Raw genomic sequence first — 144179 nt, 5'->3', positions numbered from 1 at the left:
TAAAACTTGGAAACAGAGAAACTGAACAAACCCCAATGCCACTTATTAAAATTCAGGAAGACAAACCAAATCTAGGTATCATAGCTCTGAGGAATTGAATTAACATCAGAAGTTGCTTTTCCTCACTTCTCAAAATACTCTCTTTCCCTCGCAGGCAAAAGAATGTTGTGCTCGCAGCTAATAACCAAACAGAGGCTTCAAGCATAAACTTCAGCAGGTCAAGTGCCCTTTCTCTCCCAAATCAACCATGAAAAAAAGATAAATTTCATTAGGCACAGGGCAATTAATAACTCATGTTTACCTAGATCCAAAACAACTGGCTGAAAAGTAAACATGCGGTTTTATGTAACTTTTTAGAGAGTGCTATTATTTTGGTGAATTCTCATTTTTTTCTCAGTTCATTCATAACATTTTATGAATATGTTCAGTTCTAACCTGGGATATTTATTTAGTCGATGGTAACTATCTCTGTCAGGTACTATTCTCCTGTGTTGCTTCTTGATTTTAAAGTAATAGTGTGGTATTTTCTGGGTCCATATACCCACGAGCATACCCACGAAGGTTTTCAACTTATGTCCTGTTATCACAACCATGATGTTTTTGGAGATTTAAACTGGTGTGAGATATCATGACCCAACTTGGCCAAATGATATTTTAAAATGCAGATTAAAAGAGATAGAAGAGACTAAAATCATGAGTAGAGCATAAAAAGAATCCCAGCTTGGACAAAAAGTTTATATAGTGCATGGAATACAGAGCAGATATCTAGCAGTTAGGGACAAGCCCTGGTGCAAGGAAATTGCATAGAAGAAAACTAAGGCACTGAGATTTTCCTCCGGCATTCATGAATGATGGTATTTGGAGGAATCCACCATGAGACTGCAATGGAAGCCAACTAAACTGCCTCCTCCCCAAACATTTAGTGGATTTCTTTCCAGAGTATGCATCTGTAATTTTAGAAAATAAATCAATGGGGAAATAGGATTTACTTTACACAATGTACTTTACTGGCAGTTCCTTGGAATGTACCTATTCCATAAAAATAAAGGATAGCCATCCTCCATCTGATCCAAACTTCAAGAAGGATGTGGGTCAAATGCTATGAGTTACAATATGGTCAGAAGGTTTAACACTCCTAGAAAACAATCTAAAGCCTTAATGATGATAAATACTTAAGCTCGTTTCTCATAAACGCTGAGGCTGGAAATGCTGTTAGCCGGTGTGGCAACCCCTAGATGGGGTGCAGAAGCAAGACTCATGGTACATGCTTCCAGCCAACATTTCATCAACTATGTCCAGCCTACTCAGCAAGCCATTTCTTTGCTCACTGATCTGTATCCTATTTGCCATGTAGACCCAGCAAAACAAACACTTTCAGTGACATGATTGCAAATGTTTCTGTCACATAGACCCATTGCAAACAATCTCCAGTTTGGATTTATTCTTGGCAGGCAGGGCTCTGCTCCAGAAGCCTATGAGGATTTCTCATACTGTCCACATCTCAGAGGGTAACTCTAAAAAAAAAAATGCATGAGATCTTTGCCACAGCAAAATAGCAGCATGAGATCCTCCTGAGAACCAGTGTCCCACCTGAAATATTCATGGCTCAGATTCCCAAAGGCTGATAAAGCAGTGCCTCAACGAATGACATTTCCCCTAGTCACAATCAAAAACATGGAGTCCCAGAGATATGATAAGAATGTTTCACTCTTTTGCATTGTTATTAATCTTCTGTTTCACTGCTACTGAGATATATCTTTTAATAAAAACATATGAAAAGGTGAAAAAATTATTTCAGCTCGTTTTATGGACTGCTCTGATCCTACTACTCATAAATTATGGATGGTTACATCCTGTGGCATTTTAGTTCTGCTCACTTTATAATTTAGTCTGACATTTGGATAGCCCTAGCCCTTCTGCACTAAAGTACTTTTGAATCACTTAATTATAACCATTATATCTTGGGGGAAAATGCGTACCTGCAATGACTTGCCACTATTAAGGGGCCAAGAGAAGACAGTGAAAGTAAGTTTTTGATGCAAAGAAAGAAGAGTCACCTTATTTAAAAAGAATGGTTTAAAATTTTAAAACTTTGGGTAGCAAATTATAGAAACCCATTCAGACTGGTTTGAGCAAAATAACGGAAGCTAACTGAGACTCCGTTGAGGACAATAGTAGTGCCTTGAACCCAGAAGCTGCTATCCAGCCAGGCATAGGGAAATGGAATCCAGAATTTGCACACCAGGGGAAAACAAAGTAACCAAACTTATTATCTCTCCACCTCTCTCTTTTCATTCTTGAGTCATGTGATTTCTCATTTCACATGAGATCCTACTGTGCATCCGCTTTGTTTCCTCGACAATGAGTGTTTTCAGTTTCTCCCACTTATAGCAGAAAAATGGCTGCCCAGCCCCATAGCCCCTGTACTTCCAAGCTCCAGAAAGACAACCAGATTTGAATTCTAAGGCAAAGAATATAATTGTGCCAACTTGATTCAGGCATTCACCCCACCCTAATTTGACTGTGGCTGCCTCATCTGTGAAATGCACACATATTACATCCAGTTAATCATTACCCCTTGGAGTTAACCACCTCCCCCCCCAAAAAAATCTATGTTTAAGGATGACATGTGAGGGAGGTATACATGATTAATGGAGTGGTGGAATTTTGAGGTTGGAAAGGAATTAGAAAGCATCCTATAGATACTCCCACTGATAGAGAAGCCACCTAATAGCTCAACTTTACTGATGGAAAGTCACCAGGCATTCTCAGTTTGAGTACTTCCTGTTACTGGATGCCCACTTTTCAGCAGAGGCTCCTTCGGCTAGTGGGAAGATTTCATCTTCAGATATGTCCTTACTTTTATTGGAGAGAATGCGTCTCCCTCTAACATCCATCCATATCCAGATCCTCTCTCTGGAGTTCACAAAAGAGTTCAATTCTAGCTTCCATACAGCAAATATTTGAAGACGGATGTCCCATCATATCTCCTCTTCTCCAGGCTTGACATTTTCACATTCCCCCAAACATCCCTTTAGATGACATCATCCTGACAGCGCTTCTCTGCATGTTCTCTGGTTTGCAAGACACCTTGATATATGGATATAATCATTTAAATTTGTGGACCATCCAAAAGGATGTTGTCTGAGACTTTTTTTTTCTTCTTTCTGAGTGTTTTTTTTATTACTCAAATGAATTTATCACATCTGTAGTTGTATAATGATCATAACAATCTGATTTAACAGGATTTCCATCCCATAGTCCAAGCACATCCCCCCACCCCGCAAACTGTCTCCTCCAGAGACCATAAGCTTTTCAATGTCTGTGAGTCAGTATCTGTTCTGCAAAGAAGTTCAGTCTGTCCTTTTTTCAGATTCGACATGTCTGAAAGCATTTGATGTTGGTGTCTCATTGTATGGCTGACTTCACTCAGCATGATAGTTTCTAGGTCCATCCATGTTGCAAAAAATGCTGGTATTTCGTTCTTGTTGTCTGAGACTTTTAAGAAGTCTCACCTAGACACAGTATGTCTATTAACATGGTCCCAAACTGTTAGCTTTTTTAACAATGGACTTTGGTATAGCATTAAAGAGCCCCGATTTCCTGGGCTTGTAAGCAGTCTCCTTCCTTTCCTAGATGTATGATTTTAGGCGTATAATCATTTTGTGACGCAGTTTCTTTATCTATAAAGGGAAAGTATGCAGAGTACATACTCCAAACAGTTTCTGTGAAAATTATATGGTAATAAATGTAAAGAGCTGAAAATAGTGCCTGGGACATGGTTAAGTGCTGGGTTGGTATTAGGTATTAGATTGGGATGAATTAAATAGAACCGTCCTCTATGTGACTTTCTAAAATGGTTAAATTTCATCTTTAATGGCTTAATCTCTTAGATCAATCTACATTTACCATTTTGTATCCTAGTTATTTCACAGTATATTAGTTACCCCTCTTAGGATTATATTGTCGGACAAACTTGATAATGATGGCCTACATGACTTCAAAATAAAGAAAATGCAGAGTGAGTCAGATCCAATGAGAGAATTTGAGGCATACACAGACTCTTTAAGTTATAAATGATTTCCTGCCTCCTTATTTGAGCTGGAGATTGTTAGTCTTGTTTTTCAGATGAGGATATTAAGGGCCCCAAATGAGATTGTTTGAATACACAAAAGTAATAAGTGATTAAGCCAAAACTTAAAACTAAGATTCCTGGTTACCTCAGTGTTCTTCAGAAATAGGTTATCAAACAGCTAAAAATTCATGTCAACTTTACCTTCCATACTTTCAGAAATCTTTTCCATAGGGCATAAAGGATCTTGAGTGAGAATGACAACTTGGGAATAATACAGATCTGCTTTTGAATCTCAGTTCTACCACTGAGTCACCGAGATGACTTTAAACATGTTACATGAGGCTCAATTTTCTCATCTGTAAAATGGGCACAATAATAGTACCTACCTTATAGATTTGTTGAGAGAATGAACTGAAGCAATGTGTGGAGGGCTCATCACAGTGTCTGTGCATCCACTATATGGGAATTGTGATAATCCTCATTGTTAATATTATCCATCAGATAAATAGCTTACTAAAAGCAAGAAGTCCTACTTCTTTTGACATTATCTTGACTATACTACTCGCTTACAAATAAGAAAAAACAAACAAAAGTTGAAAATAAACCCTTAAGGAGATTCAGGGTTTTTGTACTACAATAACATAATTTCCAAAGTTACATCATTGAATTCTCACAAAGTTAGAGAACTATCTCCTTATTGAAAGAAAAGTCTACTTGCAATTTGTAAACTGTATTTTTTCTCCTCATGCTGGTTCTACAATTGAGATTTCACATCTAATTATAATTATTACTATTATTGCTGCTCTAGGCTGAAGTGTGATGCTTTGTCACCATAGTAAAGTATAGTGTGATGACCAGATCAATCATAGTTTTGGACACAAGGCTGCCCCATGACCAAAGCTATACTTTAATATCAGTCATCCCACACGTGGTCATTGGTTACCAGTTGTAAGAGCAGCTAGTAAACAAATGTGTGGATGCTGGCAGTTACCACTCTCACTTCTGGAACTACAACCCCAAAGCCATGGTCTTACCAACTGTGGGTCTCTGGCCCCCACTGGACACCCAACAATGAGAGATGACAAAGGACCTACTGCTCCTGTTTGCCTGGGTCTGAAGAAATGGAAACAACTTCACTAAGAGAAACAGTTCACCTGGATCCAATGTGAGAACCAAGAAGCTCATAGTCATCTCCCCAGTATGCATTATACAGATTGTGTGTGAGAAAGGTGCAAGCCCAGAGTGACATCTTAAGGAGATAATCAAGGAAAGCTTAGAATAATAGCTACTTTTATTTGCCTATGTGTTCTTATTTCTTCCTTATGTCTGAAAAGTGAATATTGCTCAACAGAAATAAAATTGTAATAGCACAAATATAAATTTTATGTGTGGTTCAAATGCAATTTTAATATTTATTTTGTGGAGATAAACAGTGGCAGCACATCTGAATAGAAAACGTATTGTAAATCAAGCTAAGGACTCACAAACTAATCTCGTTTTAAATATATTCATTCAATGGGGCAGAAAATGAGGCAGTATCAATAATTTGGTACCAAGGGCTTCCATTGCATAAGTGGGAAGGAGTCCTTGAGAACATTGCTATTCTACTTCCAGCTACAACCTGTGCCCTAAGGGGGATTCTTGGAAAAATAAAGCTGGTTTTAGGGGCTTCAGCTCTGTTGAGGGCCAGGGAGAGAGGAATAACAAGAAGGAAGGAATAACTTTTTTTATTTGTTTTGCTTTTTAGGGCAAATCCATAATGACATTTTTTTTTCATGTGGCTTCTCTCTGCAGACAGACAAAATTAAAAACCAGTCTGCCACTAAGCAGATGGAGATGTGGGAGACCCCAAGTACACAAAGCACTGACATCTAAGGGAGATATCAGGGGGACATGGGAAAGTGTCAGCTCCAGGGGAAGCAAATTATACTAATGTTCTCATGTCACAGACAGGATCAAATTTAATTATAATGAATGAGAAGGCAAGATGAGAGAGTAGGGTACCCCACTGGCTTTCCAGAATGAGTTTCTTGGACTGGTTTGGCTCCTACCAGAGCCTCTTCCAATGACCAGAAAGAGGTCACCTCTATGAGTGAGTCTTTGCCAAATATGAGGTCACCATTCTCTATCTTTGCTTCATATCTGCTTCCTTTCTAGGAAATGACTTGCTATTTTGTACGCATTTTCCTTTATTTATTTATTTTTCATTCCCCCTCATTAGTTTCCCCAAACATGCCTGTTTTCTTCACTACTCTATCTAGACTCTCTAAGAGTGCCTGGAACCCAGCAAGCAAGCACTCATTAAGTATTTGCCAAAGGAACGGATACCTATCAAGTACATCATAAGCCAGAGATGACATATATGCTTCATTTTGGGTGTCAGGCCTGATCAGTCACCAGCAGCTTCCAGGAGAAGGTGAGTCTAGGCTCAAGGGAAACCTGCTGCTTGGCTTTGCAGCTGGGAGTGGTACGGCAGTCCTCTGCCACTTGTATCTTCCACCCCTGTTGGAGCTCCTACAGTGAATGCAACTCAGGTTACACAATGAAATCCACTGGGATGCAGGGCAGCCCGGGGGTGTATGGGAACATGGCAGAGTGTTTGTAATTTTAAAAATTCCCTGGATGATTCTGACCTGCAGCTGGAGTTGAGAAACAGTGAGCTACCAGCTTCTTGGGAATTCACTGGTCAACCCCAGCAGCAAGTCCTGCTTGGGGTGAGAAGAGGGATAACTAAAAGGAGAGGAAGCCTCCAGAGGAGGCCCTGCCCAGGACCCAGACCAGTCTACCTGGATATAAATTGGGGCTGTCTGTGCCCTCATCAACAGTAGAATTGGCTGCTCTATCTCTGTATACGAGCCACGTGCCCTCTGTTTTCCACAGCAATCACTACTTCATAATTGCAAAGCTGTGGTTTGCATATTGCTAACTGGGAATACGAAAAGAGCAGTTATTCAGAAAGTCTTGACTTGTGGTAAACCAGATGTAAACCTCAAGAAAAATTAATCTCATGTGTGCAGTGAAAATTTTTGTACAAACTCACAAAATGCCCAAAAAAAAAGTAAATAATGAGTGTCTAATTTCCCTCTGTATGATTTGGCTAATTATACAACTCTCAGATTATAACAGTATTTAGGTAAACATAATGATACCTTATTTGCCATGAATTCCCTTTGTTTAGTTAACCAATTACTTTTCTAATTCTTCAGGTATCATTAAAGCCATGCTAATTTAACAATAAGCAGATGTGTATCATAACAGAGCTCCAAATTTAACCCCAGTTACCTGATAAACGTATAAAAGAAAAAAATTATCTATTCCTAATATGCTGTTTAATTACATGGTTTGAGAAAGAAATAATACATGCTAATGATGAAATTAAAGGCTTTAAGATCTAATTTGATTACATTCTGTGAACATTGGTTATAACTTGGCTTGCAGCTAAATCTATCAAGATGACTTTTCCATTCACATGAGGCTAAAAGCAATTTTCAGGCAAGAGGCTAGAGTCATGGTGGACTGTTAGTGTTGGATAACTTTCATCAAACAGCACCTCATGTTCTGCATCTATTAGCTGGTAACAAGCATATACCAAGCTAAGATGATGCCTATAAATAGTGCCATTATCTGTTTGCATATAAGACAAAGGTATCTAATGGACCAATATCACACACTTTCACTCAGCAGCAGGGCTTATTTTACAATGGGTTATTATGCTAATAGATTGTAAAATAGTATACAAGAACGCAGCTTTAATGTATTTACCCCTGTAGACAAGGCAGAGGAAAATGCTTTGCAAGCAATTATCGTGAATTATTTCACTATCTAAAAAACAATTACTATAGACGCATGTGTTTCAGTTTTCCAAGTTTATTACCATTAGCATGCACACAGTGAAAATAATTGAGCAAGCTACTCAAGTCTGCACTTATAAACATAACACCCAGAGTGAAGAGATTCGAGTATACGTGCATCCATCTCCCTTGGCCCCCCATTGTTTCCCTACTCGAGAAGGACTTTTCTTCTTGAATGCACCAAGTACTTTTAAGAAAGGAATTGAACAATGGCTATAATTTAGAATGCAATTAAGTGAGCCACTTTTCCTTTTTTTACCTCCAATTACCCACAGTAACCTGCACACAGCTACCACCACCTCCTCCTCTCAGTCCCAGCTATTGTTCTGAAATATCAGACAGAGTGATGTAACTCAAGTAGAGAAGCTGAGTCTAAGAAAGGTCCCCAGTGGAATTTGGATTAACCACAATTCTCTCCTCTCCTGTCTTGCTGACAACATCTGCCAGGCTGGTTCCCTGGAGCCTTAATGCATCTTCAATGAAAACTGTACACAGACTTAGGGTTCATGATAACTAATCCTGTCCACCCTCCTCCTTGGCATGTCTCAAAACATGCGTGCAATGAAAGGAAACTGACTCTGTAAAGCAAGCTTAATGTACAAGATCTCTTCAAAAGACATGAGTGACCATGGTCCCCTCCTCTACCCCTCTAAAATCTCTCATTATGGTTTGCAAATCCTGTGTGTTCAGGACTCTGCTTACCTCTAGCTTTTACTTCTTGCACCGCAGGGCCTTTGTACACATTGTTTCTGCTACTCATAAAACTATTCATTCACCCCCCACACTTCGTTAATGTCTAACCAAATCAGATTTCAACTCAGGTTTCCATTCCTCAGGTTAGATTCCTTGCCTCACCTGCCCTGCCCTCTGCCCATGTTATTGTCTCAGGATATCACATCTCCAAAGCCCTTACATTTGCAAACTTGATTCTCATTTGTGTGATTACTTGCTTAACACTGGTTTCTCACACCAGACTCCAAGCTCCATAAAGGCAGTAATCGATACTGTTGTATCCCCTCTAGTTCAGTTTACAGCATATAGTCGTTGCTCAGTGAATATTTCTGAATAACTAAACATGTGAGCAAGAACAGAATGGTAAAAATAAATGTCATGTGTGCAGGAACAAGGCTAACTAACACAGACATGTGTACTGGGGCCTTGTGAGAGATAGAATGGTAGTTAGGATAGAACCAATTGTAGTCATTGTTGACTATCACACATTATAACCACTGAGAAGGAAAAAGTCAACAGAGATGAGAAAGCATGGAGGATTTTTAAGAAAGAGAATGTATACATGCATGTGTGACTGGGCCACCTTGCTGTACAGTAGAAAACAGACACAACTCTGTAAACCAATATAATGAAAAAAATAAAAATAGGGAGTTCCCGTCGTGGCGCAGTGGTTAACGAATCCGACTAGGAACCATGAGGTTGCGGGTTTGGTCCCTGCCCTTGCTCAGTGGGTTAATGATCCGGCGTTGCCGTGAGCTGTGGTGTAGGTTGCAGATGCGGCTCGGATCTCGAGTTGCTGTGGCTCTGGCGTAGGCCGGTGGCTACAGCTCCTATTCAACCCCTAGCCTGGGAACCCCCATGTGCCACGGGAGTGGCCCAAGAAATAGCAACAACAACAACAACAACAACAAAGACAAAAGACAAAAAAAAATAAAATAAAAATAATAAAAAATAAAATAAAAATTTTAAAAATTAAAAAAAGAGACTAGAAACTAGGTGAAAAATGAGCTTTAAATTGGGGGGGGCTGGGGGTAGTTTCAGTGGTAATCAAGGGCCAATATGGCATGAATGAAAAATAGCTCAGAAAAGAGCCCAGAATTTGTCAAAGAAGGTAGAAAGACACACATTTCATGGCATATTAGGGATAGGTGCCAGACAGAAGAGAAAATAGAGGTAAAAAGAGCAAAATATTTGGGTCCTGATAGAGAGAAAGAAATCAAGCATCTCTTACCAGCAGCACAGAATCAAGTGAAGAAGGGTTTCAAGATGGAGGAGATGGATCTATGTTAAAGGTGGGAGACAAGGGTTCACAGGGAGGGCGAGTGAGTGAGCCCCAAAAGCCTGGGAAGAGGCTATGAGGCCAGGCAGCAGAGAGGGAGCAAGGTCCCTCAGGAGACCACAGGATGCAGGATTCTGATAGATTAGCTGTGGGAAGAGGCAGACGACCTCCCAGGAAAGCACCAGCAAAGGGGAGGGAAAAGAGCCATGAGGATCCAACAGAGCAGGTGTAAGGGAGCCTTGGTCTGTGCCAGAAAGTAAGAAGTGAGGGCTTCAGGTATAAACCAAGCCTGGAGAAAGAAGGAAGCCTGGAATAGCCTGTTTTATCTGCAAAAAGAAGAGGGGAAAGCAAACTCTCCTACTCAAATGACAAAAGAGGAGTCCTCCACTGGGCCACACCGGAGGGAAAGAAGAACTTTGGGAAGTTGTGCGTTGCAAGTGCCAGATGCCACACAAGTGCTGAGCTCCCCTGGAAGATCACACTCATCCATCTATTAGCAGCAGGGCTGAGCATTAGTAACATGGACAGCAACCCAGCTGCCTGAGGAGACCCGGTGCATCGCACCGCGGCATCAGGCACTTTAGGGAAGACATGTCAATCTGGTAACCTTGCTCTAATCAAATGATGAATGGCCAGCCTGTGAAGGAGAACCGTGGTCCCTCAGCCCTGGAAGGCCTGGCCATCTGAACCACACTTGGCACTGAGCGAGGCCTGCACAGTGCTCCTCAGGTGGAACCACCATCAGCAGGAAGCATTAGGAAAGGAGGGAAGGCCTTCCAGAACCACATACAAGTTGGCATCTCTGAAAGGAGGCTTTGGGGGAAAAATAATTACTACTGACAGCCCCAGAGTTTTTTCCAAACCTACTTTTAATTGATGAGCCCATTATTCCCTTTCCAAAATCATTTTTAAAACTTCATAAATGACTGCTTACTATGGAGCACAATACAATCCCTCACAAGTTAAGCTGTTCTCATGAATCACTTGTAAATTACTGGGCATTTTCAAGCCCAGGGGATGTATAACTATATTACTGTATTCCTGTTGATTTTATGAAGTCAAAACAAGGAAACAAATCATAGGAACTGAAGTAATCTCCTCACCAGAGCTCATAATAATAAGCAGAAAACTTAAAAATCCCATAAACCTATATATATATATGTGTGTGTGTGTGTGTGTGTTTGTATTCTGATATATATCACTATTAAATCACCACGTCTTTTTCAAACCTACCAACAAAAACCAGTTAGTCACTTCACATGGCATTGGGCAGCTGCTGCTAGTGAGTTGCAAGCTCTACAGCTACATGACTGATACATCAATTTGAAGCTTGTTCCTTTGTCAAAAGTTTAGCCCTGATAGAAGTTTGGCCTCACATTCTATTTGGACATCAATTAGCTAGGATACGTCTGGTCAAAAAGGACTTGGTGGCAAGCCAGATGTCTTATCACCTTGCTAGAGGGAAGGTGGCTGCTCTAAGCTCTGCCCACCTGGTCACGTTGGAGACACCAGGGATCTTTCCCTGATGACCAGAGGCTCCCTCTAGCAGTACAGCTGTCTTTGTTGCCTTACCTCATCCTCCACTCTCAGCTTTTGGTTTACTCCCAAAAAGGCAGAGGGGGGAGAAAAGGATGGGAGTTGACGGAAAGAGCGGGGAGAAGGGAACATGGGGAGAGGGAAAAAAGAAGAGAGGGACAGAAGGAGGGGGGCAGGAAATGATATTAGTTTCCTATGTGTATTGCAACAAATTGCCACCAAGGTAGAGGCTCTGAACAACACAGATTTATTCTCTTACAGATCTGGAAGTCAGAAGCCTAAATCAAAGTGTTGGTAAGACTGTGCTCCTTCTGGATACTTCATGGGGAGAAACTGTTTTCTTATGTTTTCCAGCTTCTAGCAGCCACCGACATTCCTTGGCTCAGGGCCCTTCCCTACATCTTCAGAGTGCAGCACTCCAAGCTCTGCTTCCTTTGTCCATCTCCTTCTTCTGCCGTTGACCTTCTTGCCTCCCTCTCATAAGAAGACTTGTGATTGTACTGAGCCCATCCAGATAACCCAGGAAAATCTCCCCATCTCAAGATTGTTAACTTAATTATACTGGTAAAATCTCTTTTACTGTGTAAAGTAACATAGTCACAGGTTCCAGGGGGTAGATGTGGAGATCTTTGAGGGGCCATCATTCAGGCTGCCATAGGCATTTACAAGTTTGCCAACTGAGCATGAAAAGTACACCAACTGGAATCTTCACACTGCTTTGATATAGAATGACCTTCAAGTCCTGTTGTAGGAATGGCTTGTTGAAAATTGCCCTTTCTAAAAAAGATGCAGAATGTGCCATGTTGCCTTTTTGACAATTTATTTGAAACATGTTCACACCTATAATTTGATTTTCTCCTCCAAAGAGATCTTGTCAAATAAGAAAGTCAGTTTATCCCTAGTTGCAAATAAGATGATAAGGCCAAAAGGTGATCAACCTGTGTCCCCCATCCTCATTCCCAATCACCTAGGGAGCCACTAGCGACTGAAGAGGACAATCGTCCACTTCTCTTTCCACTGCATGACACTTAACAGCTATACTTTCTTTTTGTAAGGAAAAAAAAAAGAAAGATGCAATCAAAGGCTCTTAAATTTTTCAAATCATTTTAAACGGAGATCACATAGTTCACCCTCCCCTACCCATGTGCTCTGCTTGTGAAGCATTCCTATCACTTGGGTGTAGTCACTGTGCATGGATATTTCCAAACTTGGAGCATACTGTCTGCAAGTTAACTCAGTCAGAAGTATTACTCCTTAAGGTCTACTTCCAAAGACATCTAGAGTGTTCCCTGGGGCCTGCATGAAGGTAGTCTTTTACAAAGAAGTAAGGGCTGATACAGGATGGTATATAGGTGCTGTTCAAGGTTAAATGTCATTCTACAGGACTAATGCACTGGCCAGAGAGTCCTTTTTATTCTTCTGCTACTACCTTCTTGAACACCATTGGTTAAATCATCCTCCTTTTACAGGGAGCTGGTCCAAGGCAAAATTGACAGGATGCCCTCACATGATGCTCAAGAGGGCAGAGCATGGACTCAGACTAGCTACTGGTTACTCAACAAGGAGCAAGTTCCTCAGTCTCTCTGAGCCTCAGTTTCCTCAGTAGTAAAAGTGGGAGAGTAAACATCATCTGTAGGGCAAGATCACTAAGATAAGGGAGACAGCGTGTGCAAAGTGCTTAGAGTATCTATAATGGTAGCCCCTTCTCCAGGGTTCTGGGCTCTCACTCTAGGCTCAACTATTCAGCTTTCTCTCCTCCCACACCATATGACTTTATGACTGGGTATATCCTCCCTCAGCAAAATCCCTTTGTTTCACATGTGAGCTCTCAACGCAACACACACACATCACATCACATCACATCACAATTGTTATACCTATCATTGCTCTCAGTATGCTGCTGGCTCTTTTAGCACTCAGAGTGCTAGGCACAATGCAGCACACAAAGGAAAATGAGAGCCTACTTTCTCAGAATTCTACATTTAGACAAAGAAAAGGTCCATGGGCAAATAACTATAATGTAAGATAAAATGTTGAAAGTCTCCAAGACCGATTTGTATAAATAATGTACTGGAAGTTTCAGAGGCCAGAGAATAACATTGGCTGGGAGTGAGAAAGAGGCAGCCATAAACGTCACATTCATTGTTCTTGACCCAAAGATGTAGATGTGATGGAGAAGAGCACTGTAGGCAGCAGAGAGGTCTAAAGTGAATAAACATTATTGATTTACTTGCTGGGGCCCAATACAATCTTCCAATTTGCAGATCCAGAAAACTGACTTATTTAGAGCCTGAGTGAAGGTGACACTCAAGGTAGACTCACATTAACCACACACAGGAACCTGATATATAACATCAGATGGCCAGTGTATTGCTTCCACAAAGCCATGACTGGATTAATCACATCAGTACATCCACCACATATTTTCAAATCATAAGCAAAAATTTGATTGGCCATGAAAGCAGATTAAGAAGAGTTATGTAATGCAACTGTTTTCTGACAGGAAGCTAAGGTGTCTGATGCAGGTAAGTAACCAGGATGCCTTCTCTCCTTTTTCTTTTCCTTATGACCGACTTACCCAACTCTTCGTAACTGACCCATCTTTGGGTTTTTTCCTAAGTCAATTTTTTTAATTACATCATAAACACCCTGCTGATCTGGGAACCAGCCCATTTCTTTGGAATGTTTTTGAATATCTTTACACAGACTCAAAACTCTCAGAGGGAAATAGAGAGTGATTCAATATGGTTCTAGGAGATGGGGCTGCAAAGGTCTGATGGGACCAGACCCCAGGAAAGGAGTTGGACCTCACACAGTGGGTGGTAAGTGGGAAGACTTTGTAACAGGATGATAATGACACTGAAAAGCCCCTCTATTGACCCTCCTGATTATCCATCTGCTTTTCTACAAGGAAATTGCCCAGGACAATGCCTTTCTCAGATGTAGCCTGTTGGGAGAAGTATTTTGGGGGCAAATGCAATTTTGAGTGGTCCTAAGTGAAAGAGATGTTTTCTGATCCATCAGTGTAGTATCATGTCACTCTGTACAAAATTCAGAAGAGCTGTTCTCTCAGGAAAGGAGGTGGCAGTGAGGGAACGTACATACAGGATGAGAGAGGGAATAATAAAAGTGGGGAAATGTTCCTATTCCCATGTCATCCTGTCACTCTTCCCCTCTTCAGCCTCCTAACACATTTCAGACCCAATACCCTCTGGGAGTCTTCCTGAGCCCTCAGAGTTAACTCCTGCCTCTGTGCTAGGGGTCAGCAAATATTTTCCAAAAAATGGCTAAATAGTATGTATTTTAGGATGTGTAGGCCATATGGTCTCTGTCACAACAAAAATCAGTTCTAACAGTTGTTTCAAAAATGTGAATCTGTTTCAATGTGATTAGCAACATGAGCATAACATAATTTCACATTTATTTATGTACAATTTCCTCTGTGAGAAACACTAGGTGAGGACGAAAAACTGAACCTCGCTGAAACAAAATAGGAATGCACAAAACACACTCTTGCGTTCACCCCCACATCTACCATCCACCTCAGCCACCACACTATCCACAGCCTGTGCTACAGCATTCCTCCGTCAGGGCTCACACACACCTTCTTCCACTACTTGATAGCTTAGCAGCCAAAGCCTTTCTGGTAATCACCAAGTCTTTTTTAAGGTAAATGTCTACATTTATTGGGGTATTTATATATTTCTTAAAGCATTTAACAGGTGTAAAATTATGTTGTCATCTTTATCAGGTTCCTAGCCATTTTATATGTGTCCCTGACCAAGTTTTTAAGTGTTGTCCTCACTGCGATTTTCCCCACGTGTCTTTGAATTTTATTGCACAATCTTGCATAGTGTGGTGATTTTTAGGAACATGCATCATGTTAAAGCAGAGTATACTGACTGTACTCAACTCTGCCACTTTGAGGCAAAAGTGGCCTCAGACAACACATAAAGGAATGAGTATAGGGTGTGTTAGCATAATATTCATTTCCAAAAAGAGGCAGCATCAGGCCAGATTTGTTCTATGTTTTGTCTCTAGGTTATATATGATTTAGTTGCTGCACTTAGTACATGGATAGAGGTTTATTTATTTGAATGTCCCTCTTCCAAACAAGGCCATAAGTTCTGTGGAAGCTGAAGTTCTTTTATTCATCTTTTTCTTCAGCACCCAGCACTGTGTCTGGCAAGCAGTGGGCTCTCAAAAGTCTACTCAGCAATTTTTCTCAAAGGAAAGGTTATCTCCTCTCCCAGAAGATATTCCAAGAGCAAGAGCTGCCCCATTTCTATCTCTCATTCTACCCTGAGGCTTGGACTTCAGATTCAGATGAAAGGAGCATTTGTTGAACCTTCTTCTCAGTATACTGGACTAGGTATGTGAATTTATGTAATTTTATGCCATTTCTCAAGAGAAACCTGAAAATTGGTACATTATCTCTATTTCATGGTTGTGGGAATTAAATCTCTGAGTGGTTAAATAGCTGCCCAAAGTCGCACAGAGCAGAGTAAGGAATGCTTTGGGTCTAGCGGAGCGAACGAACACAGTGCTGGCCTGGGATGCTCTCACACTGACTTCCCTTCCCCCTCTCCACAGCCTAGGTGTCACAAGGTTAAGCAAAAACAAACAAACAAACAAACAAAAATCTTAAAAACCTTCCTACAGAAATAGTTCCTTAAAATTTATTGGGATGTTACCATAATCTAAAAAAGGAAGCTTTAGAAACAAAGTAGATGAGGTTTCTGGTACTCTGAAAAAGCAGGAAGAAGCTGATATTCAGCCCCAAACAACCTAATTTTCAAAAGTCTCTAGGAGTACTTTGGTTCTCAGTCAATTGGTTTGGTTTTATAGGATTGCACTGGTTTTTACTAGGCCACTTCCTAAACTCTGTTTACAGAATGACAAAGGGTTTCAGTTTCACCTGATTTGCTTTAACACACTATAGCAAGAAAGCATTTGTTTGGCCCATTCTCCCTTTATATAAGAAATACAAGCAACTGTGAATAGCATCTTGCCTACATTGGCAAAATTACCATCTGGAAGCTGCAAGTGTGAGTCAAAGGATTCCCTGAGGGAAAAAAAAAAAAAAAACAATGTTTGCAACTCACCTGGCCCCTATTATTGCTATGGAGCCTTGTTCAAAGGCCCATGATCCAGCCAACTCCCCAAAGTCTGAGATGTGGATGAGGAGGTCCAGGGCACTTGCTTGCAGGCCACCCTGGCCATGGCTGAGGGAGGGGAAAGTTTTCTGCTCTTTGATATGCTTCCTCCCTGGCTGGATGCCTGGAGTGCCATGTGTACGCAATCCATTTTATGAGACAGATGGAAATTGAGCTATAGCAAATAAATCATACAGCACTTCTTTTAGTGATGTCTTTCTATAGGGACTCTTCCTGTTGACTAAGTGTGGCCTTGTACCTCCTTGATTAGGCACACAGATGTTTGGTTGATATTTGACTCCTATGAGAAGCTTCTTATTTAAAAACTCTCTGGAGATTTTCAAAAAGCTGGGTTCTGCCACTTAGATATTGTGAAGAGATTTGTGAACTGCTTATTATAACCACACTCATTCTGCAGGCACGCACCCAGGCCAACACAGTCACAGATACACAGCTAAACCACCAAGATCACCAGTACCCTCAGACATCTCACACCCCACCTTATCAAAACATCCCATGGAAAGGTCAGGACTTGATGACTTGGATATTATAGCTTACATATTTTCTTTTACCATTATCCAAATAGATGTCCTATCCAAAAGCCAGAAAATGCTTCTCAAAGAGGCAACAATCTATGGAGTCAGATAGATCAGGGCTGGAATTCCAGTCTTTCCATATTATTGACAGTGTGCCCATAAGCAACACAAGTCTGAGTCTGAAATCCAAATTTGTAAGGCTATAATATTAATGTGACCTCATGAAAGTTTGCAAGGAAAACCCCCATAGCACAGTGCATTGAGTGTGTGTATAAGTCTTCTTTTGTTTCTCTTGGAGCAGGGGGAGTGTGGTATTAATAAACACTACTTTTCTTCCCAGGTAACTTGTGAGTTGAAGGGCTATCCACCTTCTGGTTGGCTTTTGGATTAAATATATGGAGCCAACTAAACTGCACTGCTGAGCATCCAGACCTATTTATTGAGGGGAGACAATAACACAGGCAGGTATAGCTGTGCAATTAATAGTACTGGGAAAAACAGAATAGCAAATCTAGGAAAATAGCCTAACACAGAGTGGACAGTCACAGTATGCAAGACACTTAACATAAATTATTTTATTTAATCTTCAAACCAAATGAGGAAACTGAGGCTCTATGAGATTAAGCATTTTGGCTCAGACCACCTACCTCATGAGTGGCAGCCCTCCAACTTCAACAAAGCAGGTGGATCTGGCACTGAAGACTGGGCTTAGTTTTGCCTGGGTGCCTCCTGCCTCCTCAAAGCCAATTATGTAAAGTGCAGGCAGTTACACAAGAACAGAGTGCGTGAATAGAGACAAACAACATAGGACTAGAATTCTGAGGAGGGCTTTTGTGCAGCAGAGGCAAGACATAATAAGACAATTCTCAGAACTGGTTTAAAAATATACATAGAGCAGACGCTCTGAATGGGCACTGCCCAAGTCCAGAGAAGCCCTCTCAAGATTAAACAATGCTGATGTACATACCACAGAATTCCATCGCTTTCCTGAGATCAGAGTGTGAAAAGGAGCCAAACGGTGGAGCCTGGGATGTGTGCCAAGCCCATTTCAGACAAGACACAAAAGACAAATAGAATAGCCAAATTCTTGCACTTCAGAACTTTTTTTTTGTCTTTTTTTTTTCCCTTTCTTGCGCTGCTCCTGGGCCACATGGAGGTTCCCAGGCTAGGGGTCAAATCGGAGCTGTAGCCCCCGGCCTATGCCAGAGCCACAGCAATGTGGGATCCGAGCCACGTCTGCAACCTACACCACAGCTCACGGCAACGCCGGATCATTAACCCACTGAGCAAGGGCAGGGACCAAACCTGCAACCTCATGGTTCCTACTCGGATTCGTTAACCACTGCACCACGACGGGAACTCCGCACTTGGGAATTTTAAGCAAAGAGTGAAGATTCAGTGACTGGAGTCAACTCTTCTGATGAACCAAAAAAAAAGAGTCAACCTTGATTAACATTCTTCTGCATCATCAAAAGGAGATAGGTCTTCAAGAAATACTACAAAGCCACAGTCATCAAAACAGTGTGGTACTGGTATCAAAACAGACAGACAGACCAATGGAACAGAAGAGAGAACCCAGAAAGAAACCCTGACACCTATGGTCAATTAATCTTTGACAAGGGAGGCAAGAACATAAAATGCGAAAAACACAGTCTATTCAGCAAGCATTGCTGGGAAACCTGGACAGCTGCATGCAAAGCAATGAAACTAGAACACACCCTCACACCATGCACAAGAATAAACTCCAAATGGCTGAAAGACTTAAATATATGACAGGACACCATCAAACTCCTAGAAGAGAACATAGGCAAAATACTCTCTGACATCAACATCATGAATATTTTCTCAGGTCAGTCTCCCAAGGCAATAGAAATCAGAGCAAAAATAAACCCATGGGACCTCATCAAACTGACAAGCTTTTGCACAGCAAAGGAAACCCAAAAGAAACCAAAAAGACAACTTACAGAATGGGAGAAAATAGTTTCAAATGATGCAACCGACAAGGGCTTAATCTCTAGAATATATAAACAACTTATACAACCCAACAGCAAAAAAGCCAATCAATCAATGGAAAAATGGGCAAAAGACCTGAATAGACATTTCTCCAAAGAAGATATACAGATGGCCAGCAAACACATGAAAAAATGCTCAACATCGCTGATTACAAGAGAAATGCAAATCAAAACTACCATGAGATACCACCTCACACCAGTCAGAATGGCCATCATTAATAAATCCACAAATAACAAGTGCTAGAGGGGCTGTGGAGAAAAGGGAACCCTCCTGCACTGTTGGTGGGAATGTAAACTGGTGCAGCCACTATGGAAAACAGTTTGGAGATACCTTAGAAAATCTATACACAGAACTTCCATATGACCCCACAATCCCACTCTTGGGCATCTATCCGGACAAAACTCTACTTAAAAGAGACACGTGCACCCGCATGTTCATTGCAGCACTATTCACAATAGCCAAGACATGGAAACAACCCAAATGTCCATTGACAGAGGATTGGATTCGGAAGAGGTGGTATATATACACAATGGAATACTACTCAGCCATAAAAAAGAATGACATAATGCCATTTGCAGCAACATGGATGGAACTAGAGAATCTCATACTGAGTGAAATGAGTCAGAAAGACAAAGACAAATACCATATGATATCACTTATAACTGGAATCTAATATCCAGCACAAATGAACATCTCCTCAGAAAAGAAAATCATGGACTTGGAGAAAAGACTTGTGGCTGCCTGATGGGAGGGGGAGGGAGTGGGAGGGATCGGGAGCTTGGGCTCATCAGACACAACTTAGAATAGATGTACAAGGAGATCCTGCTGAATAGCATTGAGAACTTTGTCTAGATACTCATGTTGCAACAGAAGAAAGGCTGGGGGAAAAATGTAATTGTAATGTATACATGTAAGGATAACCTGACCCCCTTGCTGTACAGTGGGAAAATAAAAAAAAAAAAAAGGAGATAGGTCAAGATAAGGTAATGATAAGTTAATCAGTAATGATAAGTTAATCAGTAATCGACTGACCATACATTGCTGTTAGAGGACCATCTGCCAGTGGCAAGGGGGCAGCTTTCCTCCCTGAAAGAGTCATACCATAGCTCGAAGCTTCTGCCATCCCACAATTCTTAATGAAAAGCTTAATCTCTCTGCAATGACTTTTAAACTCCCATGCTTTTCTTTCATGGCATGGAGGGACAACAAAATAAAGTCACGACTCATCTATTTTTGAGCTAAATTGCTTCTTTTTTCTGATTAGTGACTAATAACAAATTGTTTCATCTCTGCCTGGGGAGATGGAGAGCCCTCCAGCCACCCGTTAGAATCACCTGGGAGCTTTTACAGAATAATGATCCCTGGCCCTGCAGCAGACCAAATGATTCAGAACCCCTGGGAAAGGGGAAAGAGTGGGCCTAGGAAACTGTATTTTTTAAAATAAGCTCTGCAGGTGATTCTAACATGCAGGTGGGTAGGGAACACTGGATAATGCCAGACACCCAAGCTTTGTCATGAGATTAGATCAGTGGTTTGGAATATGAATTTTGTCTTAACATTCACTAACTGTGTGGCAATAGCCAAAACCTAACCTTTCTAAGAGTCAGCTTCCTCTTCGATAAAGATATTCAGGTGTCCAGGTCAAATGTCACAGAGTACGCAGAAGACTTTTATAAACTATGAAAACACTAAAAATATGAAGTATTATCATTATGTCTATCATATATATTAGTTAAACAGAGTATGTTTTACAGATAAATACGCTCTACAATGGCTTTAAATCCTTTAAGACTTGAGTAAGGCCATTTTAGGCTAGCTAACATAGTTGAATAAATGAAAATGACCAGGATCTCCTTAAACTTTTAGTAGCAAGAAAATACAAAGGATATTTCTCTGGGCGATGGAAAGGGATAGTCCCTGGAGCTGATGAGTTGCTGATTTATCCTCAGGCTCAACACAACTAAGGAGCTTCTCCTCCAACAGAAAACATGTCCTATCCACTTGGGTCACAGTAACAAGTCTGTGTGCCAGTAACTGAGGCCCCTATATGTGGCATGCTAGGGCATGAAGACACTTAATTATTCCTAAAGAGTCACTTATTGATCACAGGGTAGGAAGAGAAAGCAGATGCTTTATCTAAATTACCTCTGATCAATTGATTTGACAGGTGCTGAAAATTAAGTGACAGGCAGAGGTTTGCATGAAATTAGCAAAACAAAATAAGCTATATTCCTGAACGATCAGTCAAAATCTCCTAAGGGGGAAAGAAATCACTGATAGAGTCAGACCAAGAGGCATATTCTCTTAGGAGAAGTATTGAAATGCAATACCCAACAAGGTCAGATGATGGTTTGGAATAAGAAAAGAAACAAGAGGCCTGTTTCATGACTCATAGGCACCATATGGAATAGCCAAGTTATGACCGACATTTGGGTGGCTATATACTGTTTATAAAGTGAGGGACTTGGAGACTCATGGATGGTATTATAAGCTTGTAAGTGCTAACAGGAGAATTCTAGGCCTGCCAACTCACTTGCTCTAGCTGCAGTGTTATTCCACAGAATGGAAGAGAGAGGGAGCAAGAGAGGAATGTAAATTTAAGTGATCTCACTGTTAACTGCCCTTTACCCAGAGTGTCATTTATGATAAAATTTTGCCTCCTGTCAAAAGATATTTTAAAAGAGAATTGATTAAATAAATTGTCATGTATCTCTGAAACAGAGTATCAAGGAGCCACTATGAAAAATGTTATAGAAAAATATTCTTGATATGGCATAGGTTGAAAATATATTAGATTTTATTTATTTACTTTTGTCTTTATAAGGTGGAACCCATGGCATATGGAGGTTCCCAGGCTAGGGGTCGAATCAGAGCTGTAGCTGCAGGCCTACGTCACAGCCACAGCTATGCGGGATCCGAGCTGCATCTGCAACATATACCACAACTCAGGGCAACGGTGAATCTTTAACCCACTGAGCAAGGCCAGGGATTGAACCCACATCCTCATGGATACTAGTTGGGTTTGTTAACCACTGAGCCACGATGGGAACTCCTACATTAGATTTTAAAAAGCAAGCTATATGGAGTTCCCATCATAGCTCAGCGGTAATGAACCCAATTATTATCCATGAGGATGAGAGTTCGATCCCTGGCCTCACTCAGTGGGTGAAAGATCTGGTGGCTGCTGTGAGTTGTGGCATAGGTTGCAGACTCAGTTCGGATCTGATGTTGCTGTGGCTGTGATGTAGGCTGGCAGCTGTAGCTCTGATTCAACCCCTAGCCTGGGAAATTTTTATGCAGCCCTAAAAAAAAAAAAAAAGAATACAAAATAAAAATAAAAGGCAAGTTATGTTTTATATGAGGCCTTTTTTTGAAAATACTGAAGTCTTTTATTCATTTATTCATACAACAAACATTTACTGAATGCCTGCCACAATTCTAGACATTGGAAAATAACGGTGGAAAATGAAAGTTTTATGGAACTTAGATTCTAGGGATGGGATACAGAAAATAAATGAATGAGCATGGAAGATAATAGTGCTACAAAGAAAAATTAAGCAGGGTGGGGAGTAGGGATTACCATGGGAAGGAACTCTCCTGCATGTAAGGAAGACCTCACTGTTAACTGTCAAGGAGAGAGCCATACTGATGACTGGGAGACCACAGCATGGTTGGAAGAGAGAAGGCTTTGACAAGCAGGAAAGTGCTTGGTATATGCAAGGGACAGCAAAGAATGGCAGGACAGATTAAGCAAAAGGGTGTCAGATGAGGTCCTGGTGAGATTGGAAAGGGATCATTCCAGGCCCTGTGCCAGCTATATAGATATATGCCACGTATAATTATTTAGGGTCTTTCCAGAGTGAGACGGTCTGTCATGGGAAGGTTTAGAACATATGCGTGATGTGATCTATTTTAAGACTGGGTCAATCCCCAGTCCCACTGCTGTATTGAAAATGTGTTGGAAAGGGGTCAAAGCAGTAGAGCAGTCAGGAGTTTATTATACCAATCCTGGTCAGCAATGATTATGTTTGGACTAGGATGGTGGTGGCACAGCGGATGAGGAGGGGCAGATCCTGGGGGTACTTGGCAGGTGAGGCTGATGTGGTTTGCTGAATGATGTAGAGTGTAAGGGAGACAGATGGGTCAAGGAGGACTCCAAGGTTTGGGGTCTCTCATGCTCCTGACAAGGCAGGTAGGAAGAGGACTGAGAAGTGAGCACTGAATGTGGGGACCTGGGTGGTGTGACTGAGAAGAAATCTTGACTAAAGAGAGCATGGGAGTAGAGGAACTGAAGATGGTGAGTGTAGACAATCTTTTGAGGAGATTTTCTATGAGATGTGGGCTAAATAAATGATACAAATAAGCATGTTAACAGAGATTGGTTTTAGGTGGCAGGAGTATGAGTAAATTTACCTGCTCACTTTGATCCAGTTTGTTAATTGCTCATGTTTTCTAAGTTTTATGAATGAGCATTCATCATATTTAAAAGTAGTAAAATAAAGAATTTTTAAAGAAAACACTAGGTCCTAAAATTATGACTTCCTGACTTAAAGGAGATAAGATATACAAAAAAGAAAACTAGCTCAGAACCAAAAATAGAAACAGAAGAGACAGGAGCAGGAAGCACAGCACTCCTATTAATTATATCTACACTACGTATCACATAAACTAAAAGTAATAGAAAATAACACTATATATTTCTGTGAGTGTATAAGTAAGTATAAAAGAATAAACTGGAAGGATTCACATTAAGTACATAATCATGGCTACTTTTGGATGATGATTGAAGGGTAATGGGCTGGGGTATGGAATAAAAAGGAACTTCAGTTTAATTTCTGCATATTTGTGGTTAAAAATCAAAGGCTTGAAGCAAATATGAAAATGAAACATTCAAGGTCATGATTTCTTGTGGTGAATACAATGCTTGCATGTTATTATTTTTAGTGTTTAAAAAAATCTCATCAAATTCATTATGAATTTTGATAAATCTTACACAAGTAATGATTTAGGATATATATTAGCTGCTAAATCCAAACGGAAAATTATGTATACATTGTTGATTTTTTTTTCAAGATTTCTTTCTTCCATTTTAGACATAATCATTGCTTTCAAAAAGAGAATATACATTTCTTTATACTGAGAATGGCAGCATCAGCCTTTATAGCCAATCAAAGGAAAAGCAAAAAAACAATTACAACTTAAGGGCAACCCAGTGGTAACTTAGCAATGTTAAACCTCCCCTTTTTCAAAACAAATAAAAAATTAGAAGCCAGTGTGTTTCAGCAGGATTAGAATGGGCGTGTGCATATCCTACCACCTCTGGAATTTCTAATCACCTTCACTGACCCCATTACAGACCAGAATTTCCCCAAGAGAAAGCAGTAGGTTTGTGACTAATATTTTCAGAACAGATTGAAGCTCAGCAAATAAGAGAATTTTAGTCCAGGAGAAGCTTTCGAATTCACATCCACCAACCTTCACTAATGGAGGAGAAAACCAAGGAAATAATGGACTAGCGAGGGTCAGATGATAGAGCTACAGCAAGAACTGGGAGTCCAGGCCTTCTCCAGACTGTGGATGTATTTACATTTCATCTTTCCCAGGGTGACTGCATAATCCAATAGCCAAGCTCTAGGTTTCTCATATAGTCTCTCGACTCATCACTCTTACTCTATCTCCTCTTGCTGTCTTCTAAAAAATCATTTTTCCTGTCAAGTACATAATACAGACTACTGAAAGTCCAGTCTTACAAAGTACTCCCTAAGGGCATTAGAGTATTTCACAAGGAAGAAAAAGTTTAAACCTAAGTGATATAAGATTAACCTGAAAGAATATTCTCAGTGAAAAATACTTCCTACACTGCCTATTTCCCCTATCAAAGTCAGATAAAGGCAGAGACTCTCAAATGAGTTCTCTGTAAGAAATTAGAATTGGTCTTTCAACTAAAAAATAATTTTCTTTTTCAAAAAACATATTCTAGATCTCCTGGATGACCTTTATCTAGTCAATTATGGCTATGTACATACAGTATTTTTATTGGGACCTTGTACTAATGCTTTCACTGTCCTGGGCAAATGAGAAAAGAACAAAAGCAAAATAAGTGAGTATTCAAGATAGGTAAAAGTCAAATTACATCAGAGAGTCCTCTATGAACAAAGTTTGAAAGGGAAAAAGAAGGAAGAATTGAGCCATCACATAACAGATAGTACGAGGACTTTCCACTGTGGCTTAGCAGAAATGAATCTGACTAGTATCCATGAGGACGTAGGTTCAATCCTTGGCCTCACTCAGTGGGTTAAAGATCCAGCATTGCCTTGAGCTGTGGTGTAGATTGCAGCTTGGAACCAAGCGTTGCTGTGGCTGTGGTATATGTAGGCCAGCAGCTAGAGCTCCAATTTGACCCCTAGCCTGGGAACTTCCATATGCAGCTGGTGCAGCCCTAAACAAACAAACAAACAAACAAACAAAGAAAAATAGGCAAAACAGATAGCACAGCCGTGCTAAACTTGAAAAAAGCCCAAACTCCAAATGGTCAGCATGATACTCAAGTTTTCTTAGCAATTTCATTTTCAGTAAAACCTTATTATCATTAAATGAGTGTACTTAATTTGAATTTTATCCATTTATGGATTGTTAATAGTTAATTTGTAAATTTGTTTTAGTTTCATCTCTGTATAAGAGCTATAAACATGAGATGTTTATAAGCAGTTTATAAGCCATTTAATGTTTATATGTTTTTAGGTAAAAAAAATAATAAACATAAGTCAAAACAGGGAAGAGTCTATAAAATTTTATTCCTTTAAAAAGGAGTCTAGAGTAGTATAGGAGAGACAAGATGGTGGAAGAGTAGGGGGACACGCTCGCCCTCTCCCACAAACACAACAACAACCAAAAAAAAAAACACATCTACAGGTGAAATGACTCACACAGAACAGCAATAATCGCTGGCAGAAGAACCTAAACTCCAATAATGGCAAGACATAACTGGGTAAAACAAGAGAAAAAAGGAGAGTGAGAGAAGGGGAATCAGGACTGGACAGTCACTCCAGAAAGGGAACTGTGGAGGAGAAAGGGATGCCACACCCCGGAAAGTCACCTACTAGACGGAAAGATCAACTGAATTGGAGGGATCTCCAGATGCAGAGAAGAGTGCAGCAACAAGTCTGAGATCTGAAGAGCAGAGTGAGAATCGAACAGATAATCCAAACTACTGGCACAGTCACCAAAAACTGAGACACTTAGGTGGGGGCTGGGCACCGAGACCTCAGCTCTGGATGTTAGTCCCAGGGAATGGGCTGGGGTGGGCGGTGCAGAGACTGCCTGGGGAACTAGAAACTGGTCAGTCAGGTTCACAGGGGAGAGACCGCCCCAGGGGTCTAGAAAGCAGTTTGTCTGATTGGTGGGGCAGAGACTGCCTGGGAGTCTAGAAAGTGGAGGGTTTCGGGTGGAGGGAGCAATACGCTAAGGGCTGGGGAGTGGAAAGCCATATCAGAGGGAACCTGGCAGAAGAGCTGGATCTGCAGGAGAGACAAGGCACCAGTGTTGGGGAGGGTAGAGGAGAAGGTGTGGGCCACCATAGAATACTCCCCACAGCAAGCTCACTTGCCCGCCAGCTATTAGAAAGCTGTGCTTCCCAGTGCATCCCCCCTCCCCCTATCCCATGCTCATGTGCCAGACCTGAGACTGCCTGCCATCCGGGAAGGCTGGCCTCACCATTTGTGGGAAGCTGACCACCTCATGGGCTTTCTCTGCCTGGCCTGCCTGCCCCTTGGAGGGGCTACACCCCTGCGGAGCAGCACCCAGCACCACCAGCCCCCTGGAAAAGGACTGCAGCCCAGAAAAGCTAGAACAAGCTTGGCCCAGCCATGCAACATCTGCCTCCATCCAGAGGCCGTCCTCCCAATTCAGCTGCCCTGGGGAAGAGCCCCTTGGGTTTTCAGCAGCCCAGCTAGCCTTTCCCGCCCTCGGGGGATTGCTGCAATCCTGTGGAACAGCTGCCCAACACTGCCAGTCCCCTGCAAGAGCCCCCGCAGCCCAGAAAAACTAGAACAAACTCAGCCCGACTGTTCAACATCCGCCTCCATACCAAGGCAGTCCTCCCAATTCAGCCGCCCTGGGGAAGAGCCCCTTGGGTTCTCAGTGGCCCAGCTAGCTGCTCCCACCCTTGGGGTGGGGAGGTGCTGCACTCCTGTGGAACAGCTGCCCAGCACCACCAGCCGCCTGGAAGAGCCCCACAGCCCCAAAACACCAGAGCAAGCACTGCTCGGCCACGTGAAATCTGCTTCCATCTCAGTGGAGACCTCCCAGTCCTGTCTGCCCTCAGGAAGTCCTCCTTTGCTTCAGCCCTGCCCACCCTCATAAAAAGCCATGCTGCCTCAAAGAAGACCCACCAACAACGCCAGCCCTCGGGAAACATTCCATAGCAGTGCCAAGGCAAACCCTGCCCGGCCACAGGGAGTACAACTCCACCAAGAAAAAGAAAACAACAAGCAAGATGAAGAAGCTGAGAAACCACCCCCAGTTAAACCAACAGGAGAACTCACCTAAAACAGTCAACAATGAAACAGACTTCTGCAGTCTGACAGAACTTTTCCCTTTTGAGTTCAAAAGGGAAATAGTGAAAATACTGAAGGAATTAAGAGAAGATATGAACAGTAATGCAGACAACCTCAGAAAGGAACTAGAAAATATAAGGAGGAGCCAAGAAGAGTTAGAAAATTCATTGGCAGAGATACAAACGGAACTAAGGGCAGTAAAAACCAGAATGAATAATGCAGAAGAACGAATTAGTGATGTGGAAGATAGAATAATCCACCCAATCAGGACAGCAGACAGAAAAACAAATGAAAAAACATGAGAGACCTATGGGATAACATAAAGCGGGCCAATCTATGCATAAGAGGAATTCCAGAAGGAGTAGAAAAAGATAAGGGGATGGAAAATATATTTGAAGAAATTATCGCTGGAAACTTCCCAAATCTAAAGGATACTGAGTTCAAGATACAGGAAGCACAGAGGGCCCCAACCAAGTTGAACCCAAATAGACCCACACCAAGACACATTATAATAAAAATGGCAAAAGTTAATGATAAACAGAGGATCCTAGAGGCAGCAAGAGAAAAGCAAAATGTTACATATAAGGGAACCCCCATAAGGTTATCAGCTGATTTCTCTACAGAAACTCTACAGGCCAGGAGAGAAAGGCAAGAGACATTTAAAGTGCTAAAAGGAAAAAAATATGCAACCTAGAATACTCTATCCAGCAAGAATATCATTTAAAATAGAAGGGGAAATAAAATTTTTTTCTAACAAACAAAAGCTAAAAGAATACAGCAATACAAAACCCAGGCTAAAAGAAATATTGAAAGGGCTTCTCTAAACCAAAAAGAAAGGATGATTGAGGAAACCACAATCAGAGAGCAGTCACTCAAATAAGCCAGCACTTAAAACACTCCCTACAAATAAAAGTCCAGTTTTAAACACTTAAAAACACTCCCTACAAATAAAAGTCCAGGACCAGATCACTTCACAGGCAAATTCTACCAAACATATAAAGAGGATCTGGTGCCCATTCTCCTTAAACTTTTTCAAAAGGTTGAAGAAGAAGGAACACTCCCAAAGACATTCTATGATGCCACCATCACCCTCAGTCCAAAACCAGACAGAGATATCACCAAAAAAGAAAACTATCAGCCAATATCTTTGATGAATATAGATGCAAAAATTCTCAACAAAATCTTAGCCAACCGAATCCAACAACATATCAAAAAGTTCATACACCATGACCAGGTAGGGTTCATCACAGGTTCACAAGGATGGTTCAACATAAGTAAATTGAACAACATCATACACCACATTAACAAAAGAAAAGTCAAAAATCACATGATCATCTCAATAGATGCAGAAAAAGCATTTGACAAAGTCCAACATCCCTTCATGATCAAGACCCTCGCCAAAGTGGGTTTAGAGGGAACATTCCTAAACATAATCAAAGCCATTTATGACAAACCCACAGCAAATACAATACTCAACAAAGAAAAACTGAAAGCCTTCTCACTCAAATCTGGAACAAGACAGGGATTCCCACTCTCACCACTGCTATTCAACATAGTTTCATAGGTCCTAGCCACAGCAATTAGACAATCAAAACAATAAAAGTCATCCAAATAGGAAGAGAAGAGATAAAACTGTCACTGTATGCAGACGACATGATACTATACATAGAAAACCCTAAGGACTCAACCCCAAAACTACTTGAACTGATTCATAAATTCAGCAAAGTAGCAGGATATAAGATTAACATTCAGAAATCAGTCGCATTTCTGTATACTAACAATGAAATGTTAGAAAAGGAATACAAAAATACAATACCTTTTAAAATTGCACCTCACAAAATCAAATACCTTGGAATACACCTGACCAAGGAAGTAAAGCACTTATATGCTGAGAACTATAAAACTTTAATCAAAGAAATTAAAGAAGATGTAAAGAAATAGAAAGATATTCCATGTTCATGGATTGGAAAAATCAATATTGTAAAAATGGCCATCCTACCCAAAGCAATCTACAGATTCAATGCAATCCCTAGCAAATTACCCATGACATTTTTCACAGAACCGGAACAAACAATCCAAAAATTTATATGGAACAACAAAAGACCCAGAATTGCCAAAACGATCCTGAAAAATAAAAACCAAGCAGGGGGCATAACTCTCCCAGACTTCAAGAAATATTACAAAGCCACAGTCACCAAGACAGGGTGGTACTGGTATCAAAACAGACAGACAGACCAATGGAACAGAAGAGAGAACCGAGAAATAAACCCTGACACCTATGGTCAATTAATCTTTGACAAGGGAGGCAAGAACATAAAATGCGAAAAAGATAGCCTTTTCAGCAAGTATTGCTGGGAAACCTGGACAGCTGCATGCAAAGCAATGAAACTAGAACGCAACCTCACACTATGCACAAAAATAAACTCCAAATGGCTGAGAGACTTAAGTATAAGACAAGACACCATCAAACTCCTAGAAGAGAACATACGCAAAATACTCTCTGATATCAACCTCATGAATATTTTCTCAGGTCAGACTCCCAAGGCAACAGAAATAAGAGCAAAAATAAACCAATGGGACCTAATCAAACTGACAAGCTTTTGCACAGCAAAGGACACCAAAAAGAAAACAAAGAGACAACTTACAGAATGGGAGAAAATAGTTTCAAACGATGCAACAGACAAGGGCTTAATCTCCAGAATATATGAGCAACTTATACAACTCAACAGCAAAAAAGCCAATCACCCAATGGAAAAATGGGCAAAAGACCTAAATAGACTGTTCTCTATTCAGATAGCCAACAAACACATGAAAAAATGCTCAGCATTGCTGATTATAAGAGAAATGCAAATCAAAACTACCATGAGATATCACCTCACACCAGTCAGAATGGCCATCATTAATAAGTCCACAAATATCAAGTGCTGGAGGGAGTGTGGAGAAAAGGGAACCCTTCTGCATTGTTGGTGGGAATATAAGCTGGTATAGCCACTATGGAAAACAGTTTGGAGATACCTTAGAAATCTATACACAGAACTTCCATATGACCCATCAATCCTACTCATGGGCATATATCCAGATAAAACTCTGCTTAAAAGAGACACATGCACCTGCATGTTCATTGCAGCACTATTCACAATAGCCAAGACATGGAAACAACCCAAATGTTCATCAACTGAGAATTGGATTAGGAATATATGATATATATACACAATGGAATACTACTCAGCCATAAAAAAGAACAAAATAATGCCATTTGCAGCAACATGTATGGAACTAGAGACTCTCATACTGAGTGAAATGAGTAAGAAAGACAAAGACAAATACCATATGATATCACATATCTGGAATCTAATATAAGGCACAAATGAACCTTTGCACAGAAAAGAAAATCATGGACTTGGAGAATAGACTTGTGGCTGCTTGGGGGGAGAAGGAGGGAGTGGGAGGGATCGAGAGCTTGGGGTTATTGGATACATCTTGGAATGGATTTACAAGGAGATCCTGCTGAGTAGCATCGAGAACTATGTCTTGATACTTATATTGCAACAGAACAAAGGGTGGGGGAAAAATGCATACATGTAAGAGGAACTTGGTCCCCATGCTGTACAGTGGAAAAAAATTAAATAATAAAACAAGAAAAATAAATAAATACTAAATAAATAAAATTGACAAAATAAAGGAGTCTATATACTGCTCAGTTTTGAGAAACCCTGAGTTGAAATAATATATATATATACCGAATATTACTTAAAGCAGGCTGAACAACAGCCACCCAAATATGTCCTTGTCCCAATCTCTGAAACCTGTGAATACTTTACTTTCTAGAGTAAAAAGTACTTTGCAGATATGATTACATTAAACATCCGGTGACTAGATTAGCCTGGTGGGCCTGATATAATTATTTAGATGCTTACAAGAGGAGATAGGAGATCAGAGTGAGAAAGAGGAGATGTGAGGATGGGAACAAGAGGTTGGAGTAATTCAAGAAAGAAATCACAAGATGAAAAAACTCACATGGCTTCTGAAAGTTAAGAAGAGAAGGAATAGAGTCACTCCTGAAGTCTCTGGAAGAAGCACACTCCTGCCGATACCTTGATTTGGGACTTCGGACCTCCAGAACTCTAAGAAAAAAAAAGCCTAATATTGTTTTAAAACACAACGTTTGGGAGTTCCCATTGTGGTTCAGCAGGTTGAGAACCCAAAGTAGTCTCCATGAGAATGTAGGTTTGATCCCTGGCCTTGCTCAGTGGGTTAAGGATCCGACATTGCCGCAAGTGGCAGCATAGGCTGCTGACACAGCTCAGATCTAGTGTTGCTGTGGCTGTAGCTCTGATTCAGCGCCTGGCCTGGAAACTTCCATATGCTGTGGGTGCAGCTGTAAAAAGAAGAAGAAAAAAAGATCTTACGATTACATTTGTTACAGCAGCATTAGGAAACTGAATCTGTGTGTATAGAATAATCTCAAAACCAATGTGTGCCACTGTGCTATCCAGGAAGCAGATCCACTGCTTTTTGTGATCACCAAAGAGGCTCCAGATCATGTGCAAAGCAGAGTCAGATTTCAGTGGAGGACAGGGGAGGGAAATGCGGAGGTGCAGATGAGGCCAGGCTGGGTATCTCACTGGAAGGCCCTTTGTTGGGAACAGAAGAGTACACAACCACTAGATTTCTCATTAGCCAGCAGGGGCTAGCAGGAAGGTTAAGGCAGCTGGGAACCATAGGACAGTCATCCAAAGGAGCAAGAGGCTCAACAGAGATTCTGATTAGAGATTCTGACTTTTGTAGTTTCACTTAGACCTAACCCTTGCCTCTGAGTCTGTCATTCTGCACTTGCTGCACTTGAACTGTTTTCCAAGCATTTGTGCTCCCAGGATAAGTGAGGCTCCATAGAGATCTGCTCTAGGGAGGAAGGCAGATTCTGACAGCACTCAAGAGTCAAGGCAAATGGGAGCTCACCCACTACTGAAGCTGCCCTAGGATGTAAAGTGGGGCCAAGGCCTTGGAGAATAATCCTTATCTTTCATGGAGATTTATCTTTCATGGAGATTAACCTTTATATTTCATGGAGGAAGTCCTTATCTTCTTGGCCTGACAGAGAGATTGGGGAAAGAAATCAGGTCAAAGTCCAATCACAGCCTGGGCTAATTATGCAGAAAGCAGTAGAAATGGAATATCAAACACCACTATTTTGTTATTTTATCCCCTGAGGAACTAGAAGAAATGATTATTCCCTAAGGGTCTTGAATGATGCAAACAAAACCCAAACAAGATGTCACAGTGGCTGACAGAGAGGACAAGAGCAGCAGAGACAAGATATATTAGGTATAAGCTAAACAGTGTCTAGTAAGAAGTGATGTATTCTTTCGGCGCTTGGATTCTTTTGTCTACACTACTGGCATTTTCACTGCTTCCTGGGCCTTCTCCCTTCTTCACCCCTCCCCCTCCCCCCACCCTTCTGTGACAGGAATAAGTTGTTTTCAATTATCAGTCCTCTGATTCTCTTTGGTTTAATCTCTTCCTGAGCACAATCAGGCCAGGGCACACTAGTTCACTGCAGGGAAGTACATCAGCTACTGGTGTGAATGAAAACAGAGCTAATGATGTTCTGAGTTGTCACTCAATACTTTCTCCCTGCACCTCATGTTGGTATATGTACAGGAACCCATTACAGGACCCCGCAGTACCATTTTATTAGGACTATCACTTAATAATCCAAGAATAGTTTACTACCTAAAAAGACGAAGATTCCAATTCTGTTCTAGAGCTTAAAGTCATCCCATATCAGAAGCCTCTTTTAAGTACAGAAAATCCGGTGATACTTAAACTATCATTTCACAGCCTAGACTATGTTTAGAATATAGGGAATTCTGAATCCATTCTAAAGATGCTTTTCACTCTTTAAAATAGAATGTTATTCTTAAAAACTTAAAGTGGTTGATTATAATCATCTTCATCACAATTTATGTTCTCATTTCAAAAACAAATTTCTTAAATTTTATCTACCTCAGAATCCATGATAAATTTAAATTTGACTAGTGTAAGGTTTATATCATAGTATTTAAGGAAAAAGTAGGTCATGAAGACGATCATAACAAAATCGGTAAAATATTTAGGAAAAGTGATTTTTTTCATAGAGTATTGGCATTCACTTGGATGATTCTAATTACAAAATGTTTCATCCTCTTAAAGAACTAAATTAAGTCTCATAAAACCATAGAATATGTGAACTGGAAGGGACCTGGAGTTGCTCACTTGAATCATTCAGACAGAAGTAAATCCCCTCCAAAACACTTCCAACTATTGGTTGTTCAGATCTTCCCTGAAACACAGAAATGAAATATACTTGATTCTTTGGCAGCTCATTTTTCCTGATTCCGAGACAACGGTCTACCTTGGGGTCTCTTCCTTTCACCCTTGGGTCACACCTCTGCCCTCTGTAGCCAAACACAATATATCTTTCCCAAGTCAGGACTCTCCAGAATCTCTCTTTAGATCCCTGCAGATAGAGTCTTGTTTTGAACCTCTCACCATCCTTGTCCTAGTACTCTGGTCACTTCAATGTGTTACTGCCTTTTCTGTCATCTGGAGTCCATTCACAACCCAACCTAGCATCCCAGCTGATGTCTGGCCTTCTACTACTGAAGCACTTGGTTAAGCATCAGAATTTCTGTAAAAAGGGGATCCAGTTACATTCATTAGATAGATTTTGTAAATCAGACCTGTGACTGAGAATGCGCTGCCCTCCCATGAGCCCAAAATTAGAGATTGTTTTTCCTCTACTGTTCCTCTCTCAAGAGACAAAATTGTTTGTTCATGTCATCCTGAGTTGTGAAAGTCAAAACAAAACAAAACTAAGGATGCCTAAGAATCACCTCCAGGAATACAGAAATAAATACCCAAATATGATCAGGTGTACTTGCTCAGCATAAAAACTATTAAAAGGAAACTGAAAAATGGTTCAAGCTGAACTTAGTAAAGTTCCTTTTATGAACTTTCCTATCTGAGGACAAGCTAAAAATAGAGTCATCCTTGTGAATAAAGTGCAGAAAAGATTATTAGTCTCTACTCTTGAAACAAAGCCCTAAATTCTCTAGCAAGATACTTACTAAGCCAGGTTTCAAAATTATTTCCTTAATAGTCTTATTCTTAAAGCTTAGGACTTACTGGGGGAAGCAATGAATTTTGAAAGTAGAGGCAGAGGGGAGAGAGAAGAGGGCCCACGATATGGGGGAGAGGCAGTCAGCCTGCAGGTCTGAAGGCAGACAGAGGGAGGACCCAAGTTCATTAAGGGAAACCTGAAGAGAGGTTTGGCAGGTGCCTTGACTCAAAGGTGAGCAGTTCACTATAGCTCTCCCACTGCATTTTTTAAACAAAGGATAACCACCCCTTTAGAAGCTGGGTGTTTTGGTTTTCCACTTTCTCATTTGAGTATTCTTTGTTTGGCCAACAACAAGGACTGATTGAATAGAAAAATTCACAGAGATTTCAATTACTGTTAATGTTGTCTAAGTGTTTTCACTGTCACGGTCTAGGGCTTCAACTTTTTAAATAAGTTTCTCGTAATTATTACAAGTTTTTGGCCTAATTCCAGCTAAGGATTTAATGGGACTCATTCTGACAAGATATGGGATATTGTCCCAATAGATGTTCATTTGGAAATGGGCCACTTGCAATTTCAAGTGTGCAGAGCTGTGCAAGATTAAAAGCACTGGCAGTATAATTTTCACCTTGTGTCCCAGGCCCTGTGGATTTGTAGCTCATCCAGGCTGTCCATCTGGGGAGCAAACAGCATGTACTCCTTGATGAGAAACTCTGGCCAACCGACCAGCTGTGAAAAAAAATAGATTACTCTTGTCATTTTTTTCTCCTAGGTAATTTGCTGGGAGTAAAAATATAATTTCTTAGAAGGTGTGCGGTTAAAAGCAAATTCTAGGGATGTGTCTGATTTATACTTAAAACTTCACTACACTTTTACTTGTTAAATCTAATTTTCAACAATACCATGGATGTGATAATATTTCCTAGTTCAAAGAAGATAGAAAGGTTGGTTTCTGGTATTTGTACCCTAAGCAAGCACAGAAAGGGGGGTATGGAAGAGAAAGAACATAGGAAGAAGACTCAGCTGGGAAGCTGAGCTGAGCAGAGAGAAATGCCCTGCTGCTCTTTCTATAGCTAAAGGAGAGATTATAATGGAATTAAATAACTGTTGGGAAGATAGATCTTCCTATCGCCCCCAGGAAGCTAAAACAATAAATGCATCTTTTTAAAGCTCCAATACATAACCTCATCCCTGTGAGAATTCAGAAGGTCATGTTAGATAGATAATAAGGATAATGCTGGATCAATTGAACTGAAGAGGTAAGAGAGAGATTGTTAATAACAGCCTGAATTATGATATAATATGTAACACCTAGAGACCTAATGTGTTCACTATGCTACATGTCTTCAGCCAGCCAAAGGGAATGGAAGGATATGTGCCAAGAAAAATTAAACTGTTTCATTTGTACCCAGTGGAGAATTAATGATATCATTTCAAATTAAAGAATTTACAATAATACATTTGCAGAATGAGTTACAAAATTTTTAGATATAAACGAGTATTTCACAGTAACTTGCTATCTGGAATTTAAGCATTACAATGCTATCCCTTATATATTTTTTTGTCCTGACCCAGAAATTTTTTTTAATTTTTTTTATTACTCAAATGAATTTATCACATCTGTAGTTGTATAATGATCATAATCCAATTTCACAGGATTTCCATCCCTTAACCCAAGCACATCCTCCCACCCCCCAAACTGGCTCCTCCAGAGGCCGTAAGTTTTTGAATGTCTGTGAGTCAGTATCTGTTCTGCAAAGAAGTTCAGTCTGTCCTTTTTTCAGATTCCACATGTCAGTGAAAGCATTTGATGTTGGTGTTTCATTGTGTGGCCGACTTCATTTAGCATGATAATTTCTAGGTCCACCCATGTTGCTAAAAATGCCGTTAATTCATTCCTTTTGATGGCTGAGTAATATTCCATTATGTATATGTACCACAACTTCTTGATCACTCCTCTGTCGATGGACATTTAGGTTGTTTCCATGTCTTGGCTATTGCAAATAGTGCTGCAATGAACACCAGAGTACATGTGTCTTCACAAGTCATGGTTTTCTCTGGATAGATGCCTAGGAGTGGGATTGCTGGATCAAGCGGTAGTTCTATGTTTAGTTTTCTGAGGAATCTCCATACTGCTTTCCACAGTGGTTGCACCAATTTACAATCCCACCAACAGTGTACTAGGGTTTGTTTTTCTTCACACCCTCTCAAGCACTTCTTGTTTGTAGACTTTTGGATGATGGCCATTCTGACTGGTGTAAGGTGGTACCTCAGAGTGGTTTTGATTTGCATTTCTCTGATAATGAGTGATGTTGAACATTTTTTCATGTGTTTTTTGGCCATCTGCATGTCTTCTTTGGAGAACTGTCTGTTTAGATCCTCTTCCCATTTTTTGATGGGTTTTTTTTTGGTTTTTTGTTATGGAGCTACAGAAGGTGTTTATAAGTTTTGGAGATGAATCCCTTGTCAGTGGATTCATTTGCAAAGATTTTCTCCCATTCTGTGGGTTGTCTTTGCATTTTGTTTAGGGTTTCCTTTGCTGTGCAGAAAGTTTTAAGTTTGATTAGGTCCCATTTGTTTATTTTTGCTTTTAACTGTCATTACTCTAAGAGGTGGATCTGAGAAGATGTTGCTGTTGTTTATGTCAAGAGAGTGTTTGGCCTATGTTTTCCTCTAAGCGTTTTATAGCATCTGGTCTTATATCTAGGTCTTTAATCCATTTGGAGTTGATTTTTGTGTATGGTGTTAGGGAGTATTCTAATTTCATTCTTTTCCATGTGGCTGTCCAGTTTTCCCAGCACCACTGATTGAACAAGCTGTCTTTTCTCCATTGTATATTCTTGCCTCTTTTGTCAGAGATGAGTTGGCTGTAGGTTCATGGGTTTAATTCTGGGCTTTCTATCCTGTTCCAATGATCTGTGTTTCTGTCTTTGTGCCAGTACCATATGGTTTTGATGATTGTTGCTTTGTAGTACAGTCTGAAGTCCGGGAGCCTGATTCCTCCAGCTCCATTTTTCTTTTTCAGGATGTCTTTAGCTAGTCTGGGTCATTTGTCCTTAAAACTTTAAAATATTTTGTTTGAGCTCTTGAAAATTGTCCTTTGTAATTTGATAGGGATTGCATTGAATCTGTAGTTTGCCTTTGGTAGTATAGTCATTTTGATAATATTGACTCTTCCAATCCAAGAGCATGGTATATCTTTCCATCTATTTGCGTCATCTTTGATTTCTTTCACCAGTGTCTTATAGTTTTCAGAATACAGGTCTTTCATCTCTTTAGGTAGGTTTACTCCTAGGTATTTTATTCTTTTGGAGGCAATGATAAACTGGATTGCTTTCCTAATTTCCCTTTCTGATCTTTCACTGTTAGTGTATAGAAATGCCGTCAATTTCTGTGTATTAATTTTGTATCCTGTGACTTTGCCAAATTCATGGATGAGCTCTAATAGTTTGCTGGTAGAGTCTTTAGGATTCTCTAGGTATAGTATCATGTCATCTGCAAATAGTGATAGTTTTACTTCTTCCTTTCCAATTTGGATTTATTTTATCTCTTTTACTTCTCTGATTGCCGTGGCTAGAACTTCCAAAACTATGTTGAATAGTAGTGGTAAGAGAGGGCATCCTTGTCTTGTTCCTGATTGACTGACTAAATTTTAAAAGCCTGATACTATCAAGTGATAATGAGGATACAGAGGAAAAGGAACTCTCAAAATTGTTAGTGGAAATGCAAAATGGTTAAATCTCTGGAAAAAAAAGGTTGACACTTTCTTATAAAGTGTAAAATTAATTTCTATAGAAGCCAGACAATCTACTCCTAGATATTTATCCAAGAAAAATCAAAAGAAATGTCCACACAAAGACTTATATATAGATACTCATGACAGCTTTATTCATAATAGCCAAAAACTGGAAACAACCAAAAAGCCCATCACCAGATGAATGGCTAATTAAATTGAGGTATACTCAAACAATAGAATATTATTCTGCAAAAAAAATGGAATAAACTACTGATACACATAACCACATGGATGAATCTCAAAAATATTATATATCACTTATATCTGGAATCTAATATATGGCACAAAGGAAACTTTCCACAGCAAAGAAAATGATGGACTTGGAGAATAGACTTGTGGTTGCCCCAGAGGGAGGGAGAGGAAATGGGAGGGTTTGGGAACTTGGGGTTAATGGATGCAAACTATTGCTTTTGAAATGGATTAACAATGAGATCCTGCTGTGTAGCACTGAGAACTATGTCTAGATACTTACAATGCAGCAGGACAATGGGAGAAAAAATTATGTATACATGTATGTGTAACTGGGTGTCCATGCTGTGCAGTGGGAAAAAGGGGGGGGGGGTTGGGGGAAAAAACAATAAAAAATAAATTTAAAAAATATTACATAGAGCAAAAAAAGCCCAACGCCAAAGTAAATGCATGAAAGATATAAAATTAACTAATACTAAATATAAAAGAACTGAGCTGTCATGTTAAAAATAAGACTGTCTTTTTAGGGTTAAAAAAAATACAACTAATTCACTCAACAAAAATAAAACAAGTAACCTACAAATTCAATGCAACCCCTAGCAAATTACCCATGACATTTTTCACAGAACTAGAACAAACAATCCAAACATTTATATGGAACCACAAAAGACCCAGAATTGCCAAAACAATCCTGAGAAACAAAAACCAAGCAGGAGGCATAACTCTCCCAGACTTCAATCAATATTACAAAGCCACAGTCATCAAGACAGGGTGGTACTGGTACCAAAATAGACAGACAGACCAATGGAACAGAATAGAGAACTCAGAAATAAACCCTGACACCTATGGTCAATTAATCTTTGACAAAGGAAGGAAGAACATAAAATGGGAAAAAGAAAGTCTTTTCAGCAAGGATTGCTGGGAAACCTGGACAGCTGCATGCAAAGCAATGAAACTAGATCACACCCTCACACCATGCACGAAAATAAACTCCAAATGGCTGAGAGACTTAAGTATAAGACAAGACACCATCAAACTCCTGGAAGAGAACATAGGAAAAACATTCCCTGCCATCAGCCTTACAAATGTTTTCTCAGGTCAGTCTCCCAAAGCAACAGAAATAAAAGCGAAAATAAACCAATGGGACCTAATCAAACTGACAAGCTTTTGCACAGCAAAGGACACCAAAAAGAAACCAAAAAGACAACTTACAGAATGGGAGAAAATTGTTTCAAAGGATACAACTGACAAGGGACTAACCTCTAAAATATATACAACAACTTATACAACTCAACAGCAAAAAAGCCAATCACCCAATGGAAAAAATGGGCAAAAGACCTGAACGGACATTTTTCCAAAGAAGATATACAGATGGCCAACAAGCACATGAAAAAATGCTCAACATCACTGATTATAAGAGAAATGCAAATCAAAACTACCATGTGATACCATCTCACACCAGTCAGAATGGCCATCATTAATAAGTTCACAAATAACAAATGCTGGAGGAGCTGTGAAGAGAAAGCAACCCCCCTGCACTGTTGGTGGGAATGTAAATTGGTACAACCACTATGGCGATCAGTACGGAGAAACCTTAGAAATCTATACACAGAACTACTATAAGATCTAGCAACCCCAATCTTGGGCATATATCCAGACAAAATTTTCCTTGAAAAAGACACATGCACCTGCATGTTCACTGCAGCACTATTCACAATAGCAAATGTCCATTGACAGATGATTGGATTAGGAAGAACAAAGAGAACAAAAAAATGCCATTTGCAGCAACCTGGATGGAACTAGAGACTCTCATCCTGAGTAAAGTAAGTCAAAAAGAGAATGACAAATACCATATGATATCACTTATATCTGGAATCCAATATATGGCACAAAGGAACCTTTCCACAGAAAAGAAAATCATGGACTTGGAGAATAGATTTGTGGTTTCCAAGGGGAAGGGGGAGGGAGTGGGATGGATGGGGTGCTTGGGGTTAATAGATGCCAACTATTGCCTTTGGATGGGTTAGCAATGAGTTCGCGCTGTGTAGCACTAGGAGCTATGTCTGGTCACTTATGATGGAGCATGATAATGTGAGAAAAAAGAACGTATACATGTATGTGTAACTGGGTCACCATGATGTACAGTGGAAAATTGACAGTACACTGTAAACCAGCTATAATGGGAAAAATAAAAAATCATTATGAAAAGTATAATGTTTTGAACAGCAAGGCAATATGTGCACACTATGGAGAAAAATGGAAAAACACAGAAAAACATAAAAGAAATAAAAAATTAACATAAAACTAAAAAAATGTTTAAAATCACTTTATATTAGACCAATTCAAACCAAAGCAAAACCAGCAGGAACATTATTAATACTAAAGGATACTAATATAATATAGAGAATAAAAAGTAGTTATCAGAAGTACAGTTTATGAGGAGACTCTAACACTTATAAACCTATTGGTACCAAAGAAGCATTTAAAATAAAAAGCAAAAAAAAATTACAAATGAAGCAGAGCTTAACAAACAAGAATAAAGTGGAAACATTTAAGACTAAACAAATCTAGTAGGCAAATATAAGCGTGGACACAGAGGAACTGAATGAAACAATAAATAAACTTGATTATGTATGTATTCCTCAATGGAACAGTGTCATTTCACTAAAATGTAAACTTCACGAAATGAGGTATATATGTGTATGCGCTGTTCATTACTGTGTTATCATCACCTAGAAAACAGCCTGTGGGATTTATCCCAGAGATGAAAATATTTTTCAGTGCTCACAAATCAATCAGTGTGATACGCTACCTTAAACTGAAGAATAAAAACCATATGATCCCCTCAACAGTTGCAGAAAAAGCTTTTGACAAAATCCAACACCCATTTCTGATAAAAACCCTCCATAAAGTGGGCATAGAAGGAACCTTCCTCAACATATTAAAGGCCATATGTAACAAACCCAAAACATCACTCGCAATGATGAAAAGCTGAATTTCCACTAAGATCGAACAAGACAAGGATGTCTGTTCTCACCACTTCTATTCAACAAAGTTTTGGAAGTTCTAGCCATGGCAATCAGAGAAGAAAAAGAAATAAAAGTAATCCAACTTGGAAAGGAAGAAGTAAAACTATCACGCTTTGCAGATGACATAATACTATACCTAGAAAATCCTGAAGACACTACCAGAAAAATGTTAGAGCTCATCAATGAATTTGGTAAAGTTTTACCAATGAATTTGGTAAAATTAATACACATAAATTGACTGCCAAAAAAAACACCTAAGAAAATATGAAGAAGAACAAGCATATCTTATCATATATTAGAACCTACTTCCACTGTAAACAAAATACTATCATAGTGGCATCAAAACATTCACTGGGAGATTAGCATAATAGGTAAAGAATCTACAACCAGATCTTTATTTAGAGAGGATTAAGTATATATCAGAAATTACTTAAGTTTAACTAGGAAAAAACAGGTAGTATAAATGTTATAGACCTAACTGGCTAACTATCTGGAAGAAAATACAAGTGGACCTCTCTCTCTTGCAACATAAACAAAAACAAATCTCAGATAAAGATTGAAATATAAAAAATAAAATAATAAATCTAGGAGACTACATGTAAAATCCAGAGGGTATGAAAGACCTTAATAAAGGCAGAAAACCCAGAGACAAGAAAAGAATAGATGAATCCACACTATAGATAATTGTTAAACATTTGTATGAAAAAAGATACCCTAAACAAAGTCCACAAAAATATATGCAAAGTCAAAGACATATTTACAATAGAAATGAGAAATGGAGGATTAATATCCACAAAGAACTTTTTTAAATTAATGGGAAAAGTTAAATATACCAATAGAAAAATGGCATGAAATATGGAAAGAAATTTTATGTGGAACAAATTCAAGTGGTGACAAACCTAAGAAAAGGCTAAACCTCATTAAAAGAAAGGGCAAAACAATAATCAATAAAATATTATTTTCTATGTATTTTTTGGGGACATGCTTGCCATACGCAGAAGTTCCTGGGCCAGGCATTAAACCCAAGCCACAGCAGTGACAACACTAAGTCCTTAACCACCAGGCCACCAGAGAACTCCAATAAAATATTATTTTCTATCCAGTGGAAAGCTAAAGATAAGAGGGAAATTGATACATTTCTCATTGTTGAAAAAAATACTAATTGGCATATTCTTTTTAGAAAGAGACCAGGAGCATTCATTAAAACTAAAATAACTTAAGCTTTTGCCCTAGCAATGCTATATCTCGGAATCTCTCTAATAAAAACACTAACATACAAAAAATATATTTATGAGAATATTTATAACAGCACTGTTTGAAGTAGCAAAATACTATAAAGTAGGAGATGCATTTCAATAACAGGAAATTAAACTCTAGTCAAGTCACAATAAGGATTATTGTGCCTCTATTTAAAATGAATTTGAACTAAAACAGATTTAGAGGAATATCCACTAGTACTCAAGTAAATTTTTAAAAGATACAGAAAGTAAGTATCATATAATAATATCACTCCACTTTTATTAAATGGTGACCTAGAAACCATATTCGTTCATGACTGTATTAAGACTGAGAACAGGAGTTCCCGTCATAGCTCAGTAGTTGGTGAATCTGACTAGGAACCATGTGGTTGTGGGTTCAATCCCTGGCCTCACTCAGTGGGTTAAGGATCCAGTGTTGCCATGAGCTGTGGTGTAGGTCACAGAGACTGCTTGGATCCAGCATTGCTGTGGCTCTGACATAGGCTGACACCCACAGCTCCAATTAGACCCCTAGCCTGGGAACCTCCATATGCCGCGGGTGTAGCCCTAGAAAGATTGAAAAAAAAAAAAAAAAGACTGAGAATAATATAAGAGGATATATATACTAGGTTGTTAACATGAGTTCCCTCTATGGAGAAGATTGGTAATGTGGGGTAAGGGGGTGGGAGAAAGGTGAGAAAGGAAGCCAAGGAAAAAAAGGAAAACCCTACATTTTTAAAGCAAACCATAAGATTCTATACTCAAAATATAGAGTATGTAACCCCATTTATGCATTTGTAGGCTACCTGTGTGTGTGTGTGTGTGTGTGCGTGCGCACGCACATGCATGTGCATGCTGTATATATGTGTCTCGCAGGAAGAGAGTAAAAGAGAATGTGAGAAAGAAACAATCTACTAGTTTCCAATGGGAAATACTCTAGATGGTAATGAGGAAATCCTGAAAGGATTTCCATAAATTCTTGACCATATTTCTAACTAATCCACAAATCATACATTCATGGGATAGGCTCAAGACAGCTCTAGCTAGCAACAAAATATCTGAACTGATGTCTGAGCAGCCACCACAAGAAACAGGATTTGCAAATCCAGTTAATATAATTGAGTGATAAAACAAAGGAAACAATATTCACGTGACAGATGACAGAAAAAGAGAATACAGAATCTTCACAGCTTAACATTCATAATATCTTGGATACAATTCAAAAGTACTTAATCTGTGAAGAACCAAGAAAAAGGAACTTGTTCTCAAGAGAAAATATACTATACTAAATCTTCTCCCAAGATGAACCAGATTTAGAAAGCAGTAGATAATGATTTACTTCTTTTAATTCAATTTTTTTTACTTTTACTTTTATTTCTTATACAAATTTTAAGGTTAGCTTCCATTTCCAGTTATTACAAAATATTGGCTATATTCCTCATGTTGTACAATACACACTTGAGCCTATTTTACACCCAATAGTTTGTGCCTCCCACTCCCCATCCTTCCATTGTCCCTGCCCCCTCCCCACTAATAACTACTAGTGGTTCTCTTTATCTCTGAGTTAGCTTCTTTTTTGTTACATTTACTAGTTTGTTGTGTTTTTTTATATTCCACATATAAGTGACATTATATAGTATTTTAGAGAAGGATTTTTAGATGGCTGTTATTATCAGTCTAAGTGAAGTGAAATAAAATGTGCTCACAAATAATCTGCACACATTTTATTAACAAAGAATAAAAAGAAGGGAAACCAGAAACAAAAGAATAAAAAAGAATCAAGTATAAAACTGAGATCTGAAAAATACAGTATCTGAAATTAAATATTCACCCAACTGACAATCATGGAGATAACAGAGGGAAGAGTACGTAAACTTGAAAACAGATCAGTAGGAATTGTCCAATGTGAAGAATAACAGAAGAAAAAAAAAGTTTGAAAATAATAAACAACAGAGTCTCAGAGCCCTGTTAGATAAGATCAAATACTCCTAGCTATGTATGGTTGAAATCACAGGAGAAGAGGAGAGGGAAAAAAAAGCAGAAAAAATATTTGAAGAAATAATGGCTTAAAACTTCTCAATTTTTATGACTGGAAGAATGGAAGAATTTATAGATACTATGCTAAATAAATACTAAGCAGAATGAAAACAAAGAAGTCCATGCCAAGGCTTGTTATGGGGAAACTTTTGGAAACTAAAGTTAAATACATTTATCTTATAGGCAAGAGAAAAAAGCATATTATATAGAGAGGAACAATGAATTATATTATTAGTAGCTAACTGCGAAGAAACCACACAGGCCAGAAAAAAACATGGAACAATAATTTTAAAGTGCTGGGGAGAAAAACAAAACAAAACAAAACATTAAGCCAGTATTCTATATCCAGAAAAAATATTCAAAAATGAAGGTAAGATAAAGACACTTTCAGATAAAAGCAAATAAAGAAACTCTTACTATGAGATTTCTACTACTGTGTATTCTCACAAAAATTCTTGAGGCTAAAAGACAAGCATGTCAGATGAAAAGTTATACTCTCAAGAAATAAAAAGCATCAGAAGTATTAAATATCTAGGAATACACAAAAGATTTTCTTTGGTTTTTGTTTTTCTCCTCTGTTTTTTATAAACCATAAAAATGTTTAAAGCAAAAATAAAAATAAAAACAAAATCATTATTTTGTGAGGTTTATCACATATGTAGATTGAATTCATAAAATATACATTTAAAAATATAAAGCATAAAAGATGGGGAATGGAGAATTGCAAGATTTGTACATTTTACCTGAGGTAGCACAATATTCATTGTAGGTAGACTATGAAAACTAAAAGATTTTTAGTGTAATTTCCAAAGCTGGCTACTGAAATAATAAAGCAGTGTAGTTAAAAATCCATAGGAGAAAAAAACTGATGCTGTCTGGAGGGGATAGGGACCAGGTGGTGAAGTAGGAAGGTCCTGGGAGCAACTCCTCCCACTGACACCAAAATTACAACTACAGCTAGCAACCATCTCTGAGAAGATCTGAGGACTAGCAGAAAAGACTTTCTGCAACTAAGGACAAAAAAAAGCAGCCACATTGAGATGGGTAGGACGGCAGAGATGCAGTCTGGCCAGGACCCAATGCACGGGCAGCAGAGCTAGCACAGCCACAGAGGTTCTCCCTCGGGAAGAGGGTTCAGGCTCCCCAGCGTGGGGGACCTATACCAGGAAGACAAGGCTCCATAATGTCTGGCTTTGAAAACCAGTGGAGCGTCTATCCAGGAGAGCCAGAGGGCTTTAGGAAACTGAGACTATGCTCTTAAAGGGTGGTGTTCAAAAATTCACTCATTCCTACTGTAATGGTACAGAGGCAGCAATTTGAAAAGCAGTTGAAAAGCAAAGGAGATTCATTAACTAATTTTAGGCCATGTGCCAAAGTGGCGAGGATCTGTTGGAACTTTCTCTGGGTGTCAAGGGAGTAGCAAGCACCAATTTATTTATTTTTTTTTTTTTTTTGCTCATCTTCTACCTAGCTGGCCTGGGATTGGCAGATGACATTTTTGATTCTTGCCATATATATGTTATGGGCAAATGACCCAAATAAACCTTTTTCCAAAGAAGACAGACAGATGGCCAATAGACACATGAAAAATGGTCAACATCACTATCCATCAGGGAAATGCAAATCAAAACCAAAATGAGATGTCAGCTTACACCTATCAGAATGGCCCTCATCAAAAAGACAACAAATAACAAGTGTTGTCGAGGATGTGGAAAAAAGAGAACTCTCATACATTGTTGGTGGGAATGTAAATTGGCGCAGCTGCTATGGAAACAATATGAAGAAGCCTCAAACAATTAAAAATAGAACTACTGTGTGTACCAGAAATTCCATTTATGGGTATTTATGCAAAGAAAATAAAAGCACTAATTTGAAAAGATACATACACCCCTATGTTCATTGAAGCATTATTTACAATAGCCAAGATATGGAAACAAATGAAGTATCCATAGATGGATGAATGGATAAAGATGTAGTTTATATACAAAATGGAATATCAACCATAAAAAAGAACAAAATCTCACCATTTGCAGAAACATGAATGTATTTAGAGGGCGTTATGGCTAAGTGAATTAAGTTAGAGAGAGAAATATAAATACCATATGATTTTACTTATATGTAAAATCTAAAAACCATAAACAAACAAAACAAAACAGAAACAGACTCATAGATAAAGAGAACAAACTGATGGTTGGCAGTGATAAAGGAGGTAGAAGGTTAGTCAGAATAGGAAATGGGAATTAAAAGGTACAAACAAGTCACAAAATAAATGTCATGAGGAGATAATATATGGCATAGGGAATATAGTCAATTGTATGTTAATTTCGTATGATGACAGATTGTTAGATTTATTGTAATGATTTTGTATACCTGAAACTAATATAATATTGTACATCATCTATACTTCAATTTTTAAAAAGTCAATAGGAAATTACATTCTCCCAAAAAGTCATTAACATAGGAAGAGATTTACCAAAAAATACAATGGACAATTTGAAAACAATGAAATCATAGACCAATCCCAATTACTTCAGAAATTACATGACATTAATTGATGAAACACTCAAATTTAAAGGGAAAGAGTATCAGAATGGTTTAAAAGGAAAAAAGATCAAAATATATGTGGAAAGAAAATGCACTTTAAAAATACTTGGGACAAAACACATCACAGAGACAATAACATGGAATGGCTGGCTTCTGGATATCCATCTATGGGAGCATTTTTCTAACTGGTTTTCTGATGATGTTCCCATCTCCAGTAGTTAGTGTGTGAAGTCAACCAGGACAGCTCTTGCACACAATCTGCTATATCACAGTCTGCCCTATAGCACCAGCCTCAAACTCATCATACAATCTCTCAACCACACATCTATTGATTCGGATTTGAATTCATGCCTCAAAAGTCTTTGAAATTCAAAATATTTTTCTTTATTCTGGTAAACTTCTAATTTACATATCTCATATAATTTCTAAAATATTCATCAAATATCAACTGTGTGCAAAGTTAGGAGGTAAAGCTACAAGGTTAAAAAGATGACTATGATTATCATCTCACAGCCCTTGTGAAATAAAGTAGAAAATAAACAGGAAAAGTACAGCTCCTCCTGGCTTGGATATAGTAAGGATAAACTAGGCATGTTAAAAAATTATATATTATTGATTAGGTACCATGATGCTCAATTCTCAGAATTTTCAACTGAGGATGATGAAGGGTATGCTTTTTTTTAACCCAAATATATTCCACCAGAGAGTGTGATATGCCCATTCCACCCTCACCTCCAACCAAGAGATAGAAAAATATGCCACCATAGTGTTTTACTGACTTTGATGGTAAATATTTCTCATATTTATTATAAGAAAAATGGTGAAAACTTTGGCTATGTATAATTACTTTCTACTTAAATACATGTATATTAATGGTATATTAGAGCTCCACATGAAGTACAATGTAGTAACATAGAAAAATATGATGCATTAAATGTACATTCCATCATTTTGAATTTTTACTCCTTTGCCTCAAATTCCATGGTTATATTGTCAGCTCAGCATGAACACCAATCACTGACCCATCCACACATATAAAAGTTTTATGGATACCCAAACTATGTATATAGATCCACTTGCCAAATACCCTAAACACAGAATGAGAGGTACCTCCTACAGAGCAAAATACATGATTTAGGTCACACTTAACTGGCTGTGTCCTGAATTGCCAAATGTTGTAAAAGTCAGCTTCCAGGTTAGATGAATTAGTTGTTATTACAAGATGAGTTAGTTCCTCCATCTGTGGTATTTAAATACAAGCACAATTTATTAACTAGAATCATATTTTCACAGGGAAAAAAATGCTCACAGGTTAATTTTTCTCAGTTATCCACAGGGTGGGGACTAGACTGAGACAAATGTGCCTCACTCACTCCCTTCACCCTAATCTCAGATGAGAAAAGCCTAGTTAATTTTTCCACATACATGGTAATCAAACATATTATCTACTTGGTAGCAACCATTCTAACAGCGGGGGTTATCACTCTTGTCTAGCTGCAGAGACTCAAACCTCCTGTGCTTGCCTTAAAAATTGAAATAATAGAAACAAACAGAATCAAGCGTGTTAAAGAGACTCTGGCGATTATCAACAGAGCCAAATATTTTCAGTTCCATGAGTTGTTCTTAAATGATGTGAGATCATCAGTTGATTGGGTTAATTTAGTCCAAGAGTAGGCAAAAAGTTTCTAAAAGGGGAAAAAAAGTGACATCAGCCATGGTATTGAATTATAGTCCCATAGGTGTCAGCCTTTTAGCTGTGGTTGCAGAACACTGAACAGAGATAGAGGCCACTGTGAACATGGTAACTTCAGGTATCGAATCAATATCCACATGCACAGAGCAAAGTAACCCATAGACACTGGACACTGTTGAGCTTAAACTGACTTTTAAATGCTAAATCCATAAATACATATGACCACTTATGTTTTGAAACGTTTGCCTTTAAATATTAAAATCTGGTATTTGTAACAAGAGAGGTTGGGAAGTGTCCTATTAACTTGCTTTGACTATTTTGCTTTATATAGGAAAAGTTATTTTTTCTTTCTCTTTTCTCATTATAAATTTAACATATTTTCATATTTATAACTACAGAAGTGTCAAAAAGCAGAAAGAAACCTCCCATAATCCTACAACCCAAAGGCACCCATATTGTTCATTTAGGTATATTTTCCTCTAATCTTTTCCTTTACATTTGATAGGTAAGATTAGGGTAGGCCATTGATACATTATCCCTGTGGCTTGATACTATCATTTTCTTTGTACTTATTTAAGAGGCAATTCCTTTACATTTTCAGATGTTATTAGTTAAAAATTATAATAGTGAAGACTTGGAAAAATTCTTGGAAGAACTATGAGATAATGTTGTTAACAAGGGACTAGAAATATACTGCCAGCTGCCTTCCATGCCAATTCCATGCCTGAGAAATCTGACATCAGACAAGTATTTCTGTATCTATGCAACTATGACAAAAAATTTTATCTCCAAAGAAGTTTCAGAAAAATGTTTCATGTATGCCCTGCTACTTTCTTGTGTGTTCTACCTAAAATGATTCATTAGCAATATCCTCTCAGAATAAAGGATTTTTTGTTATTATTATTCTGTTTATCTGTGTTTTTAAAAAGATCTAGTTAGGAGGTATGACACATTTTTCTATGAAAATCTACTATCAACAGACTTTGAGGGACCTAAGTAACATGGAGAAGATGACTATGTCTTCCTCATCAGAGCCAGGTGGTATTAACCCACACAACAACAACCTTAGCCCAGGAAAGAAAACTGGGAATAAGCCACCTGAACCCCAGATGTTAAGGTTGGGAACATTCCAGAGCTTAGCATCTGGAGGCATCTACTGCCAAACCTGTTCCATCTGTAGGAGAGGTGATAAATTCCTCTCTCAGAAGAGAGGAAATCAGAAAAGGTAAAGCAATATTGCTGAGTCAGGTTTTTAGCAGCTAGTACTATTCTCCCCTGTGAGCCATCTGTTGGCTTACTGGTACCAAGAAAGGACTGAAAAGAACCCAGGAAGACAAGAATTGAAACTGGAATGTTAATAATATGCAAAATAAAAAGCAAATTACAAGGATATATAAATTAAATCCTAAAGAACATTGTTGTTTTCTTTTCCACCCACCCCAACCCAAGCAATAAATAAGATACAACAGTGCGCCCTTCTGGTCAAAATATAAAACTAATGAAAGTCTAGTCTACATTCTTTAGTTCCTTGGGGATAATTTCCAAAAGGTTTCCTGATCTCCTCATCTAGAGAGAAGGTTCATAGCAACGACGGCACTTGCAGACTTTTTTAAAGTGACAAATCCAAGAGATTTTTAAACATGAAACTTGTTTCCCTGACGGAGCTTGGTCACTCTGAATGAGATGAACATTAGGTTAAAAAGAAAATCGTAAAGGCCTTTGATGCTTCATTTTTTTAATATTTATATGGGTATCTGGTGCTTTATTACCTTTACTTTCTTGGAGCTTTCCTATGGGGCTTTGAATGTGATGAATACTTCCCTTAATATTTATTGAATAAATGAATCTGAAATCCTGGCCCTCAATAAAATCTGAAAATGAATTGTATTCTGTCACAAGTGCAGTAGCTCTGGAGGTTTCAATAAAGGGAAACCCAAAGCCTTGTAGAGTGGGAAAGCAATTATGAAAATGCCTAAGAAAGTCTCAGTCTCAGTCTTGGAAATAACTATAGGTATATTGCCACTTATTTTCAAAAAGTGAAAGGGTAATCAGAACACCGGTTCCTGAAAAGTAATTGAAAATGCAAAATTCTACTCCCTCCCTAACCTAAATGAAAATGTAGAGCATAGTAAGCCTTCCTTCCCTATAGATGTGCTCATATTAGAGCTTAGTATGTTCAGAGCATGTTATCACATACTGTCCTTTTTTTTTTTTTTGTCTATGTATTTGAAGGCATCAAAAGACTCAAAGCAGCATTACAAAAGTCAAGAATATTTACAAAGCATTAATTATAACAGTATAACCATGTTTTACATCTCTATAAAAGCATCCATGGTTATCTTACCACCCTTGGTCACCTTGCAGAACTCTTTTCTGCCTTGACCACAGTACCTTAGAATTAACGAGGTTAGGGATTACTGATTCAGTAAATGGGAACTCTTTCTTTGGCACTAGGTTGACATTATCTTACACTTCTAAATGCATTTTTGCCACAAGCTGTATCCCAATATAGAATACATTACCTGGTCTGCTCAAGTAAATGATTCATCTGACAGACAACATCCTAAAAGCAAAACAGTATGACCCAATGTTAGCAAAAATAAATTTTACACATTGACCAATTTGGGAACATTCCTGTAAGGCGTCTGCTATATACGATTTCCCAGGAACACCACTTAAGAACCACTATATTGACCATATACAGAGAATAAAAATTATTAGTCATTGTAGAGCTAAAAATAATATCAAAGATTATGAATGCTGATTTCCAAAAATAGGTGTTAGTCTGAAACTCTTTACAAAAATCACCCAAGCCACAGGAAATCAATGAAGGCTGAAAAGAAGATATCTTCTTTTTTTTTTTTTTGTCTTTTTTTTGCTATTTCTTGGGCCGCTCCCGCGGCATATGGAGGTTCCCAGGCTAGGGGTCGAATCGGAGCTGTAGCCACCGGCCTACACCAGAGCCACAGCAACGCAGGATCCGAGCCACGTCTGCAACCTACACCACAGCTCACGGCAACGCCGGATCGTTAACCCACTGAGCAAGGGCAGGGACCGAACCCGCAACCTCATGGTTCCTAGTCGGATTCGTTAACCACTGCGCCACGACGGGAACTCCAAGAAGATCTCTTCTAAAACCTACACCAAAAAAAGTTTCCTAAGACACATTTGAGATTCAATTTTTAGCAATAAATCATCTTGCCTATAAATTCTTACAAGTTCAAGCTGAGTAGATATCAGACACTGTACTGCTAGCATAAAAATTTATCACAGTACAATGGTATGAAGCAAAGTTCATCAACAAACATCCATATTTGACAGGAGGTAATCAGAGAAGAGGAAAGAACAGAGACTTCCTGAAAAAAATGAAAGCCTCTGCTCACTGGCTTCTCAGCGCAGTGGACGAAACACATTTAAAACTGGAAAATGTAGCCAAAGAGAGTAACCAAGGGTTAATGTTTCTTGAAATAGAGATGAAACTGAGAACCATGAAAAGCAAAGAAGATTTCCAGAGTAGATAACCTGCATCCCCAAATCTTGAGAATGCAGGCAGTGAAAGTACTCATATATTATAAAACACCTTGCTATCACAGAAACACCTGGATCCATGCACAATAAACTCCAAGTGGTACCCATATCAAATAAAAGCTAAAGATAGCATCAAGAAATACCAGGCTAGCTTTGTGGAGTTAGAATGCTGTGATTATGAAATGATGTAAAATGAGTCACTTGAGGAGAATGTATGAGTACTAGTCACAGATAGGTGGGGGAGATTTATCTGGAAGAGGTCAGACTCAGCAAACATTTTGTAAAATTAATTTAGAGGACTGTCAGAAGTTAAGCAGATGATACAATAAGCTAAGACTTTTAAGACAGTCATTATATACTGCTGTATGAAAGGTTCATGACAGGTGGACAAGTGGAGAAATGATGGAAAAATCTATAATATGATGCAAAAGTTTGACATGTTGAGGTTAGCCTGTGAGCCTACTATGTGTATAAACACTGCAGTGGGTGTTGACAGCATGAGGAAGAATAAGATGCTGTGTCTGCTCTCCAGAAATATAGGAACTAATGGTTTTAGAATGTTTTAATACTTACAAAAATCCTGTGAGGTAGATATTATCACTTCCATTTTGCACATAAGAAAACTGAGGTTTGGAGAGGTTAAGTATCTTGCAAAAGGTACACAGCTAGAAAATTGCTAGGTCAGAACTCTATGTGATCTTTTCACTAAGTCACAATTTCTAACAGATCATAGAATACTATTTGGCTTTTAAAAAAATAGCAATCAATACAAAATAGACTATAATATGTTAAAAACTAAGAAAACTTTGTAAAGACAAAATACATAGATATAACGGAGGGTTAATTGTGTGTCCTGGACATCAATGCTAGAGCTGATCAGAAAAGACAGGGATCCAAGAGTGCAGAAGTAATCAAAAATGAGATGGAAGAGAATATCGTGTGCGAATAGGAAACTGAGCATGGTTGGTTCATGGGGCCTGACCAGAGCTGAGCAAGGAGGAGCCACCGCTTAGAAATGCAACATGGGCCAGCCACACACAACCTGAATAATTTGGTAAGACAGGTGAGATTTAAAGTGGTGGGAAATGGGGTTGCTAAAGATTTCTAAGCAGAAGTGTGAAAGCCCTACCACCCTACTACAGCCTAATTCTCTCCTTGTACATGTTTTTTATAATTGCTGTAACAAACTACCACGTGTTTAGTGGATTCAAAAAAATACAAATTACTATCTTGCAATTCATTTTGACATTTACTGGACAAATCAAGGTGTCAGCAGGGATACATTCCTTTCTGAGGACTCTAGGGAGGAATTTCTTACCTTGCCTTTTCCAATTTCCAGGGGCTTCCCTCATACTTTGTCACCTGGCCCCCTTCCTTCATCTTCAAAGGCAGCAACATTACAACTCTTAATCATTACTCTGCAGTCACCTCTCCCTCTGACCACAGCCATGAAAGTTGTCTGCTTTTAAGGATTCAGGTGATCAGACTGTGCCTACCTGGCTAAACCTGTATACTCTCTCCTGTGCTCAAGGTCCTTACCATGAATCACATCTGCAAAGACCCTTTGCCATGTAGGGTAACATATTCACAGGTTCTAGGGATGAGGACATGGACATTTGGGGGGCTGTTATTTTACCAACCAGGCACCTATCATCTGCCCCATGTGCCTCTAGCTCTCTGTGCCTATAATACATCCTCCTTTCTGTCCCCTGGAAAACCAATCCTCTGCTCAAAATCCTCAATGACAAAAACTGCTCACTGAACACCAAAGTGCTTAGCTTCGCATTCCTGTCCAATAACTGGGAACAGTCCTTCATCAACTGATTAAAAGAATAAAAGCAGTGTGTAAGGGGAACTAGAGAAAGATGAGGTGAGGCAGAGGCAATGGATGGGAGGCAGGGAGCATGACCTGGAGCTGAGTACACTGTGGCCTCAGAGGCAGGCCCGCCACTGGAAGCTGTGAAGTGGGGAAGTTATGTCCTCCTTTTGAACTCCAATTACATGGGCTATTAAAAGGTAGATACAAACAGTATCCTCTTCACTGGATTGTTGTGGGGGTTAATGAAATAAACATAATTAAATACATGGTAGACACTTATCACATAGTAGGCACTCCATGTGTTACTTCCCCCTCCTTTCCCAATATAAGAACAAGTAAAGCAAATGGATTATAGTGCATGATTCATGAGGACCATCAGAGAGATACAGAGGTATTAAATGTTAGGCTTAGTTCAGGATAATTGCTTTTTCCACCTGGGTAGAAAATGCCATATTGCTCCTCTTTATGATGTGTGACCATATTTCTATAGAGAACAAATGAAAAGATGTCATTAGTAATGAATATTTAATTGAAAAACTATAATCTTGAGAAAAAGAGACTAAATGGAAGTGATAAGTAAAAATGAAAGTTCTTAAATATGTGTGTATGTATAATATCATCACTAAAAACCAAATGTATTCATAAAAAATGATTATTAGAAAATTTGTGAATTGTTCATTTATTCATTCATTTAAAGTACTCATGGAAAGCCTTTGATATGCGAGATATAGTTCTGGATACTTCAGATACATTCTGCCTTCTTGGAACTTACATTCTATCCAGAACGGGGGAGACAGACATATATATATATAATTATATATAAAATAACAAATACATATGTCCATGTAGTAAATATGATAAATAAATTCCCTTTTCCAAGATTTTTTCGTGGGCTTTTAGTGAATAGAACCTATATGCAGAACTAAATTATATTTTAACTTTTTGTGAGAAAAAGAATATATGTATACATACACACATATATATGTGTATGACTGGTCACTTTACTGTACAGTAGAAAATTGACAACACTGTAAACGAACTATAACGGAAAAAATAAAAATCATTTAAAAAATTGCATTTTAATTTTATAAGTGTTTTTTCATGTTAGAGGAGGAAGAAGGCTGAAGAAACACTATACCAAGATAAAGCCCATAAATTAAGCGGGAAGCCTTAATAACCAAATACTCTTTTTTCCTTCTAGTTTTATTGAAATATAATTACATACAGCAGTGTGTAAGTTTAAGGTGTACAGCACAGTAATTTGACTTATATACATCATGAAATGATTACCACAGGAAGTTTAGTGAGCATCTATCATTTCATATAGATAGAAAATAAAAGAAAAAAAATTTTCCTTCTGAAGCGAAATCTTAGGATTTAGTTTCTTGACTTTCATATGGTAGTGTTTATTATACTAATCCCATTACATCCCTAGTACTTATTATACAACTGGAAGTTTATACCTTTTGACCACCTTCATCCAATTTCTCCTCCCCACAATGTCCCAGCCCTCTCACCTTTGATAACCACAAATCTGTCTTTTTTTCTATGGATTTGTTTGTTCATTGAAGTATAAGTAACCAATGTTAGGTCTTGGTGCACAGTATAATGATGCATGTGCTGTGGTGTAGGTGGCAGCGGTAGCTCCATTCCCATGGCTTGAAGCATAAATGATCCCAGATTACTATGGCTGTGGTGTGGGCTGGCAGCTGTAGTTCGATTTGATCCCTAGCCTGGGAACTTCTATATAGCATGGGTGCAGACCTAAAAAGACAAAAAAAAATGTCTAGAGAGATCCAAAATAAATCCATATATGCAATAATATAGAACAAAAGGATGTACAACATAGAACAAAAGAAAGGGGAGAGTGAAAGAAAAAAAGGCAAGAGAGAGGTATAAAGGAAGACAGAAGGAGGGAAGAAGAAAGACTAAATAAAAACAACAGTAGGAAAACAAGATGAGTCCTGAAACACATGTTTCTTTTTTGAAAAGGTGCTGGAAGCTTGGCTGAGTTACTTAGAAGGAACATGACTACTAACAATAACCGCAGAGTTCTAAAAATAAAAATAAACATATGTCTGAAGAGAAGCAATCTTTACTTGCTCCAAGACCTAAGAGAACTCTCACCCACAGATATCCATACTATAATACCACCTCCTCATCAGCACCCAGTAACCAGCTGCTAGATGTTTAACTACTGGTTTTGGCAAGCGGGCACTCGTTTGAGGCACTATGGTGTAAATACTCCAATTATAGACAAATTCAAGCTACCAACACTATGCCATTTCTGAACTTGGGGTTGGGAAGAGATATGCAACAGTACATTAAATATAGTATTTCCTTCATACAAATACAATAGGTAAATAGCCTCAAGAACAGAGATAATCATAAAATGTAGTCACATAATTGGGAAGTAATGAGTTTTAAATATTTATTAGCTATCTTTTAAATATGACTTATTTCAACTTTGGGTAATTTAATTGTTAATAATGGTTGAATATCCCTAGACTACATAGTGAACTTCCCATGGTTGTTCCTTTAACATTCCTCAACATAGGCTTATAGTACAACACCAAAGAATAATTCAGTAAAACTTATTTGATAAAAGGCCAAATCAGTGTAGGCCTGTAGGACCAGAATCATCCAAGTATAAAATGGTAAAAAGTCTTTTGCCCATTTTTCAATTGGGTTATTGGCTTTTCTTGCTGTTAAGTTGTATAAGTTTCTTGTATATTTTAGAGATCATTTATGATGGCGCATGATAATGTGAGAAAAAAGAATGTATACATGTATGTGTAACTGGGTCACCATGCTATACAGTAAAAAAAAAAAATTGTATTGGGGAAATAGCAATAAAAAATGTTTTTTAAATGGTAAAAGTTTAGGCACAACAATTTTAATGCTAGTGTCATCAGTACACTGGATGGTTGCAGGTGAGTGGCAGAGAAGAGTGGAATTCAACCAGCACCTCAAGATACCTCATAGCTCTGCGATAGACACACAAAGTGATCAGCCTCAGGAACACAAGCATGTTGCACCATGAATGCTTTCCTCTACCCATGTCTCACGAAGAAGACTGCAAGCCATTGATCTTGATAAATGGATGGAGCAAAGATCCTTTAGACATTCTTAAGTGTGAGTATAGTTAAGTAACTGAGCTTAAGACCTAGACTAAAGGGAATTCCAGAAGCCTGAAAAGATGAATTGTCTAGTCAAGTGGATGCAGGAGGGGAGAGTTATTGCCTTCTTAAGAAAGTCAAGAAATATCCCAGAACACTTGCCTCCCCAGAAAACCACTTTACCTCTGCATCAGGTCCAGGCAAGCTAATGTTCCTGACCAATGTAGCACCCTGTTGAGGACAGAGTTATAATTTAAATGTCTCTCTTGAAATAAACATTAAAATGTTCAGATGAATCATACATTTGAAGAAAACAGTCTCAAGATAATTTAATTCTGCTATGACAGATTCATTGATTTTATATGTTCCTTTACTTATAAAAGACACTCAAAGCAATTTGTTCTAGTGAATTTTGACATTTGCTGTCCCTTACAGTACCATCAGCTTCAATTAGGTTCTGGAAATGAAGTAACAATATCTTATAAACAGGAAGGCATTTTAAGGATGGAAAAGTCAACATCAAATACAACCAACTTTAAGGAAACATTAAAAGCCAAATTTATAAAACAGATAAATGAGAGGAATATAACTTACATTTCTAGAATTACTCCTAATTCATAAAAGCATTCACTGCAGGGATCCTTCAAATAGTATATTTCTCTTATGCATTTGAAACATTAAAAAACTCTATATTTTAGGATATACTTATGTTGTTAATCTAGGCACACTACAATTAACAAAGCTTACATTCTTCCACATGTAAACTGATGGAAAAGAATCCTTCTAAACAGAGACAATTCCAAGTAGTTATGCTGTAGGCTACAGGAGAAGTCAACACTTCTAAACAGAATATTCAATATCAGAAGAATATTGTGACCAGTATTACTGTAGTATTTCTATAAAAGGTAAAAGCCCTACATTCATTACCAGTAGTCAGGAAATCTGGATTCTAATCTCATTTGTCATTAACTAGGACTTTGGCTTGAAGCAAAATCTCTGTATGGTTTGGTTTTCTTTACTATCAAAGATAAATAAAAATATGAGAAAACGGAAGTAAAAACAACATAAATCCAAGTGATATTGATCTCTCTTCTCAAAAATGGCAGACTAGTTTATTTTAAATGAATCTTAATGTCATAAAACACAATGCAAACTGGGTAGAATTAAAACGAACAAACAAAACACGTTTATCTGAAGGGATCAGACAACTACCAAAACAGTGAGGATTTGAAAGTCCAGGATCTTACAAAGAAAATAAACCCAGGGAGGTGAACTGATATCTGTCATCACTTTTACCTTTGTCATATTTGTAAATTTTCAAGGAACAGCTGAGAGACAGGAAAAACTAAACAGAAAATACTGTCTAAAAGTCTGTAGAGCTCAACAGAATTTACTGCAGTCTCATAAACTTAGGGAAAACTTGGGGTCCAGAGACCACTCAGGAGGGAGGGCAAGAAACTCTCCACATAACTGGCACTGCCTGCATCTCCCTGAGGGTCACTGCCACTGCCAAGGGACCAGGGATCAGAATGAGAGAGAGAAAGAGAGAGGAATAAAAAGGATTCAGGACAAGACCAGCACTTCCAAGAGGGAGCTGTGACAGGAAGGATTCCACACCCTGGGAGGCTACCTAACTGACAGGAAGATCAGTCAGAATAGAAGGAGAGTCTCAAAGCCTCAGAGAAAAGTGCAGCAGCCAATCTGAAGAGGGCAAAGCAGAGAGCTGCATAGAAAACTGGTATCAGAGTATGCACCACAGCCTTAAATATCCCAGTTGGGGCTGGGTGGTGAGACCTGAGACTTGGAGGTGAGTTCCAGGGAGAGGTCTAGGGTTGACTGTGTGGAAAAAGCTGGAGGGGCTGAGAAAGCAGTGCACCACAGCTAACGAAGTGCAGGAGGAGGCCTGGGCCCACCAGAGAAGCAAAATGCCATTGTTGTGAAGTGCAAAAGGGAAAGGGGTTGGACCACCATAGGAAATTGTTTTTCTGTGCGCATGCGAGCTCCCAAGCATCAGGGTGTCTCTTGAACAGACTATGGGGGCAGGTGCAAACCTTCCCAGCCATCTCAGGACTCCAGCAAGGGGTGCAGCCCACCACCACTGAGAATCCTGTGAACATAAAATGCCTGCAGACCCAGTCACTCAGGGGTAGCCACCATGGAGGGCCCAGCAACAAAATGCCGCCTATTGCTCCCACTACCTAGAAACATATACACGTTGCTGCTGCTGCCAAGGGAACTGGGCATTTCCACCATCTTCCTGAGAGTCACTGTCACTGCCAAGGGCCCTGCAACCAGAAGCAGCCTGATGCACACACCTCCCCATGGGTCCCCACCACTGCCAAGGGCCCGGTAATCAGGTGCTGCCTATATCCACCATCCTTTGTCCCCACCTCCCTGGAAGTATGCACAGGCCATATACCTTCACACCTTCTATCAAGGGGATAACAATCTGCACACACTGAGGAGAGAGAAAGCATCCAAGCCAAAAGCAGCCCAGATGGAAAAAAAAAATACTACTCCCTCCCACCTATCCAGGGACACTCCTGCATATAAAAAGCCCTAGAGCCAACAATAGATAATTGTTTCCCCAAACTCAAAGAGTAAGAAACATATAAGTAAATAGAGAAGCACAGGAATAGTCCTAAGTTAAAAGAATAGTAGGCTCCCCTGAAGGAGCAAACAATGAAACAGACCTCTGCAGTCGAACAGACACCAAATTCAAAAAGGAGATAATGAAAATACTGAAGGAATTAAGAATGGATATCAGCAGTAATACATAATACTTTAAAAAGGAACTAGAAACTATTTGGAGTAGCCAAGAAAAATTAGAAAATTCATTTGCAGAGATGCAAGCTGAGTTAAAGGCATTGAACAGCAGAATGAATAATGCAGAGGAATGAATAAATGACTTGAAAGATATAATGATGGAAATCACCCAATCAGGACAGCAGACATAAAGCCAAATTGAAAACAAATAAAAGCTTATAAGAGATCTATGAAATAATATAAAGCATGCCAATCTATACATGTTATGGATTCCAGAAGGAGACGAAAAAGAAAAGTGGATTGAAAATATATTTGAAGAAATTATGGCTGAAAACTTTCCAAATCTAAAGAAAGAAACAGATATCTAAATACAGGAAGCACAGAGGGTTCCAAACAAGTTGAACCCAAACAGACATATATCAAGACATATTATTAAAAAAATGGCAGAAGTTAAAGATAAGGAGAAGATTCTAAAGGCAGGATGAGAAAAACAAATAGTTAAGTACAAGGAAACACTCATAAGGCTATCAGCTAGTTTCTCTAAAGAAAGGCTACAGACCAGAAGAGTGGCAAGATATACTCAAAGTTCTAAAAGGGAAAAATGTGCAACCTAGAATACCCTACCCAGCAAGATTATCATTTAAAATAGGAGAAATAAAGAATTTCTCAAACAAAAAGAAAAGAATACAGCAATACAGACTGATCCTAAAAGAGATATGATCAAAAATGAAATTAAAAAACATCTCAAGATAAATGATAATGAAGACAGAACCACTCAAAATCTATGTGATGACTCAAAAGCAGTTTTTAGAAGGAAATTCATAGAAATACAGGCCTTCCACAAAAAAAGAGAAGAAAAATCTCAAATTCACAATTTAACCCAACACGTAAATGAATTAGAAAAAGAAGAATAAACAAAACCTAAAGTCAGCTGAAGAAAAGAAATCATAAAGATCAGAGAAGAAATCAATACAATACAGATTCAAAAAAACAATAGAAAAAAAATCAATAAAACCAAGAGCTTGTTCGTTGAAAAGGTAAACAAAATTGACAAACTTCTGGCTAGACTCACCAAGAAGAGGAGAGAAAAAACACAAATAAACAAAACAAGAAATGAAAAAGAAGGAATCACAACAGATACTGCAGAAATACAAAAAACCATAAGAGAATAATATAAACAATTGCACGCCAACAAATTTGACAACCTAGAAGAAATGGACAACTTTCTAGAGACTTATAGCCTGCCAAAACTGAATCAAGAAGAAATAGATCAACTGAACAGACCAATCACTAGAAATGATATTGAATATGTCATAAAAACACTCCCTACAAATAAAAGTCCAAGACCATATGGCTTCACAGGAGAATTCTACCAAACATACAAAAAGGAACTTATACCCATCCTCCTTAAATATTTTCCAAAAGTTTGAAGAAGGAGGAACATGCCCAAAGACATTCTGTGATGCCACTATCACCCTAACACCAAAACTAAACAAAGATACCACCAAAAAAGAAAACTATAGGCCAATATCTTTGATGAATATAGACGCAAAAATTTACAACAAAATTTTAGTCTACCAATCAAACAACATGTAAAAAAGATCATGCAACCATGACCAAGTGTGAGTCATCCCCGATTCACAAGGATGGTTCAACACACCTAAATTGATCAACATCATACACCACATTAACAAAAGAAAAGTCAAAAATCACATGATCATCTCAATAGATGCAGAAAAAGCATTTGACAAAGTCCAACATCCCTTCATGATCAAAACTCTTACCAAAGTGGGTTTAGAGGGAACACACCTTAACGTAATCAAAGCCATTTATGACAAACCCACAGCAAATATAATACTCAAGGGAGAAAAGTGGAAAGTCTTCCCACTAAAATCTGGAACAAGACAAGGATGCCAACCCTCACCACTGTTATTCAACATAGGATTGGAAGTCCTAGCCACAGCAATCAAACAAAAGAAAGAAAAGGCATCCAAATTGGGAGAGAAGAGGTAAAACTGTCACTGTATGGAGATGACACGATACGATATATAGAAAACCCTGAGGACTCAACCCAAAAACTACTTGAACTGATCAACAAATTCAGCAAAGTAGCAGGATATAAGATTAACATCCAGAAATCAGTCACATTTCTGTATACTAACAATGAAATATTATTAAAGGAATACAAAAATACAATACCTTTTAAAATTGCACCCCAAAAAGCCAAATGCCTGGGAATAAACCTGACCAAGGAGGTGAAAGACTTGTATGCTGAGCACTATAAAACATTAATTAAGGAAATTAAAAAGAATTCAAATACATGGAAAGATATTCCATGCTCCCGGGTTGGAAAAATTCATATTGTAAAAATGGCCATACTACCCAAAGCAACCTACAGATTCAATGCAATCCCTAGCAAATTACCCATGACATTTTTCACAGAACTAGAACAAACAATCCAAACATGTATATGGAACCACAAAAGACCCAGAATTGCCAAAGCAATCCTGAGGAACAAAAACCAAGCAGGAGGCATAACTCTCCCAGACTTCAGGCAATATTACAAAGCCACAGTCATCAAGACAGGGTGGTACTGGTACCAAAACAGACAGACAGACCAATGGAACAGAATAGAGAACCCAGAAATAAACTCAGACATCTATGGTCAGTTAATCTTTGACAAGGGAGGCAAGAACATAAAATGGGAAAAAGACAGTCTTTTCAGCAAGGATTGCTGGGAAACCTGGACAGCTGCATGTAAATCAATGAAACTAGAACACACCCTCACACCATGCACAAAAATAAACTCAAAATGGCTTAAAGACAAATATAAGACAAGACACCGTCAAATTCCTGGAAGAGAACATACGCAAAATACTCTCTGATATAAACCTCATGAATATTTTCTCAGGTCAGTCTCCCAAAGCAACAGAAACAAGAGCAAAAGTAAACCAATGGGACCTAATCAAATGGACAAGCTTTTGCATAGCAAAGGAAAACATTAAAAAAAATCAAAAAGACAACTTACAGAATGAGAGAAAATTGTTTCAAAGGATGTAACTGACAAGGGCTTAATCTCTAAAATATACAAACAACTTATACAACTCAACAGCAAAAAAGCCAACAACCCAACAGAAAAATAGGCAAAAGACATGAATAGACATTTCTCCAAGGAAGATATACAGATGGCCAACAAGCACATGAAAAAATGCTCAAAACCCCTGATTATTAGAGAAATGCAACTGAAAACTTCTATGAGGTACCACCTCACACCAATCAGAATAGCCATCTACAAATACAAAATTCTGGAGACAATGTAGAGAAAAGGGAACCCTCCTGCACTATTGGTGGGAATGTACAACCACTATGGAAAACAGTATGGAGGTACCTCAGAAAACTATACAGAAGTACCATATGACCCAGCAATTCTACTCTTGGGCATATATCTGGATAAAACTGTCCCTTGAAAAAGACACATGCACCTGCACGTTCATTACAGCACTATTTACAATAGCCAAGACATGAAAACAACATAAATGTCCATCAACAGATGAATGGATTAAGAAGATCTAGTATATATACACAATGGAATACTACTCAGCCATAGAAAAAAACAAAATAATGCCATTTGCAGCAACCTGGATGGAACTAGAGACTCTCATACTAGAAACTCTCATCCTGAGTGAAGTTAAGTCAAAAAGAGAAAGACAAATACCATATGATATCACTTATATCTGTAATCTAATACATGGCACAAATGAACCTTTCCACAGAAAAGAAAATCATGGACTTGGAAAATAGACTTGTGGTTTCCAAGGAGGAGGGAATGGGGTGGACTGGTAAATTGGGGTTAACAGATACAAACTATTGCCTTTGGACTGGATTATCAATGAGATCCTGCTGTGTATCACTAGGAACTACATCTAAGTCACTTATGATGGAGCATGACAATATGAGAAAAAAGAATGTATACATGTATGTTTGATTGGGTCACCGTGCTGTACAGTAGAAAATGGACAGAACATGGTAAACTAGCTATAATGGAAAAAATAAAAATCATTTTAAAAAAGAGATATTGAAAGTTCTTCTCTAAAAAAAAGAAGTAAAAATATATAGGATAGAGGAAATCATATTGGAAAGTAATCATTTAAATAGCAGTATACAGATCTTAAAAAAACTATTTGAAAGTGATAATAAACACAAGGATCAGCAAAAGGATAAACATGAGGATGTAAAAGTGGACATCAAAAATCACAAAATATGGGGAAGGAGAGTAAGAAAATCTAGAGTCTTTGCTTACTTGTGTTTGAGCCTACATGACTATCAGTTTAAAGTAAAGAGATATAGGAAGAGGATAACATACCTGAAAAGCAGGGCAATCACAAGTCAAAAACAAGTAATACTCACAAAAACCAAAAAGAAAAGGCAAAACCATAAAGTAAAAGTAAGTCCTCCACCAAAAAAAAAATTAAATGAGGAGTTCCCGTCGTGGCGCAGTGGTTAACGAATCCGACTAGGAACCATGAGGTTGCGGGTTCCGTCCCTGCCCTTGCTCAGTGGGTTAACGATCCGGCGTTGCCGTGAGCTGAGGTGTAGGTTGCAGACGCGGCTCGGATCCCGCGTTGCTGTGGCTCTGGCGTAGGCCGGTGGCTACAGCTCCGATTCAACCCCTAGCCTGGGAACCTCCATATGCCGCCGGAGCGGCCCAAGAAATAGCAACAACAACAACAAAAAAAAAGACAAAAGACAAAAAAAAATTAAATGAACAAAGGATAAACATATAATCAACTGGAAAACAAGGTTTAAAAAGGCAACATATACATATTTATCAATAATTACCTTAAAAGTCAATGGACTGAATTCTCCAATCAAAAGACCTAGAGTGGCAGCCTGAGTAAAAGACAGTTGCCTACAATATGCTACCTACAAAAGACCCAACTTAGGGCAAAGGACACATACAAATTGAAAGTGAGGGGTTGGAAAAAAATATTTCATGTGAATGGAAATGACATGAAAGAAGGAATCACAATACTCATATCAGAAAATATAGACATTAAAACAAAGGCCATAAAGATAAAGCAGGACCACTATTTAATGATAAAATGATCAATTCAAGATAAGTTCATTAAACTCAATACATGAAACAAATACTAATAGACATAAAAGGAGAAAATGATGGGAATACAATAACAGTAGGAGACTTTAACACACCATTCACATCAATGGACAGATCTTCTAGACAGAAAGCCAATAAGGCAACAGAAATCCTAAATGCCACAATATAATACTTAGACTTAATTGATATTTTCAGGACATTACATCTATAAAAAACAGAAGATACACTCTTTTCAAGTGCATGTGGAACATTCTCAAGGCCTGACCATGGGCTGCAGCACAAAACTAACCTCGACTCATTTTAGAGTATAGAAGTTATGTCAAGCATCCTCTCTGACCACAATGGCATGAAAGCAGAAATCAACCATAGAAAATGAAATGAGAAAAAAAATGGAACATGCAACTAAAAATCCAATGAGTCAATGAGGAAATCAAAAATGAAATTTAAAAAATACCTTGAGACAAATGATAATGAAAACACAAGTGTACAAAATCTATGGGATGGTGCAAAAGCAGTTCTTAGAAGGAAGTTCCTAGTGATACAGGCCTTCCTCAAAAAACAAGAAGAATCTCAAACAACCTAACCAGATGGCTTCACAGGCAAATTTCCAGACATACAAAGAAGACATATCCCAATCCTTCTTACTCCCAAAGGCATTCTATGAAGCCTCCATCACCCTAATACCAAAACCAGACAAAGATATTACCAAAAACAAGAAAATTATATGCCAATATCTATGACGAATATAGATGCAAAGATTCTCAACAAAATTTTAGCCAACCAAATCCAACAACACATAAAAAAAATATACCACGACCAAGTGGGATTCATACCATGTGCACAAGGATGGTTCAAAATACACAAATCAATCAATGCAATACACCACATTAATAAAAGAAAAGTCAAATACCACATGATCATCCAAATAGATACAGAAAAAGCATTTGGAAAAATTCAAGATCCAGGGGTTCACACTGTGGACAACTGGACCAGTGGGAGCACTGGTACACAGGTTCAATCCCCAGCCCAGCACAGTGGGTTAAGGATCCAGTGTTGCCACAACTGTGGCTTAGGTCACAACTATGGCTTAGATATGATCCCTGGCCTGGGAACTTCATATATTACAGAGTATCCAAAAACAGGGAAAAAAATAAATCGAGATAAATTCATGATGAAAACTCTCACCAAAGTGAGTATAGAGGGGACATATCTCAAAATCATAAAAGTTATTTATGACAAACCCACAACCAACGTAATACTCAGTAGTGAAAAGCTGAAAGCCTTCCCACTAAAATCAGAAACAAGACAAGGATGCCTACTTCTATTCAACATAATATTGAAAGCAACAGCAACCAGATAGGATAAACAAATAAAAGGTATCCAAATGAGAAAAGAAATGGTAAAATTATCATTATATGCAGAAGACATGATACTCTATATAGAAAACCAAAAGACTACACACAAAAAAATACTTGAACTGATAAATGAACTCAGTAAGGTAGCAGGATACAAGATTAATACATAGAAATTTGTTGCAGTTCTTTACACTAACAATGAAATATCACAAAAGGAAAGTAAAAGAATAATCCCATTTAAGATTACATCAAAAAATAAAATATTTATGAATAAGCCTGATGAAAGAGGCAGAAAACCTATATGCTGAGAACTATAAAATATTAATAAAGGAAACTGAAGATGATTCAATAAAATGGAAATGTATCCCATTTCATGGATTGGAAGAATTAACATGTTAAAATGGCCACACTACCCAAAGCAATATATAAATTTAACACAATACCAAACATATTACCCCTGACATTTCTCACAGAACTAGAAAAAAAAAATCCTAAAATTTACATGGAATTACAAAACACCCAGAATTTCCAAAGCAATCTTGAGGGAAAGGAACCAAACCAGGAGGCATAATCCTCCAACACTTCAGACAATACTCCAAAGGTGCAGTAATCAAGACAGTGTGGTGTTGGCACAAAAAAACAGATATATAGATCAAGAAAACAGAATACAGAAACCAGAAATAAACCCATACACCTACTGCAAATTAATCTTTGACAAAGAAGGCAATAATACACAATGAAAAAAATACAGACTCTTCAACACTTGGTAGTGGAAAAATTGGACAGTGGCAGTAAATCAGTGAAGTAAGAATAGTCCCTAACATGCTACACAAAATGGCTTAAATAATTTAATATAAGACATGACCAGATAAAACGCTAAAAGAGAACACAGGCAAAATAGACTGTGACATAAATTACAGCAATGTTTTCTTAGGTCAGTCTCCAAAGGCAAAAGAAATAAAAGCAAAAATATGCAAATGAGACCTAATCAAACTTATAAGCTTTGGAACAGCAAAAGAAACCATAAACAAAACAAAAAACAACCTACAGACTGGGAGAGAGCACTTGCAAATTATGTGAATGACAAGGGCTTAATATCCAAAATATTCAAACAGATCATACAACTCAATATCAAAAATACAAGTAATCTAATCAAAATGTGCAGAAAACCTAAACAGAAATTTCTCCAAAGAAGACATACAGATGACCAACAGGCTCATGAAAACATGCTCAAATTTGCTAATTATTAGAGAAATGCAAATCAGAAGTAAAATAAGGTATCACCTCACACTGGTCAGAATGGCCATCATCAAAATGTCTATAAATAATAAATGCTGGAGAGAGTGTGGAGAAAAGGGAACACTCCTACATTGTTGGTGAGGATGTAAATTGGTACAGCCACTTGGAAAACAGTATGGCGGTTCCTTATAAAACAAACAAACAAAAAAATAGTTACCATATGACCCAGCAATCCCACTCCTGGGCATATATCCAAGAGAAAATACTAATTCGAAAAGACACATGTACCCAATATTCATAGCAGCACTATTTACAATAGCCAAGATATGGAAGAAATCTAAATGCTCACTGACAGATGAATGGATAAAGAAGCAGCAGTGCATATAAAAGGAATAAAGTAATGCCATTTGTAGCAACACAGATAAACCTAGAGATTACCACACTAAGTGAAGCAACACTTCAGACAGAGAAGACAAACATCATATGATGCAAGTTCCTGTTTTGGCTCAGAGAAAACGAATCTGACTAGCACCCATGAGGATACAGGTTGATTCCTGGCCTTGCTCAGTGGCTTAAAGATCTGGAGTTGCCATGAGCTATGGTGTAGGCCAGCAGCTACAGCTCTAATTCAACCCCTAGCCTGGGAACCTCCATGTGTCCCAGGTGTGGCCCTAAAAAGACAAAAAAAAAAAATCATATGACATCACTTATATGTAGAGTCTAAAATATGATACAAATGTGTATTTATTTACAAAACAGATTCAGAGACATAGAATTTATGGTTTCCAAAGGTAAAGGGGCAGGGGAGGGATAATTTAGGAATTTGGGCTTAGTAGATACAAACTACAATATATAAAATAGGTAAGTAACAAAGACCTACAGTATAATTCAAGAAACAGTATTCAATATGTCATAATAACAATACTGAAAAATAATCTGAAAAAGAATGAATAATTCATTCACTCATGATTTTATATATACATATATGTAAAACTGAAGTACTTTGCTATATACTAAAAACATTGTAAATCAACTATACTTCAATTTAAAAATAATAAATAAAATCATAAATAATTAGATGATTTACACACTTCACATTTTATAAAATTGATCTAAATGACTTTTATGGACACTGACAACCAACAACTGCAAATACACATTCTTTCCAAGTACACATGGAATGTTTACCAAGATTGACCATATTTTGGTCCATAAAGCAAGTATCAAAAATGTTCAAGGATTAACATGTTAAAAGCATGCTCTGCTCTCAACAAAATTAAGCTACAAGTCAAGTCAACAGTATGAAACAAAATGAACAACAAAATAACTAAAAAACCCACAAATGTTCGGAACTTTGTCAATGCTCTGGAGAATCCATGAAGCAAAGCAGAAATCGCAAATCATTTTAGCTTAATTTTTTAAGAGATTTATACATACAAAGATGGTACATATTTAAAAATGCATCATCAATAGACTTGATATGTTATATACACTATGAAGTTATCACCCCCCCAAATTTTCTCATGCCCCTTTCATCCCATCCTCCAGCCCGTCCCTATCTCCTATTCCCCAGAAAATCACTGATCTGCTTTTTATCATTATAGATTAGTTAGTATTTTCTAGAAATTTTCAGAAATAGAATCATATAAATTGTACTTTTTGCATGCCTTCTTTCACTCAGTATGAATATTTTTGAGTTTTATACACATTGCTGCAGGCATTGGTAGTTCATTGCTTTCTGTTGCTCAGAAGTATTTCATGGTATGGATATACCATATTTTGTTAATCCACTCATCTGTTAATAAATATTTGAGGTAGATTTCAATTTCGAGCTATCACAAATAACACTGCTATGAATATTAGTATACAAGCTTTTGGATGGACATATGCTTTCACTTCTCTTGGTTATGACAAAAGTGGCATTGAAGCATAGTGAGTTAAACTGGTCCTTTTAAAACATGATGCTATGTCATCTGTCCAAATGAAAAAACAAATGAATCTCAACCCATCCCCTACAAAACTCACACCATACACAAAAATCAATTCCAGGTAACTTGTAGATCTAAATGCAGAAAGTAAAAGCATAAAAGTCTCGGAAGATAACATCAGAGAATATCCTTAGGACTTTAAGTAAAGAATTTTTAAACAGAACACAAAAACACTAGCCATACAAGAGTAATATTGCTACATTAAATTAAAGATTTCAGAGTTCCCGTGGTGTCTTAGTGGTTAATGAATCCGACTAGGAACCACGAGGTTGCGGGTTAGATCCCTGGCCTTGCTCAGTGGGTTAAGGATCTGGCGTTGCCGTTGAGCTGTGGTGTACATCACAGATGCGGCTTGGATCCCACGTTGTTGTGGCTCTGGTGTAGGCTGGCAGCTACAGCTCTGATTAGACCCATAGCCTGGGAACCTCCATATGCTATGGGTGCAGCCCTAGAAAAGAAAAGAAAAAAGACAAACAAACAAAAAAAAGATTTAAACTCATCAAGAGGCACCATTAAGACAGTAAAAAAGAAGTCAGTGAGTGGGAATATTTTGTGGAATACATGTATCCCACAAAAGCACTAGAATAAAGAACTCCCATAAATCAATCAGAAAAGCAAAAACACAATCTGATAGAAAAAATTAGTAAAAGATTCTTCACAAGACAGGATATCCAAATGGCACATGAACTTATTAAAAGATGGTCAATATTATTAGTCATTGGAAAAATTTAAATTGAAACCACAATGAGGTGGATACCACCACAAACCCAAACAACAGCTAAACAAACTGAATTACTCAAGTGTTATGAGGATGTGGAACAATTGGACCTCTCACAAACTGCGGTAGGCATACCTGATGACCCAGTAATTCCTCTTCAAGGTACTTATTCACTAGAAATACGTCCATGTGTCACCCTCACAGAGCTGTACAAAAATATTCAGAAGAGATTTATTCAAAATAGCAAAAAAAGCTAATGTGGAATCAGTGTCTCTCAACAGAATAATGTGGTTTATTCATATTAACAAATACTTTAAAGCTATAAAATAAACAGGATATTATCACAGGCAACAATGTGGATGAATTTTTACAAAGAATAATGTTAAAGTAAAAAGCCAGACACAAAAGATACACTGTATAATTCAATTCATTTGAAGTACAAAAACAGGAGTTTCCATCATGGCCCAGTGGTTAACTAACCCAACTAGTATCCATGAGAATGCAGGTTTGATCCCTGGCCTCACTCATTGGGTTAAGGATCTGGCGTTGCCATGAGCCGTGGTGTAGGTCACAGATTCGACTTGGATCCCACGTTGCTGTGGCTGTGGTGTAGGCTGGCAGCTGTAGCTCTGATTTGACCCTTAGCCTGGGAACCTCCATATGCCATGAGTACAGTCCTAAAATGACAAAAATAAAATAACAAGTAAATAAATAGATTAATAAAAATATATAAATAAAATGAAGTACAAAAACATATGAAACTATTAAAGGAGTAGGAAGTTAGGAGAATTATCCTTTGTTATGTATATGATAAAACATAAAAAATATAAAATGTACCATTTTAACCATTTTTCTGTGTACAGTTCACTGATTTTAAGTGCTTACATTATTGTGTAACCATTACCACTATCCATTCCCAAAGTGAAACTCTGTTCTTCTGCCCCATTCTTCCTGTCCTCCAGTCCTTGGTAATGACTAATTACTTTCTGTTTCTACGAATTTGACTATTGTATGTAACTCATATGAAATCACACAATATTTGTCCTTTTGTGTCTGGTTTGTTTCACTTAGCAGAATGTCTTCAAGATTCTACCTTTCTTCTTAGGACTGAGTAATATGTACGTATCACATTTTTGTTTTTCATTCATCTGTCAATGGGCAAAAGTTGCTTCCATTTTTGGCTATTGTGAATAATGCTGCCACAAGCATTGGTGGATAAAAATCTGTTTTGAGTCCCTGTTTTCAATTCTCGTAGTATACACTCAAAAGTAGAATTGCTGGAAGTTCCTGTTGTGGCTCAGTGGTTTAAGAATCTGGCATTGCTGTGGCTGTGGCATAGGCTGAAGCTGGAGCACTGACAGCCTGAGAACTTCCATATGCCACAGGTGCAAGCATAAAAAGAAAAAAAAAAGTGGAATTGCTGAATCATTTGATAATTAAATGTTTAATTTGGGGGGAGAACTACCATATTGTTTTCCACAGTGGCTGCACTATTTTACGTTGCCATCAGCAATACATGAGGGTTCCAATTTCTTCATCCTCACTAACATTTGTTATTTTCCAGGGGTTTTGTTTTTGTTTTTCTTTGATAATAGTATTCCTAATGGATATGAAATGGCATCTTATTATGGTTTTGATTTGCATTTCCATAGTCACCAGTGTTGATTATCTTTTTCATTCACTTAATGGCCATTTGTTTATCTGCTTTAAAATATATGTCTATTCCAGCCCTTTGCTCTTTTTTTTACAATTTTATTTCTGTTGGAGCATAGATTTCATTTTTAATCACATTGTTTTGAGTTTAGCTGTTACTTATATATTCTAAATATTAATCCTTGATTTGCAAATATTTTCTTCCATTCTATAAGTTCCTTTTTCATTTTCTTGACAGTGTCCTTTGATGTACAAAGGGTTTTAATTTTGATGAAGTCCAAGTTATTTTTTTCTTTCGTTGCCTATGAAGTCATCAACTGATAATGAAAGAAGAGTTAGAAGCTGATCAAGAGCATCAAAGGAGCTTCTGAGGTGCTGCTAGTGTTCCATGCATTTGTAATTTGTGCATTTTTCTGGTTACACATTCTGTGTGTTTGTATTACTCTAAGACGGAGGATAAAAGGATAGACAATTTATCGGATTTGTTCTGGTTTAATGATCAATTTAGATCACTTGTGTACTAAGCCAACTGACTATAGAAATCAGCCATTAAGTAGGAACAAAAATCAGTTTTACTTATATAAAACATTTATTTTTAAATATTTATTTTCAAAATATTTAAAATTAATAAATGTTAATTATTTACTTTTAACTCTGTTTAAGTGGTAATGACATTGCTAAATTACAATGAGTACTCAAAATGGAGCTAAGCATTGTCCTCCTATGTTGTCAGTTTCCCAAAGTCAAAGAATGCCTACCTCCTTCGCTATTATAGTACATAAAAGACACTCGATTAGCTGAGCACTGATAGGCATATCATTTCTGAAAGGCAATTTGGCAAAATGTATCCAAAAAACTTTAAAATATACTTGCTCCTTAACTCATCTATTCAAGTTTCAGGAATCTAGCTATAGGAATAACTGAGTAAGTAAACAAAAATATGTGCAGGGATATTCCCTGAAGCATTGTTTATAATAGCAAACAATTGGAAAAAATTTTCCAACAATGAAGGAATGGTTAAATAAAATATGGTCTATACATTCTATAGCAGAGTATACATCCACTGGTTCTATAATTCAAATCTATATTAACATGCAAAGGGAAAAGATTTAATTACATTCTAAGTGCGGTTTAGAAAAACTTGTATGTATGGTATAATCTCATATTCTTTTTTTTTTGTCTTTTTTGTTGTTGTTGTTGTTGTTGTTGTTGCTATTTCTTGGGCCGCTCCCGCGGCATATGGAGGTTCCCAGGCTAGGGGTCAGATCGGAGCTGTAGCCGCCGGCCTATGCCAGAGCCACAGCAACGCGGGATCCGAGCCGCGTCTGCAACCTACACCACAGCTCAGGGCAACGCGGGATCGTTAACCCACTGAGCAAGGGCAGGGACCGAACCCGAAACCTCATGGTTCCTAGTCGGATTCGTTAACCACTGCGCCACGACGGGAACTCCCAATCTCATATTCTGATGTGAGAGAAGAGTCAGGAAAGATAGACATTAGCATCTTAGTGGGGCTATCTCTGGGTGGTGAAATTACATCTACTTTTTCTCTTAATTTGCCTATTTTTAATTCTAAATTTTCTACAGTGAAATGTATTATGTTGTATTAAACACATGCACCCCCTCAAAAAGTAGTTTTTCCTATGAAAGTGAAAAGTGTCATCCTGGATCATTTTTATCACAATTTAATTATTACTTTACGAGATAGCATTTTGCAGTTTTAATTAAGTAGATATGTTTACACATGCGCAAGTACACAAATATATAAATAAGATGAAATGAGAGTCTTCATAGCAAGTCAATACACCCCAATTTTACATTAAATATACCTACTCAAAAATAAGTTCCTAGTATCTATAAGCTCACATCAGTGTACCACCAGCCCATTAACATAATTAAAAACAAAAACAAAACAAAAAACTCCTACCTCGTCTTGACGTTATCATGTAAACACCAAATGGGAAAACGATAGTTGAACATTGTTATTCATTTTCTATTTTGCTACTTCGTTTTGATTTGTTTTGTCCATTAGTTGGATGGTTGTTTATTTGGCTTGATTTGATTGTATGACTAGAAAACAAAGGACCAAAGGATACCAATTTAGTGGGTTTGGTCTTGCTTAATGGTCAACTCAGATCATTGCTGAGCTGAGTCAATTGGCTTTGCAAAAATTTATCATCAAGGAGGACCGACAATCATTTCAACTCTGTCAGGTCTAATGTGAATGCATTGCCCAGACATTGCTTTTGGAAATAAGAGCTCACTTGTCCAGCTTCTCCAGAGTCTTTCTTTTTTATACTGTCCTTTATTTACTCCTACTTCGTAAGCTTTCTTCTACAGAGGAGAAAAGCAAGACCGTAAGGAAAGATTTACACTTTTTTTTTTTAGTTTCGGTTACAAGACCTGGACAGATCAAAAAGGGGCCTTTAATATAACAATCAATTCTTTTATCTCACTGTGGGGAATAGCTTCCATTGGTGAATCATTAAGATGAACAGTTTCTACTCTAGTTTCTCCCAGAAATCAAAATCCATATTCAGCATGTTAACAAAAAAGTCCATGCAGTCTTCACCAAAATGTCAACAATGTATTATATTCCTGGATCATATAACTATTGGATTTCATGCAGGGTAAAATGTTTAAAGAAAGGCCTGAGAACATTCAGAGGTACTAGACGGGCAGAGCTACAAGTCTGTTGATCTGAAAGTGTGAAGTTGATGTCTTCAGAGCACAGACTCCCCTACTCTGAGATGGACTGAATGATAGAAAGCTCATTCGAGGTTTATGACACTGTGGCTTACACCTAACTATCTCCTGGATGCCTTTTAAGAAGAATTCCTGAATATAATAAATGGTAACCTTTGAGGTAACTCCCACCTCAATTTTATTCTAGAATTTATCATTTCCCAGTGTGTAGGTCTTATGAATGGTATAATTCTTCTGTCAAAAATATCATTTATCAACTAATAATTTTGGACTTTTCTCTATATCGCCACCAGAATGGACAAACACTTTTACAACTATACATTTTGCAAAATAATCAGTTTTGCAAGTTGATAAAAATATTTATTTTTCAGATCAACTAAACTTTCCAAAATTTGGTGAATTACATTCAAACAATAGAATTACATTTTACAATAATCGGTATTTATTTTACTTGGAAAAATCCAGAATATTAGCTGAACACTGGCCTTGTAAATTAAAACCTGTTCTATAATCAATGCCTTTGCACCAGGTTCCAAGACGAGTACCAAAATGCTGCAAATTTTGTCAGAGACTAGCAAAGGGCATTTCAAGAAAGTTCCCAGGAAAAGAGATTGGGGAACACTATAAACAACTTCTATCACCATAGAAATTCATGTTGCAAATTAAAGACTCTGTGAAGCCAGAAATAGACATTTAAACATTTGCTTAATCCAATTTTCCCATCAACTAAAAAATCCAATCCATATTTGAGAAACACCAGCAAAGCATAAAGTTGGTATCTAGAATACTGTGCAACAGAGACATAATGTAAGACATGTATGCAATTTTATTTATTTTTTAATTATTTTTATTTTTTCCATTAAAGTTGGTTTACAGTGTTCTGTCAATTTTCTACTGTACAGCAAAGTGATCCAGTCACATATATATACACACATATTCTTTTTCTCACATTATCCTCAATCATGTTCCACCACAGGTGAATAGATACAGTTTCCTGTGCTATACAGAAGGATTTCATTGCTTATCCACACTTTTAAATATTATTATAGCCACATAAATATAAATAAAAAATAGTTGAAATTAATTTTATTAATATATTTCATTTAACTTAATATATCTAAAACATTTTTCAACATATAATCAATTAAAGTTATTAAAGAGATACATTCATTGTAATAAACCTTTACAAAACAGAGTTTATTTTACAGAACATCTCAATTCAGACTAGCCATGTTTCTTTTCTTTTACTTTTAAAATTTTTTAATTTAGTTAATTTATAATGTTCTGTCAATTTCTGCTGTACAGACTAGCCATGTTTCAAGTGCTCACTAGCTACATGTAACTGGTGGCCACCTTACTGAACATTGCACATTTAGAAGATTAATAATGATGTGAATTTAAATATTTAAAATATCATAGTACTTAACAAATGTTAACCACAGCTAATCAACAAACGATATACAGGATAATTATGTATTAACAATGATTATTCACCGCAGAGGAAACCAAAAACAAAACAAAAAGACAACTTACAGAATGAGAGAAAATTGTTTCAAAGAACATAACTTAATCTCTAGAATATACAAGCAACTTATATAACTCCATAGCAAAAAAGCCAACAACCCAATAGAAAAATGGGCAAAAGACCTGAATAGGCATTTTTCCAAGGAAGATGTACAGATGGCCAACAAGCACATGAAAAAATGCTCAACATCCCTGATTATTAGAGAAATGCAAATCAAAACTACCATGAGGAGTTCCCGTCGTGGCGCAGTGGTTAACGAATCCGACTAGGAACCATGAGGTTGTGGGTTCGGTCCCTGCCCTTGCTCAGTGGGTTAACGATCCGGCGTTGCTATGAGCTGTGGTGTAGGTTGCAGACGCAGCTTGGATCCCATGTTGCTGTGGCTCTGGCGTAGGCCGGCGGCTACAGCTCCTATCTGACCCCTAGCCTGGGAACCTCCATATGCCGCGGGAGCGGCCCAAGAAATAGCAAAAAGACAAAAAAAAAAAAAAAAACCTACCATGAGATACCACCTCACACCAGTCAGAATGGCCATCATTAAGAAGTCCACAAATAACAACTGCTGGAGGAGATGTGGAGAAAAGGGAACCCTCCAGCACTGTTGGCGGGAATGTAAGCTGGTACAACCACTATGGAGAACAGTATGGAGGTACCTTAGAAAACTATACATAGAACTACCGTATGACCCAGCAATCCCACTCTTGGGCATATATCCAGACAAAACTTTCCTTTAAAAAGACACATGCACCAACAATGATTATTTAGAAAATAGAGGTTGAACTGTAATTCTTATTTCCAAATGATATCAGAATCGTCTATGTCCTGTGACTTTTTTGAATATAGGAATTTATAGGTGTTTTGATTACTATATCCACAGCACCTAGAACAGTGCCAGGCATAGAGTATACACTCAGCAAATATTTGTGAAATAACTGCTAGCAACACTCAGGAGAAGGTCACGTCTATATCAAGTGGTCAATAAATGCTATAGGCTTGTTTTATTAAAATAAACAAAATATGTACTGTTCAGAGCACTGACTACCTGCTATTAACTAAGAGTTGCATAGTTAAAGAATTAAATAAGCCTTCAAAGAAGGAGCTTACCAGCAGGGTTAGCAACTCTTTTCTGTAATAGTCCAGATAGTAAATGTTTTAGGTTTTGTGGACCATGGGAGGTTTGTTGCAAGTACTCAGTTTTTCCATGGGAGCACAAAAGTAGCCATAAGCAATATATAATCAAATAGGCATGGCTGTGTTCCAATACAGTTTTACTTAACAAAACAAGTGGCAGACCATATTTGGCTTGAGAGCTGTAGTTTGCCAAACTCTAGCATATACAGTATAGCAAGCAACTCAGCTACACCAACCTAATCATAACACCACTGACGATAAGGTCAGAAAATATGAAACACCTAAAGATTAGAGAATAAATTTATAAAAGAAATAGGCAAAAACTTTATGAAGACACATTCAAAATTTTCCTGCAAAATATGCATGAACCCTATCCCTCCAAAAAAAATCTAATTTCCTGAAACTGTAACTGTATATCTTGCCTTTTGAATTTCTAATCTATTTAATACTAGAAGCAATTTGAAAATAAATAATAATTAAACAATGCATAATGAAATAAATGTTAACTAAAAGTACGAGCAGCATAATACACAAGCATAAGAAAATAAAGATAAATTTGAAGCTTCTTTCTGGAATTAGCCCTTGACTTGCAATGTTGGAGTTGTTTCATATGTTTATAGACAGAATCACAATCAAAGATACAAAAGGAATCAGAAGTTAACCTCTGTTCCTGGTCTGCCTTGCAAATACTCACTAGCCCTACTTGGTCTGAAATGCCTACAATATTTGGCAGGTATATCACAAATAGGCAGCTATAAAGCCATCCAATAAATTTATCCATCTCACTGAGACAGGCTGGGACCTGGGATCTGGGACCTTTACTGCAGTGTGTGCACCTGGACAAACGTCTCCTCAAGCAACAAAATACAAAGAAACTATAACAGACTAAATTACATACTTGCGCAGTTGGGGCAAATTATCAGCAAGATACTAAAAGGCCAAAACCCAACTGTCACTTGTGAGATGATGGGAGCAAAAATAGGGTACTGCACATGAACCCTTTATGCAGCACCACCAAGAGAGTGGGCACAAGTTATAAGTAAACCCTGTGTTTCAACACATCACTATGCCCTTACCCTCAGCCCCATACAAGGATCCAGCTCACCACCACTGGGATGTGAGCAAGGGAATCTTTTACGTGTTTTTGCTTCCTCGTACTGCAGCATCAAGTCCCCCAAAACCTTGCCTAAATTCCTCATGTGACCTCTTATCGATTTCTATTGATGGAAGAGCCAAAGAACCTAGGTCATTTTCAGGGAAATAATGTAAAACTTGATCAAATGCCATGCCAAAATAATTACCATGCCTCATATTTATATTGTAGAAAGGATTTTCATCAAAAAAATGTATTTAAGCAATATTCATTCATTCAATGGGCATTTATTGAGCCAGGGCAGTTTAAGATGGTAGGAAAGCAGTGAAGGTCAAGCAAGACACATGATTCTTAAGCCCATGGAATTTGTATTCCAGTGGGAAAGGGACCAGATAAAAAGCAAATAAGATCATTACAATATAATTTTCTATATATCAATAAATGTCAAATATAAACAATAATGTAATCTCTTATGGCTATTACCTGGGTAGCTGCTTTAGACCAGGTACTTAGAAAGTGCCTTTCTGAAGAGGGAGCTGTCCACATGTAGCCCCAAATGATGAGACTGTATGCTGTCTATGGCATTTCCTTAGCCCACTGGTCTAATGAAAAATCAAAAGATAAAACAATACTAATTTGGCTTGACTTGAAAGAAATCTATGTTAAGAATGAGTCATCACAACTTTTTTTTTCCAATTATTCACAAATAGTCATTTTTAGTTACTTCAGATCCAGGTCAAGCTTATTAGCCAACTTTTTTATCCTCTCCTTTTGAAAACTGGGATGCTAACCCCTCCCCAGGATCCTAGAATCTCTCCCACACTCCAGGATTTCTCAAAGATTATCACCTATTAACTACAGTTCTTTGAACAGGGTCATGAAATAGGAGCTGCCTATGACTTTTGATCTGGGCTTTTATAAAGACCCTCAGGGCTCTTCTTCAAATTTCTCCTAGACTTAATTCTTTTTTTTTTTTTTACTGTTTTTCAGTCTATCCTTCTTGCTTAAAGATCATTCTTCATGAAAAAAAAAAATCAAAGAAAATCAAAGTCCTTCTAAGAAATAAGCTCTCATTTGTTCTTTTCCATGAGATATTTTTTATCTTTTTAAACAAGTTTGCTAACTTTTCTACTCTGATAATTTGCATAAATAGATCATTCATTGTCAGATCACTGTTTATTGTGATCATACACATACACATGCACATACCCTACACCAATTTCAAAAAAATAAAATTCATCAAAGAGGGAAGCCGATACAGCTAAAATTTTATTCACTCCAGTGGCCTTGTATGACTTTTCTCTAATTACAACAGAATGCCTGGTGGGCACAATAGGCCTCCAGAAATATTTTTTATTCTTTTTTTTTTTTTTTTTTTTTTTTGAGCATGAGAGTTTTGTTGGTTGAACCAAAGCCCTGTGATCTTTCTGTTTCTCTCTGGAGATTTCTGTCCTTCTAGTTTTATACTTTATTAAGATAAAAGGTGAGCATATTTTCCTTCATTTCTCCTTACAAAAGTTCATAAGACATAGCCAAAGGATAATATATTTGGCCTTAGGGAAGTAGTTGGGCCTCAAGCATTCATACCCTTTCTTTCTGGCTCTCTCTGGGTCATTGCAGATGAATGCCTGGATACAGGAAAGGCATCAAAAAGCTCACATGAAAATACGCTTTTTAAAATTTAGCTAAATTTTACTGATGGGACCATCTGAACAGACAATCAGAACATATAAATCTGTCCTTTTCTCATGATCTCTCAGCTGGAAGAAAGAATTTCAGCAGAAAGAACAATAGGGCCACCCATTCCACCTCAGAGAATTTATCCTCCAAAACCAGCAGTGAACGTGCAGACCAAAGGCTTCCCACTGCGCTTATTGGCTAGTTCGACAATCACTAATATTCATGCTCTCTACCCTCTTCCCTTCTCTCTCTCTCTCTCTCTTCTTTCTCTCTCATGTAATTTTGAAGGCTCTCAAATACCTAGAGTAAAGAAAAATCTCCAGGCACTTTGATTCACCATACCAGAATCTGATGAAATGGCACAAAACTACAGAGATGAATAAAAATTCAATGCAAACCTCAATCAAATAGAGATGCTATCTAGTAAAATAATGTAAAATAAATTGGGCTTTTAGCTTGATTACATTGGGAAATAAATTTCTCTTTTCAAATTTTTCTCTCATTAAATGGATTCTTTTTTCCATGTTTGTTTCTTTCTTTTCTTTCTTTCATTTTTGTTTTACTTGTGAGGATAACCTAACCTACATTAGTCACCCAGGTAATCCACCTCAAGAGCCCTGACATCCTTCATTTCCTAATAAACCATATTTATTTTTCCTAATACAGATTTAGAGTCCAATAAATCACTCCTGTAGGTTTTGGGAAGAGAATATACATGTCAAAGTTGAAGTCTTCAAGGAAAAAAATTTTTTTTAATCCCAAATAAAAAATGATCAAAACTTTGGAGGAAAAATAAATGACAGTGATGAGAAATGATATCACAAAGGATCCTAATTCAGAAAATACTCAGGAGAGTCTACCTAAGCCTTTCACTGTAAAGTAAAGCAATGTACTTTGTTCAGAGGTACAGAATTAGCCTTTGCATTATATTACAATGCATTTAAACAGTCCTAAAAGGACATAAACATAAATTTTAATTTTCAGTTTAGTGACAAAGTCATTAAAATTACACTTTATTTTCAAAATGATTGCAGTTGAAGGACAATTTAGGGACCATGTTATATTTCAGCTAGTGTATCTTTCTCTGAGGATGTAATATCTTATGGATAATGTCATACTTATTCCTGTTCTTAATCTTAGCACCTGGCAAAGTACCTGGTAATAGAGTAGAAAAATAGCAAATATTTAATTGTTTTGAAGTTTTGGCACTTCAACTTAAAGACTCTTCTCTCTAAATGTAATCTGGCTGCTAGGTATATTCTTGAGGATAGAAATAGGGTTGGCGTACAGGGTCATCTTGTTCTTTAACCTTAAACTTACTTGGTTCATAGCCCTATTGTAGACATGGTGAAAAACCCAGGCCTTCTTCCTACTCTGATATTCTGAACTCTCAAGCTTTTGGACTTAGTTATCCTCTCATCCTGTGGCTGCTTTGACTCTATATTAATCTCAGAGTGAAACAGCCAGCTTTTTGGATTTCCCCAAAATTCTACCTATAATAGACATTTGTGTATAACACTTCTGCTATTAAAAAGTAAGAATGGAGAAAGACTTCAGCAGAGTGTATCAGAGCAAACAAATTAAAATTCAAGTCTAAACACACTCCAAGCCTTTCCCACCTCTAGGCTATTTCTCCTGGCCACCTCTTTTCTTCAGATGCCCCCTACTCTTCACAGTCTCCCTTGTCAACTGCTCCTTCTCTAAACCCCTCATGTTCTCCCTGACTGTACCCACCACCACCACCACTACCACCACCAACACCTTCTAGGAAACTCAAAAGTCCTATATATTGTCTAAAGCAGAACAATTTCTCTCTTCATTTTTCCGCTTTATTTTTAATTTACACCTATAATTATCCATGACAGTAGCCACTCACCACAAATGCTCAAAGACCATTTGTAAGTGTAAAACGCACACCAGATTTTGAAGGTCCAATATTTTTTAAAAGACTCAATAAGTAAAAAAAAAAAAAACCTCATTAAAGTTTTATGTTGATTATGCATTGAAATAACATTATGGATATAATGTCAATTAAAATGTATCCACTTCTTTTAATGCTTTTTGATGTGACTAGTAGAAAAATAAATTGCATTTGTGGACTTACATCCTAGTTCTATTGGAGAATGCTGGTCTAGACCCTAGGGTCTCAGTCTCCACAGCAACTTAAGCTCATTCAAAAGGTTACTTAAATGAAAAGACATTTTTAACCTCAGAGACAAACTATGCAACTCCAAAAGAAAGAAGGTCATAGCCAGTGTTTGCTTTGAACTATTTCCTTTCTCCCATAGAACATTTCAACAAACACCCTAATATTTAAACAGTGGTACAGTGGATTCTGATATTAAATGCTAATTCCCACTCAGAAATTGTTAAAAATATTCAACTAACTGTGACTAAAAGAACTGACTCACAGACACCACTTAGAATAGATTTACAAGGAGATCCTGCTGAATAGCATTGAGAACTATGTCTAGATACTCATGTTGCAACAGAAGAAAGGGTGGGGGGGAAAATGTAATTGTAATGTATACATGTAAGGATAACCTGACCCCCTTGCTGTACAGTGGGAAAATAAAAAAAAAAAAAAGAACTGACTCAGTTTGAGTTGAAATGTGGTTTATCTGGTTTAGACAGGCATTTTAGCGCCATGGTGAAAAGCACAGGCTTCAGAGTCAAACCCAATCATCTGAGCAGGGCTGGGTTATCCATTAAACACAAGAGGTTCAGTGCCCAGAGCACACAAGACTTATAGGAATCCATAAAAATGTTTTATTTTATTTTAAAATAAGAGGGAAAAAGAGTCCACTATGGGTTATCTTCATATTTATGCTAATCCGTTCATAAAATATAAAGTATGTTTTATGGAGGAAAGGGCCCGTGAAAGCAAAAATGACCCAGGCCCATGGAAGTCATGATATGTCCCCATAGACATATCATGGGTGTGGGGTGTGTGTTTTTAATCCCTCTGAGTATTGGCTTCATAATCTGTTAAATGAGGATAGTAAAGGAGCATATATCACTGATGAGAAATACATATATTTTCAAAGATCTGGTTCACTTTTCTTCTGAGCACTTAGGCAGATTATATTTCTCTACCTTCTTATAGCTACTCATGACTGTGTGGCTTGTTCTGGCCAATATAATGTAAGCGGTTTTGATGTATATCACTTTCAGAAGGAAGCATTTAATGGCTTGTGTTTGCCCCTCCACTTCTCTTTCTTCCCCAGCCTTGGTGGCCATAATAGGATACAATAATAGGTGGATGTAATATGATTTAAGCAGGTTGGAATTTTGAGCTGAAACAAAGGACAGCTGCTCCACAGAGTTATCGGGGACCTCCAGCAGACTTTACATAAGCAAGAAATAAATATTTAATTGCTAAACCACTGGGGTATGAGGAGTGTTTATTACTGTAGCATAACTGAGATGAACCCAGTTGATACAATAGGACTGCAGTGATGATAAAATAAGATTATATGTATTAAAGGCACTTACATTATCATTATCATCAGGTGGTACATAATAATATGGTTCAATAAATGGATACCTTCATTACTGTTGTTAACTGTTTTTGCTGCTTCTTCCATGTCACAGTGTGCTATTGACAGACTCTAATTTCCACTGTTAGGAAATTTATTACTATTGCAGAATTTATTACTATTGCAGAAATGTCTCAGTCTCTTAGGTACAGAATATATGTCAAATGGTGTATTTCAGTAAATGTGGCTTTGTTCCAATGTAGCCTACCAAATGCCAGTTGGAATCATCACCCTCTATTTATGAGCTGGGGCAAGTCTCTCTTTTTCTCTCTGTCCTGGCTATATTTCTCTTGTCACTCCATCTGCATCTGAATTTTGCATCTGTATTCCTTGCATTGTGATAATGGAATGTTTCCTCCTTTGTTTTTTGACAAAGAGTAACTGACAAGTAAAAGCTAAGTTTAAAAGTATACTTTAGGCACAAAAGAAGATTTCATGACATTTCTTTTTTTTTTGTCTTTTTTTTTGCTATTTCTTGGGCCACTCCCGCGGCATATGGAGGTTCCCAGGCTAGGGGTCAGATCGGAGCTGTAGCCGCCGGCCTATGCCAGAGCCACAGCAACGCGGGATCCGAGCCACGTCTGCAACCTACACCACAGCTCATAGCAACGCCGGATCGTTAACCCACTGAGCAAGGGCAGGGACCGAACCCGCAACCTCATGGTTCCTAGTCGGATTCGTTAACCACTGCGCCATGACGGGAACTCCTTCATGACATTTCTTGAAGGAGTCCAGGAGTTTTAATTTAACTATTTCATACCCACGGTCATATTGGGTATGGATGCTTACTGTAAAAGAGAGCTAACGACGTCAAAAAAAGAGGAAAGGAAAAATAATTAAAAATGGGAAAAAGAAATTACATTTTTTGTACTTTTTAGTTCCTTTGATAGGCACCATACATACACTATTTCTGAACAAAGAACTTCAAGAGGCAACTCGAGGTAATTCCTCAGAACAGCTGGTTAGGTCTCTAAGCATCATACAATTAAAGCAAAGAAATGAGAAAGTGCCATTTGTCAGGGGTGTCAAAAATTGAATGTGCTACACAAGGATGTGGAGAAATTTGAACCTTTGTGCATTGCTGATAGAAATGCAAAATGGTGTAGCCACTGTGGAAAACATCATGGCAGTTCTCCCCAACATGTATATATTTAATCACCATAAGATTCAGTTAGTCTACTTTCAGATATATGCTAAAATAATTGAAAGCAGGGACTCCAACAGATACTTGTACACAAATGTTTATAGCAGCATTATTCATGACAGCCTAAAGTTGGAAACAACTCAAATTCCCATAGACAGATGAATAGATAAACAAAATGTGGTATATATTATTCATCCCTGGAAAGGAAGGGAATTCTACTACATGCTATAACACCAATGAACCTTGAAGACATTATCCTAAGTGAAATAAGCAAGTCACAAACAGACAAATAATGTGTGGTTCCACTTGTATGAGGCACCTAGAACAGCCAAGTTCACAGACACCCTGTTGGTTGCCAGGGGCTAGTGGGAGGAGGGTATGAGAAGTTGTTTAATGAGTATAATTTTGGTTTTATAAGACAAACAAGTTTTGGAGATGGATGGTAGTGATGGCAGCACAGCAATGTGAATTACTTAATGCCACTGAACTGTACACATAAAGATGGTTTATATGGTAAATTTTATGTCATGTACATTTTACCACAATTTTTAAAAAGACAAGAAAAGTTCCACATGCCACAGACAAGTGCACACTGAGCCCTACAAGAAGGATCTGCCTGTGGGAGTTCTGTGCTCTTTCCTCTGATGTAAGGGGAACAGAAGTCAAGAGGAAAGGATGAAGATGCGGATGACACCAGTTAAAGCAGAGCAGCCAGGCAATTCACTTGGAAGTATTTTGACATTTAATTTAACTGCAATTTCCCAAGCATGTGATGCTTTCTTCCTTCAGGGAGAACAGACTGATTCCATTGCCCTGACTGTTCTGTGCAGTAGAGTCTGTGAGTTCTTTCCAGCATCACTTCAGAAAGGAGATACAGATGGTAGCATTTCTTTTTTCCTTGTCTTCATCACCTTGCCAATAAATGTGGCTTCCTTTCCAAAGCATTCCTGTTGCACATGTCATGCTTTTTCCACTCCCCTCTCCTTTTATTAATTTTTCTTTGTGAGACATATGGAGAGACATGTGTTGGTACAGGCACAGTTTCCTGTGCCACTGCCAAAGTTAAGAGCAGCTCTGAAACTTAGGGAATTGATCTTAGACCTGTAAAACTGATTAAGAGGCTAGGAAGAAATCTGAAATGCCAAATGAGAAGTGGTATGTGGCCAAACTACACCCTGTTAAAACCAGGGAATAACTCGGGCCATGTTGGCAAAGGTATTACATGTTAATCAATGTCTCCCAGCATTAAAAATTTCACAAGGCTGTTCACTGAAGCACTATATTGGGAGGAGGAAGGGGTGACAAAAAAAGTGACAACCTATGAGACATCCATTAAATATATTACGGAACATCCAAAACAAGCTACTACTAGCAGATGTGCCCTCGTGAGAGATAAAGTGTGTCCTCTGGTGGTAGACCACTTACAAAGCAGCAGACCGTTCCACTCCACCCCTTCATCCCCCACACCCACACCCTAGACCTTCACCTCCATCCTTGGGTAAAACAATTAAGTAAAGGTGTCCTTTCCCCTCAGCTATCACAGCCCATGCCAGTGGTGCACAGACTGGCTTTTAGCCCCAGAGAAACAATTTGCTCACAACCTAAAATTCATAGAGTCAGTTCAAAAAGAAAGATTGCAGATACATTAAGTAAAAATGAAAGGCTCAGAAGAGTGGTTTTTTATATACAAATATACACACAGCATATTTCTGGAAAACAAAAAACATCCGAGAAACTGAGCATCTTAAAAGTAGTAACTTTGAGCTATGGTGTCTCAGGTGACAGATGAGTGAGCCTCATACATGGAATGGAAGCTCCGATGTGCTAGCTGGGGCAGCACTAGGTAGTTTTCTCCCTCCTCCCCCTTGTCCTCCTTTCTTCCTCCTCCCTCTCCCCTTTCTCCCTGTCCTCCCTCTCTTCTTTCCTCTCCTCCTCTTCCTTTTCTTCTTTTTGGCTACATAAGGTTGCATGCTCTGTATTGGGGAGCATGGGATCTCCATTTGTGTATTTTCCCCAGTTTCTGGGACAGGACTCAAACTGGGAGAAATGTTAACAACCTTCAAGAAGTATTTGGGATATTTCTTGCTATAAGACACCAGTCAGTGACAAGCTGTTTTCACTTAACAAGAGCTGAGGGTCTGTTCTTTATAGCCTCTAGAATTATCTACAAATATGTGACTGAATAACTTGCCTTTGGCTTAAATCCAATATCTTCCTTTGAAAGGGGAAGTGGGGAAGGTAGGGAAAAGTAGGTCAAGTCTGAGGTTCCACATTTAAGTTTGCCACTAAGAGTTACCAGGTGTGTGTGTATACCCGTACAGCATATGTATACATTCTATTGGTTTTGTTACTTTGGAGAACTGTGACTAATATACTATCTAATAGGCTAGTCTTCCTTCATCTATCCAAAGTATCCATCTATCCATCTATTTCATTTTTCCATACAAATTTAAAACCATATTTTCTAGTTAAAATTACAAACTGGTATGTTATTGGAATGCTATTAAATGTAAAGTTCTATGACACATTTTAAATTGATAAGTTCTAAATTTAATTTGGGAGAATTGAAATCTTTATGATACTATTAAGTCTTTCTATGACTTAAGCTTATTTTGTATCTTTCAGTGGTATTTGATTTTTTTTCACTCATCCAAACATCTCTTGCTAAGATTATTTTACATATTGTCTTTTTTTATATCATCATAAATACAATCTTTTGTCCAAATATGTTCTGTTTGTTACCTGTTTGCGTACAAGAAAGATAAACTTTTTAAGTTACTATTTTGTGATAATTTTCTAGCTGATTTCCTGGGCTTTCCAGATATAGAATCCTATAATCTGCAAACAATGATAGTTTTGCATCCTCCTTCCCTGATTTTATATTGTTAATTACTTAGCTTTTAAGGAAGGACTTTGGTTTAGTGAAGTACTATGCTATATTAGTGGTGATAATGTGCACAACTGTCCTGTCTATAACTTTGGTGAGAATGCCTTTAGAATTTTTCCTCTAAGCAAAATGCTGGGTTTTGTGATGAAATAGGTAATTATTATATGTTAAAGAAGAATTCATCTTCTTTTATCTGTATACAAGATTTTTTAATGCAAATGACTGCTGGATTTTCTAACTACTTTTCAGTAGCTGTGGAATGATGAGAGGACTTTTCTCCTTAGATCTAATAATTTTTATTAATAGATCTCCTAATAGTAAACCATCTTGGCATCCCTGGAAGAGAAGGGAACGTCTTCATTAGGATGAATTCTAGTTTTAATTTTTTATTGTATGTGTGAGACATAACATACATAGATAAAAGTGAAGACAGGTATGTATACTTTAGCAGGTAACAACTCTTAACCACTACCCAGGTCAAGAATCAGAACATTACCAGCATTGCAGAAGCCTTCGTGTTTTCCTCTCCCTTAAAGGTGAACACAATCCTGATTTTTTCCAGAAATAATTTATTTAATTTTCTGTATAGATTTTGTCATGTTTTCTCAATTTTATGTGAGTAGAATAATTAAGTATATATTAAGTCATACTACTTCTGCTAATCTTTTTTTTTTAATCTTTTTAGGGCTGTACCCTTGGCATATGGAAGTTCCCAGGCTAGGGATTGAATCAGAGCTATAACTGCTGGTCTACACCACAGCCACAGCAACACAGGATCCGAGCCTTGTCTGTGACCTATACCACAACTCATGGCAACTCCAGATCCTTAACACAATTAGGAAGACCAGGGTTCTAACCTGCGTCCTCATGCATATTAGTCGGATTCATTACTGCTGAGCCATGATGGAACTTCATCTTTTGCTAATCTTTATCTTAGGAAAATTGACCTATGTTACTGCACATAGCAGTGTTTCATTAATTTTCATTGCTTCAAAATATTCTTCTGCAAATGTACCACAATTTATATATCCATTCTATTGCTGATAAACACTTGGATGGTTTCCAGATTTTGGTTATAAGAAGTACTACTGTGTCTATGAACTTACACATATATGTGTACATATCTTCTCATTTTCCTAGGGTATAAACCCAGGAATACAAGCCCTGAATCACAAGGTATATATTTCTGCAACTTTATTTGATAATGCCAGATGCTTTACAGAGGTTATATTAACTTATACCCCCATCCCAAGTAGCGTATGATAGCACTAATTGCTCCACATCTTTACCAAGACCTTGTATTTTCCAACTGGTATCTTAAAGTGGCATGAATCGTATTCTCCTACTAAGAATAAGAATCAGAACTTTTCCACATGTTCACTAGCTATTTGGATTTCCTGTTTTTTTAAATTTCTACTCCCATTTTTCAGGAGTTTCTATTTCCAATTTTATTTGTTTTTCTACCTTTTTCTTATAAATTAGTAGTACTTTACACATACTGCTTGTGAGTTTTTGTTGGTTATATATGTTATATATATCCTATATATGTTAGATATATCTTCTGTTCTGTGGCTTATCTTTTCATTCACTTTATAATATCTTTTGATGAATGGAAGTTCACAATTTTAATATAAACAATTTTTTTAAAAATGTGTAACTAATTAGTTTTGTTATACAAGATCAATAAAAAATTAATTATGCTTCTATACACTAGCAACAGATAATCAGAAGGTGGAATATTTAAAATATTACTTATGCTATCAGATTATGAAATATTAGCAATATATCTGAGAAAGCTATTAAGACCTTTACACTGAAAATAACAAAACATTGTTCTAAAATATATGGAAAGATATTCCATATTCACAGGTCAGAAGAGTCCATATTGATAAGATGTCAGTTCTCCCCAAATTGGCCTACAGTACTACACTGTTTTGATTACCATTGCTTTGTAGTATTGTCTGAAGTCTGGGAGAGTTAAGCCTCCTGCTACCCCCACCCCCCAGCCCCAGGATTGTTTTGGCAATTCTGGGTCTTTTGAGGTTACATATAAATTTTTGGATTGTTTGTTCCAATTCTGTGGAAAATGTCATGAGTGATTTGATAGAGATTGCATTAAATCTGCAGATTGCTTTGGGTAGTATGGCCATGTTAATGATACTAATTCTTCCAATCTAGGAGCATGTTATATCTTTCCATTTCTTTGAATTCTGTTTAATTTCCTTGATTAATATTTTATAGTTCTCAGCATATAAGTCTTTCACATCCTTGTTAGGGTTTATTCAAAGGTATTTAATTTTTGGGTGTGTGATTTTAAAATTTGTTTATGTTCTTTTTCTAATATTTCATTGTTATTATACAGAAATGCAACCAACTTCTGAATGTTGGTCTTGTATCCTGCTACTTTGCTAAATTCTTTGATCAGTTCAAGTATTTTTGTGTGGAGTCCTTAGGGTTTTCTATAGATGGTATCATGTCATCTGCATACAGTAACAATTTTACATCTTCCCTTCCAATCTGGACACTTTGTTTCTTTTGTTTGTCTGATTGCTGTGGCTAGGACTTCTAATACTATGTGGAATAAAAGTGGTGAGAATGGGCATCCTTGTCTTGTTCCAGATTTTAATGGGAAGGCTTTCAGCTTTTCTCTCATGAGTAGCATATTTGCTGTAGGTTTGTCATAAATGGCTTTGATTATGTTAAGGTATGATCCCTCTATACCCACTTTGGTAAGACTTTTGATCATGAACAGATGTTGGATTTTTGTCAAACACTTTTTCTGCATCTATTGAGATGATCATGTGGTTTTTTACTTTTCTTTTGTTAATGTGGTGTAGGATGTTGATTGATTTGCTTATGTTGAAATATCCTTGTGAACTTGGGGTGGAACCCACTTGATTGTGGTATATAATCTTTTTTTATGTTCTTGGATTTGGGTGGCTAAAATTTTGTTGACAATTTTTGCATCTTTATTTATCAAAGATATTGGCCTATAATTTCCTCCGTTGTTGGTAGTATCTTTGTCTGGTTTTGGTATTAGGGTGATGGTGGCTTCATAGAATGTCTTTGGGAGTGTTCCCTCCTCTTCAACTTTTTGGAAAAGTTTAAGAAGGATGGGTATAATTCTTCTTTGTATGTCTGGTAGAATTCACCTGTGAAGCCACCTAATCCTGGACTTTCGTTTGTAGGGAGTATTTTTATTAAATATTCAATTTCATTTCTAGTGATGGGTCTCTTCAAATGATCTATTTCTTATTGATTCAGTTTTGGTGGGCTGTATGTCTCTAGAAAGGTGTTCATTTCTTCTAGGTTTCAAATTTGTTGGCATATAATTGTTTGTAGTATTATCTTAGGTTTTGTTTTTTGTTTTTGTTTTTTTTCTATTTCTGCAGTATCTGCTGAGATTTCTCCTTTTTGATTTCTTATTTTGTTTATTTGGGTTTTTCCCCTCTTCTTCTTCATGAGTCTGGCCATAAGTTAGTCAATTTTGTTTACCCTTTCAAAGAACCAGCTCTTGGCTTTTTTTCCTATTATTTATTGAATCTCTATGTTATTGATTTCCTCTCTGATCTTTATGATTTACTTCCTTCTCCTGACTTTGGGTTTGTTTGCTATTTTTCTAATTCTTTCAAGTGCTGGGTTAAGTTGTTGATTTGAGATTCTTCTTTTTTGAGGAAGGCCTGTATCACTATGAACTTCCTCTAAGAACTGATTTAGTGGCATCATATGGATTTTGAATGGTTGGCTTTCATTGTTATTTGTCTAAAGGTATTCTTTTAATTTCCTTTTTGATTTCCTCACTGACCCATTGTTTTTGTTGTTGCTGTTATTTGGGGTTTTTGGGGGGGTTTTTTTAGTAGCATGTTGTTTAGTCTCCGTGTAGTCAGTTTTTCTCATTTCTTTTCCTGTAGTTGATTTCTAGTTTCATGCCATTGTGGTTAGAGAAGATGCTTGAAATACTTTCTGTGCTCTTAATTTTGCTGAGATTAGGTTTGAGTCCCAATATGTGCTCAAACCTTGAGAATGTTCCATGTGCACTTGAAAAGAATGTATATAATGATTTTGGGGATGTAATGTCCTAAAAATATCAATTGTGTCACTCAGGATCTCTGTTGCCTTATTTATTTTCTGTCTAGAAGATCTGTCCATTGATGTGTGTGGGGTGTTAAAATCTTCTACCATTATTGTATTCCCATTAATTTCTTCTTTTATGTCTGTTAGTGTTTGTTGTATTTGTGTGCCCCTATACGTGTATTAGGGGCATATATATTGACAAGTATAATATCCTCTTCTTGATTATTTTTCAAGGTGTTAACTCCTTCCTATTTTGCTTGTTTTAGCTTGATAGTCATATATGCTCAAAAATCGTTCTTAAAAAAAATCCAGGAGTTCCCATCATGGCGCAGTGGTTAACGAATCCGACTAGGAACCATGAGGTTGCGGGTTCAGTCCCTGCCCTTGCTCAGTGGGTTAACGATCCAGTGTTGCCGTGAGCTGTGGTGTAGGTTGCAGACGTGGCTCGGATCCCGCGTTGCTGTGGCTCTGGTGTAGGCTGGTGGCTACAGCTCCGATTCAACCCCTAGCCTGGGAATCTCCAAGAATTAGCAACAACAACAACAGACAAAAGACAAAAAGACAAAAAAAAAATCTAGATTTTCATAATTTCCTTCCACGCATTTTATGGTTTTTGATGTCCTTTTTTATACATTCATCTTTATCCTTTTACTGTTCCTTGTATATATTGTTGCTTTTAAAAATAGGTTTTTGGAAGTTCCCATTGTGGCTCAGTTAGTAACAAATCCAACTAGTAACCATAAGGATGTGGGTTAGATCCCTGGCCTCACTCAGTCAGTTAAAGATCTGGCATTGCTGTGAGCTGTGGTGTAGGTGACAGACACGGCTTAGATCCCACATCCCTGTGGCTGTGGTGTAGACCAGGAACAACAGCTCCAATTTGACCTCTAGTCTGGGATTTTCCATATGCCTTGGGTGCAAGCCTAAAAAAAAAAGACTAAGAAAAAAATTTTAAATAAAAATAAAAAGTTTTTTTCCCCTTTTAGATATGTATACTGGCGTATTTCAGTGATTTATTTCCAATTGTGATTTCCTCCATCCTATATCTTCTTACTTCTTTCCTATTTAAAGGAGGTATTTCATTATTTCTTTTAGAAGGAGTTTAGTATTGCTGTATTCTTTTAGTTTTTGTTTGTTGGAGAAATTCTTCATTTCTCCTATTTTATTTTTTATTTTTAAATGATTTTTATTTTTTCCATTATAGCTGGTTTACAGTGTTCTGTCAATTTTCTACTGTACAGAAAAGTGACCCAGTCACACATACATGCATACATTCTTTTTCTCATATTATTCTCCATCATGCTCCACCACAAGTGACTATAGTTCCCAGTGCTATAGAGCAGGATCTCATTGCTTATCCATTCCAAAGGCAATAGTTTGCAACTATCAACTCCAGATTCCCAGTTCATCCCACTCCCTCACCCCTCCACCTTGGCAATCACAAGTCTGTTCTCCAAATCTGTGGGTTTATTTTCTGTGGAAAGGTTCATTTGGGCCATATATTAGATTCCAGGTATAAGTGATATTACATTTTATTTGTCTTTCTCCTTCTCACTTATTTCATTTAGTATGAGAGTCTCTAGTTCCATCCATGTTGCTGCAAATGGCATTATTTTATTATTTTTTATGCTGAGTAGTATTCCATTGTGTATATATACCACATCTTCTTAATCTATTCATCTATCGATGGACCTTTCGGTGGTTTCCATGTCTTGGCTATTGTGAGTTGTGCTGCAGTGAACATATGGATAGCCTAATGGAGGTTCCCTTAATTATAGTCTTTGTTTCTCTCTTGTTTCTTCAGAATCCTCTCCTTATCTTTACCTTTTGCTATTTTTATATTAGCATGTCTTACTGTGGGTCTGTTTGGGTTAAACCTAATTGGGGCTCTCTGTGCTTCCTGTATCTTGATATGTTTCCTTTGGATTTGGAAAGTTTTCAGCTAGAATTTCTTCAAATATATTTTCAATTCCCTTTTGTTTTTCCTCTCCTTCTGGAACCCCTATTACTGGTAGATTGGCCTGTTTTATATTATCAGATAGATCTCATATTTCTTCCATGATTTTTCATTTGGTTTTCTGCCTTGCTGCCCCGATTAGGTGATTTCCATTATTCTATCTTCCAAATCACTTATTCATTCCCTGCATTATTCATTCTGCTCTTCAATGCCTTTAAATCAGCTTGCAACTCTGCAAATGAATTTTCTAATTTTTCTTGGTTCCTCTTTATATTTTTAATTCCTTTCCAAAATAATAAGCATTACTGTTAAAATCTGCTCCTGGGAGTTCCTGTCGTGGCTCAGTGGTTAACGAATCTGACTAGGAACCATGAGGTTGCAGGTTTGATCCCTGGCCTTGCTCAGTGGGTTAAGGATCTGGTGTTGCAGTGAGCTGTGGTGTAGGTTGCAGATGCGGCTCTGATCCCTGCATTGTTGTGGCTGTGCCGTAGGCCGGTGGCTACAGCTCCAATTGGACCCCTAGCCTGAGAACCTCCATATGCCACAAGAGCGGCCCAAGAAATGGCAAAAAGACAAAAAAAAAAGATCTGCTCCTAATACCTCACATTTGCTCCTAATTCCTTCCATATCTTCAGTATCTTCTTTTTGAACTCAGTGTCTGTTAGAATGCAGAAGTTTGTTTCATTGTTTGCTCCTTCAAAGGAATCCCCCTGGTTTTTTAACTGGGAATGGGTCCTAAGCTTCTTCATTTTGCTTATATCTTTCTTATTAAGTGAGTTGAGGGGAAAAAATACTATTGTAGTCTAGGATGGCTATTTATACCCTGAGAAGACCCCTGGGTAGTTTGTGAGGGATTACTGGGTTTTTTTGTTTGTTTGTTTGTTTTTTTGGTGTGGGGGCTGCTTTTGGTTTGGATGTTTGTTGTCTCTTTCCTCGATTTGTGAAGGCTGTTATAGCCTTGATTGGGAGTGTGCTGATGTAAGATCTGCACATGCTTCCAGGAAGATTGAGGCAATGGGCAGGGCTAGTAGCCAGTGCCTGGTTTCTAGGCCCTTGAAGGTGGTGAAGAATAAAGGGAGGTGGTACAGGGTGCTTATGGTTTCAGGGCCCTGGAAAGTGGCAGTGACCCTCAGGGAGGTGTAGGCAGTGCCCAGAGCCTTTGGAAGTAGAAACAGCAGAGTGTGTGCATTCCCAGGAGACTGAGGGCAACAGGTGGCACTCAGATGCAATGCCATAAAGGACAACATTTTTAATACATGATGCTAAAATTGGATATCCATGAGAATAAACAAGGAGAAAGAGAAGAAAAACTGTTCCAAGTTTGGCACCACATGTAAAAATTAACTCAAATGAATCATAGACCTTGATGTGAAGCCAAAAACTAGACAACTTCTAGAAGAAAACAGGAAAAAATTCTCATAACCTTGGGTTAGGCAAAAAGTTTTTAGATATGACAACAAAAGCATTATCTGTTTCTAAATTGGACCTCATTAAAATTAAAAATTTCTGCTTTTCAAAAGATACTGCTAAGAGAAGAAAAGATAAGATCCAAAATGGGAATAAAATTTTTGCAAATCATTTATCTGATAAAAAGACTGGAGTTCCCATCGTGGCGCAGTGGTTAACGAATCCGACTAGGAACCATGAGGTTGTGGGTTTGGTCCCTGCCCTTGCTCAGTGGGTTAATGATCCGGCGTTGCCATCAGCTGTGGTGTAGGTTGCAGACGTGGCTCGGATCCCACGTTGCTATGGCTCTGGCGTAGGCCGGTGGCTACAGCTCCGATTCGACCCCTAGCCTGGGAACCTCCATATGCCACGGGAGCGGCCCAAGAAATAACAACAACAACAACAAAAAAGACAAAAAAAAAAAGACTTATACACAAAGTATGTAAAGAACTCTCAAAACTAAACAAGAAAATAAATCAAATTCTTCAATCAACAAAATATTTTAGGAGTTCCCATCATGACTCAGTGGTTAATGAATCTGACTAGTATTCATGAGGATGCAGGTTCAATCCCTGGCCTCATTCAACGGGTTAAGGATCCAGCATTGCCATGAGCTGTGGTGTAGGTTACAGATGTGGCTTGGATCTGGTGTTGCTGTGGCTGTGGTGTAGGTAGGCAGCTATGGCTCCCACTTGATCCCTAGCCTGGGAACCTCCATATGCCATGGGTGCAGCCCTAAAAAGAAAAAAAAATTAATATATACTTCATTAAGATATACAAGTGATAATAAGCACATAAAAATGCTCAATATTATTAGCCACTAGCGAAATACATGAACCTAAACAAAAATGAGATACCACTACATACCTTTTAAAATGGCTTAAAATTAAACAGCTTAACAATACCATGCATTGGCAAAAATAGGAAAAAATATTATCACTCATAGGAATGTAAAATGGTACAACCACACTGGAAAATGATTTGGCAATTTCTTTAAAAATTAGGTATACACTTACTATATATTGTAACCATTTTAGTCCTACATATTTTCTCAAAGAAATACTCACACAGAAACTTTCAAAAAATTTATAGCAGCTTTATTTTCAATAGCCAAAAAATAGAAATGATCCAAATATCCTTCAACAGGTGAGTAGATGAACAATTATGTTGTGTCCATAAAAAGGTATGCTACTCAGCAATATACATAGAACAATATGGATGAATCTTAAAATAGTTATGCTGAATGACACAGGCTAGACCCCCCCAAAAAAAAGAGAGAGAGAGAGAGACCACATACTCTATGATTCCATTCATAATGGAATTATGGCTCTAAAGTAACAGAAATCAACCAATGATTACCTGGGATGGGGAACAAAAAAAGGTTCACAAGAAAACTTTGAGGAGTGGTAGCTGTAGTCATTATCTTGATTGTGGTCATGGTTTCATTGCTATATATATATATATACACACACACACACACACACACATATATACACTATATACATAAAATCAAATTGCATATTTTAAATATGTGAGGATTACTATGTGTCAAATATACTCTAACAATCAGCATTTTTTTCTGACAAGTCTTTGGATAACTTAGCAGTAGTCTCCTTGATCTAGGATGGACTCAGATGAGTCAACTCAGGTTAGTTCCAGGTGCTCTCTCATCCTCTAGCAGTCTAGCCCAAGCTTATGCTTATGGTGATCAAGAGGAAGGGTTCAAGAGGAAAAGAGAGGAAGAACACAATGTTCTTAAGATATGGGGTTGGAATTGCCCTATTACATCAGCCAAGATAAATCAAAAGGTCATCATAGATTCAAGGGATAAAAATGCAGAATCTATGTCTTGATGGGAGGAACTTCAAAGTCATATTTCAAAGTGTGTGGATATAGAAAATGGTATAGAATCATGATCATTTTTTGTAATTAATATATCACTCCTACTAAGTAACAGGTATTCCTATATACTAGGCATTAAAAATATTACTTTGATTCTCATTATAGCTCAAATCAAGTAGGTAGAATCATAATTTTGAAGAGGAAGAAAATGAGGCCTACAGAAGTTATGTAATCTGACCAAAGTCCCACAACCTCTCAGTTGCAGAGGTAGAATCCAAACTTTATTCCAATTGACTCCAGAGCATCTGCTCTTAGTACCTATGCTTTACCATTTATTTTTACTACTAAACTTTTCATTCCAAAAGCCATAACATTTCTTAAGAGGCTGGGACTTCATCTCAACCTAATTTCAGAAAAGATACCAAAGACCATTTCACAGACAGCATAGATAAGATGGAGGCAGTGGAGGGCTTTTTCTATTCCTAATTTCTGTGAATCAAACTTTACCCTGGGTAAGGTTGAAATCTCTGAAGCAGTCTGAATTTCAACACAAATCAAGAAAACTTTATTGTGTATCCAAAGAGAAAATACTAAATCCCAAAAGTCATTTCACAATATATAACAAAGATGGTCCAATTTAAAATATTTCTTAGTAAATCAAATCTACTCCAATAAAATTTAAAAAATAAAATTTATATCTGGTAAAAAATATATTAGAAAAATTTGATCTAGTGAAAGCCAATCATTAACACAATCTACCTATTTGTATAGAGAATTTCCAGACTATTAAAGAATTGTGTTCATGAAGTTCATCTGTAAGTCAATGATTTAGAAATCAGATTGTATTTTTCCATAGAAATAATATAACAAATGCTTACAGGATAGCATAGTAAAGCCCATTTAATACATTATTACTAAAACTTAGTACAAAGAATAAAAGAGTACTTCCCTGCAGTTTTTCAAAAATAAGATATTTCTGAATAAAATGTCTGATAAGTTCCAATTCAGTATTCCATTAGTAGAATTCTCTTCCTAAATCCCCTCTAAAAATGTAGGAGCAATATACAGATTCATTTCCCAATAGATACAAACTAAATCACTTGCTTTAGAAGGCATAACCAACTATAGATGCATTTGGTTTAAATAAGTTTATTTTCATCTCACTATATATATAAAGGACATTTATACAACCTGTGACTTTAAAAAATCACAGAAATATTTCCAAATACAAAGTACTGTTTCAGATTTTCTATATTAAAACTAACAATAAGAATTTCTTCTAATTAAGTCTTCTGCTCAAAATCTTCTAATGGTACCTCATAGTAGAAATTGTCAATATATATGCCCCTAACATAGGAGCACCCAGATACCTACAACAAATATTAACTGATATAAAAGGAGAAACTGATAGGAATACAATCATAATAGGAGACTTTAACACTCTGTTCACATTAATGGAGAGATCCTATAGACAGAAAATCAAAAAAGCAACAGAGATTCTAAAGGAAACAATAGAACAGTTAGACTTAACATTTCAGGACATTACATCCAAAAAAAAAAAGCAGAATATACATTCTTCTCAAGTGCACATGGAACATTCTCAAGGATTGATCATATATTGGGGCACAAGATAACCTCAACAAATTTAAGAGTATAGAAATTATTTCAAGTATGTTCTCTGACCACAATGGCATGAAACTAGAAATCAACCACAGGAAAAGGAGTAAGAACAAACCTACTACATGCAGACTGAACAACATGCTACTAAAAAACCCATGGGTCAATGAAGAAATCAGGAAGGAAACTAAAAAATAGATCAAGACAAATGATAATGAAGACACATCCACTCAAAATCTATGGGATGCTGCAGAAGCAGTGCTCAGAGGGAAATTCATAGCAATACGGGACTTCCTCAAAAAAGAAGAAAAATCTCAACTCGACAACTTAACCCACCACCTAAATGAATAAGAAAAAGAAGAACAAGCAAAACCTAAGGAAGGAAATCATAAAGATCAAAGAGGAAATCAATAAAATAGAGATTCAAAAAACAACAGACAAAATCAATAAAACCAAGAGCTGGTTCTTTGAAAAGGTAAACAAAATTGACAAACCTCTGGCTAGACTCACCAAGAAGAGGAGAGAAAAAACACAAATAAACAAAATAACAAATGAAAATTGAGAACTCACAACAGATACTGCAGAAATACAAAAAAAAAAGGAGAATACTATAAACAATTGTACACCAACAAATTTGACAACGTAGAAGAAATGGACAAATTTCTAGAGACCTACAGCCTGCCAAAACTGAATCAAGAAGAAACAGATCAACTGAACAGACCAATCACTAGAAATGATATTGAATATGTCATAAAAACACTCCCTACAAATAAAAGTCCAGAACCAGATGGCTTCACAGGAGAATTCTACCAAACATACAAAGAGGAACTTATACCCATCCTCCTTAAACATTTCCAAAAGGCTGAAGAAGAAGGAGCATGCCCAAACACATTCTATGATGCCACCATCACCCTAATTCCAAAACCAGACAAAGATACCACCAAAAAAGAAAACTATCGACCAATATTTTTGATGAATTTAGATGCAAAAATTCTCAACTAAATTTTAGCCATTTGAATCCAACAACATATAAAAAAGATCATACATCACAACCAAGTGGGATTCATCCCAGATGCAAAAGGATGGTTCAACATATGCAAATCAATCAACATTATACACCACATTAACAAAAGAAAAGTCAAAAATCACATGATCATCTCAATAGATGCAGAAAAAGCATTTGACAAAGTCCAACATCCCTTCATGATCAAAACTCTTACCAAACTGGGTTTAGAGGGAACACACCTTAACATAATCAAAGTCATTTATGACAAACCCACAGCACATACAATACTCAATGGAGAAAAGCTGAAAGCCCTCCCCCTAAAATCTGGAACAAGAAAAGGATGTCCACTCACACCACTGTTATTCAACATAGGATTGGAAGTCCTAGCCACTAGCAATCAGACAAACAAAAAAATAAAAGGCATCCAAATTGGAAGAGAAGAGGTAAAACTGTCACTGTATGGAGATGACATGATACGATATATAGAAAACCCTGAGGACTCAACCCAAAAACTATTTGAACTGATCAACAAATTCAGCAAAGTAGCAGGATATAAGATTAACATCCAGAAATCAGTCACATTTCTGTATACTAACAATGAAATAGTAGAAAAGGAATACAAAATATAATACCTTTCAAAATTGCACCCCAAAAAGCCAAATGCCTGGGAATAAACCTGACCAAGGAGGTGAAAGACTTGTATGCTGAGCACTATAAAACATTAATTAAGGAAATTAAAAAGAATTCAAATACATGGAAAGATATTCCATGCTCCTGGGTTGGAAAAATTCATATTGTAAAAATGGCCATACTACCCAAAGCAACCTACAGATTCAATGCAATCCATAGCAAATTACCCATGACATTTTTCACAGAACTAGAACAAACAATCCAGAAATTTATATGGAACCACAAAAGACCCAGAATTGCCAAAGCAATTCTGAAGAACAAAAACCAAGCAGGGGCATAACTCCCACAGACTTCAGGCAATATTACAAAGCCACAGTCATCAAGACAGGGTGGTTCTGGTACCAAAACAGACATATAGACCAATGGAACAGAATAGAGAACCCAGAAATAAACCCTGACACCTATGGTCAATTAATCTTTGACAAGGGAGGCAAGAACATAAAATGGGAAAAAGACAGTCTTTTCAGCAAGGATTGCTGGGAAGCCTGGACAGCTGCATGTAAATCAATGAAACTAGAACACACCCTCACACCATTCACAAAAATAAATTCAAAATGGCTGAAAGACTTAAATATAAGATACCATCAAACTCCTGAAAGAGAATATAGAAAAAACATTCTCTGACATCAACCTTATGAATATTTTCTCAGTTCAATCTCCCAAAACAACAGAAATAAAAGCAAGAATAAACCAACGGGACCTAATGAAACTTGAAAGCTTTTGCACAGCAAAGGAAACCAAAAAGAAACCAAAAAGGACAACTTACAGAATGGGAGAAATTAATTTCAAATGATGCAACTGACAAGGGCCTAATCTCTAAAATATACAAACAACTTATACAAATCAACAGCAGAAGAGCCAACAACCCAACGGAAAAATGGGCAAAGGACTGGAAGAGACATTTCTCCAGGGAAGATATACAGATGGCCAACACACACTTGAAACAATGCTCAACATCTCTGATTATAAGAGAAATGCAAATCAAAACTACCATGTGATACCACCTCACACCAGTCAGAATGGCCATCATTAATAAATCCACAAATAACAAGTGCTGGATGGGATGTGGAGAAAAGGGAACCCTCCTGAACTGTTGGTGGGGATGTAAGCTGGTATGACCACTATGGAGAACAGTATGGAGGTACCTTAGAAAACTATACATAGAACTACCATAAGACCCAGCAACCCCACTCTTGGGCATATATCCAGACAAAACTCTACTTAAAAAGGACACATGCACCCACATGTTCATTGCAGCACTATTCACAATAGCCAAGACATGGAAACAACCCAAATGTCCACCAACAGATGATTGGATTAGGAAGGTGTGGTATATATACACAATGGAATACTACTTGGCCATAAAAAAAAGAACAAAATAATGCCATTTGCAGCAACATGGATGAACTGGAGAGTCTCATCCTGAGTGAAGTAAGTCAGAAAAAGAAGGACAAATACCATATGATATCACTTATATCTGGAATCTAATATATGGCACAAAGGAACCTTTCCAAAGAAAAGAAAATCATGGACTTAGAGAATAGACTTGTGGTTGCCAAGGGGGAGGATGAGGGAGTGGGAGGGACTGGGAACTTGCAGTAAACAGATGCAGAATGTAGCCTTTGGGATGGACTAGCAATTGGATCCTGCTGTGTAGCACTGGGAACTCTGTCTAGTCACTTATGATGGAACACTTAATGTGATAAAAAAAGAATGTATGCATGTAAGTGTAACTGGGTCACCATGCTATACAGTAGAAAAAAATATGTATAAATAAATGATAAATAAATAACCAAAAAAAAACTTCTAAGACAAAAAAAAAAGAAGTCAAAGTCATTCAATGGTCTGCAAGTCTCCACAGGAGCTGTCCTAGTCCCCTTATCTCTGTGATTTTGTTATCTTTATCTTTCCCCTGCTCCCTTACTCTGTTCCAGCCTCAATCTCCTACTTTCAACCAAAGAGTATAATACATATACTCTGGTCATGGCCTTTGCACTTGTCATTCCCACTAACTGGAACACTCTTCCCCCAAAGAGCTACATGGTTCCCTCAACCCCTTCATAGCTTTGCTAAAATGTCATTTTTTTCAACTGGAGCTTTCATATACCATCCCATGTAATACAGCAACCACGATCCTTCCTTTTGCCTCTTCCCTTACTCTCATCATTCTTCCTCACTTAATTTTTCACCATATAACTTTTCACTTTAAACACATTATGCAATTCATTTCTTGTTTGTCATCTCACTACTACCAACACTGACATGTCAACTCCATGACAACAGTAATTTTATACCTTTTGGTCCTTACTCTGGGACCTAATACCTCCATGTTCCAGAACTCTGCATAAACAACTTTTCTAATTTATTTCATCATCTAGTCATCTACACACCTATTTCTTTCAAATGCATTTATTTGACTGTCCAAGCCTTCTGCATAAAAGTAATAGATTGTCTCTTCTTTGGCATAAGATTTATCTGCAAATCACTAATGAGCTATCAGAATTACAGATGGAAAATTCATTCTTGTAACAGCCTTTCTAATAATCTTGGTCTTCAAATCATTGTTCACAGTTTCATGTTTTCCATAACCTTATATACTGACACAAATTTGGTTGAACCTGTTCTCTAATCAGTACTCATCTGTTCTGTACAATTGTGTCATGGTTTGGCACCCTGTACAATTAAATATGCTGTCAATAAAGTACCCATTCATGAATATCATGTATTACATAAAATCAAAAAATTTTGTCTATTATGAAAAGGTCCGTCCATGATTTTGCCATTCAATTTCACTGAATTAAAATTTTTCTACTTCCTTAATCTACTTTTTATTAATTAATCTGCAGAAAAATCAACCCCATCATTGTCATGAATAGATTTACACGATTGTTTTCAAGGATTTTTCAGTATAGCAACTCTGTCACTTGTTGGTGTGATTTTTGTAAAGCAGTTTTGCTCATACGTTGCTATTTTAATGCCCATTTACTTTGATTTTCAATTCATTGGAGCTGGTTGAGACAAATCAGGATGCTAAAGATGCCAAATTGAGAAGTGGTTTGGCAAAGCTTATAAAATCAGAGGTAGGGTACAAATTCAAATTTTTGTTCAACTTTACCTGGGTGATAAAAAAAATTATATTGTGTTCTGCTTATATCCTCATACCAAACACTCACATTTTACAGCTGTGGGATTTAACATTAGTCTTCCCCATCCCTTTCAAGAGTTACATTACTCAGAATACCACCAGGAGTTAGACACATTCTTAAGCACTCTTATTTTTAGGGCTCTGATGACTAGAATACACATGTCATTTAAATTTTTTTTAAGTTAAATAAATTTTTATGTAACTGACAGTCTATATTTGATAATTATTTAGGAAATGCTTTAAAATATGCTGAAATGATACTTTGGGAGTAATATCAAAAGTCTGTGGAAACAGAAATCACATTGAATGAGTACCAGGTATCCAGCCTTACACATGGTAAAAATATGAGTCTGTAACAACTTTTTTAAAAACCTCCTTGCAAACAAAAGTCCAGGACAAGATAGTTTCACTGGGGAATTCTACTGAACATACAAAAAAGAACTTTTACTTATCCTCCTCAAACTCTTCCAACAGATTGAAGAAGAAGAAACATGTCCAAAGTCATTCTATGAAGCCACCAACACCCTGATGGAAGACAAATAGGCAAAAAATTCTCTGACATAATCACAGGAATATTTTTTTAAACCAGTCTCTCAAAGCAAATAAATAAAAGCAAAAATTAACAAACAGGACCTAATCGAATTCATAAGTTTTTGCACAGAAAAAGAAACCATAAACAAACCAAAAAGACAACCTAGAACCTGGGAGAGAATATTTGCAAACAATGCAACTGGCAAAGGCTTAATTTCCAAAACATTCAAACAGCTCATACAACTTAATATAAAAAAAAAGAAAATGGACAGAATACCTAAACAGATGTTTCTCCAAAGAAGGCATACAGATGGCCAAGATGCTCATGAAAAGATGCTTCATTTATCTGATTATTAGAGAAATGCAAATCAGAAGTACAATGAGGTATCACCTCATATTGGTCAGAATGGCCATCATCAAAAAGTCTACAAATAATAGATGCTACAGAAGTTGTGGAGAAATGAGAAGCCTCCTACTGGTAGTTATGTAAGTTGGTGCAGTCACTATGGAAAACAGTATGGAAGCTCCTTAAAAACTAAAAAAAGAGTTACCATATAACTCAGCAATCTCACTCCTAGGCACATATCCAGAAAAGATGAAAATTCTAATTTGAAAATATACATGCACCCATTGTTCATAGTAATACTATTTACAATAGCCAAGACATGGAAGCAACCTAAATGTCCACTGACACATGAATGAGTAAACTGTGTGTATATGTCTATGCACACGTGCTCAAAATGTAATATTATTACTTAGCCATAAAAAGAATGAAATGGTGCCATCTTCAGCAACATGGATGGACCTTGAGATTAGCATGATAAATGAAGTCAGACATAGAAAGACAAATATCATATGATATCACTTATTTGTGGAATCTGAAAAAATAATACAAATGCCATGTATGTGAAAAACCAAAACAAACTCACAGTCATAGAAAACAAATTTATGGCTACCAAAGGGTTACATACATACAAAAGAGTATCCTTATAAGACAAAATATAATAAGTAACATTAAAATAATATTTGCTGATGTTAATAAATATTGAACAAATGATGAAAAAGTATAAAGTACAAGCTTTCCTATAAGCATTACAAACTTCTGTTTAAAGATTTAATTCTTCCTAAAAATATTCCCCCAAAACAATTTGTGAAAATTTTAAATATAGGTTCAACTATATGAAAGTAATTTACTCATCCTTAGAAAAACTATGAAGAAAATATTTCAGTTCATTATCTCTAAATATGGAAGTCCTCTCTCTAATTTTCTTTCAATCATTTTCACAGCTATTCTTTGGTACTTTTAAGAACTCACAGAGTAGCAGTAAATTATCTCTTTATTTCTCTTCATAAGAAAATTTAACCTTATCCTTATCTATCTAAAACAAGTTTTAGTTATTAAATAAATGGGTCACATTAAAAAGAGATGAATATGTTTGATAAATATTTCAGCATGGCTTACTGTCATCCTAATTTCAAAAAGGATTACTTTAAGCTCTACACTAAAACATGAAAGAACGAAACAAAGTCTCAGATAATAAAACAGAAAAAAAATGAGATGTTTTGGAAAGAGGAAATCAATAAAAATATCTAGTGCATAGAATGCAATCTATTTTTAACTGAATATTTTCCACTAAAGAAAGACAAAATTCCCAATTCTCTTAGTGCAGAATTACAATAAAGTCAGAAACATTTAGATAATAGTCATCTAAATATTTAGTAATTTATAGATTATTTTAAAGTATCAGAAGAGAATAACATATTTGAAAACTACCTCACATTTTTCTAGAGCTGCAAGTGTCTTCTGAAGATTTTCGTATTGTTTGAAATTTCTTTTGTCTACCAGCATGTAATATTTAACTATTTATAAATGCAACTATATGTTCTAAGAATCTGCACACACCAGGAATTTTATACTTGATTTCAAAAACCTCCCTGGTTATTTATGCTATGATGGACAGAGTAGCGAATTTTAAGAAAAGCCAAAATTGTGGCATTTTGATTGACCAAATTCTTTTCCATCATAGGTGGTTATAAGATACTAAATATAGTTCCCTGTGCTATACACAGGATTCTATTATTGCTGACCTGCCCTTTGGTATACAAATTAAAGGGAAGTTTTCACTTAAACCAAAAATCTCCTGTTTCAGTCTTCAAATACCTGAACAATTGTCATGGGGAAGATGGATTAGTCTCATCCTTTGGTTACACAGCTACATTTGGACTAAAGGAAGGATCATGCAGGCAGATTTCAGCTCAAAATAAGAAAAGGCTTGAATTAATCCAGCTGGAAATGGAAGTATTCTGTCTTATGAGGTAGGCATTCTGGTCACTTGATGTGTCATACAATTTGCTGAGGATGTTATAAATGAATTTGAGCTCAAATTTTATAAACAAGTTATCTGGCACCACTTTCTGACTTTCAGGCCCCCTTCTACCTCATGAAATCCTAGACTATGGCCAGCTCTATTCACTACTCACCCAAGCTTATATTTTACATTTGTTCAAATGAATTAATGCATTTATATTTATGCCACCAGAGTGTATTAAGCAGACTCTAGGTGTCACCTAATATTCTACCAATTTCCATATGTAAATAATTACCCCCAGGATGATGTCTTTGATGAACCAGAAACTGTTGGTAGCAGTTACAAAGGTCCACATGGGGCAGAAATCATAAGATGAAAGGCCAAAGGCAGATGAAGAAATACAGAGGTAGACTATTACCCTTGTAGCAAATCTAAGAACTTTTCTTTTTCCTAATTTCTCATGATAAATTTTTAAAGTAATCTTTAACAACAGCAATATTCTCTCTGCTATCAATGAAGTGTTGAGGTTGCTAATGGCCAAAGAAAGATATTTTTACATGGTTGAATAGCTGGATATTTTGACATGGCTGTTCCAATAATGCCATATTGACTGATATGAGTCAGAAAATAAAAACACTGAAAAATTACAAATAATGTTTGCAATAATATCCCTACCCATTACCTTGAGAGAGGCTCACTACACTCCTTACTCCAACTTCATCCCTCATCCAACTCTAAGTGTCTAGCACCTCACTCAGAGATGGAGTGAAACATGGAATCAGGCTCAGGGTTGAATGGAGAACAGGGATTGAATGAAACTCAAGGACAGAGTCAGGGATAGAATGTGGGTTGTGGAGGGAGTGGAGTAAGGAATAAGTTAAAAGAATGAAGTGAAGATGTCTAGTGCACAGATTCCTTTTAATTCGTAAAATCTTAACTAAGTTTAAAAGTCCCTTTTTTGACCTAGGTATCAATCCAACCCATGTACTTAGAGAATCAGGAAAGCTTTCATAGGCAGATCTTATTTCTGATGCCTCTGTGAACTCTGCAGTACCTTTCTGAATGTGCACCACTAGGGGGTAGCTAAGACATAACATGGCATCACTGGATGCACTTGGAATGGTATAAACTAGAGGAGAAGCAGCTCGTCCATTCTCCTCCCTGGAAATGAATGGGTCTTAAACACTGTACAATTGGATAGATTTGACACTTAAATTGTCAATATTCATGAGTGTCAGGCTTTTGAGAACTCTAACCCCTCATTGTTACTTATTTGATTTAGCAGAATTTCCTTTACTTCTCTTAAAAGAACTCTGTTCTATACAATATTAAAATGAAGGAAAATTAAATGGGATTTGGGAGTCTTGAGAATTTGGCAACATGCTTTGAGATATGCAGATATATTCCAAGTTGCTAGTTTGGGAATTCAGTTAGCAACAGTAGCTCCACAAATAAGAACACAAAGTATTATTCTTTGTTTACTCATGGCCTAATTAATATAGAATAAAGGAAAGAAGAATGAGCAGAAAATATGAAGAAATGATAGAGGTAATAAAACTGATTCAGTTGTTGTAGGGTTTGTCCAAGTTTAGAATAGTCAACAGTGCAATGAACAGTGTCCAAAGGACTCTGGTCAATTTGAACATACTTCCTACAGATGTTATCTTCCAAGGAGGTCTGACTTTGTGAGAGAGCTTAAATGAAAGAATGGAAAAAGATGTGACATACAAATATCAACTGGATTTCATGAGTTTACTTAATTTTTTATTTATTATTTTCGTCTTTTTAGAACTACACCCATGGTATATGGAAATTCCAAGACTAGGGGTCAAATCAAAACTGTAGCTGCTAGTCTACACCACAACTCACAGCAACACCAGATCCCTAACTCACTGGGAAAGGCCAGGGATCGAACCCACATCCTCATGGATAGTAGTCAGATTCATTACCACTGAGCCATGACAGGAACCCCAATGAGTTTAATAATTATAAAGCAAATACTTCTTGAACTCAAAGAGAAAGAGAAAGTAGTATTTATGAAAATTCAGCTGACTTGAAATAATTTGAAGATCCTAATAATTATTAATAAAATGTGAACATATTTTAATTACCTACTTATAAAGTTAACTATTATGAAAATTAAATACCCAGTTCTTCTTAGATATAATATCTTAGTCCAATAATCAAAATTTGAATTGTCTATAGTCATGAGTTTTTAAAGACATAAACATATAAAGTCAAATCTGTCTCTGGGAATTGTGAATGATACTGTACCATTATGAATGACACTAAAACAGCTAAAAAGATGAAAAACTATGTTCTTCTTAATATAAAAATATATTAGTATTCAGGTAAATATAACATGCAGCAATGCAACAATGACAAGTTTATTTCAGGGTTTATAAATTGATTAATTATAATAAAAGTATATCATATAAAATATAATGTATCATCTATCATATACATTATATAATATAAAATATATATTATATAAGATACATAATAAAATCATAACACAAATGTATTGATTCATTCTGTTCTATACAATTGGTTTATGATTATTTAATTATATTCTTCTTCTTTAGTCCTATGAATTTTTTCTTCTCATTTCCCATGATTTTTATTTCTTCATAGATGTTTTTCTTCAATGTAATAAACTTTCATTTTTGACACATGATATATTTGATCTCTCCTTTAATGTTTCATTAGCATTTCTTTTACATATTCTCAGAAGTTCTCAAAGTTAAGTATTATAAATTTCTTAAAACTTTTAAATCTTTGGTTATATAAGTAAATACTAAAAATATCTAAAATTATTTTAGCAAAAATGCTTCATAAACACACTTAATTCTTATAAATATGCTTAGATATTATGTTAAGTTCATAGCATATGATATCTATTAAATTTTGAGCTTATTACTGAGAAATTTATACAATTCTTAAAGCAGTCTCTACCCACTTATCACCCTTTGATATCAGCATTTATAAATTACTAAACATGGCTTTCATGAATTACTGAAGGTCCACTCTAATAACATAATTTTATAAAAACCACAGAGTTAAAAACAAAGACCTGAGAAGTTCCATCGTGGTTCAGCAGGTTGAGAACCCGACTAGTATCCATGAGGACGCAGGTTCAATCCCTGGCTTCGCTCAGTGGGTTAAGGATCCGGCATTGCCATGAGCTTTGGTGTAGGTTGCAGATACCGCTAGGATCTTATGTTGCTGTAGACCAGAAGCTGCATCTCCAATTGGACCTCTAGCCAGGGAACTTCCATATGCTGCAGGTAAGGCCCAAACAAGAAAAAAAAAAAAAAAAAAAAAAAAAAACGACATGCACAGTTAAATCTCGAAGAAATAGGTCTAAGCTTTGTGTTGTTGTTTGTCTTTTCTTCTAATTAACTGACCCACCTCTGAAAGCAGGGGTCTGTCAAAGATAGACTATCAGCATTTCACTGGGGAAGCAGAGTACTTAAGCAGAGCAGCTAAGAAAAGTACCAAGCATATGGTCTCATCCAAACTCCTCCTAGGCACAACAATAAATAATTCTGTGATAGTACAACTAAATTCAGACAATATTGACTGGTAGAGTTGAGGTGCACAATGTTAATATTTTTTCTTCCTTCATCAAAACTGGCTCAGAATCTAAACCAGGCTGAGCCTTCAGGACAAAGGTATCAGAAACTACAACAGATAGGACTGGGGAAAGTACAGTTTGATGGAAAGCAAAATAATCATGCCTAGAAGTAGATATGGAAATAACCCATGTTAAAAGTTTGCCTCTCAGAAATGAAGTACTGACCTACTCATCCATAGGATCCTTACAACATGTGATTATAAGACATCCCTGATCTCCTCCTTCACTCCACTGCACCACCTCTATCAGTTTTCTTACTCCAGAATTCTATACAAAAGCTCTCTGACAGGCTTTGGGCTGAAATCTTGTCCTAGTACTTTTAGTCCTAATGTCTTATGAGTACAGTGCATCCTACTGGTCTGCAATAAGATTTGTTTTCCACATTAGTTTTCATTTCATGGGTAAAAATTATTAATCAAACTCCTTGAAATATTAATGGTGTAAAACTCTATGTGTATTCATGATGGTTATATATAAGGGACTGTCAGTTCCCAACCCCAATTATGTGTACTTACTGAAAACACATTCACAAATGAGTAGAACTCAAGATCATAAGTTCTATTAATTTTAATGCTCCCAAGATGAGTCAGAATTTTTAAAGAAAATGGTTCATTTGCTTAGATCCTTAGCTGTGGAAGTTGTTTTAAATTAGTGAAATTGGTTGTCTTGAAATGTTTAAGTTGATGTAGTTTTCCTTTCACTTCTGAGGATTCTTCTCAGTGATTAAAGAGATTTTATGTTTTAATATTAAATAAAAACTTGCTCTCAATAACTTTTAATATTTTAATAGAATATGCAGACTTTGCCTAACATTACTCTATTCAAAATGATGTATAAACTATTATAGATTGAATTTCATCAGTGTTCTAATTTCTCTATGAGCTGCTGTGTTATTTCCCCACTGCTCAAATATAAAGTATTATGTGACAATAAATATTTAAGAGGATAAATTCCATAGCAATGTTGGTTAATAGATTCACTATAACTAAGAAAAATATTAAAATAAACATGTATTAAGATCCATTTTACCAAATCCCAGAATATTAAACATTCACAAACGCCCTTAAAATTTAAATAAAATACTCTCATAAAGTACAAATTTATAAAATTTATCATCCAGAGAAATAGTACAGGCAAAAATGTGAGTTGGTTTAGAGATACTTAGAAAGGTTTCATAATCACTAATATTAACCTTTTATTTAGAGTTAAATCCAGGTAGATATGATTCGGCAAATATATACCTATTTTGATGTTAATGGAATTGTTACACAGCTTAGAATGACATTTTTCTGGTCTGCTTTTACTCATTTAATAAGCTGGAGTTCTCATCATGGCACAGTGGTTAACGAATCCGACTAGGAAGCATGAGGTTGCGGGTTCGGTCCCTGCCCTTGCTCAGTGGGTTAACGATCCGGCGTTGCCGTGAGCTGTGGTGTAGGTTGCAGACGTGGCTCGGATCCCACGTTGCTGTGGCTCTGGCGTAGGCCGGTGGCTACAGCTCCGATTCAACCCCTAGCCTGGGAACCTCCATATGCCGCGGGAGCAGCCCAAGAAATAGCAACAACAACAACAACAAAAAAGACAAAAGACAAAAAAATAAATAAATAAGTTACTCGTTCGGTAAATATATATATTGCATTTCCAATGTTCTAAGTGCTGTTTTGTCCTTGAAAAGAAAAATAGACATGTTTTACATGTCTAAAGCTGACTATCCAATTCAATAGTAACCACTAACCACTTGTAGCTATTGAGCACCTGAAATATGGCTTGTCTGAATTGAGTCGGGTCATGATGTATAAAATACATCAGATTTAAAAACCTTTGCATCAAAAAAGGCAAAATACCTCAGTAACAATTTTTATGTTGATTGCATGTTGAAATGATAATATTTTGAGCACACTGAGTTATGTAAAATATACTGTTAAAATTAGCATCACATGTGTCTTTTCACTTTTTAATATGGACACTAGAAAAATTTAAATTATATCTGTTGCTCTCATTCTACTTCTATTGAATAGTGCTGGTCTAATGGAAACTGACTATATATATATGTATATATATATATATATACATATATATATATAATTTTATGTAAAAAAAAAACATTCCAAATCTGATAATCAGAAATCTATTGATTAAAGCATGCAGTAGCTGAATAATGGTTACCCAAAGATATCAAGTCTTAATGTTTGGAAATTTTAAATACTATCTTATGTGGAAAAGGGATTTTTACAGGTGTGATTAAATAAAAGATCTGGAGTTGAAGAGAATCTGGATGGTCCCTAAATGACATCACAAGTATCCTCAAAGAGAAAAGCAAAAGGAGGTAATACCAATAGGAGAGGGGGCAATGTGACCCTAGAGGAAGACATTGCAATGATGCAGCCACAAGTCAAGAGATTCCTACAGCCAGCAGAAGCTAGGGGACAATGTGACTGTAGAGGCAGAGACTCAGTGATGCAGCCACAAGTCAAAGGATTCCCACAGTCACCAGAATCTGGAAGGGGCAGGAGTGAGTTCTTCAGTAGAGCCTCCAGAAAGAGTGTGACACTAAAAACACCTTGATTTTGGACTTCTGGTTTCCACAACCATGAGAGAATAAATTTCTATTGTGTTAAGCCACACAGTTTGTGCTAATTTGTTAACAGCCCTCAGAAAATAATACAAAGCATAATGGTGGAAAGAGGTGGCTTGGAGTAAATAAAATTGGGAGAGGAAGCTACTTGAATGGTTTGATCAGGGGAAGTCCATCTGAGAAAGCTACATTTAACTGAGATTTAAAGAATAAGAAGTTGCTAATCATTTTAAAAGACCAGGGAGACCATTCCAGTTACAGGGAACAAGACATGACAAGGCTCTGAGAAGAGAAAATCGTGTCATCTATTCTAGGGACAGAAAGAAGGCCAAAGTGTCTGAAACATGGTGAGCAAAGGGGAGCATGACTCAAGAAGAAAATTAAGAAGTAAGCAGAAGCCATGGAGAACCACATTTGCCATGATGAGGAATATGGATTTTATTTCAATTACAATGAACAGTATTAAGCAGGGGAGTATCATGGTTAGATTTATGCTTAGAGAAAGACTTTGATGGCTGATTTGTAGAGACTGTATTGGAAGAGAGCAAGTACAAAGCAGAAAAATCAAAGAGGAGGCTGGTGCTGAAAACCAGGCAGCAGACATTGACAATATGAATCAAGCTGGTGGCAGTAGATGGTGAGAAGCAAAATAATATGAAATATACTTTGAAGACAATGTGGGGAAAATGCATGAATTGGGTATAGTGAGTGACAGTACACAGAATAAAATGTAACTCCAGGTTTCTGAATTGAACAACTAAAGATACTATTGAAGATTGGAAGAGGAGAGTCTTAGAAAAATGTGTGAGTTCAGTTGCAGTCATGCTAATTCTAGAGTGCCTGTGAGACACCAAGTATATATGATTTGGTATATGAGTTTTTAGATCCAAGGAGAACACTGGGTTCAAGGTATAAATTTAGAAGTATCAGTAGGTAGTGGCATGTAAATTCATGGGCATGGAGAAGATAATCTAAGGAAAAAGAATAAAGATATGGGGGGGCAGGGATTGATCACCAAAGAATTCGAAAATTTAGAGATTAGATAGAAGAGGAAAGGCCAAAGAAGACTAAGCATAAAAGGCCATGGAGAGAAAAGACAATAGGGTACAACACCATAGAGGTTGAAAGAAAAAAGACTACTTTGAGAAGAAAGCATTCACTGCAGTAAAGAGTACTGACAGGCTGAGTTGGAATAATGAGAGCAAAATGGCTACTTGATTTGACACAATGGAGGTCAATAGAGATTTTGTCAAGATCAGTTTTCATAAAATGGTCAGAGTAGAAGTCAGAATGGTATGAGTTGAAGAGTGAAGAAGCCAATTTTGGTGTATGGTCAAATATAAAGATCCAATTTTACTGTTTTCAATATGGATAACCAATTGAGCTTAAAAACAGAAAATGATGACAATATTATATCACGATGCATACATGCAGAAAATTATTTTAAATGTAATGGAATTATAAATGCAAAACTGGTCTTGCAGTTAACTTTTGAGGAAGAAGGAAAGGGATGAGACTAAATACTAAGGCATCATCAATGGAATTGATAAGGTTCTGGTCATTAAGTTGGTCACAGCTTCATAAGAGTTTATTTTATAGTTATATTCATAACCTACATTGCATTGCATTCATATATTTATATATATATATATATATATATATATATATATATGGAAGATGATGGGGTAGGAAATGCCAAGAAACTGCATTTCCATCTAGACAATAACTGTACTGATAGAATATAGCTGATATAACTATTTTGGAACTCTTAAAATATACTGAAGGCTTACAACTCCCAAGGGAAGGCTCAGGCAACAAATAAAGGTTAATTTTGGTTGACTTCAGCTCTTAGCTCAGCAGCACCTACCTATTCCCCACTTGCCAGTTCTGTGGCAGGCAGCTATGCACATGCTGCTGGAACACCCTGCACATAATTCATCAGGAGTGAAGTGGACAATAAGGGCCCCATTGTCAAAATATCAGGAATCTGTGTCCTGATTACTGATACCTTCTTCTGATCACTGAAGTGAAGACATGGTCACAAGCAACCACAGTTGCACCCTCCCCCACCCCAAATTTGCAAGCCCCTGCACCTCAGGCTTTCAACTTCCAAAGGAATTAAAAGGCCAATGCCTTTTTTTCTCCCTCATTTTTATCCTTTTTCTCTTTGAAAGTCAGATATCCAAGACCAGAACATTCAAAAATACCTGCATATACAGAGAAAATTAGAAAGTCACCATGGATGCCCAAGCTGCATGCATGCAGGAATTAGAAAAAATCAGAGAAGATTCTAAATTTACACATCAGTCTGATCCTTAGCACAGAGACAGCCTATAATAATCATAACAAAAAAAATAAAAAATAACAACCATGAAAAAGAGAAAATCTGATTATCGGAGTTACTACATTATTAGATTTAAATGTTCGTTCTTCAACAACAAAAAAATCACATGGCATATAAAGAAACAACAAAGTGTTGCCCATTCAAAGAAAAAAAGTAAACCAACAGAAACTATTCCTGAGAAAGATCAGATTATGTGCATACTAAACAAAGACTTTTAAAATAATTGTCTTAAAAATGCTCAAAGAACTAAAGGAAGATGTGGAAAAAGTCAAGAAGACAATCTAGGTACCAAATGGAAATATCAATAGAGACAGAAAATCTTAAACTAAAAAAGGAATTCTAGAGCTGAAAAGTACAATAATTGAAATAAAAATTTTACTATGGGAAGTCAAAGGCAGATTTGAGCAAAAGAATCAGTGAACTTGAAGGTAAGATGATGGCAACTATCAAGTCTGAGAAACAGAAAGAAAAAAGACTGAATGAAAATGAAGAGAGGCTAAGGAACTTATGGGAAACCATCAAACATGCAAACATACACATTGCAGGAGTTCTAGAAGGAGAAAATGAGAGAAAGGAACAGAGATATTATTTGATAAATAACAGGCAAAAATTTACCAAGTTTAATGAAAGACAAAGATATAAACCACCAAGAAGCTCAACAAACTCCAGGTAGAATGAACTCAAAGACATTCAACCAAAACATAATCAAACTGTCTGAAGACAAAATCTTAAAAGCAGCAAGAGAGGGAGTTCCTATTGTGGCACAGTGGAAACAAATCCAACTAGTATCCTTGAGGATGTAGGTTGAATCCCCGGCTCCACTAAATGGGTTAAGGATCTGCCATTGCCTCGAGCTGTGGTATAGGTTGCAGACACGGCTCAGATCCTGCATTGCTGTGGTGGTGGCATAAGCCAGCAGCTGCAGCTCTGCTTCAACCCCTAGCCTTGGAACTTCCATATGCTGCAGGTGTGGCCTTAAAAAGCCAAAAAAAAAAAGTAGCAAAAGAGAAGAAATTCTTTTGTGCCAGTCTCAACCTATGCAATGTTATTGGCTATAAATACCTAGGGGCACTAACATGGGCCCTAACAAGCTTTCTATAGACATCTTCCCTTTCCAAACCAATGTTACAAATGGACTGATGCTTGTTATTCCTACTATGATTGAAACATGACCTTCAGAAGTAACCACAGGAGACTCTGAAGGAAAAGAAAAGTTTATTATTTACAATCCCTGCACTGTGCAAGGCATGCAAGGGGACACCCAGTGAGGTCACAGAAGGAAAGAGAGAGCAAGTATGGGCCAAAGGTTCAGCTTTTATTGGGGTTGATGGTGGAGATCTAGGTTTTTGTGGGTTCACTCTTTGTTGGAGATTTAAAACATAAAAGTGGGGATTTAAAGTGTGGGTATTCCCACACTTTCTGAAAAAAAAAAGAAAAACCCAAGCAGTCCAAATGGCCACTTATCTAAAGCAAACAGAATCTCTAAAATAAAGGAGCCTCGGAGTATATGACTGGTGAGTGTGTATCCTAGCTCTTTAATCTAGTCATTTGGCTATGATTGGCAATGTGTTTATTTAACACAGCCTTTGTTGAAGAAGATACCTCTTTAAAGTGGATGCCTTGGCAATCAAAGCTTAAGTCAGGCACTCACAGTACAGAAAGAAAAACCAACTGTCAAGATTTACACTACAACCACATGCAAGGGATCTTCAACAAGAACATCGGTAGATTTCTTATCAGAAACTTTTGAAACCAGAGGTAATGGGCTGAAATATTCAAAGTACTAAAAAACAAACAAACAAACCTGGCAACTAAATCCTATATATGGCAAAACTGTCCTTCAAAAGTGAGAGAGAAACTACACCACCCTGAAAAAAAAAAGCTGAAGGGAGTCCTGAAGGTTGAAATAAAAGGATACTCGGTAGTAACTCAAAACTTTATAAAGAAATAAAGATTTCAGTAAAGGTAAACATGTGGATAACTATAAATGATAGTGTTATTGTAACAACAAATTATAACTACACTTTTTATTTTCTACATGATTTGAAATACTTCACCACAAGAAAAGGGAACCCTCCTGAACTGTTGGTGGGAATGTAAGCTGGTATAACCACTATGGAGAACAGTATGGAGGTACCTTAGAAAACTATACATAGAACTACCATAGGACCAAGCAACCCCACTCTTGGGCACATATCCAAACAAAACTCTATTTAAAAAGGACACATGCACCCACATGTTCATTGCAGCACTATTCACAATAGCCAAGACATGGAAACAACCCAAATGTCCACTGGTAGATGAATGGATTAGGAAGATGTGTTATAAATACACAATGGAATCCTACTCAGCCATAAAAAAGAACAAAATAATGCCATTTGCAGCAACATGGATGAACTGGAGAGTCTCATCCTGAGTGAAGTAAATCAGAAAGAGAAAGACAAATACCATATGATATCACTTAAATCTGGAATCTAATATATGGCACAAATGAACCTTTCCACAGAAAAGAAAATCATGGACTTGGAGAAAAGACTTGTGGTTGCCAAGGGAGAGGGGGAGGGAATGGGAGGGATTGGGATCTTGGGGTTAATAGATGCAAACTATTGCCTTTGGAATGGATCAGCAATGAGATCCTGCTGTGCAGAACTAAAAACTATGTCTAGTCACTTATGACTGAGCACGATAATGGGATAAAAAAGAATGTATGCATGTATGTGTAACTGGGTCACCATGCTGTACAGGAGAAAAAAAATTGTATTGGGGAAATAACAATTTAAAATAATTTTTTAAAAGAAGAAATAGTTCACCAAAAAAAAATCAATTAAACTCAAGGAAAATGTACAGGAAATGAGGACAAAAGTGCTATAAGATACATTGAAAATAAATATCAAAATGACTCATGTTCCTCCTTGTCAGTAATTACTTTAAAGATTAAACTCTCCAATTAAAAGAGATTGGCAGAATAAAATGTTCCAACTATATGCTGTATACAAGAAAATCACTTTAGGGAGTTCCCTTCATGGCTCAGTGGTTAATGAACCCAACAGGGATCCATGAGGATGTGGGTTCAATCACTGGACTTGCTCAGTGGGTTAAGGATCCAGTGTTGCTGTGAGCTATGGTGTAGGTCATAGACATGGCTCAGATCCTGCATTGCTGTGGCTTTGGCATAGGCTGGCAGCTGTAGCTCCGATTTGACCCCTAGTCTGGGAACCTCCATATGCCACAGGTGGGACCCTAAAAAGAAAAAAAAAAAAAACTTACTTTAGATCCAAAGATACAAGTAGGTCGTGAAAGGATGGAAAAAGATATTCTATGCAAATATTAACCAAAAGAGATATGTTAGCTATACTAATGTCAGGTAATAAACTAAATCAAAGTTTACAAGATACAAAGATGGACATTATATATTAATAAAAGGGTAAATAAAGCAATAAGATATAATAACTATGAACACCTAATAACCTAACACCTAATAACAGACCATCAAAATATATGAAGAAAAAATGACAGACTTGAAGAGGCAAATACACAGTTGTACAAAAATAGATGGAGACTCCAATATTCCATTATCAATAATTAATAGAACCAGAAAGAAGATAAGGAAATAGAAGACTTGAACAACACAATAAACAAACTAGATCTAACCGACATATGCTTAACACTCTACCCAAAACAACAGAATCTTCTCACAATCTTCTCAAGAGCAAATGGAACATTTTCCAACATAGATCAAATGTTAGCCTACAAGATAAGACCCAAGAGACTTAAGATTTAGAAATCATACAAAGTATCTTCTCTGACTACAAAAGGATAAAGTTAGAAAACACCAACATGAGAAAAAATTTTTAAAATCACAAATTCACAGAAACTAGATAACACGCTCTGAAACAACTAATGAACCAAAGAAGACACCAAAAAGGAAATTAGAAAATACTTAGAGATGAGTGGAAACCAAACCACAACAGAGCAAAACTTATGGGATGCAGCAAAAGCAATGGAGAAAATCAATGAAATCAAAAGTTAACTCTTCAATAAGATCAATACAATTGAAAAACTTTGAGTGACTAAGAATAAAGATAAAGAGAAAAGATTCAAATTACTAAAATCAGAAATAAGTAGACATGTTACACATATTCTATAGAAATAAAAACTATAGGAAAGTACTATGAGAGATTGTACAACAAACTGAATAACCTAGCTAAAATGGAAAAATTCCTAGAAAAATGAAACCTACCAAAACTGAACCACAAAAAAATAAAAACCTTAATAAATCTATAATTAGTAAGAGGAATGAATCAGTAATATTTTTTTAAAATTCCCAGCTAAAAGATCCCTGGAGCTGATGACTTCACTGTTGAAGTCTACAGAACATTTAAAAAAATTAACGAATTCTTCAAGACTTTTTACTTATTATTTATCCCTATTTATTTTATGAGATAAGAAATGCCCTGACACCAAGGCAAAGACACAGAAAGGAAAACAACAGACCAATGTTCATTCTGAATAATGTTGCAAAAACCATCAACAAAATACTAACAACTAAATTCGACAGCATATTAAAAGGATTATACACCATGACCAAGTAGGATTTACTCCTGGAAGTGTTCAACATATGAAAATCGATCAATGTATTATACTATATTAACAGAATGAAGGAAAAAATACATGATCATCTCAAATGGTGCAGAAAAAGTATTTGATGAAATTCAACACAATTTCATGATAAAAATACACAAAAAAACTAGGAATAGGAAGAAACTATCTCAACATAATATAAGCCATATATTAAAAAAACTCACAGAAAACATCATACTCAAAGGTGAAAGAAATGAAAATTTTTTCTCTAAGATCAGTAGGAAGGCAAGCATTTCTGCTTTTGCCACTTCCATTCAACACAGAAAAGAAATCAGGCAAAAAGAGAACTAAAAGTCATTCAAATTAGAAAGGAAGAAGTAAAATTATCTGTATTCACAGATGATATGATCTTATATATAGAAAACCCTAAAGATTCCATAAAAAACTATTAAAACTAATGAACAAATTCAGCAGGATAATAAATCACTACACAAAAAACAGTTGTATTTCCTATAATGTAAACCCCTGAAAGTAATGGCATTGTTTGTTCACTAAACCAACACTGTGAGTATCTGACATTGCCAGGTAGTGTACGGAGATAGAAAAGAGGTAAATCAAATTCAAATTATTATGGTGAGATAAGGGAATAAATAAATAAATCTAAGACAGTGTGGTTAGCATAATAGTGGAGCTAAATGCAAAGAATTGTGGAATCATAAAGATTCCAAAGAGGAAATGTTTCTTGGACCACAGAGCATGGACTATAGCACTGGGTACAATGTCTGCTGAGCTGGATATACTATATTTTTTCTGGAATGATTATCTTAAATACTTTGAAGTTTGTATTATACCTTAAATATCTGCATTCAAATGATTCAGGTAAGTGCTTGGGGCAGACATAATGCCACCCTTTAAAAGTACTCAGAAAATAAGTAATGAGGTCCTACTATACAGTTCAGGGAGCTATAACCAGTCTCTCTCTATATATATACATATGACTGACTCACCATGCTGTAAAGCAGAAATTAACACATGGACTCCACACAAAAGCTGTTTAACCAATCAATGAATTCAGTAAAGTTGCTGAATACAAGATTAACATTCAGAAATCAGGAGTTACCATCGTGGCTCAGCAGTTAACGAACCTGACTAGGATCCATGAGGATGTGGGTTCAATACCTGGCCTCACTCAGTGGATTAAGGATGCAGCATTGCTGTGAACTGTGGTGTAGGTCACAGACACGGCTCAGATCTGGCATTGCTGCAGCTGTAGCATAGGCCGACAGCTGTAGCTCCAACTGGACCCCTAGCCTAGGAACCTCCATATGCCGCAGGTATGGCCCTAAAAAAAAAAAATTCAGAAATTGGTTGCATTTCTGTATACTAATAATGAAATACCAGAAAAGGAATATAAAAATACAATACCTTTTAAAATAGCACCGCCAAAAATTAAATACTTAGGATATACCTGACCAAGGAGGTAAAAGACTTAAACGCTGAGAACTATAAACCATTCTCAAGGAAATTAAAGAGAATTCAAAGAAATGGAAAGATATAACATGCTCCTGGATTGGAAAAATTAATATCGTTAAAATGGCCATACTACCCAAAGCAATCTATAGATTTGATGCAATCCCTAGCAAATTACCCATGACATTTTTCACAGAACTAGAACAAACCATCCAAAAGTTCACACGGAACCATAAAAGACCCAGAACTGCCACAGCAATCCTGAGGAACAAAAACCAAGCAGGAGGCATAACTCTCCCAGACCTCAGCCAATATTACAAAGCTATAGAAATCAAGACAGTGTGGTACTGCTACCGAAACAGACAGACAGACCAATGGAACAGAAAAGAGAACCCAGAAATAAAACCCATATACCTATGGTCAATTAATCTTCAATAAAGGAGGCAAGTATATAAAATGGGAAAAAGCCAGTCTCCTCAGCAAATGGTCCTAGGAAAACTGGACAGCTGCATGTAAATCAATGAAATTAGAACATACCCTCATGCCATGCACAAAAATAAATTCAAAATGGCTTAAAGACTTAAACACAAACACCACCAAACTCCTAGAAGAGAACATAGGCCAAACATCATTTGACATCAACCATATGGATGTTTTCTTAGGTCAGTCTCCCAAAGCAATAGAAATAAAAACAAATCAAACCAATGGGACCTAATCAAACTTACATGCTTTTGCACAGGAAAGGAAACCATCAAAAAACAAAACAAAAAAGGCAACCTACAGAATTGGGAGAAAAAAACTGCAAACAATGCAAATGACAAGGCTTAATCTCCAAAATATATAAACAACTCATACAACTCAACAGCAAAAAAAGCAAACAAACCAATTGAAAAAATGGGCAGAAGATCTAAATAGATATTTCTCCCTAGAAAACATATGGATGACTAATAGACTTATGGAAAAAAATGCTCAACATCACTAATTATTAGAGAAATGCTAATCAAAACTACAATGAAGGACCACCTCACACCAGTCAGAATGGCTATCATTAACAAGTCGACAAATAACAAATGCTGGAGAGGGTGTAGAGAAAAGGGAACCCTCCTACACTGCTGATGGGAAGGTAAATTGGTATAACCACTATGGAAAACAGTATGGAGGCTCCTCAGAAAACTAAATACAGAACTACCATAGATCTAGCAATCCCACTCCTGGACATATATCTGGAAAAAACTTGCATTCAAAAAGACACATGCACCCTTATGTTCATTGCTGCACTATTCACAATAGCCAAGACATGGAAACAACCTCAATGTACACAGATAGATGAATGGATTAGGAAGATGTGGTACATATACATGATGGAATACTACTTAGCCACAAAAAATAACAAGATTTGCAGCAACATGGATGGAATTAGAGATTCTCGTACTAAGAGAAGTAAGTCAGAAAGAGAAAAACAAATACCACACGATATCACTTATATCTGGAATCTAATATATGGCACAGATGAATCTATCTATAGAAAAGAAACATACTCATGGACATGGAGAACAGACTTGTGGTTGCCACGAGGGAGAGAAAGGGAGTGGGATGGACTGGGAGTTTGGGATCAGTAAATGCAAACTATTGAATTTGGAGTGGATGGGCAATGAGGTCCTGCTGTATAGCACAGGGAATTATATCTAGCCACTTGTGATGGAACATGATGAAGGATAATGTTAGAAAAAGGGAGTTCCCATCATGGCTCAGTGGTTAATGAATCCAACTAGGAACCATGAGGTTGCGGGTTCGATCCCTTGCCTTGCTCAGTGGGTTAAGGATCCGGTGTTGCCGTGAGCTGCGGGGCAGGTTGCAAATGCGGCTCAGATTCCACGTTGCTGAGGCTCTGGCGTAGGCCAGTGGCTACAGCTCCAATTCGACCCCTAGCCTGGGAACCTCCATAAGCCGTGGGAGTGGCCCAAGAAATGGCAAAAAGACAAAAAAAAAAAAAAAGAAAGAGAAGGTGTGTGTGTGTACATATACATGTGTGTGTCACTTGGCTGTAATGTACATCAGAAATTGACAGAACCGTAATTGTAAACTAACTATATTGTAAATTGACTATAATAAAAAAAATTTTAAGCACTCAGAAAGCTTCCTTATTTCAGAGTGCTTTCAAAGGATGGTACTGGATCCAACCCAAGCAGATATATACACTACTATATATAAAATGGATGGGTAACAAAGACCTACTATATAGCACAGGGAAATCTATTCAAAACTCTGTTATAGACTGTAGGGAAAGAATCTGAAAAAGAATGGATATACATGTACCTGAATTGCTGATTCATTTTGCTGTACACCTGAAATGAAACCAACATTGTAAGTCAACTATACTCCAATAAAATTTATTTTAAAAATCTGTTGTAGGAATTCCCATCATGGCGCAGTAGTTAACGAATCTGACTAGGAACCATGAGGTTGCGGGTTCGATCCCTGCCCTTGCTCAGTGGGTTAACGATCCGGTGCTGCTGTGAGCTGTGTTGTAGATCACAGACGAGGTTCTGATCCCGATTGCTGTGGCTCTGGCATAGGCTGGCAGCTATAGCTCCGATTAGACCCCTGGCCTGGGAACCTCCATATGGCACAGGAGCAGCCCAAGAAATGACAAAAAGCCAAAAAAAAAAAAAATCTTTTGTATATGTATACACTAACCACGAACAATCTAAAAAGGAAATTGAAAAAACAATTCCATTCATAATACCATCAAAAAGAATAACATATTTAGGAATCAACCAATAAATTGAAAGACTTGAACAATAAAAACTACAAAAGATTGCTGAAAGAAATTAAAGACATAAATAAATTGAAACACATCTCATATTCATGGATTAGAAGATTTAATATTATAAAAGACTTAATATTGTTAAGATGTCAATACTACCAAAGTGATCTACAGATTCAATACATTCCATATCAAAATCCCAGTGAAGTTTTTTGCAAACATAAAAATCCATCCTAAAATTCATATGGAGTCTCAAGAGATCTTAAATAGCCAAATAATCTTGAAAAAGAAGAACAAGGTTGGAGGGCTCATACTTCCTGATCTCAAAACTTCCTACAAAAGCTACAGTACTTAAAACAATGTGGTACTGGCATAAGACAGACATATAGAGCAACTGAACAAGATACAGCAGCCAGAAACCAACATTCACATACACTGTCCTGTTGCTATGCAAGTGTCACTACCATCCATCTACAGAGCTCTTTTCATCTTGCAAAACTGAAACTTTATATCCATTAAACAATGCTCCCCATTACTTCTTCCCTCTATCCAGGAAAACACCATTCTACTTTTTGTCTTTATGATTTTGACTACTCTAGTTACCTCATGTAAGTGCAATCATACAATATTTGTCTTTTGTGATTAGTTTATTACATTTAGCATAATGTCTTCAAGTTAATCCATCCTGTAAATCAAAATTTTCTTCAATTTTAAGGATGAATAATATCCCATTGTATGTATATACCAACGTATATGTACTTAATACCACTGAACTGTACACTTAAAAATAGTTAAGGCGATAGAAATTTTGAAACTTTACACTGTACACTTGAAACTAATACAGTATCATATGTCAATTTTATCTCAATTTCAAAATAGTTAAGGTTAATATGATGCAATAAATATTTTATCACAACAAAGATTTTAATTACCTAGACTTCAAAAATGAATAAATAAATGGAAAAAAATGCATGTTAAAGAATAACTATATATACACTTTTGGAAGTGATAGATATGTTTATGGCATAGATCGTGGTGACAGTTTCACAGAAGTGTGCTTATCTACAAATTCATGAAGTTCTATGCACTAAATCTGCACAGTGGAGTTCCCACCATGGTGCAGTGGGAAAAGAATCTAACTTCAGCATCTCAGGTTGCTGCAGAGGTTTGGGTTTGATCCCTGGCCCAGCGCAGTGGGTTAAAAGGATCTGGTGTTGCCACAGCTGCAGCTCAGATTCAATCCCTGGTCCAGGAACTTCCAAACGCTGCGGGTGTGGCCATAAAATTTTGTTTTACGTGCACAATTTTTGTATGTCAACTATACATCAATAATGTGGTTTTTAAAAAAGAAATATACACAATATAATTTTTAAATAATAAATGGGGAGTGTAAAAATTCACCAGATTATTGTCAATTCAAACATAACAACTAAAACAAGACAAAAAAAGAACTACAAAATTACCCTCCTTAAAGGTTCATCAGATTGCAGAAGGTGCAAAGAAACTAAATTCCAGAAATGATGAATCCATTCAGAAGAAAAGAAATCCACAGTTTCATTACTCCTTTGCGAAGTATCAGGAAGAAGAGAAATCTGCCAAAGATAGAGTTAAGAAGAAACTCGCAGAACTTTGAAAGAACTTTGACCAGCTCCATGGGGACTAGCATGATGAATCAGATCCTGAGGAACTCTAATCACAAGCAAGTCTTTCCCAACTGTCAATTCTTTCCCATAGGATTTAATTAAGTGTCACAGGCTGGGAATAGTACATCAACAGAGCTGACAGAACCTTCACCAAATACAAACACTAGGTGGTAGCCCACTGAAGCCTGAGGGCAAGAGAGAAGAATGGAAAGAAGTCACCAAGTGAAGGCAGTAGATGCTAAAAGCCAAGGGCAAGGCAAAACACCAAGGGAAACCTCCAAACCATGATGCTAACTGAAAGAAGCCAGACACAAAAGATGACATATTCTATGACTCCATGATATGAAAAGAAATATCCAGAATTGATAAATTTGAGTAGAGAGAATGCATATTAATGGTTACCAGGGGCCGGGGGAGGGTGCCACTGGAGAGAAACTGATCAATGTATAACAGGTTTTATTTTGGGGTGATGGAAATGTTTTGGAACTAGATAGAAGTGGTGTTTTCACAACATTGTGAATGTACTGAATGCCAATGAATTGTTCACATTAAAATGGTTAATTTATAGATTGCTAATTTCACCTCAGTAAATTATTTAAATAAATAAATAATAAAATGCCTAACATCATTTTTTTAATGCTAAGAGAAATCCATCCAAGCTACTCTGGGCCTTAACAAGGGGATATAGCATCCCTCCAAAGGCTAGGACAGGGCAGCTAGAGGCAGAGAGATCCCCTGAGGTGCAGAAAGCTGAGGGCAGGACTAGAAAGCACCCAGGATTCCCAAAGACAATTAAAGCTGCCAAATGACATCTCTGAAGTCTCACTAAACTCTGCTGAGAGGCATGTCTTGATCTCATCATCAAAACATTTGAAGCCAGTAGTGGCTACATATAACTACAGGTGGGACAAAGCACAGATATTGCTCCACTACAGATGAGATTGAACCACCCCCTTCTACTCATACCCTAACAGAAGCAGCAACATTATTTTTATGGCAGTCATTATTATTTATATAAATTTGTTTGCCCTCTTACATACAATGTTTGGCATAAAATGAAAAACCGTGAATCACATGAAGAAACAAGAAAAGTGTGACCCATGATCAGGAAAGACCAAAAAGCAATAGAAGCAAATCTGGAGAGAGCTCATATATTAGAATTAACAGCTAGGGACTTCAAATAATTATGACAGACTCATTAAAGGAACTATTTAAAAGTTAAATATGTGTGAATAGATGAGGAATTTTGTCAGAGAAAAACTATAGTTAAGAACTAAGTAAAAGAAGAGGCAGGAGATCCCATCACGCCTCAGTGGAAAAGAATCTGACTTGGAGTTCCCGTCATGGCGCAGTGGTTAATGAATCCGACTAGGAACCATGAGGTTGCGGGTTCGATCCCTGCCCTTGCTCAGTGGGTTAACGATCCCGCATTGCTGTGAGCTGTGGTGTAGGTTGCAGATGTGGCTCGGATCCTGCGTTGCTCTGGCTCTGGCATAGGCTGGTGGCTACGGCTCCGATTCGACCCCTAGCCTGGGAACCTCCATATGCCCAAGAGATGGCCAAAAAAAAAAAGACAAAAAAAAAAAAAGAAAGAAAGAATCTGACTAGCATCCATGAGGACACAGGTTCGATCTCTGGCCTCACTCAGTGGGTTAAGGATCTGGTGTTGCCATGTGAGCTGTGGTGTGGGTCGCAGATGCAGCTCAGATCTGGTGTTGCTGTGGCTATGGTGTAGGTCAGCAGCTGTAGCTCTGACTCGACCCCTAGCCTCAGAACCCCTATATGCCATGGGAGCAGCCCTAAAAAGACAAAAGAATAAAAGGCAGGCAGGAGTTAAACTGAATTTTTTTTTGTCTTCCTGTCTTTTCTAGGGCCGCACCCGCAGCATATGGAGGTTCCCAGGCTAGGGGTCTAATCAGAGCTGTAGCCTCTGGGCTATGCTAGAGCCATAGTTACGCTGGATCCAAGCAGAGCCTGCTGCCTACACCACAGCTCATGGCAATGCCAGATCCCCAACCCACTGAGCAAAGCCAGTGATCAAACCCACAACCTCATGGATTCGTTAACCACTGAGCCATGATGGGAACTTGAACTGAATTATGTTGATACAAGGTCTTTATATTGTTCATGCCCTCTATTTAAATACAGAGGATTTACCTTTAAACTATATTATCTCTAAAGCAACCACAAAAAAATATACAAAGAGATATTGATAAAAAGTCAGTAAAGGAAAGAAAAAGCAATACTAAGTTTAGTGATTCACCCCAAAAAAGTAAGAAAGGGGGCATAGAAGAATAAGTGATAGATAAGGACAAATAGAACCAAATAACCTAGATGACAGACTAAAATCCAATTATAAAATAGTTACATTTACTTTATTTATTTTATTTTTTATATAATGATTTTTATTTTTTTCCCTTATATCTGGTTTACAGTATTCTGTCAATTTTCTACTATACAGCATGGGGACCCAGTTACACATACATGTATACATACTTTTTTCTCACAGTATCATGCCCCATCATAAGTGACCAATGGACTAAGTACTCCATGTGAAATGCAAAGGTTTAAAAAGGCAAAACTCAGAAGAGGCAAAGCAAGATGTCAGAGGAGTAAGATGTTGTGCTCACCTTCTCCCACAAACACATCAAAAAAACACATCTGCACGTAAAACAACTCACACAGAACATCAACTGAATGCTGGCAGAAGAACTCAAACCTCCAAAAAGGGCAAGAAACTCTTGACATAACTGGGTAGAACAAAAGAAAAAAAGAGAGAGAGAGAAGGAATCAGGACAGGACTAGCATTCCTGAGAGGGAGCTGTGAAGAAGAAAAGGAACCCATCTCCTGGGAAGCCACCTAACTGATAGAAAGATCAGCTGAGACAGAGAGACCTCAAAGTCTCTGAGAAAAGCGCAGCAGCCGGACTGAGGAGGGCAAAGTAGAGTGAAAGCCACACAAATCATCTGAACCACCAGCCTGGACACCACTGTCTGAGACACTTGGGTGGGGGCTGGGCGCTGAGACTTAGGCTCCAGAGGTCAGTCCTGGGAGAGGACTGAGGTTGGTTGTGTGGCAACAGCCTGAAGAGCTAAGGATCAGTGTTCCACAGGCAGGGAACTAGTATACCATGGGCTGGGGAGGAGAACACCACGGCAGAGGGAACTGGGAGAAGGTCCAGACTCACAGGAGAGAGAAGGTGCCATTGCTGAGGAGGGCGAGAGGAGGAGCAGCAGACTGTCAGAGGGAACTCCCTGTGCCCGAGTGTGTGCACATGCCCACGGGCTCTCAGAAGGCGGAATGGCTCTGGCACAGGCTACGGTGGTAAGAAGCCTCTTGCTCATTTAAGGGAGACTGGGCGCTTCTTATGCAGGCTACCAGTGGCCAGGCACCTCTTGTGTGAGCTAAAGGCATTAGGGGGCTAAGTGTGATGTGGTGCCTCTTGCAGGATCTACAGGTGGCAGGGACAGACTGTAGTGATTGTCTCAGAGGTCAGAGGGAGGCACGGCTTACCACCACTGGGGGCCTGTGAGTGGGCTCCACCTGCAGCCCCAGTCACCTCAGGGGTTGGCAAAAAAATAAAGGCACTGCAACCAAGCACCATACACTGTTGCTCTCACTCCCCTGGGAACACACGCACCCTGCAGCTGCCACTGCCAAACGCTCTGGGTGGCACCCAGACACTTGGTCACTGTCCCTTCCCAAAACCCCACAATCAGGAGCAGCTGCTACAGCACCTCCTGCATAGGCTAAGTGGCCCAGAGTGCTTCTTGTGTGGTCTGCAGGTGGCAGGGAAAAACCACCACAGTTATCTCTGACTCCAGAGGTGGCCATGGCCCACCACCACTGGGGATACCTGAACAAAAATCACTTGTGGTCCCAATCACCTCAGAGGACACCACAGAGAAGGACATTGTGACGGAACACCATCTGTTGTTGCTGCCATTGCCAAATGCTCTGGTCAGTGTCCAGATGCTTGATCACTGTCCCTTTGCAGGAACCTGAAATGAGGAGCAGCTTGTGCAGCACCTTTTGTGGAGGCTAAGGAGGACAAGGTGTTTCTTGCATGGTCTACAGGAGGCGGGGGCAAACCACTGTAGTTATCACGGACTCCAGAGGTGGGAGTGGCCCACTACCTCTAGAGTCCGTGAACAGGCACCACCTGCAGCCCCAGTCACCTCAAGGGCACCACAGAGGAGGGGACTGTGACTGAACGCCACCTGTTGGTGCTCTTGCACCCCTGGAACACACCAGCCCTGCTGCTGCCATTGCTAAATGCTCTGGGTAGTACCCACATGCCTGATCTCTGTCACTTCCCAGGATCCTGTAACTAGGAGCAGCTTCTGCAGCACCTCCTATGGGGGGTAAGTGAGATGGGTTGCTTCATGCATGGTGTACAGGTGGCAGGGGCAAACCACTGCAGTTATCTTTGACTCCAGAGGTGGTCATGGCCCAGTACCACCAGGGGTCCCTGAAGAGTCACCACCTGCAATTCCAATCATCTCAGAGGAGGGCACTGCAATTGAACACTAGCTGTTGTTGCTCTCATTCCCCTGGGAACTCACACAACTTGATGCTGCCAAATGCTCTGGATACCTTGTAGATCTGCCTAGAGCTCATTACCACCTCTCAGGTCCCTGCAACTAGAAGTAGCCTGTGCCACTTTCCTGCAGGTCCTTGCTGCTGCTGAGAGCCTAGCGACCAGGCACTGACTGCTGGTCCTACCCATTGTCTCCTTCTCCCTGAAAACACACTGAGTATCCTAGGGATAACAGCCTGCTCACACCAAAGAAAGAGAGAGCAAATATTCAAACTTCCACACCAAAAATAAAGAGTAACTCCCCAAAAAAAATTACAAAGGGGTGCTCTTGCATGTAAGTAGCCTTACAAGACTACAGTTTGGCTTCCCTAAACTCACAGAAAAAGAAAACGTAAGCAAGATGAAGATGCTCAGAAACCAATGCAGTTAAAGGAAGAGGAGAATTCAGTGTCAACAGTGAAACAGACCTCTGCAGTCTGACAGACATTGAGTTCAAAAGGGAGACAGTGAAAATACTGAAGGAATTAAGGTTGAACATCAAGGAATCAAGAGAAGAGATAAAAAGTAATGCAAATTCCTTTAGAAAGAAACTAGAAAATATAAGTAGAAACATAGAAAAATTAGAAAATTCATTTGCAGAGATGCAAACTGAGCTAAAGGCACTAAAAAGCAGAATGAATAATGCAGAGTAACGAATTAGTGATATGGAAGATAGACTAATGGAAATCACCCTATCAAAACAGCAGACAGAAAAACAAATGAAAAAATATGAAAGCAATATAAGAGATCTATGGGATAATATAAAGCAGGCCAATCTACACATAATAGGAATTCCAGAAGGAGAAGAAAAAGAAAATGGGGTTGAAAATATATTTGAAGAAATAATGGCTGAAAATTTTCCAAATCTAGAGGAAACTGATATCAAGATACAGGAAGAACAGAGGGCCCCAAACAAGTTGAACCCAAATAGGACCAAACCAAGACATATTATAATAAAAATGGCAAAAGTTAAAGATAAAGAGAGGATTCTAAAGGGCAATAGAAAGGCAAAGCATTAATTATAAGGGAAACCCCATAAAGCTATCAGCTGATTTCTCTACAGAAACACTACAGGCCAGAAGGGAGGGAAAGATATATTTAAAGTGCTAAAAGGAAAAAATTTGCAACCTAGAATATACTAACCAGCAAGAATATCATTTAAAATAGAAGGGGAAATAAATAATTTCTCCAACAAACAAAAGCTAAAAGAGCACAGCAATACTAAACATATTCTAAAAGAAATACTGAAAGGGCTTCTCTAAATTAAAAAAAAAAAAAGAAGTAAGAAGAAATAGGATGGAAGAAACCACAATTGCAAAACAATCACTTAAATAAGCCAGCATAGAGATCTAAACATGAAGATGTTAAAAAAAAAAAACTTCAAAATCATAAAATGTTGGGGAGGAAAGTAAGAAATATCGATTCTTTTTTTAATTTTAATGATGTGTTTGAGCCTATATGACTATCAGGCTAAAGCAAGCAGATATAGGAAGGGGTAAATAGACTTAAAAAACAGGGCAACCACAAATCAAAACCAAACATTACATTCACAAAAACTGAAAAGTACTCAAGCATAAAATAAATGGAAGTCATCCAACCAAAAAAAGAAAGGAGGAAAAGACAAACAGAGAATCAACTGGAAAACAGGGTGTAAAATGGCAATAAATACATATCTATCAATAATCACCTTAAATATCAATGGACTGAATGCTCCAATCAAAAGATACAGAGCAGCAGATTGGATAAAAAAGCAAAAACTTACAATCTACTGTCTACAAGAGACTCAACTTAGGGCAAAGGACACATATAGATTGAAAGTGAGGGGATGGGAAAAGATATTGCATGCCTAAAGCAGGAGTTGCAATACTTATATCAGACAAAACAGAATTTAAAATGAAGGCCATAAAGAAAGATAAAGAAGGACACTATTCAATGGTAAAAGGATCCATTCAAGAAGAGGATATTACAATCATCAATACATATGCCCCTAATATAGGAGCATTCAGATACCTCCAAAATATACTAACAGGCATAAAAGGAGAAATTGATGGGAATACAATCATAGTAGGAGAATTTAACACCCCACTCACATCAATGGACAGATCCTCTAGGCAGAAAATCAGTAAGTCAACAGAGATCCTAAATGACGCAATAGAAAAGTTAGACTTAATAGACATTTTCAGGACATTACATCCAAAAAAATCAGAATAAGAATTCTTATCAAGTGCACATGGAACATTCTCAAGGATTGATCACATACTGGGGGACAAAGCTAATCTCAACAAATTTAAGAGTACAGAAGTTACTTCAAGTATCTTCTCTGACCACAATGGCATGAAACTAGAAATAAACCATAGGAAAAGAAGTAAGAACAAACCTACTACATGCAGACTAAACAACGTGCTACTAAAAAAGCAATGGGTTAATGAGGAAATCAAGAAGGAAATTTAAAAATAGCTTGAGGCAAATGCTAATGAAGACACAACCACTCAAAATCTATGAGATGCTGCAAAAGCAGTGCTCAGAGGGAAGTTCACAGCAATACAGGCCTTCCTCAAAAAAGAAGAAAAATCTCAAATTGACAACTTAACTCACTATGTAAATGAATTAGAAAAAGAAAAACAAGCAAAACCTAAGGAAGGAAATCATGAAGATCAAAGAGAAAATCAATAAAATAGAGATTCAAAAAACAACAGACAAAATCAATAAAACCAAGAGCTGGTTCTTTGAAAAGGTAAACAAAATTGACAAACCTCTGACCAGACTCACCAAGAAGAGGAGAGAAAAAACCCAAATAAACAAAATAAGAAATGAAAATTGAGAACTCACAACAGATACTGCAGAAATACAAAAAAAAAAAAGGAGAATACTATAAACAATTGTATCTCAACAAATCCGACAACCTGGAAGAAATGGACACCTTTCTAGAGGTTTACAGCCTGCCAAAACTGAATCAAGAAGAAATAGATCAACTGAACAGACTGATCACTAGAAATGCTATTGAATATGTCATAAAAACACTCCCTACAAATAAAAGTCCAAGACCAGATGGTGTCACAGGAGAATTCTACCAAACATACAAAGAGGAACTTATACCCATCCTCCTCAAACTTTTTCAAAAGGTTGAGGAAGAAGGAACACGCCCAAAGACATTCTATGATTCTACCATCACCCTAATACAAAAACTAGACAAAGATACCACCAAAAAAGAAAACTATAAGCCAATATTTTTGATAAATATAGAAGCAAAAATTCTCAACTAAATTTTAGCCATCCGAATCCAATAACATATAAAAAAGGTCATACATCACAACCAGGTGGGATTCATCACAGATGCAAAAGGATGGTTCAATATATGCAAATCAATCAACATCATACACCACATTAACAAAAGTCAAAAACCACATGATCATCTCAATAGATGCAGAAAAAGCATTTGACAAAGTCCAACATCCCTTCATGATCAAAACTCTTACCAAAGAGGGTTTAGAGGAACACACCTTAACATAATCAAAGTCATTTATGACAAACCCACAGCACATACAATACTCAATGGAGAAAAGCTGAAAGCCCTCCCCCTAAAATCTGGAACAAGAAAAGGATGTCCACTCACACCACTGTTATTCAACATAGGATTGGAAGTCCTAGCCACTAGCAATCAGACAAACAAAAAAATAAAAGGCATCCAAATTGGAAGAGAAGAGGTAAAACTGTCACTGTATGGAGATGACATGATACTATATATAGAAAACCCTGAGGACTCAACCCAAAAAATACTCAAACTGATCAACAAATTCAGCAAAGTAGCAGGATATAAGATTAACATTCAGAAATCAGTCACATTTCTGTATACTAACAATGAAATAGTAGAAAAGGAATACAAAAATACAATACCTTTTAAAATTGCACCCAAAAAAAAACCAAATACCTGGGAATACACTTGACCAAGGAGGTAACGGACTTATATGCTGAGAACTATAAAATACTAATCAAGGAAATTAAAGAAGATGTAAAGAAATGGAAAGATATTCCATGCTCCCGGGTTGGAAAAATTCATATTGTAAAAATGGCCATACTACCCAAAGAAATCTACAGATTCAATGCAATCCCTAGCAAATTTCCCATGACATTTTTCACAGAACTAGAACAAACAATCCAGAAATTTATATGAAACCACAAAAGGCTTAAAATTGCCAAAGCAATCCTGAGGAACAAAAACCAAGCAGGAGGCATAACTCTCCCAGACTTCAGGCAATTCTACAAATCCACAGTCATCAAACAGGGTGGTTCTCATACCAAAACAGACAGACAGACCAATGGAACAGAATAGAGAACCCAGAAATAAACCCTGACACCTATGGTCAATTATTAATCTTTGACAAGGGAGGCAAGAACATAAAATGGGAAAAACACAGTCTATTCAGCAAGCATTGCTGGGAAACCTGGACAGCTGCATGCAAATCAATGAAACTACAACACACCCTCACACCATGCACGAAATGGTGCATGCACGAAATGGCTTAAAGACTTAAATATAAGACAACACACCATCAAACTCCTGAAAGATAATGTAGGCAAAACATTCTCTGACATCAGCTTTACAAATGTTTTCTCAGGTCAGTCTCCCAAAGCAACAGAAATAAAAGCAAGAATAAACCAATGGGACTTAAAGTGACAAGCTTTTGCACAGCAAAGGAAACCAAAAAGAAAACAAAGAGACAACTTAAAGAATGGGAGAAAATAACTTCAAAGGATGCAACTGACAAGGGCTTTATCTGTGGAATATACAAGCAACTTATACAACTCAACAGCAAAAAAGCCAACAACCCAGTGTAAAAATGGGAAAAAGATCTGAATAGACATTTCTCCAAAGAAGATATACAGATGGCCAATAGGCACATGAAAAAATGCTCAGCATCACTGATTATTAGAGAAAGGTGAATCAAAACTCACACAACACTAGCAGCTCACACCAGTCAGAATGGTCATCATTAATAAGTCCACAAATAACAAGTGCTGGAGGGGGTGTGGAGATAGGGGAACCCTCCTGCACTGTTGGTGGGAATTTAAGCTGGTAAAACCACTATGGAGAACAGTATGGCGGTTCCTTAGAAAACTATACATAGAACTACCATAAGACCCAGCAACCCCACTCTTGGCATATATCCAGGCAAAACTCTACTTAAAAAAGACACATGCACCTGCATGTTCATTGCAGCTCTATTCACAACAGCCAAGACATAGAATCAACCTAAATGTCCACTGATAGATGATTGGCTTAGGAAGGTATGGTATATATACACAATGAAATACTACTCAGCCATAAAAAAGAACAAAATAATGCCATTTGCAGCAACCTGGATGGAACTAGAGACTCTCATCCTCAGTGAAGTAAGTCAGAAAGAGAAGGACAAATACCATATGATATCACTTATATCTGGAATCTAATATAAGGCACAAATGAACTTTTGCACAGAAAAGAAAATCATGGACTTTCAGAATAGACTTGTGGTTGCCAAGGGGGGGGACGGGTTGGTTGGGGTGCTTGGGGTTAATAGATACAAACTCTTGCCCTTGGAATGGATTAGCAATGAGATCCTTCTGTGTGGCACTGTGACTATGTCTAGTCACTTGTGATGGAGCATGATAATATGTGAAAATAGAACGTGTATATGTATGTGAAAAAAAAAAAGGACACATGCACCCGCATGTTCATTGCAGCTCTATTTACAATAGCCAAGACATGGAAACAACCCAAATGTCCATTGACAGATGAATGGATTAAGAAGATGTGATATATATTCACAATGGAATACTAATCAGCCATGAATATAACAAAATATTGCCATTTGTGGCAACATGGATGGAACTAGAGACTCTCATACTGTGTGAAGTCAGAAAGAGAAAGACAAATACCATATTATATCACTTATATCTAGAATCTAATATGTTGCACAAATTAACCTTTCCACAGAGAAGAAAATCAAGGACTTAGAGAATAGACTTGTGGTTGCCAAGGGGGCAGGGGGAGGGAGTGGGATGGACTGAGAATTTGGGGTTAATAGAGGCAACTATTGCCTTTGGAATGGATAAGCAATGAGATCCTGCTGTGTAGCACTGGGAACTATATCTAGTCCCTTATGATGGAGCATGATAATGTGGGAAAATAGAATGTGTACATGTTATGTGTAACTAGGTCTCCATCCTGTACAGTAGAAAATTGACAGAACACTGTAAACCAGCAATAATGAAAAAATTAAAATTATTATATTAGAAATAAATAAATAAACATCTTGTTAAAAAAATAAAAAGGCTTGGAGTTCCTGTCGTGGCTCAGAGGTTAATGAATCCAACTAGGAACCATGAGGTGGTGGGTTCAATCCCTGGCCTTGCTCAGTGGGTTAAGGATCCGGCATTGCCATGAGCTGTGGTGTAGTTTGCAGATGCGGCTCAGATCCCCCGTTGCCGTGGCTCTGGAGTAGGCCAGCAGCTACAGCTCCGATTAGACCCCTAGCCTGGGAACATCCACGTGCCGCGGGAAGCGGCCCTAGAAAAGGCAATAAGACAAAATAAATAAATAAATAAATAAATAATAAAATAAAAATAAAAAGGCAAAATTCAACTCTTTGCTATTTGGAAGAAACATAATTTCTATATAAAGATGCACCTCCTGAAAGTAAAAGTTTATACATATTCTCCAGTATAAAATTATAAATTCAAACAAAAATACTTAAAAACACAAAAACATTCAATGTAAAATCCATAGAGAATAGCTTTATAGCAGGTAATTAAGGAAAAGGTAAAGATATTCTGTGTTCTGCCCATTTTTGAGACACAAAACTGATACAACAAAGGCTATATTCTCTTTCCCAAAACTCCAAGAGTTGTTGCTCTGAAAACTGAATACTGAGGTGGAAGTCCCAGTCCCAGTGACATATTTAGCATAACATTCTGAATTTTCTTGATTTTACATGTATATGCAATATATGTATACATATACATACATTTATACTTTCAAACACACTCATATGTATGTGTATGTATACATATGATTTCCCACATACACAAAGCATATTAACAAATTATGCAGTATGGACCAGAGCTAATTTTGACTCACAGAAAGTGCTTAAGCTTGAGTAAATAATAGATGATCTTTAAGACAAAACTCTAAGTAGGAAAAGCTTCTTTCCACCGAAGGAGTGTACAATCTCCTCTCCAACAGCCACAGAATAAAAAGGACATACCACACTAGCATACTAATCTTGCAGATGGAGTACAGCAATAACAACAAAAAGTAACAATGCAAATTTGAAGTGCCCAGGGAAGGACACAGAGCTGGAGAGAACCTTAGAACAATCTGCAGAGCATACCTGTGAGGAGCAAAGCCATACACAGACCACAGCTGATGAAATCTCAGGACTTAATGGCCATACTTTGAATAAGAATAGATAATAGTATTCAGCTATAGAGGTCTGGAGGCATGAAATAGGCAACACAATGGACCTAGTAGAAAAAGAAAATAAAGAAGAGTATACTGCAATAAAACATTTATTTAGCCACAGTTGTTAGGGCTATCATCCGTTACCTTAGCAAGGAAGAATTCATCGATGATATTAGAATTCATTTGTATACTCAATTTCATATATTATCAGAGTGTGGATTCCAATATGTTCAACAAACAGCCGTTCTTGTTAAAGAAAAGTAGCTGAATTGCATGGACCTCTATTCTTTCTCTCTAGACTGTATTACATTCATACATACTGATGTATTACATTTCATACATACCTGACAAAAGACAATGAGGGAGAAGAGGGATGGTGAGGGAGAACTAAACCTTAAGAATATAAACAACCATGTCCAAAAATGTCCAAAGCTTTATAACATAACTGGTAACCAATAGGGAAAAAAAGCTTGGCCAGGCTATGAACAAAATGTGAAACCAAATTACATCACAATTCTTCAGATGTTATATACACATTACCGAAGTCACATTTTATCCCCTTATGGCTTAGGATTACACCTTTCAACTCTGAATTACATAAATTAGTACCTATAACACTGCTTTCCAATAGATAAAGAGTCATTCAGAGAACAGAGAACAATGATGCTATTGTTGAGGGACTCTGGATTTAAAAGTCTACAGGGAAGCATCAAGGTGACACAGAGACATGTTTAAAGGGACAGTGTAAAATAGCAGGTGGTCACTTGCCCCCAAAATCTTCATGGAACAGATACATTTTGACATAGGAAAAGGCTTTGTTACAAACTAATAGCAGGCATGAAAATACTTTTAGAAAAAAATAGGAGAAGATAAAAAGCAGGAAGTCAACCTTCCCAAGACAGAAGACTTAATCAGAGTTCAGCTGCTTTTCCCCAAAACTGACTCGAACTTATTAATGTCTTGAATCTGAACACTGGCATTTGGAAATTTCAGAAAAGCTCATCAATTTTTAGTACTTGTGCTTGGGGCCAGAAATGGTACAAGAACAAAAATAGAGCAGGTGTGCTTTATATGGATATATTTCCACCAATTCAAAATGAACCTAAAGTAAAAACTACTTATCGGAATCCTGAATCATTTCCTGTGTTGGGACCAACACCTCCCATTTACATTTCTAAAAGCATTTACATACTCATCCTAGTGTGGTGGGAGGAAGTGTGCACCTAATCCAAGAAGAACCTGTGCTCAATTTTTTTTTTTTTTTAGGCAATAAATAGATTAAGATAAGACATTTATGAGAGATGCAAGCCATCAGGCAAGGAGGCTCTGCCCTGTGCTCAATTTTGAAACTTTGTTGTTATTAAGGAAAATTGGAACTGCTAAAGTTCATGCTATTCTTAAAAATATTTTAAATGTTATCAAAATAATCATTCATAAAACTTAAAATAGGACAAAATGTACCTGGGAAGCTTTAATTTGAAGATTACTTTGTTATTTTTTTCATTTAAAAATGATGTTTTTATTAAAGTATAGTTGATTTACAATGTTGTGCCAATTTCTGCTGTACAGCAAAGTGACTCAGTCATACATATACATTCCCTTTCTTACATTATTTTTATTTTTTCATTGTGCTCTTAAAAGTTATACTTGAGACACATAGTTGAAAGAATCAAATAACACTATTGGGGGTGGGAGGAGAGTTGCTTATGAAAAATAGCAGTTCCGTGGGCCCCTCTCCCCTGATTCTTCCTTTTCTAAAAGTTGCAATGTGCATTTTTTAGGTAATTATTTTTAAATTTGCCTCCATATCTCTAAATAACAGGTTTGTATTATTTTTATTCTTCCATTTGTAATGTCCCCATGAAAGATACAGACTTAGCATCTTTTCCTACTCCTGCTCCCACCACACACTCTTACCTTTGTCCCTTTGCTCACCACTAATACAGATAAACAGGGAAAATCAATAATCAGTTTTGATATTATGACTATAGGTAACATCCACACATGAGGTATGAAGTGAACTATATTCCTTTTCTGCATATCTTTTTGTTTTCTCTGGAGCTATTAATTGTATTACTATGTAATCATTTGTTTAAGCATTCTATATTTTTATCACTAATTCAAGCAGACAAAAGATATTTTAAACAAACTGACAAATGATCTTATATATCAGACAAGGGGAAAAGGAAAACAACCAAATAGAAAAATGTACAGAAGTAAGTGAGCAGATTCCACCCTGGCAAAACACAGGCAGTTTATTGTCATTTTTCAGAGAGGGTAAACAGGGTTTTTAGATAAGGGGCCACCAGGGACAGTTGCAAATAGGATGGAGAACCATACCAAAAAAAGAGGAATTCATTGAATGTATATATATTGTACATTGAGACCTAATTGAAATGGTCTCAGAGAAATTTGATTAGAGTGTTAAATAACTAATGTTTGTGCTTTTTACCTGAAGTCAGCCAGGATAAAGGATGAGACTGGGCCCATGAATGGAGCAGGGAAGGGCAGGACACAAGCTTAGATGAGAAAATTCCAGCCTGCCACACTCACACATAAGAGAAACTGCCTATCCTAACATTAAGGTAGATTGAAGGTGCGGCCAAACTCTTCCTGTATCCTCACTCCCAGAAAACCAAAGATTCTCCCAGAATTAACAGGAAATTGTTCTGGGGTAGAATTGCATAGAATGTGGAAGAAATAATGTATTCCCCTCGCCTAAATGCACATGCTAAATGGCCACGCAAAATGGAAATTTCAGTTTTATTGGAAGACATGTCATCCAAACCAGCTAAGTTTCTGGGAATCACATGAGCAGGGACCACACTGACACACTACAGGCAATGAAGAATAAATTATCACCTCTGACTCCATCCAGGTTCAAACTCATAGCCAAATGTCTGGTCAGCCAGTTTGGCTCCTGATTAAACAATAAATGGGGTCTTATTACCCAGAAAAAGTAGATAACAGACCACCAATTTCTTCTCTCTGATGACCATAAAATTACCACGAAAGGCAAAAGACAGTGCTTTTTAATTCATATTGGGATTTGGATTTTTGAATAAAAACTTAATGACGGTGTTCTTTTTTTCTTGTATCACTGAATGATATTGTTACACAGATTAACTGGAGATGCACAATAAATGCAATGTAAATATAAAATTGCAACTTTTAAAAATAACATTTTTAAAATCTTAGGTTTATAGAAAAACTGAGCAGAAAGTACAGAGAATTCTCACACATATCCTCTCTCCACAAGCCCCTATTCTCTACACAGTTTCCCTACTGTTAACATCTTGTCTTTTTGTCATACATATGTTACAATTGATGAGCCAATATTGATATATTCTTTCTTTTTTTTTTGCTTTTTTGCCTTTTCTAGGGCCACTAATGCGGCATGTGGAGGTTCCCAGGCTAGGGGTCTAATCGGAGCTGTTGCAACCAGCCTACACCAGAGCCACAGCAACATGAGATCCGAGCCGAGTCTGCGACCTACACCACAGCTCGCAGCAACGCCAGATCCTTAACCCACTGAGAAAGGCCAGGGATCGAACCCGCAACCTCATGGTTCCTAGTCAGATTCATTAACCACTGCACCATAATGGGAACCCCCATGATATATTATTTCTAACTAAATTCCAAAGTTTACATTAGGGTTCATTATTTATTACTTCACTCTATGGGTTTTGATAAATATAGGACACATTATCCACCATTAGGGTATCTTAGAGTTTCACCACCCTAAAAATTCCCTGTGTTCCACCTATTTATCCTTCCCTTCCTACCTCCCCCTGAACTACTAGTAACCACTGATGTTTTTACTATATCTATAGCTTTGTCTTTGGGTCCAGAACTTTATTTCTTTAGTTTCCCTCTGAAAAAAGAGTTGGCCTTATTTTCCTTTTTAGTGGTGCTCCAGGGATGCCTGACATAGAAGACACTGATTCCTGAATACTAAAGCCCCAGGATGGTGGAACCAATTTTTCTCCAAAGGGAGAAATTGAAACTATGAATTTGGGACTAACTTAGAAATTTAAATACACATTTTTGTAAGACAATCTATATAACAGAAAATCAAAGCTAGTAAACAGGAAAAAAAAAAAAAACGTAGCCCAAAAATGGGGGAAAAAAATTCATTAATGAACTATCATTTTAAGTGATGTTTTAAAAGTGGGTAAATCAGCCATAGAAACATGAATTCCTTATTACTGAAAGAAAAGGAAATGACTATTCTATCACTAAAGGCCTGTAGGCCTTTGTCATCTTGCTCTAGCCCCCTCTTCATAGGAAACAATACAGTACACAGTCTCAGTACCCAAATTTAGTTTCTAGAAGATGATTCTATTTGTGGGACAGAAGAATTCAAATTTGGGCCGGTTTATCTAGTTAAAAGACAGCAAGGATACTTTCAAAACGTTTTGGTGGTGGTGACAAGGGAAGGCCTCTTTTTGAATTGAAACCTGAATGATAAGGAAGCTCACATGTGCTGATCCAGGAAAGTGTTCCAAGCTGAAGGGAATTATCAGTTATGATAAAATACTGATTATATTCCATGTGCTATACATTATATCCTTGTGACATTTATTTGACACCTAATAGTTTGTACCTCTTAATCTCCTTTACCTATTTTGTCCCTTCCCCACTCCTCTCTCCTCTGGTAACCACTATATTAATCTCTGCATCTATGAGTATATTTCTGTCTAGTCATATTGTATGTTTTATTTTTAGATTCCACATATGACTGAAAACATAGAGTATTTGTCTTTCTCTGACTTATTCCACTAAGCATAATACCCTCCAAGTCTATCTATATTGTCAAATATTGTCACAAGTGGCAAAATTCTATTATTTTTTCTGGCTGAATAATATTCCATTATATATATACACTATACATTACATAGTATATATATTACATGTATATATTATATATTACACAGTGTGTGTATATATATATTACATATATTGTATATATTATATATTACACAGTATATATATTATGTATTTTATATATATATAATACATATAATCTTCTTTATCCATTCATCTGCTCATGAACGACACTTGGGTTGCTCCCATATCTTGGCTATTGTAAACAAAGCCACTATGAACACTGGGGTTCATATATTTTTAAATTAGTGTTTTGTTTTCTTCAGATAAATACCCAGAATTGCTGGGTTGTGTGGTAGGTGCTATTTTTTAACTTTTGGGTAGCTGTCATCCTGTATTCCATAGTGGCTATACCAATTTATATTCCCACCAACAGTGTACAAATGTTACCTTTCCTCCACCTCCTCACCAAAACTTGGTATTTCCTTCCTTTTTGACAATAACCATTCTAACTACTGTGAGGTTATTTCCTATGATTAGTGATGCTGAGCATCTTTTAATGTGCCTGTTGGCGTTCTTTGGAAAAAGGCCAATCTTGATAAAAAAGAACAAACCTGAAGGAGGCACACTCCCCAACTTCAGACTGTGCTACAAAGCTATAGTAATCTAAACAGTATGTACTAGCACAAAAACAGACACATAGGTCAATGGAACAGAGTAGAAAGCTCAGAAATAAACACACACACACACATATGATTAACACTGTGACAAAGGAGACAAGAATATATAATGGGAAAAGATCGTCTCTTCAATTAGCAGTTCTGGAAAACAGGACAGTTACTTGTGAAAAATGAAATTAGAACATTTTCTCATACCATATACAAAAATAAATTCAAAATTGATTATACTCTTTAATGTAAGACCTGAAATCATACAACTCCTAAGAGAAAACATAGGCAGTATGCTCTTTGGCATAGTCGTAGCAGTATTTTTTTTTGTATCTGTCTTCCCAGGTAAGAGAAACAAAAGCAAAAATAAACAAACAGAACCAATTCAAACTTAAAAGCTTTTGTACAGTGAAGGAAATCATGAACAAAATGAAATGCCAACCTACTGAATGAGAGAACACATTTGGAAAAATATGTCCAATAAGGAGTAATTACCCAAAATATATTCAAAACTCATAAAACTCTATATCCAAAAACCAAACAATCTAACTTTAAAAGCGGACAGAGGACCTGTAAGCATCTTTTTTTTTAAATGAATTACCAATATCTTTACCTAAAAGTTCCTACTTTCACTGCTGGCTGGATTTCCACTGTTGGATGGT

Source organism: Phacochoerus africanus, chromosome 1, assembly GCF_016906955.1.
Source record: "Phacochoerus africanus isolate WHEZ1 chromosome 1, ROS_Pafr_v1, whole genome shotgun sequence".
Classification (NCBI taxonomy): domain Eukaryota; kingdom Metazoa; phylum Chordata; class Mammalia; order Artiodactyla; family Suidae; genus Phacochoerus; species Phacochoerus africanus.
Note: the sequence above shows the minus strand (reverse complement) of the source record.